We start from the raw sequence: 144,179 nt of genomic DNA, 5'->3' as shown, positions 1-144,179 counted from the left end.
ATTAGGTGGTCTATAGCACACCCCTATAAGTGTTAGTACACCTTTTCCATTCCTCATTTCCACCCAGTTAGCCTCCCTAGATGAGCTCTCTAATCTATCCTGCCAGAGCACCGCTGTAATATATTCTCTGACAAGCAATGCAACACCTCCCCTTCTTGCCCCTCTGATTCTATCACACCTGAAGCAACGAAATCCAGGAATATTTAGTTGCCAGTCACATCCCTCCTGCAACCATGTTTCACTAATAGCTACAGCGTCATATTTCCAGGTATCAATCCATGCTCTAAGCTCATCCACCTTTCTTACAATGCTCTTAGCATTAAAATAAATGCATTTAAAAAAATTCTCCACCTCTTACTCTCTGTTTATCCCTAATGGTGCAAACAACTTTACTATCTTCTTTTTCTTCCTTCTCCCCTACATCTTTGGTCTGAGTGCTCCCCATCTCTCTCACCTGCCTATCCTCCCTCACACACTGTCTACTTGCTTTCTCTATTTGTGAACTAACCTCCTCTCTTCTAGTCTCTTCAAGTTGATTCCCACCCCCAAACATTCTAGTTTAACTCTCCCCAGTAGCCAAATCTCCCTGCACAATATTGGTTCCCCTAGGATTCAAGTGCAACCCTTCCTTTTTGTACAGGTCACACCTGCCCCAAAAGAGGTCCCAGTAATCCAGAAACTTGAATCCCTGCCCCCTGCTCCAATCCCTCAGCCACGCATTTATCCTCCATCTCATTCCATTCCTACTCTCAATGTTGCATGGCATAGCTAGTAATCCCGAGATTACTACCTTTGTGGTCCTTCTTCTCAACTCCCTTCAAACTCCCCATATTCTCCTTTCAGGACCTTTTCCTTTTTCTTACCTATGTCACTGGTACCTATGTGTACCACGACCTCTGGCTCCTTACCCTCCCACTTCAGGATATCTTGGATGTGATCAGAAACATCCCGGACCCTAGCACCAGGGAGGCAAACTACTATCTGGGTCTCCTGACTGCGTCCACAGAATCGCCTATCTGACCCCCTAACCATCGAGTCCCCTATCACTACTGCCTTCCTCTTCCTTTCCCTACCCTTCTGAGCTACAGGGCCAAACTCTGTGCTGGAGGCATGACCACTGTTGCTTTCCCCAGGTAGGCTGTCCCCTGTAACAGCACTCAAACAGGAGTACTTATTGTCAAGGGATTCAGCCACTGGGGTACTCTCGAGTATCTGACTCTTCTCCTTCCCCCTCCTAACCGTGACCCACTTGTCTGCCTCTCGTGGCCCTGGTGTGACCACCTGCCTGTAACTCCTTTCTATCAACTCCTCACTCTCCCTGACCAGACGAAGGTCATCGAGCTGCAGCTTCACTTCCCTAACACGGTCCCTTAGGAGCTGCAGCTCGGCGCACCTGGTGCAGATACGGACGTTTGGGAGGCTAGGAGACTCCAGGACCTCCCACATCCGACACCGAGAACACCAAGCTGCCTTCACACTCATATTTCCCCCTTTCCTCAAATAACAGAAAAAATTTAAAACTAAACCTGCCTTGCCTCGCCCGTTTCCACCTAAGCCCATTGAGCCAAAGCCCTTGAGCCTTCACTCTGCTCCCAAGTGCAAGTCATGCACTTGGTGAAAGAAATAAACAGGCAGACTGTTATTTAGATGGGGAGAGAATTCAAAATGCAGAGATGCAAAGGGACTTGGGAGACCTTGTGCAGGATACCCTAAAGGTTAACCTCTAAGTTGAGCCGGTGGTAAAGAAGGTAAATGCAATGTTGGCATTCATTTCTAGAGGTATGGAATATAAGAGCAGGGATATGATTTTGAGGCTCTATAAGGCACTCATGAGACCACACTTGGAGTATTGTGTGCAGTTTTGGGCTCCTTATTTTAGAAAAGATGTACTGAAATTGGACAAGGTTCAGAGAAGATTCATGAGAATGATTCCAGGAATGAAAGGGTTACTGTATGAGGAACATCTGGCAGCTCTTGGGCTGTATTCCCTAGAGTTCAGGAGAATGAGGGGGGAATCTCACAGAAACATTTTAAATGTTAAAAGGCCTTAACAGTTTAGATATGGCAAAGTTATTTCCCATGGTAGGGGAGTCCAGGACAAGAGGGCGAGACTTCAGGATTAAAGGACATCCATTTAGAACAGAGATGTGGAGAAATTACTTTAGTCAGAGGGTGGTAAATCTGTGGAATTTGTTGCCATGAGCTGCTGTGGAGACCAAGTTATTGCAAGTATTTAAGGCAGAGATAGATAGCTTCTTGATTAGCCAGGGCATCAAAGGGTATGGAAAGAAGGCAGGGGAGTGGGGATGACTGGAAGAATTGAACTGAACGGCTGAGTAGACTTGATGGGTTGAATGGCCTACTTCTGATCTTATATCTTTTGGTCTTATGGGTTATATCTCAAGAAAATGGCTATTTGGGAACGTTGTGAATCTTTGACATTTTCATTCAAGGTCAGTGAATTCACAGTCATGCTATAAATCTCAGACTAAGATCAATTGATTTTTTTTGAATCCCAAAGGATCCAGGGATAGATCAGCCACGATACCGAAAACCAGTGAACCCTCCAGGTGCCAGATCGACTATTTCCGGTCAGATTTCTTTTCTCATTTTATCTGTATAAAGGCTTGGGTCCAGATATTTGTGGATCATAAAGCAGAAGAAACTTGGTCCTAGCACAGGGGTTATTTCAGAAGTTGATGTTTCAGTGGAGAAGCAAGATCTAGCTCAATGGTTGCTTGAGGCACGAGTTTGCATAAGATTTGCAAGATTGTAATCCAAGCTCTTGAAGCCTATCAAACAAATTCTTAAAAGGAGCAATTGATCCATCCTAAAATTTCTCATCTATATAGCACAAACTGTACATCCTATACTTGTATTGTGGTACTTTACTTTTGAAGTTACCTATAACTAGTTTAACTCAAGTATTTGTGACAGTGATTACTTTTTCAGAGAGAATTTTATAAATGTGTTATACGTAATAAGCAAATTACTGCAAGCAGGGTTATTGTTATTCTCTTTGGAATACTGTAACAATAATACTTAGAAAAAGTGCAATTATTGAATTGTGTTCCAACTATTATTAAAATGTTAAAACTGATACATTTTCTAAAATGCCAATGTTACAATATTATATTAGGCAGTTGAAAAACATAGATTATTTCTATCTGTTCTCTAAAAGTACATATAAAGACTATAAGATAAGTAATAATTACCATTTTTCATTATATCGCCATTGTTTTTGACTGCTTTCAGACTGAGAATGAGATTTGCACTGCTTTGTGCCAGTAGTGGACATAGAGCTAAGTGAAAAATACTACCACCTGACAACCTTTGATCTATTTAATGTTTGAGGTACTTGCAGTTCTGCAATGCTTTTTATGGCACTGTATCCTGCAGTTAGGAAGGACAGACATTTAATAATAATGATTTATTATGAAGTTTTCAACTACCAGACTGCTGGAACTACTGGCCTATGCTGAAGAGATAACCTTTAAAACTCCATCCTTTACCCTTTGGAGATAGAAGCTTGGTTCCATTTCAGTTACAACTGTAAAAAAGTCTTTCCTTACTAAAGCTGCATTTGAGTGAAACAAGTTTTATATTGAATTTAAAGCTAGCCTGGAATATTTTCTTTCAACTGTAGGGTTTCTCTGTAATGTTAACTGCTAAGGCTAATATAATGGCTTCTCTGTAATGTTAACTGATGAGGTAATGGTTTCTCTGTAGCAGCAATGCTTGGGTTAAAACTAGAGATAATGGGTGACTATCCAAAGGGGGAAATGCTATTCTTTCTTGTGTGTCCGAAAGATGTTGTTTTCGCGGGCTTTTGTGAGAAGGTGTGAGGGGAATGAAGAGAGGAGTCAGTGGGCCGCCCGACCGGTGTGGACTCCGAGCAAGGGTCCGAAGGAGGAGATCGATGGTGGAAGAAGAACTGCTGGACTGCGTGAGCTTCAACTTTGTGTGTACGTGACTGTTTAATAAGATTATTGGTGCCTTTTCTTTTGTATTTTGTTTCTCTACTAACTACATAGTCAAAGTAAACCTTAATCATTTAATCACATATTGTGTACTGTTTGTTATTTCAGGGTACCGATTTGTAACAGGGGACACATCGCGCAGCATCCACCCAAACGAGATTTCTTCAGTTTAGCCAGTCGGGGGGGTTATCACCCCCTAGATTAAGCTGCTAGAAGAAATGAGTGTTACACAACTTTCTATCACCAATTGGATTCATAAAGACAGATTCAACTAGTACAAATCAATCCATAGTTTCTTGACTTCTTTCTAATCAGACTGCTAGTTTTTGTTAATTAATAAAAACTAACAGTCTGATTAGAAAGAAGTCAAGAAGTGAAATTCCTGCTTTTGGCCGCATTAATAAAGGATTTCAAACGTGTTCATGAATTCTACCAAACATGAGAAAATCTACAGATGCTGAAAATCCAAAGCAATGCACACAAAATGCTGGAGGAGCTCAGCAGGCCAGGCAGAAACCATGAAAAATAGTAAACAGTCGACAGTTTGGGCCGAGATGGTCTCAGCCCGAAATGTCAACTGTTTACTCTTTTCCATAGATGCGGCCTGGCCTGCTGAGCTCCTCCAGCATTTTATTTGTGTGTAATGCCAAGAATTCTACCTCCTGGCCTGGTAGTTGGACATCTGCTATAGATGCATTGTTGCAAGTATCCTAAATGGCTGTATTATGGGCTAATATTGCAATTCCAAAGCACAGCAACTCAAAAAGGTATAGAGAAATGTGGACATAATCACAAAGAGGTCTATTGTGGGTGAAGCATTCCTTCCGTTGACGATATATACATATAAGAGGCAGCATTTGTCATCAAGTATTCTCACCATCCTGTTCGTGCCCTCTTCTTGTTGCCACTGTCAGACAGGAGGTATAACAGCCTGAAATCTCATGTCACTCACTGAGTTCAGGGACAGATACTTGCCTATTTCCATCTGGTCCTTCAACTGTCCTATAAGATAAAGTGGGGAATATATGCTTGATTGCAGTGAATGTTGGTGAGGTCCTTAATGAGTTCTTTGCGTCATATTTACCATGGAGAAGGATGAGGTGGATAGGGAGATGAATGCCAAGTGTATTAATATATAAGGCCATTTTGAGGTAAAGGATAAGGTAATGTTGGGTCTGTTAGAGAGCATTAAGGTTGATAAATCTGCAAGGCCTGATGATATATACCCTAGGTTACTGAGAGAGGAAAGAGATGAGATTGCTGGGGCCTCGACTATATATTCATGTTCTCTCTAGCCAAGGCAAGTTTTCGAAGGACTGGTGCATAGCTAATGTTGTTCCATTATTCAAGCAGGGAACAAGTGAAAATCCTGGAAACTAAAGACCAGCGGGTCTCATGTCAGTAGTAGAGAAGTTGCTAGAGAGAATTCTTAGGCATATATGAGCATTTGGAAAACTATAGCCTAATTAGGGAGAGCCAACATGGCTTTGTGGCTTTGTGTGGGGGAAGCTGTGTCTTACTAACTTAACTGAGATTTTTCATGAAGTGTTGAGGTGAAGAGGAAAGGTAGAGCAGTGTATGTTTTCTTCAGGGATTTTAGTCAGTGTTTCACCATGTTCCTCACAGGAGGCTCATCCAGAAGATTAAAATGCATGGGATCCATGGTGGTGGCGTTTTGGATTCAAAATTGGCTTGCCCACATAAGACAGAGCATAGTGATTTAACAGACGTGTTCCAGCTGGAGGTCTGTGATTAGTAGTGTTCCACAAGGATCTGTACTGGGACCTCTGCAGTTCGTGATGCATTTAAGTGACCTAGATGAAAATACAGGTGGGTGTGTTAGTAAGTTTTCTGATAATATGAAGATCGGTTGTGGTGTGGATAGTCTGGAAGACTGGCAAAGTACACAATGAGATATAGATCAGTTGCAAATATGGGCAGAGAAATGGCAGATAGAGTTTTATCAGGCCAAATGTGAAGTGTGGAACCTTGGTAGGTCAAGAAGAGACAGTATGCTGTTAAAGGAAAGATCCTTAAGAGTTGATGAGCAGAGGAATCTTGGAGTCTAAGTTGATAGTTCCCTGAAAGTGGCTATATAGGTTGATAGGATGGTTAAGAAGGCATACTGAATGGCATGCTTGCCTTCATTAGTTGAGGTATTGAATTGAAAAGTTAGGAAGTTATGTTACAGCTTTAGAAAACTCTAGTTGGGCTGCATCTGGAGTATTGCATACAGTTCTGGTTGCCCCATTATAGGAAGGATGTTGAGGTTTTATAGATGTTTAGATGGCATTTGCTACAACAAGAAGTTACATGACAATAAACCTGGCTTGACTTGACTTGATTTTGCCATAAACTATTCAATTACCATGTGTGGTGGTATTGGGGTATTGGATTAAAAGTGGGCTCATGGGAGTAAGACAGTAAGCATTTATTCAATCTCTGTCCTCTTGCTCTATGTTTAATCTTTAAAAACAGGTGTGGGAAATTCACTTAAAAATCTCAGTCCATTAAGTTAAAATGTTGATACAAGAAAGACTGCAGATGCTGAAATGGAGCAACACACTCAAAATGCTATAGGAACTTATCAGGTTAGGTAGCATTTAAGGAGGGAAATAAACGATTGTTGTTTTGAAGTGAGACTCTTTATCAGGATTGGAATGAAAGAGAGCAGAAGCCAGAATTAAAGGGTTGGGGAGGGGAAGAGCATGTTCTGGTGGGGACAGGGAAATCGAGCTGAGAGGGGGATGCTGGATAAGTGGGTGAGAAGGTTGGAATTGGGAAGGATGTGAGTAGTTGGGAGGTGATGATGAATAGGTAGAAGGATGAAAAAATGGAATATTGTAGGAGAGGCCAGTTGACCATGGAATATAGGTCAAGAGGGTGAGGTAAGGGAAAGAGAAAGGTGATGGAGCCAGAGGGAGAAGGGAAAACAAAAGGTGGGGGTGGGAAGATGGAAGGGAGTGTTTCCTAAAATTTAGAGAAATTGATGTTGATGCCTCCAGTTTGGAGTCTACCAAGGCAGAATGAGGCTAGACAGAATAATTTATACCTAGCCACAACATAGTAGCAGAGGAGGTTCTGGACAGACATACCAATGTCAGAATGGAATATGGAATTAAAATAGTTGGCCACTAACTGATATGACGGACAGAGCAAAGGTGCTCAACAATGTAGTATCCCAATCTGCTTCAGGTAAAGGATGTCACGCTGGGAGCATCAGATGCAATAAATACTAACAGGTTCTTGTACATTTCAATTATTGACTGCTCAGCCAACTGGGAACTCTGCATGTTCTCAGTTCTTGCAGATAATGAATTACAAATTTGTTGGGAACTGACAGTAAATCAACAACCATAGAGGGTCTATGTGTTCTTTTACTTTAACTTGGATCTTGTATGAATATAGAAATTGGTTTAGAAGTTTGGTAGGGCCAGTTTTCAAACCAAAGTAGTCATGTGAATAATCCCTGTAGCTGAAAATGGAGGGCTGAGATATGCCCTTGCATCGTATGTAAGTGTTTGTGACAAGCTTCAGGCATCTCATCTGGCTCAGATACTGAGCTGCTTATTTTGCTTGGAGCTGCCCTCAGGTAAGCTCTTGTTCCTCTTGGTTTCCACCTCAAATTTAGAAAAAAACTATACATCTAATCAGCAGCTATCACTAGCTGGGTAGCATCAAATCAATAAATCTTAGGAAAGGTTCTTTCAATGCTTGCTTTGCTTAGTGTTGTCCAATTTGCTGGAGGGCTTCTAGATGAGGCATTGTGGCCAGTTATTAACATAAACAAGCAGCATCAGGTACTTGCTATAAGTAGTTGAACTGGACATAGGTAAAATTGATGTATGCAGTAATGGGTTGAACATTGTCAAGGATTCTTGAGTTTTGTGACTTTGATCTCTCTAACTGGGTCATATCGTTGTTTCTTTACATTGGGAAATGTATGTAGGTTTGTAAAAGATATGCACTGCAATTTCTAGGAAGGTTTTTAAAAAAAAATCATCTAATCATCAAGGAGATTGACAGAAAAGCTTTTCTTAATGGCAGTTAAAATCTTGAAAATAGGTATTCAAATGTATTTTCTCTCTTTTAGATTTATTTGAAATGGGAATGAAATTGGAGAAGAGGTTGATTTACTAATACTCATGAAAGCCAACATGAAAAATTAGCAAGCACTGATGAAAAGCTTCAGCAGTTGCAGATAAAGACCTTAAAGAATCAGTCAGCATGTGATAGACCATTCTCTTTATTCTAGCCTGACAATTTCAAAGCGTGCCTGAAGATTGACAAAGTAAGAAATGAACAACGTAAAATCTGTTTTCATTACTTGCAATTAATTTTTTTTGGAAAATCACTTTCAGCAATTAACATTAAAAAGAATGAAATTAAGTGGCCATACCGCAGCATGTGAAGAAATACATTGCTGTAAGGTTAGAGTATTTGCAGAACAGAAATTCACTAAGCCATTATTTCTACACTCTTGGGTTATAGGATGTGAACTTGGCTGAACTGTGATGGATAAACCATCTTACTTCTGCACTTAATTCACAGTTGTCATACTGGGGATGAATTTATTCTTCCAATAGCTGCTGTCAATTTCCACAGCAGTAATAATACTTGTAATTATATGGCACTTCATCATATTAAACATTTCAAATTGCTTCATACAACTAATTGCATTTTGGAATGCAATGGCTGTTGTTATGTAGATGAAGTTACTGCTACACGGTGGAACGAGTTAAAGAGCAGGATTTTTAAAAAAGTTGTTGTCAATATCTTCTTTTTTAGATATCACAGGACCATGCAAATAATAAAACCCACAAACTCTTTCTGACATTCTTCACTGGATCTTATCAGATCAGTCTTCATATTTTTTGAGTCCAAAGCAATATCCCTTCAATCATTTCAAATAAAGCCATTCCCTTTCCCCTTTTCATATGAATGAGTTTTGACTGCACCAGTAACACTTTATTTCACAAGAGTAAAATGTGTGTCCCTTGAAATTAGTCCTTAAATTAAGTTCTGTATTTGGCTTCTTTGGCTTATCATCATGACTATTGGCTCACCTGTCCTGCTTTGGAAAACTCAAATTAACTTCTCTTTCTTTTTTTTTTAAACAAGGTGAGGGAATATTTGGTAGTGAATGGAGTAAAAAATGGAACAAGACAGTAGCAATGTATTTTTATGTCTTTCAAGGAGCAAGGAAGGCATGAGCTTGTACTCCCTTGTACATTCACAATTGTATCTGGTGATATTTTGCTGCAAATGTATTAAACATGTTCATTCGTTATGTGCCATCTCGTATGAAATGGGTAATCATTGCCTTTCTATGACCATGGTTGTTCTTGGCAAATTTTACTGCAGAAGTGGTTTACCATTGCCGCCCTCTGCTCAGTGTCTTTACAAGATGGCTGACCCCAGCCTTTACCAATACTCTTCAGAGATTGTCTGCCAGATGTCAGTGGTCGGATGCCCAGTTCTTGTGATATGCACCAATTGCTCATACAACCCTCTACCACCTGCTCCCATGATGTCATGTAATCTTATTTTGGAGGGGGGCTAAGCAGGTGCTGCAATTTGCCCAACGATGACTTGTTGCAGGCTAGTGGAGGGAAGGGGTTCTCCACCACCTAGTATTAAACGTGAGTAGATTTAATTTGTTGCACAAGCAATAATCATTTGTCTAAGACTTTAAACGGCACTGAAACAAAACAGAGGACATTCCACTATAGTATAGTAAACAAGTCTGTGTTTGCACTCATTTATAAATAAACGATTAATATTGAAAGCCCAAGCCACAGGGCATTCTTTTAAGCTTGCAAAGAACTAGGCGAGTGATCAAAGAAACTCAAACATAGAAATCCAATGAAGATGAAATTTTGATTCAAGTTGGCTGAGTCACAATGAGAGATGAAGTCAAGGGCTGTCACTTCCATCCTAATCTGCAACTTTACTACTGGCAATTATAACTTCAGTCTAGGGTAACCTGATGCCACTATGTAGGATTGTATCATTCTAATGCATTCATATATTACAAAATGATACTCAGAAATAATTCACAGATTTAAAATTTCTTACGTTTTTCATCACTAGGCTGGTGGAAGATTAAACATTTAGACTGAGTGAGAGAAACGTTGTACATCTTGGGTCTTAACTTTAATGTATTTGTCATTCAACTTTAATGTATTTGTTCATTGGCCCTGTCCACAGGGCCAACAAACTTAACCTGTTCTTCAACAGATTTGACACTGTGGCCCCTGCCCACCCCCCAGATGATTCATCTGTTGTCGGCCCCCAACCAACACATACTGCACTCTCCCCTCCTACCCCTCCTCACAGCCCCCTACCCTGCTCTCATGACTACACCCCTCCCCCACCTGAAACCACCACAGTGGGCTTCACAGCTGAACAGATGAGAAGACAGCTGAAACGTCTCCACCCAAGCAAGGCTGCAGGCCCGGATGGTGTCAGCCCCAGGGTGCTCAAAGCCTGTGCCCCCCAGCTATGTGGAGTACTTCACCATGTCTTCAACCTGACCCTGAGTCTCCAGAGGGTTCCTGTGCTATGGAAGACATCCTGCCTCGTCCCTGTACCGAAGGCACCGTGCACAAGTGGCTCCAATGACTACAGACCGGTGGCATTGACCTCCCACATCATGAAGACCCTGGAGAGACTTGTTCTAGAGCAGTTCCAGCCTATGGTTAGGCCACACTTAGACCCCCTCGTTCGCTTACCAGCCCCGACTAGGAGTTGAGGATGCTATCATCTACCTGCTGAACCATGTCTACACCCACCTGGGCAAGCCGGCGAGCACTGTGAGGGTCATGTTTTTTGACCTCTCCAGTGCGTTCAACACCATCCGTCCTGCTCTGCTGGGTGAGAAGCTGACAGTGATGCAGGTGAATGCGTCCCTGGTGTCATGGATTATTGATTACCTGACTGGCAGACCACAGTAGTTGCGATTGCAACACTGTGTGTCAGACAGAGTGGTCAGCAGCACTGGGGCTCCACAGGGGACTGTCATGTCTCCATTTCTCTTCACCATCGTCGGACTTCAACTACTGCACAGAGACTTGTCATCTTCAGAAGTTGTCTGAAGACTCTGCCACAGTTGAATGCATCAGCAAGGGAGATGAGGCTGAGTACAGGGCTACGGTGGGAAACTTTATCACATGGTGTGAGCAGAATCATTTGCAGCTTAATGTGGAAAAGACTAAGTTGCTGGTGGTGGACCTGAGGAGGGCTAAGGCACCGGAGACCCTGTTTCCATCCAAGGTGTCAGTGTGGACATGGTGGAGGATTACAAATACCTGGGGATACAAATTGACAATAAACTGGACTGGTCAAAGAACACTGAGGCTGTCTACAAGAAGGGTCAGAGCCGTCTCTACTTCCTGAGGAGACTGAGGTCCTTTAACATCTGCCGGACGATGCTGAGGATGTTCTACGAATCTGTGGTGGCCAGTGCTATCATGTTTGCTGTTGTGTGCTGGAGCAGCAGGCTGAGGGTAGCAGACACCAACAGAATCAACAAACTCATTCATAAGGCCAGTGATGTTGTGGGGTGGAACTGGACTCTCTGATGGTGGTGTCTGAAAAGAGGATGCTGTCCAAGTTGCATACCATCTTGGACAATGTCTCCCATCCACTCCATAATGTACTGGTTAGGCACAGGAGTACATTCAGCCAGAGACTCATTCCACCGAGATGCAGCACTGAGCGTCATAGGAAGTCATTCCTGCCTGTGGCCATCAAACTTCACAACTCCTCCCTCGGAGTGTCAGACACCCTGAGCCAATAGGCTGGTCCTGGACTAATTTCCACTTGGCATTATTTACTTATTGTTATTTAATTATTTATGGTTTTACATTGCTATATTTCTACACTATTCTTGGTTGGTGCAACTGTAACGAAACCCAATTTCCCTCGGGATCAATAAAGTATGTCTGTCTGTCTGTAATTATCTACTAAATTGACCATGAATGGCTATCAGCCTGTGCAAATCTGAATCATTGAATTGGGTCATTGAATCAAGGTCAAAGACTACCACTAAGTAATGTCGTGAAATTTGTGGCTTAGTGGCAGTAATATAGTGCAAAATGTAAGTTGCAATAAATAGTGCAAAAGAGGAATAACAAGGCACTGTTCATGAGTTCATGGACTATTCAGTAATCAAATAGAAGCGAGGAAGAAACTCTTCCTATAATGTTGATATGTGTCTTCAGACTCTTGCACTTCCTCACTGATGGTAGTAATGAGAAGTTAGCATGTACCAGATAATGCTGCTTTCTTAAATTCAGATTCAGTGAAATGCATTGTTTAAGCTAACAACCAACATAACCTAGGAATGTGCTGGGGGAGGCCTGTAAATATCATCACATTTTCGGCGCCATTGTATCATACTCAAAATGTTCGGCTGAACAACACACAACACAACAAACATGAAGACAACAACAGTATGGCAATCCCCTTCCCTCCCGCTCTCCTTCCCTCTCACACACCCACAGGCATGGGTAGTCCTCCATCCTCCAGATTCTGGAAGGCCTATAGTTTCCAGCTTTTAGCCTTCAGGTTTCGACGTTCAGTCTACCAACCGACCTACGTACTCTGATCTTCACTATTAACAGCTGGACTAGCCAATGACGGGACCCAAAATCCAGACACCAGCTCAGGGCACGCCAACTGACTGGCCCTCGTGCTTTCCCATGCCTCATGCTCACATGGTCATCTGATCCTGGGCGACAGCGACTGGGACAGCTGAACATCCATGGATGCCTTTGCGCACAAAGGCCAGCAACAAGGATGAGTGACAAAGTAAAGGTTTGGACTGAGGATGCCCTTTGTCATGTATAAATGTCTCTGGACTTCAAACATAGAGTGGAGGCCCGACCTCTAACTCTTTTATATCCCTGTCTCTAAATCATAATTTAACCTCTAACTTTCCCACATTACAGTCCCTAAATCCTACCCTACCCCCCCAATCCCCTCTCTGTCCCCAAAAATATCTCAATAAACCTAAAAAAAACTTAGTCAAAGGTAAAATCTTGATGGAGACTGCAGCTCAGTGCCATCTTGAAAAAAATTCAGATCTGGTCCTGAGTTCCTGCTACTTTCTATGAAATGTTTCTTCTTTCTGACAGCATATGAAATTTCCTTTTCTGTTTATTATACCATATTTTTTCACAGGCTATGGTGACAAAATATTGCATATTAATTCACAGAATTTTCAATATGGATTTAAAATTTGGAGTTGAAGTAGGAATTGGTTTATTATTGTCATAAGTACCAAGATACAGTGAATAGCCTGGTTGCATACTGTTCCTACAGATCAAATCATTACTCAGTTCATTGAGGTAGTAAAGGGCAAAACAACAACAGTGTAGAATAAGGTACAATGGCTACAGAGAAAAATTCCATGCTATTAAACAATAAGGTGCAAGATTCTCCTGTAACCCTCTGGTTCTATCAGCTGTGTAAGTCTAGGGAAGACAATCTCTGGCCCTACCAAACGTATGAGACTGAGGCGAAAACCTCCTGCTTGTGTGGCTGCTGCATGATGTGTCACCCTGTTACAAATCAGTACCACGAAATAACAGACAGTACTCCATATGCAATTAAACGATATAGCTTTATAAGTAATTTAACTAAAGGGTTAGTAAAGTAAAACAAAAGGGCCCATTTTAATGAAACAGCACAAGTTTCCCTCTGCTGGTCCTCCATTGATTTCCCCGGGCTTCACCGACTCCCACCCCACTCCAAGTCCACTCCTTTCTGGTGTCTACAACCTCTTCTTTCTGGCATCTTCTCTCTCCATCTTCTGCTGAATGAAAGACCCAGGTCACCTCTGTCTTTGGCACACAACTAGGAAAAACACACCCTACATTGGACGGTGCACATTCCAAAGCCCCTGTTATCTCTAGACATAACCCAAACACTGCTGCTACAGAGAAAACATTACATTAGCAGTGAAAACTTTCCCAGGGTGTAACAGTACCAAGTAAACTGAGGTCAAGATGTCACCTTCTCAAACTAGGGAACCATTTGGTAGTCTTATAACAGCATGGTAAAATCTGTCCGTAAGTGTAGTAGCATGTGCTTTCTTTCCACTGAGAGTTGGAGAAAATAGTATATCTGGAATGGGTGGGGCCTTTGATTATGTTATTTGTTTTAGAGGTTCATGGAGAGGAGTCGGGTTTCCATGATGTGCTGAGCCGTGTCCTCAACTCTCTACAGATTTTTTTGTCGTTAAGAGCAGAATGGTACCCAGCTATGATGCATCTAGATAGCATGCTTTATATGGTGCTCTGATTTAAAATTGTTGAGGGTCGATGGGGTAATGTCTAATTGCTTTAGCCTTCTGACAAAGCAGAGGCATTAGTGAGCTTTTGTGGCTGTCTTGTCTGTGGTTAGACCAGAACAGGCTATTAGTGATGTTCACTCCTTTTATCTATGGCTATAACTTTCTACATTGTGCAATGATGCAAAAATAAAAAGCATCACATCTTTTCTTCCATTTCATCACCTGGTGGCCCATTAAGTTCAATATTTTTATGTGAAGTACACAACCTTTTGACATTTAAATTCTTCAGCTATTTTATTCATGTACAGTTTTCTGCAAATAGTTTAAAATGCTGCAGTGAGAATGTTTTTGACAGGCTTCCACATTTAAACTTTGCGGCTGATTGCTATTTCTGTGATACAGCTATATGGTTCTTAGTTTAACTTCAAGATTATGACACAGCAGGGATCTGTAAAAGAGAAGAATGCAGTAATCTGATTCATGATCATTGTAAAACCTCATCTACGTATGTAGGTCACAAAAAGGATTGGATCTCTTTAACTAAGTTTAGCAAGGAAACTTTGGGGCTGCTCAATCTTAAAACACCAAGGGCTAAAAGAAGTTTCATTTTTCTACATTTGCAATACTTGTCTTAGTGAGCACAAAATTGAATAAGTAATCCTATCAAAAGGCAAAGGAAACCATTGTCACTGTGGTAAGTTCAACCATTGCTGGCAATAATGGTTATCATTTTAAGCACAGCTTTAAAAAAAAACTGTTCATGTGGGAAATTCATTAGATCACATCCATTCAATTTTAGTTTAATTCACGTGTGTTAGAAAATATGGCAAGATGCATTGACAATGATTTGGAAGCTTGCTGTGTTGCAAGAGCTTTTTCTGGTTTAACCAGCCTAATTGATGGGAGCTCTCAATTTTAGAAGCATTTGCTTATGGTTACAGGAATAAAGTTAATCAGTTAAAGGGAACCACTAGTTAAAACAAAATAACTCTGCTGACTGTCATAGGAAATGTTAAGGACAGGAAATTGCTGACCAAAGCTCTGTCATTGCCAGTTAAAATAAAGAACTATGAACTGGTTGGACAGTCAGAATCCTTAAAAGTCTAGATTTACTGACCACAGTGTCAATTGATCCTTTCATCCATTCTCAATTACTTTAATGATTTATTTATTCTTTTATTTAAATGTATTTAACATTAGATGGCTGGGATGTTATTCAGTATCTCAGAATTTCAGACAGATTACATTATGCTGAATTTGCAAATACCATTCCTAACATACTAAATTATCCACTTAATTACCTCAATCCGTGAAAATACTGATTTTCATTACTTGATTCTAAGTGCATTGGAAATTAATTCTGCACTTCAGGTTAGTTCAAGCTTCCACTGTATTTGATCTGATGCATATACTACTAAAGCAAAGATACTTGTACAAGCACATTTGAGATCTTTTTGAAAATTATGCTATAATAACCTGGAGTACAGTCTTTGTTAGATTTGTTCTGACCTGGAGGTGGTATCCTTCAGGTATTTAAAAAAATATTCCAGAGGACTGTGAAGGTGTTTGAGAATCTAAAATGAATACCATCAGATGCATAACAAAGTACTTTTTGTGATTCTAATAGAATGGATGATCTACTTCAGCTTCCTTTTGATATTGCAATCATCACGGATGCCAGACTTCAACTAATTCAGTTCACTCCCAGTGATGTCAAGAAATGGCTGACGGCATTGAATACAACAATAATTGTGGGAACAGACAATATTCTGTCTGCATCTTTGAATATCCTTATTGCAGAACTAGCTGCACCTCAGTTAAGTTATTCCTGTGAAAATTATTGGGCGTCACCTACATCCGGGACACCACACACGCTCTTGATCTTTTCAAGGATTTCAGGTTCCCTAGCTCCCATCGTATTTTTACTATGGATGCCCAGTCCCTATACACCGCCATCCCACACCAGGAAGGCCTCAAAGCTCCCCATTTCTTTCTGGTCACCAGACTCAACCAGTTCCCCTACAGCACCACCCTCTTCCGCCTTGTCCTCACTCTAAATAATTTCTCCTTTGTGTCCTCTCACTTCCTTCAAACAAAAGGGGTAGCCATGGGCATTCACACGGGTCCCAACTATGCCTGCTTGTTTGTCGGCTACGTGGAACAGTCTATGTTGCAAACCTACACTGGTGACCGTCCCGCACTTTTCCTACGCTACATCGAAACTGCACTGGTGCTGCTTCCTGCACCCATTCTAAACTCATTGATTTCATCCACTTTGCCTTCAACTTCCACTCAGCTCTCAAATTCACCTGGTCCATTTCCGACATTGCCTTTCCCTTTCTCCAGAGACAGCTTATCCACCAATGTTTATTATAAACCAATGGACTCTCACAGCTATCTGGACTATACCTCGTCCCACCCTGCTACTTGTAAAAACCCCTTCTCGTAATTCCTCTGCCTCTGCTGCCTCCGCTCTCAGGATGAGGCTTTTCATTCTGGAACGAAGGAGATGTCCTCCTTCTTCATAGAAAGGGACTTTCCTTCCTCCACCATCAATGCTCTCCTTACGATGCATCTCTTCCATTTCACGCACATTTGCCCTTACCCTATTCTCCCGTCATGCTACCAGGGATTGGGTTCCTCTTGTCCTCACCTACTGCCCCACCAGCCTACACATCCAGCATGTAACTCTTCTAAACTTCTGCCACCTCCATTGGATCCCACCACTAAACACATCATTCTCTCTCTCCACCCCCCACTTTCTGCTCTCTGCAAGGATTGCTCCCTACACGACTCCCTTGTCTATTCATCCCTCCCCACTGATCTCCCTCCTGGCTCCTACCCTTGCAAGCAGAACAAGTGCTACCTCCCTCACTACTTTTCAGGGCCCCAAACAGTCCTTCCAGGTGAGGCAACGCTTCACCTGAGTCTGTTGGGGTCATGCACTGTGTTCGGTGCTACTGGTGTGGCCTTTTTTATATTGATGAGACCCGACGTAGATTGGGAGGCCACTTCGCCGAACATCTACACTCCATCTGCCAGAACAAGCGGGATCTCCTAATGGCCACCCATTTTTAATTCCGCTTCCCATTCCCATTCCAATACGTTTATCCATGGCCTACTCCACTGTTGAGATGAGGCCACACTCAGGTTGGAGGAACAACACCTTGTATTCTATTTGGGTAGCTTCCAACCTGAAGGCATGAACATCAATTTCTCAAATTTCCAGTAATGCCTCCACCACCCCCTACCCCATTCACCATTTCCCATCCCCTTCTCCCTCTCTCATGTTATTTCCTTGCCTGCCCTTTGCCTCCCTCTTTCTTCCAGGGCCTACTGTCTCTTTCACCAATCAACTTCCTAACTCTTTGCTTCATCCCTCCCCCTCCAAGTTTCACCTATTGGCTGGCATTTCTCTCTCCCCTCCAGTCCTGCCGAAGGGTTTTGGGCCGAAACATCAACGGTACTTTTTTTCTATAGATGCTGCCTGGCCTGCTGAGTTCCTCCAGCATTTTGTGTGTGTTGTTTGGCATTGTCAAAAATTGCCCAGTTGTACGCAAGTCCAATCTGGCTAAATTCTGCACAATTAATTGACAGTTAATCTGAAACAAGGTGATAGAAGGTGTCAGGAATATTGCTATCAATTAAAATTTACTCACCATCAGTCTACTTATCGATGACCAGTTTGTTCTTTACTAGAATCATATGGCCCTAGACTTCATCCCAATCTTGTTTAAATAAGGACCGAAGTGCTCAAGAGGAGAGCTGAGAACAATTGCCCATCAACAAGATGGTGTTAGATTGTGAGAAAAAGAAGCCTTGATAAAATGCAAGTCAATTGTCCTTTGGAAGATATTATTCACATTTAAGAGGCATTTAGAAAGAAACATAAATAAACCAGTAATTGAGGGAAATAGCTTATGGACAGGCAGATAGATTTAATTTGTGCCATGTTGGCACAGACATTGTCCATAGGGCCTGTTTTTGTGTTACATTGTTTTGTCTTCTGCTGGATCCATTTCTCACATATGGCTTTAGCACATCAAGCAGCTCAACCCCAGGACTTTGCTGTAGGGTTTCCTCAGGTAGCCTCATACTATGACCAACTTCAGCTGCCTCATAAATTACCTTACTTTCTTCATCTGGTCAGAAGTGAGGACCTTTGCTTATGATTGCATTATGCTCAGTTCTATTTACAACTTCTCAGCAAAGAAGCAACTTAAATTTGTGGACGCAAAATCTAGATAATGTTCAGGCATTGATGAAAGTGACAAGTAATATTTTCTTGATAAATAATAAACAATAGCCAATTCCTATCCTTGATATCTTGGGGGAGATGAATCTTGGAGGAGATGAATCTTAGTGAACCAACCATGTAAAGACAGTGACAAAATGACTCGCCTCCTCCAAAGCCTTTCCATAATCTAGAAGATACGTATCAGTGGTGTGTTGGAAAACTCTCCTCTTGCCCAAATGAGTGCAGCTTCAATAGTATTCTAGAAGCTCAAAACTGTCATATTAAAAGAACCCACTAGACTGTTATCAGCATTCATTTGTACCACAAATGGACAGGGTCTGCATTATGAATCATCTACAAAATGCAGTGCAATTACTTGCAAGGCTATTTCAATAGTGCCTTGTAATCCCACAACCTCAGCCACCAAGGGGCAAGGCAGGAAGCCATGGGAAAACCATAACCCATGAAGCAATACAAAATCCAGACTTGGAAATATGTCATCAGATCTAAAATTTGCATTTACCTATGAAAGAATATTGTGGGATTATTTTCACTGGAAGGACTGCAGTGGTTTAAGAAGGTAGCCCTCCATCAGGTTGTTATGGGTTGGTAGGGATAGATGATGAATACGGGTCCTGCCACTAATGTCCAGATGCTGAAAGTAAAATTTAAGAAGGACATTTTCATTGATCCATCTGGTTCTGTCACATACTCTACCTGCCTCACTGCTACCTTCCCTCTTACTTCACTACACTCACTCACTTACCTCACTACAGCTCCTGTACTTAATGAAGTGGCCACTGAATGCAAGTACATAATCTTCTGCTGTTGTAGACCATCCACTTCAAGGTTTGATGCGTTATATGTTCAGAGATGCTCTTCTGCACCACTGTTGTAACGTGTGGTTATTTGAGTTACTGTTGCCTTCCTGTCAGCTTGAAGTACTCTGGCCATTCTCCTCTGACCTCTCTTATTAACAAGGCATTTTCATCTACAGAGCATTTTGCACTATTCTCTGTAAACTTTAGAGATGGTTGTGCATGAAAATCCCAGGAGATCAGCTGATTCTGAGCTATTCAGCCCACTCCATCTGGCATTTACAATCATTCTATTGTCAAAGTCACTTAGATCACATTTCTTCCCCATTCTGATGTTTGCTCCTAACAACAACTGAAGCTCTTGACTGTGTCTGCATGTTTTTTTTATATGCATTGAGTTTCTGCCACATTATTGGCTGATAAGATACTTGTATTAACGAGCAGGTATACAGGTATATCTGATAAAGCAGCCACTAAGTGTATATTGGCTTTCTTCCCTCTACACTCAGCCTTGTTGCAGGGCCTTTACCTGAAGTGTCACCCATCCCTTTGTCATATGCTGCTTAACCTGCTGAGTTCCTCATTGTTAGTTTTCACTCTTATTTCAATAGTGTGCATGAAAATATTCTTTCATCTGAGACTCATTTTGGATGATGACTTGAGCCAGTAAAGATACATTTTAATGCAGGATTGGGTCAATGGTGGATGTGATTAATATTATTAACTTTTTTTTTCAAAATTGGGGACAAGATCTTTTTTTTTAGATGGGGCATGGGTACTAATTGCCCAAAGGAAAATCTTTTAGGAGCTAAGATTAAAAATTGGCAAAATAGATGTCTACATCTCCTAAATCAGGCAAGTTGAAAATTTGTTTTTATTTCTTAGTGGTAATCAATTCACCATCATTATTAGACTCTAGTCACTCAGTGTCATGTTTCCTATCCTTAGTCATAAGTTCCCAGGGGTGAAGCTGACAAATGAAGTGCTCCATTTAAGGACATTTTAATGTATATTGATAATAATTGGAGACTGTCAATTTAACTTGATCTCAAAAATAATGGAGTAAGTCAAATCATGCAACTACTGAATCTAAAAACTGAGTCTTGAAGGGAAAGGGGAAGGGGGATAAAAAAAACTGGAAGCCTTTTATCTACTCGTATGCTATAACCCTCTGGTACCTTGACATTAAAACTTTAAAGTTTCATTAGATAACTTAAATGGGCCTTTAAGGGTGCTTCCCCATTATTAACTGGTTATGTATGGCTAAAGAGGATCAACAGATTTACCCAGTTCATTCATTGAAATTTTGTGTCTTTGTAACCGAAAGGCTCTTATCAGTAGAGCTCCACAGGGCTGAGTATTCAGTTCCTTGCTTGTTGCAAGCCTTTTTAATGACTTGGATGTAAATATAAGGATTATGATAACTAAGTCTGCAAATGATATTAAAAAAAGGCTGCATGTTTAATGGGAAGAAAAACTTCAGACTGCTGGAAGATAGCAATAATATTGTCAATTGGACAATAAACAATTAGGCAAGTGGGATATAATCCCAACTGGTATAAAATAATGTACTTGGGGAGGTATACCAAGAAGGGGAATACACAGGCAGAAGGATGTCGAGGTCTGTGGAGGAATATAAGCACCTTGGATTGTATGCCCATAGATACTTTTAAATTCTAGGATGCATCAATAACATGATCAGAAAGATATGCGTAAAAGATGCTTTCCTTAATGGCCGGAGTATAGACAATCAAATCAAATTAAGTTTAATTATCATTCAAGTCATACATAGATACAACTGAACGAGACAGCATTCCTCTAGGGCCAAGGTGCAAAGCATTCAAAAATAGCGAGTGACATAATCAAAATAGTGAGCAAAGAAGCATTTTTGCTTGAAAAGAAAAGCACGTATATAGTCTAAGACACTGAGCGACAATGACCAGGAGTCAATGGTACAGTCCCCTTGGCAGTGTGCAGGCGCATGCATTCTAGCCTGTCATTCTACTGCTCAAACATGGGAGGGCAGCACCAAAGGCAGAGGCCAGGTCACCGCTGAGCACAGTCACCACACTGTAAACGCTTGCGTGTCTCACCTGGTCTGTAGCAGTAGGCATGCCCAAGGCTTGAGGTCTAGTTCTCGCTATGCAGCGAGGCTACATAGCTCCCTCGTCATCTGTCTTTCCACCAGACAAGTGGTCCCTTAGATGCCTCAGCCAGCTCCACTGCCAACACCAGTCCAGCTACTTCGATCAACGAGCAGCTCACTGATGGAGTAGTCCTGCAGCACCTGATGTTCTTGGAGTACAATTGTCCTTGGATCATAAAAAAAAAATTACAAAGGGGGATAAAAAGCACCTTTGGTTGGTCCCCGAGTTGCTGCTGCATTCACATGCACCACCATCTTATCAGAAGACTATGGGAATAAGGACACTATTTGAATTTCAGTATTAGTATTGCACAGTTCCAGTTAACACCTCATGGGAAAGATGTGACTGCATTGAGGAAAGTGCAGAGATTTACAGGAATGTTGCAAGTACTGGAAAACTGTAGCTATGATGAAAGTTGGGAAAAACTGGGGTATTTTCTTTGGAGCAAAGGGGCTGAGGTGAGAATTGCCTGCATATAATTAAGATTGACCCAGTTCCAATAAATATTAGGAACCTAGTTCTATTTGCGAAGGGTGAAATTTTTAAAATCTATTCAATATATGTAATTGATTTACTTGTTTGTTTATTTATTTATTATTATTATTTTTATTTTTTTTTCTCTGCTAGGTTATGTATTGCATTGAACTGCTGCTGCTAAGTTAACAAATTTCACGTCACGTGCCGGTGATAATAAACCTGATTCTGATTCTGAAATCAATGTTTCAGAGAGAGGATCAGAAGCAAATCTGCTTCAATAGTTGGGCAATTGGATAATATGTTTCACCCTGGTTTTGTAACTGGAGGATGAATCAATCCTTCTGGTACCCCTGCCCTGGAGATACATGTGCCCATTGGAAGTATTTTTTGGTGCAGTTCTTGGATTGACAGCATAACAGTTTAAAATGCAACTAATTTTTTTTATCATTACCCAAGTTCCTGAATGATGAAAAATATAGTTTGTGTCTCATTTGCAGCTATATTTTTGAAAATATACTGAATTGTTTCTTCCTTAATATATTTTTCCTCCTTTGAAAATATTCATTCTTTAAGACTATCTTTTCACAATTTGTCTACGGTTGCCCAATGTGTCAATGTCCATGTAAATTTAGCATGCTATATGTAAGCTTCAATGTCTTTGATGTAACTATAATAACCTACTGTGTTCAGTCAATTTTTGTTATATAAGAAAGTAATGCCAGGCATATCTTTATACTGTGTACCTTTATACTAGTTTTGTGTGTGACAGTTACTGAATGAGTGGCTAATACTCACTCATTTCTAAAACCTTTGTTTCCTTGTTTTTCTGGTACCCTTTACTCATCCAAATAAAATTCTCATTTCTTCACTCTCTAGTTTAATTTGTGCCTCTGATTAGTCACCTGAGTAGGCAGTTATATTTAATCAGCAGATCTAACTTTGCAAGAAGCTCCACCTGCTAAAGTTACCTATTTATAATTCTTTGGACTGTGCTTGCCTTACCTCCTGGTTCTGTTTTCTATTAAGGAGAAATAAAAATCCTAAATTTTTTTGGAAAATGTTTAAAATTTCCTGTAATTGATATTTTTGTGGTAATGTTTTCCATCAAAGGCTTTATGCCAATGTGAGAAAACTATACCTTTCATTTGTGCAGGTTCCCAGGTGTTTGAAGAAAATCTACTTGGCAAGCTAAGGCTTTTAATTTGCATTGAGAAATCTTTATGATTTGTAGCAAGACTGACCGCTGATAAAGCACGTCAGGAATTCTGATCTGTGAGTCCTCTAATGGAAGATCACAGAGAACACAGAGCCCCAGGCAAATTCTTTTAAAGTATTTTTGAGATATAACTTGCTTACTATGCTGCTTCTATAAACGTTTCTCGGAAGTACATTTCTAATTCTTTACAAAAGCTATTTTATATTCAAAGTTGTATCCCACCCAGGACACTTTAAACACATTGTGAGCAATACCACAGGGAGCCTGCTATGGTATATGCATGCGCTTGCTGGCCTTCTATCCTTTTTTAAAATTGAGATTACACTATCTTGCAGTCTTCACATACAGCTTCTGTGCTGAGGGAATTTTTAAAAATATTGACCACTCTTGTCAGTTCCCTTTAATCATTTCCTGAAGGATTCCAGGGCATGTATCATCTTGCTTGGATATCTTGTAGATGTGTAGTGCTTTAAATTCTGTCATTATGCATGCTTTATTGACTTCAGCATATGTTACACATTCTTGAGCCAATTTGACTAGTACTGAAAAAATTTAATAGCTTTATCTGATATAAAAAGCAGTAAAACTGAGTTTCACAACAAAATGGAGTTAACCCCCATCATGTCTTAACAGTCTGATTTCTGAAATGGCTCCTGACGGTGTGCTGCCCTTTTGCAGTACTTCAATTGACATTATGGATTTTTAATATACTGACCTATTTGATCTACTCATTCAATCAACAGTAAGAATGACAATCAAATTATTTTGCAACCCATTCTGAATTCTTCCACCCACCCACATTTTATTCCCATTTTCTTTTAATTTAGATGCCTCATTGTAACTCAGCATGGAATTTTCATTATCTATTTCCTGTGAATGCTAATTGTTTTGTCAGTGCCATTACACCATTATGAAGTTAACTCATCATGCGATGACAGCTGTTAATTTCTTCCCTATATGTCAAAGGAATGACCTCGTGCTGTTAATGGTGCTTTGCATGCTTTCACTCAGGGAAGACACAAACACAAAGCTGGCATCCAAGTTTTCTCTGCAATGAAGCTTTGTCCTAATTTTTGTTGCACTAAAAAAAAGCTAATTACCTCTATCCAATATTGTTTCTCAGGCTTTCAAGCTCCCTGTGGTACTAATGATGTTTCATAAATAAAAAAGATAAACTGTTGCCTTGAAAATGAGCCGAAGATTTTCCTTCATAAACAATTCCGGTTGTAGTCTATTTTTTTAGATGATTCATTGTGAAAGGAAATCTCCAGACATTTACATTTTGGGATTCAATTTTTTATACATTTAAAAATCTTTTTCATGACAGTGAAATTAAAGAAGGAAGAAAAAGTCAATATTTAAAAATTTAAATGCAGTTGAAAAATATTTAGAATAGCCTTTAACTCTTTTCATTCTAAGGCAAGCATTAATAGACTCTTGAAATGCACATTTGTTGGTGTAAAGGAGGATTTCACCTTTGTGGTTAATAAAACCCTATTTCTTATATGACGCAAGTGATAATAGGCACTCAAATAGACACTCTGGCCTGCGCATTACTGGGTGTTATAAGTGAACAATTAATTCTTTCATCTGACATTAACAAATGTACACAACATTATTTCTTTACATAAAGTATCAATGGATTCAAAATAGTATTTAAATACAAGATTTTTTGAAATGTTTATTTATGGCACATGAATTTTGCTAGCCTTTCTTGCCAACTCCTAACTGTTCTCAAATGTTCTTGAACTGGAGGTGTGAATACATCTCATGGTCTGGATGCTTGTGGTGTAGCTTCGGTTCTTGAATGCACCTACAGAATATGTCCTGATTTGTGGCATGCATTAGGTTGCACACATGTTAGAACTATGCAAATCATGTTGATAACGTTGTATAACATTGAGTATCACAACAACACTGAATTTTTTTTTATGTTCTGTACTTTGGATATCATTCTTTCTAAAACATACTCTCTGTTCCTGAACATGTGTTCAGAATGAAGTGATATATAATAGTATCATCAGTTACTTTTAGGTTACAAGCCGATTGACTTTGTTGCTACTGCTGTGTATCTACTGAGAATATCTTGGACAAATAAATGGACATAATGACAAGATTAGTGGATGATCTATAAAACTGATGTGCACTATAATCTCTTGCCGAATCCCTTGAATTCACCTTGAAGTCTAGGTCATTAGAGGTTTTGAAAGAGGTACTAGGTAATTTTTTTTTCAAAGATCAGGAAATTAAATCCAATGCAGAACTGGCACAAAAGGGTAGATGAACCCTGGGGAAGATCAGTCATAATCATATCGAACGATTGAGCATTCTGTGTATCACTAGTGAATCCCTGCAACAACTGGCAACAGTTGGTGAGATTTGTGATCTCAAAAGTGTGATGCTCCACATCGTTTTTTTGAAGATACATTCCTTGCCGTGAACCATCTTTGAAACAAAAACAACAAAATGGAGGCAAGGGGAGAAAGAAAGAGTAAGAGGGGAATTGAAGAAGAGGAAAATAGGAGGACATCCACACAGTCCTCTTGCACAGGCTTTTAGTGGACAACTCATCTGACTCTGATTCCTATCACCAGAAACTTAATTCCCGATTCCTAAGAATCGCTCACTTTGCCTTCCCTCTACTATGGTCCATCACAAGTTCCAGTTGGCCAGAATATAAAAATAAATATCATGACAAAACAATTCTAAACTAAATACATAAATATCTATAGATTGGTGGAACCATTCACCATCTATATCCTGCGAAAGGATGGTTCTAAATTGGTAGTGGATTTCTTCCTGTTCCATGATATTGATGCTGGCTTCCCAATGCACTGTCCATCCTCTGTAGCTAGGCAATTGACGGGAATGGTATTTAAAGATGCATTCTTTGACCATAACCACTTACGTGAGGTTACTGTACCTCATGTGGTGTTGCCTCCAATTGCTCAGTTATTGATTTCCAAACATTCCTGCTCCTGCAGCTTTGAGTATGATTTGGGATTTGGGGATAAGAAGAGAAGAATTTAATGCCATCAGTAATAAGAACACAAATAAATAGGAACAGAAGGAGGCTTCTCAACCCCACCTTTCCATAGGAACAAGGCTGACCTTTGCCCCAGCCCTCATCTTCTCTTCTGTTCCAATTCCTGGTTACTCTCAACTCCTTGATTTTTTTCCAAAACTGTATCTCTTCCTCTTTCAATACTTCTAATAACCTGGCCTCTGCAACATTCTGGGTGAATTTCAGGGATTCACTGCTACTTGCCCATTAGATTAGATCCAGTCAGGAGGAAGCTTGTTGGAGATGAGATTCAACACTGACATAAAGGGGATTGAGAAAAGTGGAAACGAAATGACACACCCGTGCTTGAACCTGGTCTACACTGAGATTGTCTCTGTTGTGGAATTGCTGGTTATGATCATAACTAGAATCACAATTAGGATCACTTTTTAAAATGAAATATGGAGGTGAATTTCTATGAGCTGCCATATTTGAAGAGATTGGTCCACAATCTCTCCTTGTTTGCCATATGCATGTTTTGAAGTACTTATTGCTCTCTGATTAATTTTTCATTGTTTTCCAGAGGACACAGAATTTAAGGTAATCAACAAAAAGCCAAAAGTGAAATTAAACAGTACAGTACAGGCCCTTCAGTCTATAATGTTGTCTGATCTTTTAACCTACCTCAAGATGAATTGAACCCTTCCCTCCCACATAATAGGAATATAACTTGGTGATGGTCTTGGGATCTCAATCTGGGTTGCTGTTTCTTTCTTTGAAGAAGAGGCCCAGGGGCCCAGTGCTTACTGAGGATCTATTAGTAGGAGGGGTTATAGTCATGGTGTGGAGGATTTTGTTTTCCACATGTTTGCAAAACATTTGGTGCCACTGACTGACCTAAAAACCTGTAGAAATATTCCTTCTGTTCCTCACCATCATATCCCAGGACTTCAGCCCAGATACTGTTCTCATCCTTTTCCAATAAATACAGAGGAGTGGGTGGTCATTAGAACAAAACAGCTGGGGAGCAGCTTGTGCTGAATTAAACTGTACACAGTGTCAGATACTCACACTATCATTTGGGATCTGAGTACATAGGCTGAGGTTCTGTGTTTCTCCAATGTCAGAAATACTGATTCTGTCCTTGAATTCTTCAAAATCATCAAATATAAATAACAGTTTGTCTGGGTTCTTCCAAAATTCTCCCTGAATGTTGATAATGATCAAGAATCAGTTCCCTGAGGTTTATTCTATAGTTAATGGTGTTTGAATTCCAGGGTTTGAAACTAATGATAAACCAGATTTATTGGTATATTTTCTCTGTAGCCCAGTACCAAAAAAAACCCCACCATTGTTGTTTCCTTGTCCCTGACACTCTAGCTGTTACTGCCAAGCTCTCAGATTTGGATTTGCTGTGGGTAAAACTATTCTAGAACAATTGATCAGTATGTATTTTGTTTTATACAGCTCTCCCCAGAGTTTATCTTTCCATTCTTCATAGTCCCAGCCTCTTGCCAACAGTTGATGTTCCAGAAGTCTCTGATCTGGAACTGTAAAAAAGATTGAGGGCTCAGCATATCAATGAACCAACCAGAAAAACTTAACCTTCTGCTTATCAGGATTGTGATCACTCTCAGTGTTTCAGTCTGTGCCTGTAGAATATCCTGTTGTTTCTGTTGAACAGATTTCAGCTAACTGGAAATGACTGATTTAGCAAGTTATCAACTGGAATACAGTAGAATCACTGGGGCTAAATACTAGAACAACTATACAGTGGGGCTACCTTCATTACGGGGCTCCAAGTAGCAGCTCACTGCCACTAAGTCAGGACTAGTATAGGTTGAGAAAGGACAATGGTACCTCTTTGCAGACTGGACTTGTTGAATGAGTGTGGAGCAGGATGTAAGAGTCCCTGTCTCACTTCATTTCAAGAGAAGGCTTACTGATCTCTGGGTTGCTCCCAGGGTCATGCACTGAGAAAGGCATCAAGTTTCACTGGAAGATCATCAATTTATTGAAAGATGTCTTTTAGTCTGCCCAAATCTTGCTGTTCTTCTAGCACAGAGATATCCATAAGGCAATGCTGCCAACTATCACATTCTAGGCTGTAGGAGTAGCTGCTGAAGGATTCACTGGAGTTTGGTGCAACCAACGCTCTGTGGGGAAGGACCACAGTCTAGGCTCTTGTTTATTTCAAATAAGTTTTATTTGAAATTAACAAAACAACCAACCCAAGTTCTGTAAATGAATTATAAAAAGTGTGATAGCAAGGAGGATTTAATGATGCCTTTAAGAATTGTAAATCTGGTTTTAATTTGTCTTGAACCAGTATTAGCTATTCATGAGACTGAGCCCTGTAGTTTTATGTGAAAGGTAGAAACGTCTTAGTTTATACAGGCTAGCCATTGAATTCAAATTGATTGGGTCACAATGTAAAGTTTACACAATGGGCTACACTGGATCCTCACACCTTTGTAGACTTTGCTAGCTAAAGTTGAAAAGTGAACACTGACACAAACACAAAAAGCTTTTTGGTTGCGATTTCTACAGAGGATCTTCATTTCACATTGATTCAATAGGCAAAATGGCCACCTATTCTAAGGTATCTGGCACATCTGAATATAATGGTTATTAAATGAGATGCTGAGTGATAAGCACATCTCTTCAGGTGATTTGCTGCTTATTAACTGACACAATTAGGCTTCCTTCTGAATTCCATATAAACAAGTAATTTAGGTCTGAAAGAATAAATTAGCAACAAAGCTAATTATGCAAAAAGGACATCTTTATTACTCTTTTATAATTGCTAACATAATATGCATTAAGCAACCTTGTGTTTAACCAAGCATAATCCACTGTTAACATACAGTATAGATTTCCTACTTTTGACCTTTTTCAAAAGCTAAAAGCAATGATAGAATACATGGGCTAGAAATAAAGCATATTCAGTATGGAACTTTTGTTAACTAATTGACTGTGTTTTCAACCATAGGTTGGAAGATCTAAATCAATAGGTAGTAAATTCTAAACAAACCATATATATTGGCAAAGGTGTTGCCAATATAATGGCAAAATGAATGGATATTATTGGCATTAATATATAAATCATCTGCAGCTTTTGTGAGGAAAAGATGCCCAGTGATTACCACACTGGTTACTGGATGAAATTCTCTGTACTATTGTCTGCCTCATCTTTTGTGATAAATTTCTCAATGTCTCCCTGATTTTCATGAAACTACTGTATTTTTTACACTAATGCAAATTAATCTCACCACAGAAAGTTAGGGCCGCTACCAAAGTAAGCACCATTTCAATGAGGGGTTTATATCCTTGCATTGCAATTCAACATTCCTAGTCAGAAAAGGAACCAGTTATAGTTTGAAATCTTATTTCTGCTTGAATCTCATTGAAATCTTTAAAATCTAAACTCCAAAATGTGAAAACCACACAGAATAGCCACTTTATTCAGTACTTAATAAGGTGGTCACTGAGCGCATGCTCGTGGTCTTCAGCTGCTATAGCCCATCCATTTCAAGATTCAATGTGTTGTGTTCAGAGACGCTCTTCTGCACACCACTGTTGTAACATCTGGTTATTTGAGTTACTGTTGACTTCCTGTCAGCTTTGAACCACACTGGTCACTCTCCACTGATCTCTCTCATTAACAAGGCATTTTCACCATTAGAACCCCTACTCACTGGATGTGTTTTTTTTTCTACACTATTCTCTGTAAAGTCTAGAGACTTGAGTGTGAAAACCACAGGAGATCAGCATTTTCTGAGATACTCAAACGATCCCATCTGTTACTAACAATTATTCCATGGTCAACGTCACTTAGATCACATTTGCTCCCTATAGTTGGTTTGAATATCAACTGAACCTCTGGACCATATCTGCATGCTTTTATGCACTGAATTGCTGTCACATGATTGGCTGACTAGATATTCGCATTAATAAGCAGGTGCACCTAATAAATCGGTACATGGAGCTTAGAAAAATAGAGGCCTATGTGGTAGGAAAATTCTAGGCAGTTTCTGGAGTAGGTTACATGGGCATTGTGCACCAAAGGGCCTGTAATGTGCTGTAGATTTCTGTTTCTATGTTTCCTTCTTTCCTGTTTTTTTTTCCCCTTCTTTCAGTCCCGTCTGTCTTTGTTGCTTGTTATTTTTGGCTCTGTGCTTTCCTCCTATTTTTTCTCTGTTACTTATTCTGCTCATTCATTATTGATTGAAGGGGTTCACTGAGGTCCCAAATGTCCTGATGTGCTTCCAGCAACCTGCTGATTATAAAACAATACTTGTATTGAAAGGTAAGGAGAAAGGACTAGCTAATGCAATTAATGCTACAAAATAACACAGTCAAGCAAAATCTATCAGAAACAAAGTGAGTCCACTTGTACTTTGGATCATTTACATGCTGAAAACAAATTATTGCAATATAAAGTTAATGGGCCATCATTTTCTAAAGAGTGAATCTGATGCCATCTGTGGTTAGTTAGACTTGCCCTTGTCTGTTAACCTCATCATGAAAAGTTGCTAAAGTGTGAGCAAATAACATTGCTGAGAGGAAATCCAGATATCAGAACAGGAGGAGTGATATTTTGTGGTTATCAACACATCAGATCAAATTATGGTGAAATAAACAGCACAAGGACTGAGACTGGAATGCAGATAAAATTCAATTTTAAATCAAATATAGAAATAAATATTGGATTAGAAGTTTTTATTCTATTTCATGCTATTTTAAATTTTGAACAATTAAGACTTGAAGGAATGAAATATCTGAAATGCAGTAGTTAATTTTTGGTGTTGGAAGATTTATGGGAAGTAATTAAAAATAACATATTGCCAAGAGAATGACTGGCAAGTGGTACAAACTTAATTTGACATGTACAGCCTTAATTTTAGTCCCAAACCAATATCTTGGATTGTTTCAAAGCTGTTCTGACCTTTTTCATGGCAAACTTACTTCCTACCTTCTTTATGTGTACAGGAACACTTCTAGTTTATGTAATTAAATGGTTATGCAGACAGAAAAAGAAAGTTCAGCCTTACTTGAAAATATCTCTTGTTAGGTCTGTTGGCGTTTATTTGCTTAAACACCAACAAGTGAGGGCCTTCTGTACACTTATATTTACATAAATGTTGAAATCCCATGCCTACTGGATGCAAGCCACTGGAATTTCTATCCTGTGCTTCTTTTGTTGAGATTGCAGCATTTATATCAGGGAGGAAATAGCACTCAGAACCATTTAGATTTTAGGCCTGACATTGTTGATTTCAGAGTTGTGGGAAGAAGGTTGTAAGAAGTTATTTTTATTAACTATTGATAATTTTTAATCATATTACTTATTTCAAAATATTGAAAGCACCTTTATTTAATTTTTATTTAAATTTCCAGAAATATTTTAGGCACTTTAAATTCTTGATCTCGTTATTAGTAATTATATCATATAGAGTGAACTTGAAAGCTGAAAGGCATGGGGCTATGGTTTTGCGGGAAATTTTAGGTGTAACACACCAGGTACTGCCGTTGTTTAGGCCTTATTAAAGGGTTCTGGAATTTGTGGCTGGCTGGTAGATCCTCTGTCTCGAGATCAGATAGATTTAGTCGAGGTGGAAGCAGGCAATGCCTACTGGCAACAAGTCATTGCAGGATAAGTAGTGGGCTGGCCTTCACTAAATAACGACACCCCAATCTCTGTGTTTAATTGTATACTTGCCCTTGCTGATGGTGCTCATGCATTTCTTCTTCTAAACAGGATTATTATACTCGCCTCTGTTTTGATAGAAAGTTAGAGGTTATAAACTCTCTATTTGTAACTTGGCTAAACAATTGTGGAGACTGTGATGACCCTGACCTGCAGCATTCCCCAGAACAATTACTCAGAGATCCAAGATTTTTTATACACTGATGAAATCTTCTAGATATGATTCTAGTATTTTATAATCCACAAGACTAGAAAAATCCCCTTTACAGATGTATTGTCCCTGTAGTGGAAATAATATATCCCACAATCTCTCTGCAACACTTCATTTGCCAAGACTTGGGGCAATTTTTTGCAAAGTTTCTGATATTATCAGCCCTCCACTGGTAGTCAATTCTATATATTCGAGACATTTTGAATAAACTAACACTTAATTGTTATTTTTTTCTCCATCTTCTGAGTTTGAAACTCTGCTGACCTGGCAAATTACAGTATTTTACATTCCCACAGAATCATTATGCTGTCTGCAGTTTGGATTGGCAAAACATGCCAATTATAATAGTTGTGAAAGTTTAGCAGTTTGACAACCACAAATAAAAAAAATTTGGAGATGCCTTTTGAATGACAAATTCTGTCATTTTCATTGGTAGTTTGGATTTCACAACATTGTCCATTGGAATAACACACCCAGTTACAATACGATTAATAGCCATTAAGAACCACAAATAGAGGGCAAAATAAAGGACTAGGTGCTAATGGTCAGCTGGTGGTTCCATCGATAACTGCTGTGTAGCTACAGTATGCTCCCCAGCACATTCCAGACCTCAGCACTGACACTGCAACATGCTGGAGTTCAGATGAGTACACCTCAATTCTTGCCTCTAGACTCATCTATAAATAGGTCACATTCCTTCACTTAAAAGGTAAGTGTAGATCTGCAAGATTAGCTAAAGCAGAAGATCTCCTGGTCCAACATCTGGGAGGCAGAACCCCAGTGCATCAAGTTCATAATCCAGGCTGTGTATGACGTCCTGTCTAGTCTAATGAAGCTTTTTTGCTTGGAGAAAAAAGTGCGGCCTCATCATGTCCTCTCTGCCCAGGCAGAGGGACCCTGGAAACACAGCCTCACAGCTTCCCAAAAGCCCTGGGAGAAGGCCACTGCTGCTAGTGCTGTGATAATGTGATAAAGGCAGTGGCAAAAAATATCTCCTTGGCCATTAACAATAGTAAGTAATTTCCCCAGCCCAGAAACCCCATAGCCTTTGTCTAAGCTGGACACCAACCATAGCCACAGCCCAGATCACTGGCGGGCTTTTCACCACGGCATCTGACTAGCAACTGAAAATCGATCTTGGCAAGCAATTAAAGTACCCAGACTTCATTGCATCATCATCACTGGGGTCTGGCATAGTTATTCAGTCAGAAGCCTTGAACCAGGTGGGCATGGTAGAACTGACAGTGCCTTGACAAGATCAGAGTGAGGAGGCAATTAAGCACAAGAAAGCCAAATACCAGACGCTGGTAGGGCAGTGCCAGAGACTACGGTGGAAGGCACAATGAGAGCACATAAAGGTGGAACATAGAGGTTTTGCTGGCTGGTTCCTCTGCAGAACCTATTCTCTCCTTGGCATTATGGGGGCTGAAAAGAGAAGAGCCATCAGGACCGTTACAGAGGCTGTTGAGCAAATCTCCAGATGGCTATGGATCAAGAGGAGTAATGCTGCTGGACACAAGCCAGGGCCTGATCAACCCTGGCTGGGTCACCTGGGCAATGGAGTCTGATGTTGCAAGACCCCAAAACACCCGATGACCTCAGGTTTCATCACTGATGATGTGTCCCAGCGTGTCCCAGGATGTATTTCAACATCGCTTAACAGGTAAGTGTAGATCTGAAAAGTTATTTTTACTTAATTTGACTCAAATTAATATATACTACAGATAATTAATGTGTGATTTGAAGTAAATTACTGGTTCTTAGTTTTTCAGTTCTTTCTAATAACTTTCAATTTTTATAAACGACTTAAATATTTCAGTTGTTTCCTATCATCGATAGATACTTTGTAGATCCCAAAGGAAATTACAGTGTCACAGTAGCGTTACAAGTGCACAGATGTACAAATATTAGAAAACAAGTTACCTCAAACAGTTTAACAGGAGGGGGTCATCACTTCCCTGGCTATAGGTTGACTCATTATAGAGCCTAATGCTGATGGTGGGAATGACTTCATATAGTGCTGTTTGGAGCAGCGCAGTTCTCTTGATCATTGAAGTCTTTTAGAAATAGTGCAAAGGCTTTAAAAGCATGAGCATTTTGTTTTCTACCTCCTGTGACCTAGTCATCTTTCATATTTGCTCTTCATGGACGTGATAACAGTATCAAGTCTGGGAGGACATTTGCAGTTCTATGGCTGCAAAAGGAAGGTGCAGCTGGTTGGCTACCATAAGGCTAATAGGCTACATCCAGTGTGATCTGGCTCAATGCTTCCAGTGGTGAATCATGCTGCTGATAGAGCTGTTACCTCACAGCCCCAGCAAGGCAGGATCAATCCTGACCTGTGGTGCTCTCACTGTAGAGTTTGCATGCGATCCCTGTGATTGTAAACATTTTTATCAAAGTGCTCTGATTTCCTCCCATAATCCAAGGATGTGTTAGTAGATTAATTGCCTACTGTGAGTGTATAAGTGAGTAGTAGAATCCTAGGGAAATGTTGGGAATGTGAAGAGAATAACAATGGGATTAATGTAAGTGGATGTTGATTATCAATAAAGACATGAGAGAATGACCTGTTTCACTGGTGTATAATCTACTAATGACTCTTTCTGAGTATGATTCTATCAAACTCATTGTCTTTACAATCTAACAACTTGCAAAAAATGTTGAGTTAAAGTCAGACCTCTCAGCTACTTTTATTTATCTCCTCTTTATTCATCTATTTTATTCTGATTTTCACATTTGTGTTCATCACAAATGGAAAATATACCCATTGCATTCATTATAATATTGCGTACTGTATGTGGTGGAAATACTATAATTATATTTCAGTGACAGCTTTTGAATCTTTTTGTGGAAAGAACATTTTGACCTCTATTCCAGAAAGAGATTTAGAAGATTAGTTGATTACAAAGTAATTATTACTGAGTTTGAGATTCCTGTAAGATGAAACCCCACTCAACTGACTCCATTGCTGTTTGATGAGTTTCCAAAGTCCTCAAGCTGTTCTCTATCTGAAAGTCACAAGTAGAGAATTTGTTTATTTTAAATAGATTCCTAAGGGAAGAAATTAGGGAAGTGTTGGAAAATGTTCATTTTTTTTGCAAAGGATGAGTATTCAGTATCGGCACATGTGGCTTCCAGTCAGATTCAAGGAATAACAATCAATTTTATTCACCATATACTGTGCATTTACATGCCAGGAACAAGAGAAAATCTGCAGATGCTGGAAATCCGAGCAACACACACAAAATGCTGGAGGAACTCAGCGATCCAGGCAGCATCTATGGGGAAAAAAGTACAGTTGATGAAACCCTGCTGAAGGGTTTCAGCCTGAAATGTCAAAGGTACTTTTTTCCCCCTATAGATGTTGCCAGGCATGCTGAATTTCTCCAGTATTTTGTGTGTGTTCCATGCCAGGGTGGTGATATTGGGTGCCAGTTGAAGTCACACAAATTCTGTTTCACAAAGACTGAGATAAGAACTTCACTGGGGGTGTGGGTAATGGAAGATGGTTCATAATGTGCATGCACTGTAAAGGGTTTGTTCATTGTCAGGTTTGACAGAAAGCGTTTATGAATTGTTAAAGGAAATAGTGGGAAATCAGCTCACTCTTGCACAAGGTGCCCTGTTTATAGATGGCAATCATACTTTTGAACATCGATGGGTTAGCTGGCTAGATGATAAGCTTCACTTCATCCAGCACATCTCAGCAATCAGGCAAGGTCCAATGGTCCAGCTTTGAGCTGAGCACAAATAGAAATTATCCAATGTCAGAGCACTACTGTAGAAGGTGAGTTGTCTGTCCTGATATTGGTGTCATATCTTTATAGCACTGTGGACATGTGGAGCAGCAGAGTATTAGTGGTGTCCTGGAACATGGATCATCTATCCACTCTCAAGTTGCCAATATCGGTAATCGCCATTGTTACATTCCCATCACCCTTTCTTTTGCCCTTCAGCAGCCAGCTGAGGCTGTTGTATTTATCTGAAATTTTACAGTAAAAAGCTGAGATGATTAGGCCTGGCATTGCTCAGGATCACCTGCTTTCTCCTCCAGTCCAAGTAGGAAATCTAACCAATCATCATGAGAACAGTGTAAATATGCAGAAAGACAAGCAAAGACACATTTTGGGAAGGCACTAGGTGTATACATCGGGGTGGCCAGTTGAGCAAAGATTTTCCTCCTTGTGTTCCCCTTAAACATTTCACCTTTCACCCTTGACTCATGACATCATGTGATAATTTCACTCAGGTGATAATATCCCTCCTTGCTGACGATCAACACTGGTACACCTTAGGAGTGTGTGCTTAGCCCACTGCTCTACTCTCTCTATACCCATGACCATGTGGCTAGGCATGGCTCAAATACTGTCTATAAATTTCCTGATGATACAACCATTGTTGGTAGAATCTCAGGTAGTGACGAGAGGGCGTACAGGAGTGAGATATGCCAACTAGTGGAGTGATGTTGTAGCAACAACCTGGCAATTAATGTCAGTAAGACAAAAGACCTGATTGTGGACTTCAGTAAGGCGAAGACGAAGGAACACATGCCAATCCTCATAGAGGGATCAGAAGTGGAGAGAGTGAGCAGTTTCAAGTTCCTGGGTGTCAAGATCTCTAAGGACCTAACTTGGTCCCATCATATTGATGCAGCTATAAAGAAGGCAAGACAGTGACTATACCAGGCATGGGCAAACTACGGCCTGGGGGCCATATGCGGCCCGTTAAGCTTTTTAATCCAGCCCGCAGAACTTGATGAAATTATATTAATAAACCTTGTTAACGTTTTTTTCCCGCAATTCTGGCATTATTTTTTTCAATAAGCCTTACATGTTACATGTCATTTCTGTTAAGTGATGGACATGAGTAGTGCGCAGGTGCACGTACGTTCTCAAAATAAAAAATGCGCTCCAGATCAAATAATGCGCTCCGCATACTGGCGCGCTGTCACTGTTCTGTCCTTGTGCTGGTCGTTGTTGAGTTTTGGCACAGGGGACAATTGAATAAGAAGGAGCAGGACAAGTAGACCTGCATCTCCTACCGTTTTTGAAATAAAGACAGTCAGGAGGAGAGTGATGATGATAATATCTTGAAGGATAACAGAATTTTCAGTGCTTTAAAATAATAATTGTTACTATTAAAAAAATCTGTATTTTATTCATTTAATTTTCAGTGTTTTAAAAGTCATTTCAATAAATAGCTAAATACCATGGGACTTCAAAGACAGATATTTTGTTGTAATGCATTTGTTCATTTTCAATTGAAATTAAAGCACATGTTTTCTACATATCCCATGATATTTTATTTTCTCTTATGAGGTGTATTACCAAAACACTCCATCCATCTGCTCCTGGTCCGGCCCCCCTGTCAAATTTTAGAACCCTTTGAGGCCCACAAGTCAAAAAATTTGCCCACCCCTGGACTATACTATATTAGGAGTTGAAGCGATTTGGTATGTCAACAAAAACACTGAAAGACTTCTATAGATGTGCCATGGAGAGCATTCTGACAGGCTGCATCACTGTCTGGTATTGGGGGGTGGGGAGGCTGCTACTGCACAGGACAGAAAGAAGCTGTAGAGGGTGTAAATTTAGTCAGCTCCATCTAAGTACAAAGTACTCGGGACACCTTCAAGGAGCAGTGTCTCAGAAAGGCAGCGTCCCTTATTTAGGACCCTCAATACCCAAGGCATGCCCTTTTCTCATTGTTACAATCAGGTAGGAGGTACAGAAGCCTGAAGACACATTCAGCAATTCAGGAACAGCTTCTTCCCTTCTGCCATCCAATTCCTAAATGGACTTTGAACCCATGAACACTACCTCACTATTTAAATATATATTATTTGTTTTTCCACGATTTTTAATCTATTTAATATACATATACTGTAATTGACCTACTTATTTATTATTATTTTTTTCTATGTTATGTATTACATTGAACTGCTGCTGCTAAGTTAACAAATTTCATGACGCTCGTCAGTGATAATAAACCTGATTCTGATTCAAGTTCTAGTCTTGCCCAACTTCAGTGGAGAAAGCCTGCTTGCATTTACCCTATCTATACACCTCAAAATTTAGTATATTACTATCAAATCTCCATTCATTCTTCTATGCTCCAGGGAATAAAGTCCCAACCTATTCAACCTTTCCCTCTATCTCAGGGCCTCAAGTTGCTGCAACATCCTTGTAAATTTTCTCTCCATTCCTTCAAGCTTATTGATATCTTTTCTGTAGGTAGGTGTTCAGAGTGGAAAATAATTCACATTGGGCCTCACCAACATCTTAAACCTCAAAATAACATCCCAACTCCTATACTCATACTTTGATTTCGGAAAGTCACTGTGCCAAAAGCTCTCTTTATGATCCTATCTACATGTGATGCCATTTTCAAGGAATTATGAATCTGAATTCTTGGATCTATCACACTCTGTTTTCTCTGTTCTACCACACTCCTCAGTGCCCTACAGTTCACCATGTAAGTCCTACCCTGGCTTGTCCTCACAAAGTGCAACACTTCACACTTGTCTGCATTAAATTCCATCTGCCGTTTTCAGCCCATTTTTCCAGCCCTTCCAGATTATGTTGCAAGGCTTGATAGCCTTCCTTGCTGTCCACAATGCGTGAAATCTTGGTGTCATCCACAAATTTGTTGATTCACTTTACCACATTATTATTGAGATCATTGATATAGATAAAGAACAGCTTCAGACCCAGCACCGATCCCTGTGGTACACAACTAGTCACAGGCCTCCAGTCAGGGATGCAAAGAGGACAGTAGGCACCACCTTCTCTGAAATCCATATACGGTCCGTGATCTCATTGTTGTTTTTCATCAATCTGTAAGCTCTGTGTCCATCTTCCCAGAAAATATAGATGCAAAGATATTCATTGAATATCTTCCCCCATCTCTTTCATCTCCATCCTAGATGACCATGCTGATATTCAAAATATCCCTTGCTATAATTTTGTTCAGAATATATTTGTAGAACCCCTTGGCATTGTTGTTCCCCTTGCCTGCTAGAACAACTTCAAGACTTCTTTTACCCTTTCTCGTAACCCTCTTAAGTGTTCTTCATTTCTTACACTCCTTGAATACGTCATGTGTTTCTTGCTGCCTATACCTGTAATGCACCTCTTTCTTCTTAACCACGGCCTCAATATCCTTTGAAAACTAAGTTTCCCTAAAACCTGTTACCGTTGCCTTTTATTCTGACAGGAACATACAAACTCTGTACTCTGACTGCTGTGAAGTGTATGGTCATGCACTTTGGTAGTAGGAATAAAGGCATAGACTATTTTCTGAACTGTAGTGAAGGATTCCTTAAAGCTTAATTTGCAGATTGATTTGGTAATAAGGAAGACAAATGCAATGTTAGTATTGATTACCAGAGGACTAGAATATAAATGCAAAGATGTAATAGTGAGGTTTTATAAGGCATTACTCAGACTACACTTGTAATATTGTGAGCAATTTTGAACCCTATATAGAAAGGATGTGCTGGAATTGGTGAAGACCAGAGGTAGCTTGCAAAAATGATCCCAGGAATGAAAAGGTTAACATGTAAGGAATGATTGATGGATCTGGGCCTGTATTTGTTGGAGTTTAGAAGAGTGGGGGGATCTAATTAAAACCCACTAAATATTGAAAGAGTGGATGCGGAGAGAATGTTTCTAGTTGTGGAGAGTCTAGGAGCAGAGGACACAGCCTCCGAAAACAAGGGTGTCCCTTCCCTTTAGAACAGAGATAACAAATTTCTTTAGCCAGATTGTGGTGAATTTGTGAAATTCATTGTCACAGATATCCGTGGATGACAAGTTATTGTGTTTATTTAAAGCAGAAGGTGATAGTTTATTGATCAGTAAGGATGTCCAAGGAGAAGGCAGGTGAATGTGGTTGAGAGAGGAATTAAATAAGCCATGATAAAGGAGCAGACTCACTGGGCCAATTGACTTAATTTTGCTTTCATATCTTATAGCCTTATGATCTTGTGGTCTGAAGTAGATGCACTTATAAAATAATAATATGACACATTAAACTAATTAATTCAACTCAGAGCCTGAAACACCTGGTCTAGATGAATTACCAGCACAATCTAGTGAAGGTATAGCATAAAACTGATCACACATACTGTAGTACGGAGTCATTATGCACCACAATTGATGATAAAAATGTAATAATTACATTGAAGCTGATCTGTAGTATATATCCAGGATTAGAGAAACTTGTGGAGATGTGAATTATTATAATGAGTAATCAACATGGATTTCAAAAAGGCAGATCTTGTTTAACAAACTTCGTTGAGTTTTTTGGAGGAGATAACTAAAGAACATTGGCAAAAGTAATAGAGTAAATGCAAACTACCTATCTCGATCTTCAAAGAGCCTTCAGGAAGGTATTCTACAATAGACTGATCAACTCAGTGAATGCATTTCAAGATTATAATGCACTCGATGATAGTTTCAGAATTAAAGGGCAGATATTCACATTGGAAGAATGTAGGTTGAGTTTTTCACAAGGACCAGTGCTGAGATTGTTGCTGTTTATAATCCCCATTTCTGGAATCAGAAACACAATTTCTAAATCTGCAGCTGCACAAAATTGTCAGTTCTGGGGAGGACAGCAACAAATTACAGTATAGCAATACATTAACTTACAGAATGATTAAATAATTGGCAGAGAAATTCAGCAGAGATAAAGATGAAACAGAACCTTTCTGTAGAAGAATGAGGAGGTCATTTATTACTTGAAACTTGCAAGTCTGGGTAGAATAGAGGAACAAAAGGATCTCGGAGGACAAATAATTATAAGTTGTACTATGGTAAACAAGGTCTTTGGATGAAGTAAACAAAACACTAGGATTTATTTCAAGAAGTATTACCGGTAGTTATATTAAGTCAGTATTCAACTTTGATCAGATCAGAATACACTTTAAATGATGATTATCCTTCTGACCACACATTATAAGATGTATAGACAAACAGGAGAGAATTCAAAAAGAAGTAAAAAAAAATTAGAAGTATGAAGCTTCTTATTAGAAAAAGACAAACAAGTTGGATCTCTTTGTTTTCGAGGTTGAAGGGACATCTAATACAAAGTTCTAATAGAATGGGGAAGATTATGAGATTTGTAGCCAAGAGAACTAACAGGGAGCTAAAAAGAAACTTTAGTCAGAGTTGAGAGAATATAAAACTCATCATCACAGGGAATGGCTGAAGTGAGAAAGATGTATATACTTAAAGGGAAGTTGAAACAAACTGATTTGAAAGAGAGAGGGAAATAGAAGTTTATATTAATTAATCTTGATGAAGAAAAACAGGATGAAGCTCAAGTGGTGCATAAATGCTAACACAGTCTGATTGGACTGGATAGCCAATTCCCATGCTTGTATCTTATGTAATTTTATGAAATGCACTTTGCTAATGATTGGCATTTTATAGTTGGGTAAGTAATTAAACAGACTGAGATTGTCATTTTATTTTTGTAGACAGGATGTGTGTGGGGGGTGGTTTTGGGTAGATTTGAGTGCAACTACAGTTCTGAGGCAATTTAGACAGAAATGTAGCCAGTTCTGCTGCAGCAATCTTAAGCAGAGTAGCCAGGATATAGAATAGTCAGATGGCATTTGCAGTAACAGGTATTCCTATCCATTTCTTGCTATCAGATTGAATGACCAAGAAGGCACCAATCATCACTGCTGCCTTCATGTGGGCTGCAGACAATATATCTAAATATACTTTTAAATATACAGTACCTCTGCAGCATGTAATTTCACCTGAGCCAATGTAAATTTAAAGTAACTTAATGATCTACGGATCTCACGACTGACTGAAAGACTCAGTGGATCAGGCAGGTAGGGCACCTTTAAGTGGTTCATTGCCATGGCTGGAAGCGAGGCAGGATGGCGAAATCCAAGCCAGGCTGAAACACAGAGGAATGAGGTTTTCTCTACCTATCATCTTGTTGGGAAAGGTGGCGTCACTGGAGAACAAAATTGAGGACCTGAGGGCAAGATTGTTGCATTTGAGAGAAGAGGTGCTATTGTGTTTTTGTCTGACTGAGACTTGGCTTTCTCCAAGCATGCCAGATACAACAATCAGACCAGAAGTTTCTCGATTTACAGAATGGACCAAACTTCTGATTCAGGAAAGGCAAATGGAGAAAGCATGTGCTTCATGATAAACTCTTAGTGGCGCTCCGATGTGGCAGTTTTGTCAAACTCATATTCCCTCAACTTGGGATGCCTAATGGCAATGTTCCTCTAAGCTGTGCACAAAGGAATTTAAAATGCACACAAAAATTTGTCACCCTCTACCTCGTTGGCATGTCAAGTATATTTCATGATCATGCACAATCACATTTCATGTTCCGGTTTTTGATGCAAATGGTGTTTGACAATGTGGAGTTTGTGATGATCTGTCTGCAGATTTTAGAACTACTTATTCATACATTTCTATTGAAAAAAATATTTTGTATGTAAATGTTGTTGTCACTGGGCAAACAATTGCACAGTACAAGACTTTTGCAGATACTGGTTATTACAAATTAGAGGGAACATTGGCTAATGGCCAAATGCAGTTAATTCTATTTACTGAGGGAGTTCTCATCCATGATCCTGACGACAGCTTACATACCACCAGTTGCTGACTATAAACTAATGCTCAAGATACTTTATGATGCTATCTCCAAACAAGAAGCTGCCCATTTCAGTCATAGTTGGAGACTTCAACCAGGCTTATTGGAAGAAAATCCTGCCCAATTACTATCAGTAGCACCAGAGGTCCCAACAGACTGTTATACTACTGTTCTAAGCCCAGACTGCATTTTAGTAAACCAGATCACTTGACTATCTTTCTCCTACCTGCATACAGGTAGGGGCTAAAGGGCAAAGCTCCAGAGGTTAGGATGACAGAGCGGTGGGCAGGGAAGGCAGAGGAACGATAACGGGATTGCTTCAATCGGTGGACTGGGCTGTATTCAAGGACTCATCTGTGGATGTGAATGAATATACCATGGTGGTCATAGACTTTATTAAAACAGCTATAGATGAGTGCATCCCCACAAAATCAGTCAGAGTTTTCCTCAACCAGAAGCCTCGGATAAAACATGAGAACTGAAATCTGCTGAGAGCCAGATCAGAGGCATTCAAATCTGGTGACCAAGAACGTTATAAGAAGGATGCTCGACAGTTGATGAAAGGTTTGAATACATTCATCACTTTTAAAGTTAAATCAATTGACATGGGCAACAGCAGACGAACTCAATGCACTCTATGCTTGCCTCACTGTCACAACAATCTCCCACATTCACCAATGTTCCTATGGTTTCAATCTCTGAAGGTGACGTGCAAACAGCCATCAGGGGGGTGAACCCACTGGTTCAGGTGAAGAACCTGACCACGTACTAAAGACCTGTGCTGATCAACTGGCTGGGGCGTTCACTGAGATCTTTCACCTCTCGCTTTTGAAGTCTGAGGTACCCATCTGGTTCATGCAGACTTAAATTATGCCAGTACCCAAGAAAAATATGATGATCTGTCTCAATACAGTCACTCAGAAGCCATCTCATTGTCTCTTCATTCAAATCTGAAACATCTAGACAGCACCGATGCATACTGCAGTATGCTCTTTATCAATTACCAGCTCACCATTCAATATCATCATTCCCTCAAAACTAAGCAATAAGCTCCAAGACTTTGGCCTCAATATCTCCTTGTGCAATTGTATCCTCAATTTCCTCATTAGCAGACCCCAGTCAGTTCTGATTGGCAACACCTCTTCCACAAACTCCATCAGCACAGGTGCACCAGCAGGCTGTGTGCTTAGTCCTTGTGCCATGACTGTGTGGGTAAGCACAGCTCTAATGCCATATTCAAGTTTGCTGATGACACCACTGTTGCAGGCTGAATCAAAGGTGGTAATGGATCTGCATCTAAGAAGGAGATTGAAAATCTGGCTGAGTGGTGCCAGAACAACAACTTGTTAGTGTCAGCAAGACCAAGGAACTGATTATTCACTTCAAAGAAGAAAACCAGAGGACAATGAGCTCGTCCTCATCAGAGGATAAGAGGTGGACAGGATCAGCAACTTTAAATTCCTCAGTGTTACTATTTTGGAGGACTTTTGGGTGCAACACGTAAATGCAATTATGAAGAAAACACGGTAGCACTTCCACTTCCTTTTGGAGTTTGTGGAGATTCAGCATGACGTCTAGAACTTTGACAAATGTCTATAGACATATGGTGGAGTGTACATTGACTGGCTGCATCACAGCCTGGTATGGAAACACGAATGCCCTTAAACAGAGAATCCTACACAAAGCGGTGTTTACAGCTCAGTCCATCAAAGGTAAAACCCTGCCATCCATTGAGCACAGCTACATGAGCTACATGAAACACTGTTACAGGAAAGCAGCATCCATCGTCAGGAACCTCACCGCCCAGGTCATACTGTCTTCTTGCTGCTGCCGTCAGGAAGGAGGCACAGGGGCCTCAGAACTCTCACCACTAGGTTTAGGAATAGCTATTACTCCTCAACAATCAGGCCCTTGACCAAAGGGGATAACTTCACTTAACTTCACTTGGCCCATCATTGAAATGTTTCCCTCAACCAATGGATTCACTTTCAATGACTCTTCATCTCATGTTCTTGATATTTATTTGTTGCCACGAGGCCAAGTCATTCAGTGTATTTAAGGCAGAGATAGATAGGTTCTTGATTAGCCAGGGCATTAAAGGGTATGGGATGAAAGGAGGGGTGTGTGGGGCTGACTGGAAGAATTGGATCATCCCAGGATTGAATGGCGGAGTGGACTCGATGGGCCAGATGGCCTATTTTTCTCCTATACTTTATGGTCTTATTTATTTAGTATTATTATTTCTTCTATTTGTATTTGCCCCAGTTTGTTGTCTTCTGTTCTCTGTTTGAATGCCCCATTTAAGCAGCCTTTCATTAATTCTGTAATGGTTATTAATCTATAGATTTGTTAAATATGCCCACAGGAAAATGAATCACAGGGTTGTATATGGTGACATACTGCATGTACTTTGATAGTACAATTAACTTTGAACATTGAACTTTGAGTGAATGAAATTATATGAAAATTTGTTTTCATTAATAATAAGAATCTTAAGAGGAAGAGAAATTGAATAAGCAACTCGGCTTTTCTTGCTAAAAAGAATTTCAAATGCTTTAGCTGTGACTATGCCAACCACGTATTGGAGTTTGCTGTTCCTGCTGATATTTTGAAAAGCCTTCCCTTCCCATTAGTCTATCTCCACCACCATTCATAGCTGTGGTAGTTCTGTTTTTCTGTTCTTGTCTCATCCATTGGTGATGGTATTGTTAGCTCTGTTTCTTTTTCTGCTGTTTAGTACGTAGCCAGTACTGTATTCCACCTTTGTCAGTTTGATACCTCTTTTCCAATTGCCACTCCCAATATACTCTTCTATATTCCTCAATGAACTGCCTTTGGAACCTGGCTAGAAAATAATGCCGGTCTAAGAGATTTTTCAGGTCATGACATTACAGATTCTGTTGGAATAATTCTGTCCTTCTGATGGCTCACAGCATTGAGCTTTGTGATCAGTTAAGATTCTAATCCATTTAGCATGATTATAATGCTGCACAACAATGAGGATGTCCTTGGTGTGAAGACATGACTACTTGCACAAGTGCTCCATGCTTGTCACTTCTATCAGTGCTGGGACAGATTGATGAGTGTGACATCCTGAAGCTTTATTTCTTAATTACACTTTACAACTGAGATTTCTGGCTTGCATCATTTTTATTTTCTGACTGCAGGTCATGTGCTGACAAGAGATGCAAAGTCAGCCTTCTAAGCAGATTATGGTGTACTATTCAGTGGTGGAATGCTGTTCTGGCCTCCAGAGGTGCAGTTCGTTTTGTATGAACATCACTTTCTGTATGTCAGCTGCCTTTTATATCACTTCTTGTATGGGTTAATCTGGATTCAGCTTGAAGCACATGGTAGAAAGACATCCATCTCCGTTCTCTGCATATTGGCCCTTGAAACAGCAATATCTGAGAGTCTAAAGCTCTGTTAATATTAGTAAATATTTAGTAGATATGGTTTGAAGAAGATATTATGTTTATCACTCACTGTTATTAAGATATCTTTTTGCCATGAGTTCACTCTTGGTTACATGGCATAGTTATGGAATGTTGTGTGTGGTTGACTCCAATTCCGAAAACAATCAGTATATTTGGGTGCAAGATGATTTTGTGGAATATAATATATATTTATTTAATATATAATAACAAATATAATAATAAATCATATACTATTTATTTAATATATAAATATATAATACATGTTTTAGTTACCTTTCTGCTGCTTCACAAGTACGATCTCATTAAACACCCTGAAGGAAGCTTCTGTCTTAGGTGATTTTTGAGAAGGGGTTTTACTTGCTGCATAGCTTTGTATATAGGCACTGCAAGGTCAGTAGAAATGTAAATAGTTCAAATATTGTACTTGCATCTATAACATTATTGCTTAGATGGTCTCACGATGACATAGTTTAAAAGCATTATTCTTCTTAAAACTTTTTACTTTAACATGGGTGATCTATTTTTAATCTTAACCTGAACAATTATTACATGTTCTACTTCTTTTTTTTAAAAAACTTTTTTTATTGTGTTTTCAAATAGTTACAGAATAAAAGTGTATGAAAAAGAAAATGTGTTACCCATCCCCCTCCCCTTAACCCCTCCCCCCAACATCCCTATTGAAAAAAAGAAGAAAGAAAGAAAGAAAGAAAGAAAGAAAGAAAAAAAAAGGAATGCCTGGATATTGGAAGATCCCCACATGCTCCATGGAGTTCGTAATAACTTTAGTATATATATTTATTTCTTTCCCCAAGTAACCAATTATTTCATCTTCGGAGCACCTATATATTTAATCCTGTCTTTTGTAAATAAGGGTGCCAAATTTTCAAAAATGTTTCATATTTATCTCTTAAATTATAAGTAATTTTTTCAAGTGGAATACAGCCATAAATTTCTTTCTTCCAACAATCTATACTTAAATATGTATCCGATTTCCAAGTAACTGCAATAGCTTTTTTGGCTACTGCCAATGCAATTTTTATAAATTCTTTCTGATATTTATTCAATTTGGATATCGGTTTTATCCCTTCAATATCACCTAGTAAAAGTAATATTGGATTATGTGGAAGTTGTATTCCAATAATTTGTTCCAATAAAACTCTTAAATTTGTCCAAAAAGGTTGAATTTTAGAACAAGACCAAGTAGAATGTAAAAAAGTACCAATTTCTTGGTTACATCGGAAACACTGATCAGATAAATTTGGGTGTAATTTATTTATTTTTTGTGGTGTAATATATAGTTGATGTAAAAAATTGTATTGCATTAATCTTAATCGGACGTTTATTGTATTTGTCATACTCTCAAGACATAGTCTTGACCAATTTTTTTCTTCAATTTTAATATTCAAATCACTTTCCCATTTTTGTCTTGACTTATGGACTCCTTGTTTAATTGCCTGTTTTTGAATCAAATTATACATACAAGAGATAAATTTTTTAATCTTTCCTTTTTGAATTAAAGTTTCTATTTCATTGGGTGATGCACCTTTCAAAATATTGCACAGTTAGTAAGATGTCAGACTTAGATGCAGTCATCCTTTTCTGTAATGGGTTAATGTGTTGTGTTGGAGATATATTCCTTTTCATTCAAGGTATATATGAGTTTCATTTCATACAGTTGCTGCTGTTGAAGGCCCCTACTTGATCACTTCTTTTACAGGTTGGGGCGCAATGCTGTTTTCTCTCGTTTACTGGCCTTTCCTGGTCTCAATGTTGTGTTCAGGATTTCATACTTGTATCCTGTACCTGATCTACATTCCCTGACAACCAGTAATTTGTTATTGCTGTACTAGAGATGTCTCTTTATTAATATTCCATTCAATTGTTGACTTGTGAAAAAATATACTTAACCTGGCAAAGAGGTGTATGGGGTGGTTTGGTCCTGACTAAATGCCAATAGCGATTATATAGCTTCTCCCACCCGTCAACTCCGCCTTCACGTAGGACTTAGGTCCGGGTGCACCCTGTCTTGCTGAAGGAGCTTTGTCTATGGCGAGTGTTTGGTGCCAGGAAAATAACCAGACCAATGGTGGTGGTGTCACCTAAAATCACTGAAGTCTTTGGCAGCAGGGAGATGGATTCCAAGCTTTGGTGGAGGTTTGTCTTTGTACAACAACAGCAAAGGTTGGGCGACATCTAGTGTATGATTCCCAATTGGGAACACCAGTAGAGGTCAAATGCTCTAGTTAGATGAGCACTGTGGCAACAGAAGGCAACGGTAAACCAATGTTGAAATTTCCACCTAGTCAATCATGGAAAGAAACAAAAGAAGGAAACCAGACAGAATCAACAGTATAACACCTCACTCGGTAGGGGTAGTCACGTGCTGCAGGTGACACCAGACCATCATCCAGAGACTGTAAGCAATAAGGAAAGGCTAAGGGTAGCAACATGGAAATTGATATCTTAGGCCTCTCAGAATTTAGATGGGCCGACAGTGGCAAATTCACTCAGAATAGTTCTCTGATAATGTATTCTGGAGGTCAACAGCATATGTATGGAGTTGGAATTACTTTAAACAAACAAGTATCAAAATGTCTTATGGGATATTGGGCGCTATCCGACCAGCTGCTTTTAGTTTAATTAAGGGGTAACCCTTTTAGTATTAGCATAATCCAAGGCTATGCGCCAACAAATGATGCGGATGAAGAGGATACCAACAAGTTTTATGAAGATCTCGACAGTGCTTATGAACAATGTAAATCTCAGGATATAAAACTAGTCATGGGTGATTTTAACTCCAAAGTTGGACAGGAAATGGTTGATAACATCATAGGACCTTTTGGATTAGGGGAGGAAAATGAAAATGGAGAAAAGTTTACTGATTGGCCTGTCAGAAACTACCAAATGATCATCAATACTTGGTATAAAAACCATCCACATAGATTGTGTACTTGGATTAGCCCTGGAGATAGAACAAGGAATCAAATAGATTTCATTACTATCAATGAACGCTTCAGAAATAATATCACAAATTCTAAAGCCTACTCAGGAGCAGACTGTGGTTCGGATCACCATCCAGTAATAGCTACCATCAAAACAAAATTAAAGAAGCTGAAACGTGGAAAAAAGAGAAAGAAGTGTATGTTGGGAGAACTTAAAAATGATAGCATACTTAAGCAACAATTCAAAACAGCTGTAGAAGAACAGCTCAACAAAAACGAAACAACACCTATTTGGGACAGATTTAAATATACTATACAGCAATCAGCGGAGGAGCTAATCCCAGTACAAGAGATCCAACACACGAACAAGGGGTGTATAACCCAAGAAATTCTAGATCTGATGGAACAAAGAAAGTTAGTGAAGAATAATGAAGTGCAATACAGAGAGCTAGACAGATAGACCAGTCAATCGTGCAATATTGCAAAGGAAGATTGGCTGAATCAAAAATGCAATGAAGCAGAAGGCCATATTAACAACAGCAAAGAAATGCACAAGAAAATTAAGGAAATTACTGGAATTAAGAAAACCTCCTCTACAGGATGCATAACATCAGCAGATGGATCCATACTAACAGATCCTGATAAAGTATGTGAGAGGCGGATTCAGTATATAGAGCAGCTTTTTGAAGAATATAGAGGGGAACCCCCAGATATTAAACATCCTAATTCTGGCCCATCTATTACCAAAGAAGAAATAACTAAAGCAATGAAAAGCATGAAACATGGTAAAGCCACTGGACCTAATGAAATTTCAGTGGAAATGATACAAGCCCTAAAAGATCTGGGCATAGATATTCTTTTTGAACTGTTTAATGGCATATATGAGTCTGGTGTATTGCCTGACGATCTCTTGAAATCGGTATTTATAACTCTGCCAAAAATTCCTGGAACTATTGACTGCGAAAATTATAGAACAATCAGTCTTATGAGTCACATAATAAAGATTTTGTTAAGAATTGTTCTGAGTCGAATTAAAAACAGGTTAAGGCCAGAAACTTCTAAACTGCAATATGGGTTTACTGAGGATAGAGGAACTAGGAATGCAATTTTCATACTACAAATGCTTTCAGAAAGGGCAATTGAATATCAAAATGATGTCTTTTTATGTTTTATTGATTTCACTAAAGCATTCGACAAAGTGTAACATGAAAAATTATTTCAAATTCTTGCTAAACTAAACATTGACAGAAGGGACCAACAACTGCTTCAAAATTTATATTGGAATCAAACAGCGGCGGTAAAAATTGATGATAATATAAGCAGTTGGATTAAAATTCAAAGAGGAGTTAGACAGGGATGCGTTGCCTGTCCAGAATTATTTAATATCTATAGTGAAATGATTCTCAGAGAAATAGAAGACCTAGATGGGATAAAAATTAGAGGTGTTAACATCAACAATATAAGATATGCAGACGATACCACCCTAATAGCAAATACTGCAGAAGACCTACATATCCTCTTAGTCAAAGTAGTACAAACAAGTGCAGATTTTGGTCTAACCATCAACTGTAAAAAAAAAAACAAATGTATGATAATATCAAAACAGCAGGATACTCCCAACTGCCAGTTGTACATCGGTAACCAAGAGATTGAACAAAAGACCAGCTTTAATTACTTGGTAGCTTTATATCACAAGATGCTAGAAACAAAGTAGAAATAAAAAGAAGAATTGCCATTTCCAAAATCAACTTCCAAAAAATGAAACCCATTTTTATCAACAGACGCATTTCTATGACAACAAGGCTTAGGCTACTAAAATGTTACATCTAGTCAACCTTGCTGTATGCTTCTGAAATAAGGACTATAACACCAGAACTCTAAAGAAACTTAGAAGCAACAGAAATGTGGTTTCTTAGAAGAATGCTGAAAATATCATACAGAGATAGGGTAACTAATGAGACAGTACTCCAACGTGCCCATACAAAAATATCTTTAATGAGAGCATTAAATGAGAGGAAACTTTATTTCCTGGGCCATGTCATCAGAAAGGGAGAAATAGAAATAGAATAGAAAAACTGGATGCCATTTCCACTCATCATTACAAGGCCATATGCCTGGGGAATGCAGAAGAGGAAAGCAAAGAAGAAAATATATAGAAACTGTGAAAGAATTAACAAATCTAAATGTACGAGATATCATTGACGCTGCGAAGGATCCTTCGATGTGGAGAGCCATGATCACCCAAGCATGTAGTGCACAAAGCACATGAAGAAGAAGTACCTGGCAAAGTTACCTCATAATTCTGTAATTTAAAAATGTAACCAGCCATTTCACATCAGTCATAGTTGAGTATAACTGAGAGCTGAAGTTTTGCTCCTATGTTATCTCTGCGTTTGGCTAAAGTTCTCTGTTCAGATATTTCCCCATGGAATTATGTCCTGTGTCAAGGTCAAAGGGTGAAGTTCAAACTTTCTAAGTTCTCTAGAGAAGAACTGGATGCCATTTCCACTCATCAGTTTTTACAAGAACCCTTTGTTTGGTAAATGGAATTCATACTGCTTTCAGCCTGTCTGATGAATGGGTTGAAGAGAGGTCTGCAACTGTGAGATACCATCATGGTGTAAGTGCCTATTGCATCATTTTCTTTGTTTTGATATTTCTGCACTGACATACACAACATTTTGATATAGTTTTCTCTATATCTGTGTAAATCCCAATCTTGTATATGGATCTGGCTTGCACCTGGCATTACTTTGTACCCATGTAGCTGGACTGTGTCTTCTGAAGTAATTATCCTTATTTTCTTGATAAGTATGAATCCAATCAGTTGAATATCATCTTTTGGAGAAATGACATCACTGATTGTCAAATAATGTCTTACTGCTGACTGTCTGCTTCACTTACTTTTCATTCCACCCGCAAGTCACTTGATAAAATGCTTTTCATCTTTTAACCCCTTGTCTTGGCAGCATTTTCTCTGAGCTTAATTAGCTTTGTTGATGTTGCATTTTCTGGGTACTGCTCTTCATGCGTAGTTCCCTTATCTCATGCTTCTCTGTGCTAAAATAAGAGAGTGCTTTTGCTGGCATCAATTATTTTCCTGGTTTGTATTTTAGAGTGAAATCATAACTGTCACATCTCAAATTGACACTTTGCAGTCTGCTTTCATTCTACACTGGGATTCTTTGTGGATTTGTTTTAGGTTTCAGTGATCACTTTCTGTGATGAATTTCTTTCCATGGAGATAAATGTGGAACATTTCAAATCTGTGCACGTTCTCTTTGTTAGTGTATCTTATTTCTATGGAAGTCAAGGCTATTGGCCTTTAAGGACTATTCTCAGGGCTTTAGCAGAGGTATCCACTTTGACAGTGGATAGTTCATGTGAGTGCACATCAGCTCCTTGGATCTGTTAAATTTCATTTCCTGGAATTGTGACAATTGGTAATCAACATCATCTTTCGTTTGTTTTCTGAGAATTGCCATGTGTGCTGACTTGAGGAATGAAATAATTTGTGTGTTTGAATAACTCAGTGAAGCTCCTCAATCCTTTCTCCTCCTGTTGGTCTTTTCATCTGAGTGACAGAAATGACTCTTCCTGGGCCTAACTCGGTCTGATATATAATCATTTCAAAGAACTGGTTTTCTCTCTTTTAATGATGTATTTGTTTGTGTTTAGCTTTTGTCCACAATTTCTAATTCTCTCCATTATCTGATGGAAATTATGATATTGTACTTCATTGTCAATAGGCTGGACTGGTCAAAGAACACTGAGGCTATCTACAAGAAGGGTCAGAGCCGTCTCTATTTCCTGAGGAGACTGAGGTCCTGTAACATCTGCCAGACGATGCTGAGGGTGTTCTACGAGGCTGTGGTGGCCAGTGCTATCATGTTTGCTGTTGTGTGCTGGGGCAGCAGATTGAGGGTAGCAGACACCAACAGAATCAACAAGCTCATTCGTAAGGCTAGTGTTGTTGTGGGGGTGGAACTGGACTCTCTGATGGTGGTGTCTGAAAGGAGGATGCTGTCCAAGTTGCATGCCATCTTGGCCAATGACTCCCATCCACTCCATAATGTACTGGTTAGGCACAGGAGTACATTCAGCCAGAGACTCATTCCACCGAGATGTAACACTGTGCATATTAGGAAGTCATTCCTACCTGTGGCCATCAAACTTTATAACTCCTCCCTAGGAGTGTCAGACACCCTGAGTCAATAGGCTGGTACTGGACTTATTTCCACTTGGCATGATTAACTTATTATTATTTAATTATTTATGGTTTTATATTGCTATATTTCTTCACTATTCTTGGTTGGTGCAGCTGTACCGAAACCCAATTTCCTTCTGGATCAATAAAGTATGTCTGTCTGTCTGTTCCATATATCTGGATAGCATCTGCCGTGCAACTGTTCATTTGCATGGTCTGTAAACCTCATTTACATTCTGCTGAAACCTTTCCTAGCTTACTAAAAGACTAAAGTTAGGCTTCATAGCATACTGTCCACATACACTATACAGTCAAAAGTGAAGATTCCTTACCAAATATATGTTCCAGTATCATTTCTGTCATCAACATAGAAACATAGAAAATAGGTGCAGGAGTAGGCCATTCAGCCCTTTGAGCCTGCACCGCCATTCAGTATGATCATGGCTGATCATCCAACTCAGAACCCTGTACCTGCTTTCTCTCCATACCCCCTGATCCCTTTAGCCACAAGGGCCATATCTAATTTCCTCTTAAATATAGCCAATGAACCGACCTCAACTGTTTCCTGTGGCAGAGAATTCCACAGATTCACCACTCTCTGTGTGAAGAAGTTTTTCCTCATCTCGGTCCGAAAAGGCTTCCCCTTTATCCTTTGTTATGGATTCAGCAACAATAAATATATGAGTGAGGCAGGGGTTTTTATAACAAATATAACATTTATTAAACACTGAAAACAAACCCCCAAAAGTAAACAAATCACTAACGTAACCGGAAATCAGCTGCTGTGCGGCAGCTTAAACAGTTCTTAAAGCAATGAAGCTTAAACAGTTTTTAAAGCGATGTTGCAAAAACAGTTCTTCAAAGTAGTATCGCAAAAGTTCAGAATGCTTACAGTCCATTTAAGGGAGAGACTTTTTAAGACGATTTAAATTCTCTTTCACGTTGTGTTGTTGTGGTTTCCAGTTGAACTACTTTTCCCACGAAGAATTTATGAAGATGGAAAATGAAACGGCTTAAAGGCACTGACCTTTCCTTTACAACACTGTACTCAATCCTTTCTGCTATTTCACAGGGGTTAACACGAGCACAGTCAACGAATTCCTTCCGAATGAGGATCAAACAAGGTCGAACCTGTTTCACCATTGAAATCGACTTTCCTCGATCTTTTAACTCCTGAACTCCGAACTTCACTCTCCACTGATTTTTAACTAGCAGTGTTATAAAGAAACTGCTGGCAATGACCTTTTAAACTTTAGGCATTAAATAAAACTCCATCTTTCAACTAAACTGCGTCATAACATTAAATCATGCAGTGGCATGAAGTCAACATGGCAAATCCAGCCACGAACTGCCCCTCCTCACAGGGAGGGGTCCTCCTTTTATACCCTGTAAAAAAACCCTGTCACATGACCTCTACTGGCGGGAAAATGATGTCAGTCCACCATCACAAGACCATTACCTCAAGTCCAGTATAGCTGCAACATCTGTCACATGACAAGTACACCACTGTCACGTGTCAAGGGTACGTAACACCTTAAACTGTGACCCCTTGTTCTGGAATCTTTCTGGAATCTGCTATAATCTTTGGCCTTCATCAATACTGGTATAATCTTTCTTGAATGCCTGAACCCAAGCTTTCAGGTTAAATCATATCATAAGCTGTCAATTAGGCTTCCCTCTCCACAATGAAGTTCATGATGAGAAGGCTACAGGACGGGGTGTGAGCCGATGTTTGACTCCATTTTGTTAATTAAAGCTTCTATTGTTCACCAATTAAATCAATGAGGGAGAGTGAAACAGCAAGGCAAATGTGGAAGGTGAGTACCAGCTGCCTGCCTTTGATCGCTGATGGTATTGCTCTGCTAATGGAGAGGGGAGACCAGTACATTTTTTTGATTGATGGTGGGATAGCTCTGCTGTGGAACGGAGACTGCCTTTGGATGCTTACTGGTTTGATTGCTCTGCTGCTAAAGAAGGAGCTCTGCATTGCCTACTCTGCGCCAGAAGAATGTTACCCAGGTTGACTGCATTTTGGATATGAACTTAGACAATGGATATTTTTTCAGTTTTCTATGTAACGCCCAGGGCTGTCGGCTTGTGTTTGTCTAGGGGAAAGTCCGTCCACCTGCCAAACTGTGTCTCCTGTTTGCGCAGATGCTGTGTAATACACACTGGTACAAACTCGCACATACAATATCAGACAGCACACAATGTACATTTACAGAGTACACTTTATAAATCTTACTAGAACTAGGTAATTAATAGTGATACAATATAAAAAGAAAAGAAAAAGATGACAAAACTTATCAGAGTTCAATCAATTCGTGCACAACTTTTGGAGCTCAATTATCGAAGTCTTCGGTCACCATTCAATCTTCTCTGACCTCCTCGACCTGTTGCCTGGGACCAACCTCAGGAGAAGGTCCAGGGAAGGTGGGATCTGTTCCGACGGGACGGTTTACACCTGAACTGGAGCGGTACTAACATTCTTGCAGGAAAGTTTGCCAGTGCTGCTTGGGGGGGTTTAAACTAAATTTGCAGGGGCCAGGGATCCAGAATGTGAGAGAGGATAGCGAGATGAAGAATAAAGGACAGGTGGGGACTACACAGTTCCGGAATATTAAGTGTGCAGTAGAGAAAGGTGAGGCGGAACAAGTGACAAGGAGGACACATGTACAAAGGGATGGTCTGACGGAACATGGAGTTAAATGTGCAGAAAGAATAAGTAAATTTAGGAAGGACAACAAAATTCAAGGGGCGTATAGCCCGATGGGAGTTCGGGGAGCTGGGTTAAGCACAACAGGCAGCGATTTAAACAGAGAGAGGAGAAATGGGCTAAAAATTCTATTTCTGAATGCACGAAGTGTCAGAAATAAGGCGGATGAGCTTGAAGCTCAGGTGCGAATGGGTAACTATGATGTTGTTGGGATAACGGAGACATGGCTGCAGGGAGATCAGACCTGGGAAATGAATGTACAAGGGTATACGTGCTATCGTAGGGACAGAAATGTGGGCAGAGGGGGTGGGGTGGCCCTGTTGGTGAGGAATGAGATTCAGTCCTTTGCAAGGGGGGGCATAGGATCAGGAGAAGTAGAGTCTGTGTGGATAGAACTGAGGAACAGTAAGGGCAAAAAGACCCTAATGGGTGTTGTCTACAGGCCACCAAACAGTAGCATGGATATTGGGTGCAAGTTGAATAGGGATTTAACATTGGCATGTGGCAAAGGTAATGTCGCAGTAGTTATGGGGGATTTCAACATGCAAGTGAACTGGGAGAATCAGGTTGGTGCTGGACCCCAGGATAGGGAGTTTGTAGAGTGCCTATGGGATGCATTCTTGGAACAGCTTGTATGAGAGCCCACCAGGGACAAAGCTATTCTGGATTTAGTCTTGTGTAATGAACAGGATTTGATAAGCGATCTTGAAGTAATGGAGCCATTAGGAGGTAGTGACCATAATATGATAAGTTTTTACCTGCAATTTGAGAAGGATAAGGGCAGATCGGAGGTGTCAGTGTTGCAGTTGAACAGGGGAAGCTATGGAGCCATGAGGGAGGAGCTGGCCAAAGTTCACTGGACGGATATCCTAGCAGAAAAGACAGTGGAACAGCAATGGCAGGTATTCTTGGGAATAATGCACAAGGTGCAAAATCAGTTCATCCCTCGGAGAAGGAAGGATTCAAAGGGGAGAAAGGGGCCACAGTGGTTGACAAAGGAAGTCAGAGATTGCATAGCATTAAAAAAAAGGAAATATGTCAGAGCTAAGGTGAGTGAGAGGACAGATGATTGGGAAATTTTTAAGGAACAACAGAACTTAACTAAAAAGGCAATACGGGGAGAAGAAATGAGGTACGAACGCAAGCTAGCCAGGAATATAAAGGAGGATAGCAAAAGCTTTTTTAGGTATGTGAAGAGAAAGAAGATAGCTAAGAACAATGTTGGGCCCTTGAAGAATGAATTGGGTGAAATTGTTATGGGAAACAGAGAAATGGCAGAAGAATTTAATAAGTACTTTAGATCTGTCTTCACTAGGGAAGACACAAGCAAGCTCCCAGATGTATGGATGGGCCAAGGACATAGGGTAACAGAGGAAATGAAACAGATTGACATTAGAAAGGAAACGGTGATGAGTAGACTGATGGGACTGAAGGCTGACAAATCCCCAGGTCCAGATGGTCTGCATCCTAGGGTACTGAAGGAGGTGGCCCTGGAAATTGCAGATGCATTGGTAATCATTTTCCAATGTTCCTTAGATTCAGGATCAGTTCCTGAGGATTGGAGAATGGCTAATGTTATCCCACTTTTTAAGAAAGGAGGGAGGGAGAAAACAGAGAACTATCGTCCTGTCAGCCTAATATCAGTAGTGGGGAAGATGCTAGAGTCCATTATTAAAGATGAAATAGTGGCATATCTAGATAGCAGTGATAGGATTGGGCTGAGCCAGCATGGATTTACCAAGGGCAAATCATGCTTGACTAATCTATTGGAGTTTTTCGAGGATGTAACCAGGAAGTTAGACAAGGGAGATCCAGTGGATGTAGTGTACCTCGATTTTCAGAAGGCATTTGATAAGGTCCCACATAGGAGATTGGTGGGTAAAATCAGAGCTCATGGCATTGGGGGGAAGATGTTGACATGGATAGAAAACTGGTTGGCAGATAGAAAGTAAAGGGTAGCAGTGAATGGGTGTTTCTCGGAATGGCAGGTGGTGACTAGTGGGGTGCTACAGGGCTCGGTATTGGGACCACAGCTGTTTACGATTTACATCAACAATTTAGATAAAGGCATTGAGAATAACATCAGCAAGTTTGCTGATGATACTAAGCTGGGTGGCAATGTGCCATGTGATGAGGATGTTAGGAGAATTCAGGGTGACTTGAGAATAAGGGGTTGGTCATTTAGGACAGAGTTAAGGAAAAACTTCTTCTCCCAGAGAGTTGTGGGGGTGTGGAATGCACTGCCTCGGAAGGCAGTGGAGGCCAATTCTCTGGATGCTTTCAAGAAGGAGCTAGATATGAATCTTATGGATAGGGGAATCAAGGGATATGGGGACAAGGCAGGAACCGGGTATTGATAGTAGATGATCAGCCATGATCTCAGAATGGCGGTGCAGGCCTGACGGGCCGAATGGTCTACTTCTGCACCTATTATCTATTGTCTATAACCTCAGTGGTCAACTGGAGCGCATCCAGTACATCCTTCCTCTTCAGTTGTCCTCCTGAAAATCCCCGCACACTCACTCCAGGTTCCCACACATACAGATAGAACAACATTGCTTCCATTGGTTAGTTCCTCCATTATCAATAATTATAACCCAAACATTCCAACTTAACAGAGCACTACCTCATCAGTTACCCACAAAGAGGCTATTTTATATTTGCAGTTAACAGTTAACATTACGATTAATAATTTGAGAACCCTGCATCTAGTTTTTTATATTCTGTGTTTTTTGCCTGATCTTTTTTTAGTGTTTGGGGAAGCGAGATTTGGGGTCGATGTGCCTGTTCCATTTTTGATTTTTTATTTGTTGTGCGGACAGGGGTGACTTGGGGGTTGATGATCGTGCTGCTATTCTTTTCTGTCTTGATTTAGTGGCTATCTGGAGAAGAAGAATTTCAGAGTTGTATACTTGATAATAAATTAACCTTTTGAAATTCACAAAGTTGATATGTTTAGTGATTTTGCTGTTGCCCTCATCTAAACCACCTCCTGGAGCTCCTTTTGAAGCATTGCCTTCAAAATTATTGATTAATTTAGGATGTAATGGTGCACAAGTTTCACTTGGGAGTGAACGGTCATCTGTTATTCAAAATCTTCAAACCATATGTTTCATCAACATATTCTGGATATATGTGCATTAGGCTTGAATTGCTACTTGTTGATAAGGTTGCTTTTGACTGGCATTTTTCTCATAGCTTTCAGTGTTGCCATACCAATGCCCGAGAAAAGCAGAATAATCTACCTCAATGGCTGTGGCCCAATGATCATCTACTGTGATGAAGCGCTTTCAGGGTTTGGTCATTGGTAGAATTAACTTCTGTCTGCTGCAATTTGCCCACCATCACAACAGGTCAAAGGAGACACAATCACACTGGCTCAACACTCAGTTTCAAAGCACCTGAATATATCAGTCTGTCATTTATTGATTACAGCTTGGCATTCATAACCCCTCAATACTAACCAAAAATCTTCAAACCTGGACCCCTGTCCCTGAACCGCCTCTGTAAGTGGATCCTTGACTTCCTTGTTGGAGGACTACCATTGCAGCAGGTTAGTAATAGCACGTTTTCCTCACTGATGAACAATCTCAAGGATGCGCACTTGGCCTATTTCTCTGTATTTTCTACTCTCATGACTGTATGGCAAGGGAAAGCACAAATGCCATCTACACATTTGCCAATACAATCACAGTTGTTGGCAGATTCTCAGATGGTGATCAGGAGGTGTACAAGAGTGAGACAAATCAGCTGTGTTGCAATAACAGCCTTACTCTCAACAGCCATAAGACCAAGAGGTTAATTGTGAACTTCAGAAACAGGAAGTTAGGAGAACACACACCAGTCATCACTGAAAAGTCAGAAATGGAAAGGGTGAATAGCTTCAAGGTCCTGGACATTCAGAGAATCTATCCTGGGCCCAACACATTGAGGCAAAGTGCCATAAAGCACGGAAACAGAATTAGGTCATTTAGCCTATTAAGACTTCTCTATCATTTGATCACAGCTCATTTATTATCTCTCTCAATCCCATTCTCTTGCCTTTTCCCTGTAACCTTTGATGCTGTCAGGAAATGTAGAGGAGGTTTGGCCCAAACACAGAACAGTGGAGATAATTCAGCACAGAGTGAATATTTTAGTAATAACCTGAAAAATAACAAGGTCATGAGACCGTAATATATAGGAGCAGAAGTAAGCCATATGGCTCATTGAGTCTGCTCCACCATTTCATTGTGGCTAATCCAATTCTCCTCTCATCCCTAACCTCCTGCCCTCCCCCTTATCCCTTCATGCCCTGAACAATCAAGAATCTATCAACTTCTGCCTTAAATATACATTTAAGGCAGCAGGCACCTGGCCTCCACAGCTGCCTATGCAAAGAATTCCACAGAGTCACCACTCTCTCGCTAAAGAAATTCCACCTCATCTCCAATCTAAAAGGACACGCGGCTATTTTGAGGTTGTTTCCTCTGGTCTTAGGTTGTTCCACCATAGGAAACATACTTTCCACATCCACTCTATCAAGGCCTTTCACCATTTGATAGATTTCAATTAACTCACCCCTCATTCTTCTAAATTCCAGTGAGTACAGGCCCAGAACCAACAAAGCTCTTCAAATGACAAGCCATTTAATCCTGGATCATTTTTGTGAACCTCCTTTGAACCCTCACCAGGTTCAAGAAGTCATCAAGTGGCTTTTCATTTTGATTTTTATGGTTCAGATATTCAAAGATTTATTTGTCCAAGAACTGCCACTAGCATCGTTCTAATAATAATTTTATTTCATTAATCATTCTATCAGTCTCTGTGAAACAAATCATCTGATATTATTTCTTACCTAATGATCAGCTTATTCTTTCTATTTCTTCTACATTCCCTTACATTTTTTTGCTTTTCATTTGGAAATCTTTTTCCCAAATGTTGAACTGTGTGTAAGGGATATCTTGCTCTGTGAATTCACGTGATGATCTATGGTCCTTTGCATGGCTCCTGCCTGATTTCCGTTCTTTTTATTTCTGTTATCTATCTGCATCAATGTGTTATTTTTTTTACCAGAACTGATCTGGGGACTGATTGTTGGAGTACATAGGATCTTCCTCTGTCTACCAATGAACCTTCTGCACAGATGAACCCATGGCATATAAGTTATAAAAGTAGTTGCTACGTGAGTAACTTAGGGGTACATTAGATCAATGGATCAATGTGTAGGACAAGTGATGTGGTTGGTGAGAAGCATAATTTATTGAGGCATTTTCTGACCATGACTATGTGTATAAGATTATTCAACATTTTCAGGAGAAGTACTTCTCTTCCTCACCAATTCATGAATAGGGACCCAGAACAGAGTAACTACTTCAGGATTCATGAATTTTAATGGCTAGCTCTAATTTTGCCAAAAATTTAAATCTTTGTTCAGTGATTGAAGGCATTTTGTTCCCCTTTAAGAGGTGCAATTAATCTTCAGTCACTGACAACTAACTCACTGGTTTTGGCATTGCAGACATGCATACACATATGACTTGCTCTGGCTGAATGTCTGTGAGATAAAAACACATGCTTTAGCTGATATCTGTGCAGGTTTAAAATGCAGGGGTTACAAAGAGCTGAATGCATGAATTAAGAGGAGTAGATCATTCTTCCCCTTGAACCTCCTCCAGGGCATATCTGATTGCAAACTCAACTCCTGGCTTTAAACTTTCATCCCTTGCGTATCAGGAATTTCTTTAAGTCTGCATTAAAACAGTTCGTAAAATCTCTTTTTGTTATCCACTGAGAAAAAGAGTTTCATGGACTTGAGACCTTCTGAGAGAAAGAAGTTATTCTTCTCTCTATATTAAGTAGGTTACTCTTATTTTTAAACAATGGCTACAAGTTCTAGATTGTTCCACAAAAGAAATATCCTCTCCACACCCATTGTGTCAAGATTCTTCAGGATCATTTAAACTTCAATTACATTCCCTCTCAGCCTTGTAAAATACAGAATAAGCCAAGATTGTCCAATTTCCCCTTTTAAGGTAAATCAAAACCATTCCAGATATTAGTCTCAATTGTTTTTTGAACAGGTTCCATTCATATATTAACATTTTCCCTAAGCAGGGAAACTAACAATATATGTAGTACTCCAGATATAATCTCACTAATGAACCCTAAACTTCTATGACTAATTCACAATTCAAGTACATGTTCCAGTGAGATCCATGAATCTTGAATGTTCCAATAATTGACTTTTTTAATCTTATGCAACATATGCAGAATGCTGGGGCAACTCAGCAGGTCAGGCAGCATCGATAGAAATGAATAAAGAATCAAAGTTTTGGACAAGACACTTCTTCAGGACTAAGACGGAAGGGGGAAGACATCAGAACAAAAAGGTAAGGGGAGGGGAATGAAGATAGCTAGAAGATTATGTGAAGCTAGGTGGATTAGAAAATAAAGGTGTGGAGTAGGAGGAATCTGATAGGAAAAGAGAGTGGACTACAGGAGAAAGGGAAGGAGGTGGGACGGGGGAGTGATAGGCAGGTGAGAAGAAGTAAAAAGTCAAAGTGGGGAATGGAGGAAATGAGGTGGAAATTGGATGATACGGAAACATTTAAATCAAACAAAAGGCAAATAAAAAGCTTTAAGAAGGGGAAAGATGAAATCCGGGGGCAAAATTGCAGGATACTAATAGTTTTTTTTCAGTTATATAAAGTGTAAAAGTGAGGTGAGAGTTGATATTGGACAACTGGAAAATGATGCTGGTGAGGTAGTAATGAGGGAGCAAAGAAATGGCAGATGAACTTAATGGGTACTTTGCATCAGTCTTCACTGTGGAAGAAAGTAACAGTGTGCCAGAGGTCTGTGAGTGTCAGGGAGCAGGAGTGAGTGCTATTGCAATTACAAAGGTCTTAAAGTGAGTAAGTCATCTGGACAAGGTGGACTACAACCCTGAGTCCTGAGAGGTTGTTGAAGAGATAACAGACACATTGGTAATGCTCTTTCAAGAATCACTTGATTCTGGTATGATCCCAGAGGACAGGAAAGAGTTATCCACTCTTTAAGAAGGGGAAAGAAAGGAAATTATAGGCCAGTTAGCCTAACCTCAGAGGTTGGGAAAGTGTTGGAGTCTATTATTAAGGATGAGGTTTTGGGGTACTTGGAAACTAATGATTAAATAAGTCAAAGTCAGCATGGTTTCTATCAAGGAAATTTTGCCTGACAAATCTGTCACGGTTCTTTGAGGAAGTAACAAATAGGGTAGACAAAGGAGAGACAGTGGATGTCATTTACTTGGATTTTCAGAAGGCATTTGATAAGGTGCAGCACAAGGGACTGCTTAACAAGATGAATTCTGTGTGTGTTATAGGAAAGAGACCGGCGACCAGCGGGAGGCTGTGAGTGGAAGTAAAGGGGGCCTATTCTGGTTGGCTGCCAGTGACTAGTGGTGTTTCTCGGGGGTCAGTTTTGGGACCACTACTTTTCACATTGTCAGTGATTTAGATAATGGAATTGATGGCTTTGTGGCAAAGTTTGCGGATGATACGAAGATGGGTAGAGGGCTAGGTAGAGCTGAGAAAGCAGTGCAATTGCAGCAGGAATTAGACAAGTTGGAAGAATGGGCAAAAAAGTATGTGATGGAATATAACGTTGGGAAATGTATGATCACGGATTTTGGTAAAAGGAACAATAGTGCAGACTATTATTTAAATGGGGAGAAAATTCAAACATCAGAGGTGCAGTGGGACTTACGAGTCCTCGTGCAAGATTCCCAGAAGGTTAATTTACAGGCTGAGTCTGTGGAAAAGAAAGCAACAAGATAATGCTGAGGCTTTATAAGAGACTGGTAAGTCCTCAAATGGAGTATTGTCAACAGTTTGGGGCCCCATATCTCAGAAAGGATGTGTTTTTTTTGGAGAGAATCCAGAAGAGATTCATGAGAATGATTCTGAGAATGATGGGGTTAACATCTGAGAAGCGTTTGGCAACTTTGGGCCTGTACTCATTTGAATTTAGAAGAATGTGGGGGGATCTCATTGAAGCTGATCAAATGTTGAAAGGACTAGATCGGGTGGATGTGGAGAGGATGTTTCCTTTGGTGGGTGTATCCAGAACTAGAGGGCGCAGCCTCAAAATTGAGGGGTAACCTTCTAGAATAGAGGTAAGGAGGAATTTTTTTTTTAAGCCAGAGAGTAGCGAATCAGTGGAAGGCTCTGCCACAGACTGCATTGAAGGCCAAGTCTGTGGGTACACTTAATGAGGAAGTTGATAGTTTACTGATTGGTCAGGACCTCAAAGGATATGGCCAGAAGGCAGGTGTATAAGTTTGAATGGGATCTAGAAGCAGCCATGATGGAATGGTGGAGCAGACTCAATGGGCTGAATGGCCTAATTCTGCTCCTATGTCTTATGATCTTATGGTCTAAGAGGGAAATTGGGAATTATTCTTACCGGAAGGAGAAATCAATGTTCATGCCATCAGGTTAGAGGCTACCCAGATTGAATATAAGGAGTTGTTCTTCCACCCTGAGTGTGGCCTCATTTAGGCACAAGAGGAGGCCATGGACTGACATGTTGGAATGGAAATGGGAATCATAATTAAAATATTTGGCTACTGGCAAGTTCTATGTGTGGCAGATGGAGTAGAGGTGCTTTCATCTTGTGTTGTGAGGCATCACCAGTGCTGAATCAACAATAACAGTCAAAATACTTTGATCCATTTCAACTATTTTCTCCCTTAAACGAGGAAGTGAAAATGAACATGCCGCTTTCATGCATAATGAATTGTCTGAGCAATGCAGCAGTAACAGTGAGAATATTCTGATCCATTGTACCTGCTTTTCTGGAGGATGATTAATATAAAAATTCCATATGAAAACTCTGGTTTTGCCTCATTATGAACACTATCTCTTTTTTCCATGTTCAATACAAAATTGCTCTTTAGAAAGCCTTTTCAACCTATTCCTTTAAACTAGTCATAGTTCAAAAGGCATCGTCTGTTGCCACAGTTACATCTGTGAATGCTGTTTTTCTTTTACCTTGGTCAGTAATCAAGGGGACAACATGAATATGTTTACTATTTTTCAAAAATTTATGGTCTAGAAATTTCAATAACATAATTACAATATTTTAAATAGGATTTCAATTGCTATTGTGGTTTTGTAAAGAGGTGTAAATAAATGCAAGTATAGGGAATGGATTTCTGAATGTTCACAGTGAGTGGAAAGGTTCACCTTTTGGGAGCATGTATTGGAAAATTGCCAGCATGCTCCCTATAATTTTACAAGCAGAAAACCATGGCAACTACACCTGCGATTTCACGATATGTACTCCCAGTGGATGAAGTTCCCATTTGGCAGCACATATCCAGAAAAATGGTCTTCTTCAACACACAATATCTTGATAATATGGGCACTTAAAAACAAAACAAGCAAGGTATGTATAAATATGAATGGTTGGCTTGTTGTTCACTTGATAATGTCAGAATCTCGGTAGCAGAGTAAAGATAGTAAGAATTCAATTATACATTTGCTTCAGACAAATTGTGATTGAACTTTTATGAAGTAACAGACATATAAAAACTGTAGTGCATGCTCAATACTATATTTCCGGTATGCTATTTTGCTTTTCTAATTATGTTTGTAAAACAATTATTAATGCACTTGTTGGGTCATACCTGAGCTACAGTTTTAAAATATTCCCTTCTCTTCAATTATTCTAGCTAGTGAATTTTGAAATATCCTTTACTTTACATTAAGCAGTAAGGTTCATTAAGGTTCTTATAACCAGGTGTTGTAATGGGGACAAGCTCCCACTACCCATTAAATGCTCCCATTGGCGTGTACCTCATATAGCCTCTGACAACGAAGTCTAGCTCCTGGCCTTCACGTATGGCTTGGCTACTAAGCCCAACAGAACTATTTTTACAGACAGGAGAAAGGGCAAAGGTGGGTTACTGAAACCTTAAAACCAGTCACTTTGGGCAGACGGAGCTCGTCAGCTGTGGTTGACAGCTCATTTAGGAGGAAGAAAACTCTGATCTCAAACCCCTGCTGCCTTGCGGCTATACCCACTCATGGGGAAGTATTCGGGAGTGAACTCCGATGGAAGAATCTGGAGATGGAGTCCCTAAGGCAGCCCTACATTGAGCTCAATGCTGACTGACAACTCCTGCTACACTTCTGGTCCCTAACTGTATCAGTCTCTGCCATTCCTTTTTGGTCATTAGATGTGTGGAGAGGGGGAGCTTGCTGCATGGGCAAAGATTGCTTTCCATATCGTACTGCCCAGACTTATGTGTCTGGAGAGCTGGGATGCAATATCCATGGTCGCCTCTGACTGACGGAGGCCTCAAACTCAACATTAAGCAAATCTTCATCTCCCTTACCAGTATTGGCAAATCCACTGATTTTAATTTATCTGTGTAAGTAGAAGGAAATCAGAAATAAGAATACTGGAAATCTGTCACAAAGGAGAATGAGCATCAGATTAATTAGTATCCATGAGGGGATGTTTATCTGGCTCAGACTTTTCATCAAAAACATTGGTTTTATTTCACCATTCTACTTGTAGTCAAGCAAATAGATATAAACCTCGAAAAGATGAATCCTACAAACATTTTACTGGAATTGCATAATGCACACTTCTAATTGTTTGGTAGCTATGCTCAATTAAGGATATAGAGGATATAATGGGAGTGCAGCAAAGGTTCACCAGAATGATTGCAGGTGGCATGTTGTTCCGCTGCCTCACAACTCTGACCAAGTGCAATCCGCTTCCTGGGTGCTGTTGGTGAGCAGTTTTCATGTTTTCCTGGTGGCCGGATGGGATGGGTGCCACCCTTTGTTTGAATGGGTGCTTCAGTTTCCTCCCAAATCCCAAAGATGTGTGTGCTGGTAGGTTACTTAGAAACTGTGGCAAATTCTGTGCCAGAATAGTAGGGAAGCTGATGAAAATGTTTAGAAAATGTAGAGACAATAAAGCATGAAGTTAATACAAGATTAATGTCAGAATCAGGTTTAATATCACTGGCATACATTGTGAGATTTGTTGTTTTGCAACAACAGTATGTTACAATACATAATAAGGATATAAATTACAATTAAAAGTATATATAAAAAAGATAATTAATTTAAATAAGTAGTGCAAAAAGAGAAGATGAGAAATACTGAGGTGGTGTTCATGGGTTCATTGACAATTCAGAAATCTGTTGGAGGGGAAAAAGCTGTTTCCAAAACATTGGATGTGTGTCTTCAGGCTCCTGTACCTCCTCTCTGATGGGAGCAATGAGAAGAGGGATCCTTAATAAATGGATGCTGCCTTTTTGAGGCATTGCCTTTTGAAGGCGTCCTGAATGCTGGGGAGGCTAGTGACCATGATGAAGCTGGCTGAGCTTCCAAATTTCTGCACTGTCTTCTGATCCTGTGCAATGGCCCGTCCATACCAGACGATGATGCAACCAGTCGGAATGCTCTCCACCATGGTACATTGTAAAAATTTGTGAATGCCTTTGATGACATACTAAATCTCCTCATACATAATTGTATTTCATTAGGAGTAAGTGTGTGTTTGATAGTTGGAGTGAATTCAGTCAATGGAAGGACTTGTTTTAATGCTTTATCTCTCTTACTCTGTGACTATGTGTTGGCAACAGCAAATAAAGCAATTTTGTTAAACATATTGACTGGATCAAATTATATTATAATAACCACGCATTTTGCTATGTGTTTGAGGATTCAATCTATTTCTCAAAATTTTGATTGAATACTGGGAGAACTCCGTTCTCTCCTTCAAATATTGCAAAGGAATTTATGATATGCCCTTGAACAGAGAAGGAAGATCTAGGTTTAACGTTTCCTCTAGTTCTGAGGCAGCCTAGACTGCATGAACAGTTCTAGCCTCAAGCTCTGAACCCTGGGATGAGCAAGTGAAGCCTCTCACTTGTGGAAAACTTTGTAGTGTGGTGAAGAAGATAGCAAGAACTTTGAAATTGGTTTAGAATAGTGATATAGTAATTTGATTTAGTTTGTTAAAATTTTGTAATTTGTGCAGCTAATATTGTTTAGAAAAATATCTGTGGTAATAATTAATGTGTTGAGCATCTTAATTAAAGCTGCTTGCAATAGTGATCTGTAGTGTAATAAGTTCTTGTCATGTAACAGGAAATCGCTTGATCGTGTGTATAAAAGAAAGATATATTTTGCAGATGAAGAAGACTGTCAGTGGTGAAAAGATCCATTACCAGAGAAGATATGCTTTCATTCAATATCATCAGGATTCCATGACAGTTGAAGGAATATGAGAGCACAGCTTGGCTTGAGAACTGTTCCTTGAATTAATTTAGTGGACTTCTGAACTATGATCACAAAATGTCAGAGACTATTGAAGACCCTTACATTTGTTTATAGTAAGCTCTCCTCTAGCAGAATGGATGTAAAAGTGTGTTTAATAGGACAAACATTTTTCCCTGTTACTAATTTTTAAATAAAGCAATTTTGTCAAACATATTGACTGGATCACAATTATATTATAATAAACCCTCATGTTGCTACAGGCATCATAACTGAATCAAACAGTATTCTCAGCAAGAGTTGACATGTACTGGAGGAGAATGCATGCTGGTAGCTGGGAAGAGACATCCACAGCTCAACTGAAGCTAATTTTGGCTTCTAATAGTTGGTCCAGCTTAAATTTGATAATTCAGTTTAGACTAGAGTTTTCTACTTTGCTTCAGCTTACTTACTGGAGACAGTAAAATAATTTGACATTATAATATTTCTAAGAATTGTTTCTGTATATTGCTAGAGTCAGAAAGTTCAAATTGTTTGTGCTTACTTGTTTCATATTTCCAGAGTAAATTCAAAAGAGGAAAGGGTTAATTTAGAGTAACCTGAAGAAAATCTTCCCCTCTCTGCTGCACAATGTAAAAACAAATTATATTTTGCAACAAATGTGGAATGAATGTTTTCACTTCAATGCACAATCTAGTAAATGATGAATACTTGCTGAAAATAAATTTTGTGTAATGGAAGTTATAATACAGAAGATTACATCTGAAATATTACAGAAATATCATGCATTATGTACCTACAGAATATATGGAAAGGGGTCAGTGGTGATAACTGCAGCATGATTTAAGAGGTGTGAAGACCAGTGCTGGCAATTTTCAATAGATGTTATTTGTTGCTTACCAAGTAAGGATTTTATTAACTCCCCTAAATTAACTTTATGTACACTGAAAACAGTTAAATTTAGAGCAGTAAAGAAAGCATCCTGGCAGTTGGTGGTGAAAGGCCTTTGGCCCACATTTGTTGCACTGTAACAGAGCCTTCTGACAATGAATGAGATTCCATAGCCTACATTCTCCTGTAAAGCGCTTGAAGATCTATCACCTTGAACACCGTTCATGTGTACAATATCATAGAGCTCAGAATCATATTTGTACAGTGCAGTAAAAGGCCCATCAGCCCACCATGTCTATGCTGACCTTGCCTAACTACACTAATCCTGTTTGCCTGCATTAAGACTGTATCCTTATTTGCCTTGTGTATTTATAAGTGCATTTCTAAATGCTTCTTAATTCTTTCTAATTGCATTCGATTCTACCACTTCTTTGGACAACACCTACCAGATATCAATTACTCTCTTTGTAACTAAAAAAAAACTTGCCCTCAGCTCCCCTTTACAACTCCAACTATTAATTTTAAAATTACGTACAGGGACTTCCTTTCGATACTGCTACATAAGAAAATGTTTTTAACAATCTAAGCCTCTCACAATCATAGATACTTCTATCAGGTCAGCCCTCAACCTCCTTGCTCCAGGAAAAACAAGCCCACCCTGTTCTCTCTCTCCCATAAGTAAGGGTATGTAGAAGAAATTAATTGAGGAAACCCAGCCACAATGTAGAATCCGTATCTCAGAGTTCGGGACCCTTTGTGTGTATGATGTGCTAACGTACTGAGCTACTCAGGCGAGCTGGGTAGCATTCAGTGGCAGGGCATCACTTCTAGAAGGTACTTACGCATCCACATATATTCCCTTTGGAAGGTTTCACAACTCATGCAGAATTGGTGTACTCTATACCATTAACGTTACATATGACTAAACATAAAGAGGTACCAGCTACTATATTGAAAACATGCCCTACCAAATCCAGCATATTTAAAACATGACCCATCTGCACCCAATTACATTCATGACCATGTCGTCCCTCCCTCTCGTCCCCACTGCAGTGACTCCTCCGACTCTGCTTGAACTTAGTTTCCATAATTTTCTGAAGGAACCGTTAGTCTGAATTTTTCCCCTCCCAGACTGATGCTTAAATCCCACCCATACACATTGGCTCCTACCCCCCTGTTCACCCAGCTTTGCAATGCCGAGGCAGCCTACCTGCCTGCCTCAACTCACTTTGAAATTGTTGCATGATTAGGGGGAAGATGCAAGGCAATGGCTGTTTTAGGCCATCGGACTGATTATTTCATGCTGATACAATGGTATTTCTATGTTATATTGACTGTCTTGTTCTACATACTATTTATCATAAATTACTATAAATTGCAAATTGCACATTCAGTTGGAGATGTGATGTAAAAGATTTTTATTCCTCATGTATATGAAGGATGTAAGTAATAAAGTCAATTCAATTCAATACCTTGGGCCTTATTCTCAATATAACTACAGCAAAGACCTTGTATTAAGCAGTTAAGAGCACACCATGTATGGTATATTTAACAGGAGATTTACTCAGACACATGATTGCATGGAATATCACTATCTTCTTTCCTGCCAGTGCTTAATTGCTGAACGTCAATAGCCTTTCAATCTTCTACCTTGATGTAGACATGCAAACCTGATGTCGAGATCCGAAACTAATGTTTTGTCTTGTTTTCCCTATATTGCAGGGAGAGCATCTTGCATACTGTGTGTGGGAAAAAATGTACACGGTTTTCTCCACTGACTCTTTTGCAAAACACTTTGCAATCTAAATTAGGAATAAATATGGTTTAATTTTTTTAAGGAGATGAAAAATGGTGCTAGTGAATTGAAAAGCCCTCTTGCCATTGCACTGAATTTCAAATAATCTTCATTGTTTGTACATCATTTCTATGCACAAACAATAAGGAAAACAGACTACAGGGAGTTAGGAAGGAAGTTGAGAAGCAGGACCTCAAAGGTAATAATCTCAGGATTACTGCCTGGGTCGTGCAACAGTCAGTATAGGAATAGAGTGAGGTGGAGGATAAGTATGTGGCTGAGGGATTGGAGCAGGGGGGAAGAATTCAGATTTCTGGATCATTGGGACCTCTTTCAGGACATGTGTGACCTGTACAAAAAGGATATGTTGCACTTGAATCCGAGTCGGACCAATATCCTGGCAGGGAGGTTTGCTAAGGCTATTGGGGAGTGTTTAAACTAGGATTGCTGGGGGGTGGGAACTGAACTGAAGAGACAGAGGAAGGGGTGGTTGGCTCACAAATAAAGAAAGCTTGGAGACAGTGCGAGGGGGAGGATAGGCAGGTGATAGAGAAGGGACACACTCAGACCGAAGGTTTGAAATGTATCTATTTTAACGCAAGAAGCATCATGAAAAAAGAGGATGAGCTTAGAGCCTGGACCAGTACATGGAACTGTGATGTTGTGGCCATTACAGAGACTTGGATGACTCAGGCTTTAGATGTTTCAGAAAGGACAGCGAGGGAGGCAAAAGAGATAACGGCATGGTACTGCAGATCAGAGATATTGTCACGGCTGCAGAAACGGAGGAAGTCATGGAGAGATGGTCTACTGAGTCTCTGTGGGTGGAAGTTAGAAACAGAAAGGGGTCAATAACTCTACTGGGTGTTTTTTATAGACCTCCCAATAATAACAGAGACATCGAGGAGCAGATAGGGAGACAGATTCTGGAAAAGTGTAACACACGTTATGGTGTGAGATTTTAATTTCCCAAATATTGATTGGCATCTCCCTAGAGCAAGGGGTTTTAGATGGGGTGGGGTTTGTTAGGTGTGGAAAGTGACCAGTGAGTTGGTGAGCAAGTGAAGGAGTGGAGATTTGAGGCTTTGACTTGAGAGGCTTCGACGAGAAGAGGCTGAGGACGAGCTTCACTCCAATTGAGGTAAGGCCGGGTAAGTTCCTTTCAAAGGAGAAAGTTTCAAAAGTTGAGGCAAGTATTGGGTAGGTCATGGCAGCTGAGATCGGCCCTGTGGTTTGTTCATCCTGCAGCATGTGGGAAATTAGGGATACTTCCAGTGTCCCTGACGACTATGTGTGCAGGAATTGTGTCCAGCTGCAGCTTCTGGCAGACCGCATTGAGCGTCTGGAGCTGCGATTGGATTCATACTGGAGCATCTGCGATGCTGAGAAAGTCGTGAATAGCACGTTCAGTGAGTTGGCCACACCGCAGGTAAAGGCTACACAGGCAGAAAGGGAAGGGGTGGCCACTAGACAGTGTAGCAGTAGGCAGGTAGTGCAGGAGTCCCCTGAGGTCATCTCCCTCCTAAACAGATATACTGTTTTGGATACTGTTGGGGGAAGATGTCTCATCAGGGGAAGGCAGCAGCAGCCAAGTTCATTGCACCATGGGTGGCTCTGTGGCACAGGAGGGAAGGAAAAGGAGTGGGAGAGCTATAGTGATAGGGGATTCTACTGTAAGGGGAATAGATGGGCATTTCTGCGGCCGCAAACGAGACTCCAGGATGGTATGTTGCCTCCCTGGTGCAAGGGTCAAAGATGTCTCTGAGCAGCTGCAGGACATTCTGGAGTGGGAGGGTGAACAACCAGTGGTCGTGATGCACAGAGGTACCAACGATATAGGTAAAAAATGGGATGAGGTCCTGCAAGGTGAATTTAGGGAGTTAGGAGATAAACTAAAAAGTAGGACCACAAAGGTAATAATCTCTGGATTACTACCAGTGCCATGTGCTAGTCAGAGTAGAAATAGGAGGATATTTCAGATGAATACGTGGCTTGAAAAATGGTGCAAGAGGGAAGGATTCAAATTTCTGGGGCATGGAACCAGTTCTGGGGGAGGTGGGACCGGTATAAACAGGACAGTCTGCGCCTGGGCTGGACTGGAACCAATGTCCTAGGGGGAGCGTTTGCTACTGCTGTTCAGGAGGCTTTAAACTAATGTGGCAGGGGGATGGGAACAAGTGCAGAGAGACAGAGGGGTATAAAATGAGGGTAGAAGCAAAAAGTAGTAAGGTGAAAAGTAAAAGTGGCAGGCAGGCAAATCCAGGGCAAAAAGCAAAAAGAGCCACTTTTCAACATAACTGTATAAGGGCTAAGAGTGTTGTAAAAACAAGCCTGAAAGCTTTGTGTGTCAATGCGAGGAGCATTCATAACAAGGTGGATGAATTGAATGTGCAGATAGTTATTAATGAATATAATATAGTTGGGATCACAGAGACATGGCTCCAGGGTGACCAAGGATGGGAGCTCAGCATCCAGGGATATTCAATATTCAGGAGGGATAGACAGGAAAGAAAAGGAGGTGGGGTAGCATTGCTGGTTAGAGAGAAGATTAACGCAATAGACAGGAAGGACATTAGCCTGGAGGATGTGGAATCGATATGGGTAGAGCTGCATAACACTAAGGGGCAGAAAACGCTGGTGGGAGTTGTGTACAGGCCACCTAACAGTAGTAGTGAGGTTGGGGATGGCATTAAACAGGAAATTAGAAATGCATGCAATAAAGGAACAGTAGTTATAATGGGTGACTTCAATTTACATATAGATTGGGTGAACCAAATTGGTAAGGGTGTTGAGGAGGAGGATTTCTTGGAATGTATGCGGGATGGTTTTCTGAACCAACATGTCGAGGAACCAACTAGAGAGCAGGCCATTCTAGATTGGGTATTGAGCAATGAGGAAGGGTTAGTTAGCAATCTTGTCGTGCGAGGCCCCTTGGGTAAGAGCGACCATAATATGGTGGAATTCTTCATTAAGATGGAGACTGACATAGTTAATTCAGAAACAAAGGTTCTGAACTTAAAGAAGGGTAACTTTGAAGATATGAGACGTGAATTAGCTAAGATAAACTGGCAAATGATACTTAAAGGGTTGACGGTGGATATGCAATGGCAAACATTTAAAGATCGCATGAATGAACTACAACAATTGTTCATCCCAGTTTGGCAAAAGAATAAACCAGGGAAGGTAGTGCACCTGTGGCTGACAAGGGAAATTAGGGATAGTATCAAGTCCAAAGAAGAAACATATAAATTAACAAAAAAAAAAAGCGGCACACCTGAGGACTGGGAGAAATTCAGAGACCAGCAGAGGAGGACAAAGGGCTTAATTAGGAAAGAGAAAAAAGATGATGAGAGAAAGCTGGCAGGGAACATAAAAACTGACTGTAAAAGCTTTTATAGATACGTGAAAAGAAAAAGATTGGTCAAGACAAATGTAGGTCCTTTACAGTCAGAAACAGGTGAATTGATCATAGGGAACAAAGACATGGTAGACCAATTGAATAACTACTTTGGTTCTGTCTTGACTAAGGAGGACATAAATAATCTTCCAGAAATAGTAAGGGACCGAAGTTCTAGTGAGATGGAGGAACTGAGGGAAATACATGTTAGTAGGGAAGTAGTGTTAGATAAATTGAAGGGATTAAAGGCAGATAAATCCCCAGGGCCAGATGATCTGCATCCCAGAGTGCTTAAGGAAGTAGCCCAAGAAATAGTGGATACATTAGTGATAATTTTTAAAAACTCCTTAGATTCCGGATTAGTTCCTGAGGATTGGAGGGTGGCTAATGCAACCCCCTTTTTTAAAAAGGAGGGAGAGAGAAACTGGGGAATTATAGACCGGTTAGTCTGACATCGGTGGTGGGAAAAATGCTAGAGTTGGTTATCAAAGATGTGATAACAGCACATTTGGAAAGAGGTGAAATCATCGGACAAAGTCAGCATGGATTTGTGAAAGGAAAATCATGTCTGACGAATCTGATAGAATTTTTTGAAGATGTAACTAGTAGAGTGGATAGGGGAGAGCCAGTGGATGTGGTATATTTAGATTTTCAAAAGGCTTTTGACAAGGTCCCACACAGGAGGTTAGTGTGCAAACTTAAAGCACACGGTATTGGGGGTATGGTATTGATGTGGATAGAGGATTTGTTGGCAGACAGGAAGCAAAGAGTGGGAGTAAATGGGATCTTTTCAGAATGGCAGGCAGTGACTACTGGGGTACCACAAGGCTCAGTGCTGGGACCCCAGTTGTTTACAATGTATATTAATGATTTAGATGAAGGAATTAAATTCAGCATCTCCAAGTTTGCGGATGACATGAAGCTGGGTGGTGGTTTTAGCTGTGAGGAGGATGCTAAGAGGATGCAGGGTGACTTGGATAGGTTAGGTGAGTGGGCAAATTCATGGCAGATGCAATTTAATGTGGATAAATGTGAGGTTATCCACTTTGGTTGCAAGAACAGGGAAACAGATTATTATCTGAACGGTGGCCGATTAGGAAAAGGGGAGATGCAACGAGACCTGGGTGTCATTGTACACCAGTCATTGAAGGTGGGCATGCAGGTACAGCAGGCGGTGAAAAAGGCAAATGGTATGTTGGCATTCATAGCAAAAGGATTTGAGTACAGGAGCAGGGAGGTTCTACTGCAGTTGTACAAGGCCTTGGTGAGACTGCACCTAGAAAATTGTGTGCAGTTTTGGTCCCCTAATCTGAGGAAAGACATTTTTGCCATAGAGGGAGTACAGAGGAGGTTCACCAGATTGATTCCTGGGATGGCAGGACTTTCATGTGAAGAAAGACTGGATCGACTAGGCTTATACTGACTGGAATTTAGAAGATTGAGGGGGGATCTTATTGAAACGTATAAAATTCTGAAGGGATTGGACAGGCTAGATTGTTTCCGATGTTGGGGAAGTCCAGAACGAGGGGTCACAGTTTAAGGATAAAGGGGAAGCCTTTTAGGACCGAGATGAGGAATAACTTCTTCACACAGAGAGTGGTGAATCTGTGGAATTCTCTGCCACAGGAAACAGTTGAGGCCGGTTCATTGGCTATATTTAAGAGGAAGTTAGATATGGCCCTTGTGGCTAAAGGGATCGGGGGTATGGAGAGAAAGCAGGTACAGGGTTCTGAGTTGGATGATCAGCCATGATCATACTGAATGGCGGTGCTTGCTCGAAGGGCCGAATGGCCTACTCCTGCATCTATTTTCTATGTTTCTATGTGTTCAGGAAGGTTTCCTGACACAATATGCACATAAGCCTACTAGAGGCTGTACTTGATCTGATACTAGGAAATGAACCTGGTCAGGTGTCAGGTCTCTCCGTGGGAGAGCATTTTCACAATTTTATCTCCTTTACCATAGCATTGGAGAGGGATAACGACAGACAAGTTAGGAAAGTATTTATTTGGAGCAAGGAGAAATATGAAAATATCAGGCAGGAACTTGGAAGCATAAATTGGGAACAGATTGTCTCAGGGAAATGTATGGCAGAAATGTGGCAAATGTTCAGGGGATACTTGAGTGGCATTCTGTATAGGTATGTTCCAATGAGACAGGGAAAGGATGGTAGGGTACAGAAACCATGGTGTTGAAAATCTAGTTAAGACGAAGAGAAAACCTTATGAAAAGTTCAAAAAACTAGGTAATGATAGAGATCTAGAAGATTACAAGGCTAGGAGGAAGGAGCTTAAGAATGAAATTAGGAGAGCCAGAAGGGGTTACGAGAAGGCCTTGGTTAGCAGGATTAAAGTAAACCTCAAGGCATTCTACAAGTATGTGAAGAACAAAAGGATAAGACATGAGAGAATAGGACCAATCAAGTGTGATAGTGGAAAAGAACATATGGAACTGGAGGAGATAGCAGAGGTACTTAATGAATACTTTGCTTCAGTATTCACTACAGAAAAGGATCTTGGTGATTATAGGGATGACTTACAGTGGATTGAAAAGCTTGACCATATAGACATTAAGAAAGTGGATGTGCTGGATCTTTTAGAAAGCACCACGTTGGTTAAGTCACCAGGACCGGTTGAGATGCGCCCCAGGCTACTGTAGGAGGCAAGGGAGGAGATTCCTGAGCCTCTGGCAATGATTTTTGCATCATTAATGGGGACAGGAGAGGTTCCAGAGGATTGGAAGGTTGCAGATGTTGTTCCCTTATTCAAGAAAGGGAGTAGAGAGAGCCCAGGAAATTATAAACCAGTGAGTCTTAATTCAGTGGTTGGTAAGTTGATGGAAAAGATTGTGAGAGGCAGGATTTATGAACATTTGGAGAGGCATAATATGGTTAGGAATAGTCAGCATGGCTTTGTGAAGGGCAGGTTGTACCTTATGAGCAACACACACAAAATGCTGGTGGAACGCAACAGGCCAGACAGCATCTATGGGAAGAAGCACTGTTGACGTTTCAGGCCGAGACCCTTCGTCAGGACTAACTGGAAGGAAAGATAGTAAGAGATTTGAAAGTAGGAGGGGGAGGGGAAAATGCAAAATGATAGGAGAAGACCAGAGGGGGAGGGGTGAAGCTGAGAGCTGGAAAGGTGATAGGCAAAAGGGATACAGAGCTGGAGAAGGGAAAGGATCATGGGAGGGGAGGCCTAGGTAGAAAGAAAGAGGGAGGGGAGCACCAGAGGGAGATGGAGAACAGGCAGAGTGATGGGCAGAGAGAAAAAAAAGGAGGGGGGAAATAAACTAAATATATCAGGGATGGGGTAAGAAGAGGAGGAGGGGCATTAACGGGAGTTAGAGAAGTCAATGTTCATGCCATCAGGTTGGAGACTACCCAGCCAGTATATAAGGTGTTGTTCCTCCAACCTGAGTTTGGCTTCATCTTGACAGTAGAGGAGGCCATGGATAGACATATCAGAACGGGAATGGAATGTGGAATTAAAATGTGTGGCCACTGGGAGATCCTGCTTTCTTTGGTGGTCAGAGCGTAGGTGTTCAGTGAAACGGTCTCCCAGTCTGCGTCGGGTCTCATCAATATATAAAAGGCCACACCAGGAGCACTGGATGCATATTACCATATCAGCCGACTCACAGGTGAAGTGTCGCCTCACCTGAAAGGACTGTCTGGGGCCTTGAATGGTGGTGAGGGAGCAACTGTAAGGGCAGGTGTAGTACTTGTTCCGTTTACAAGGATAAGTGCCAGGAGCGAGATCAGTGGGAAGGGATGGGGGGGTCGAATGGACAAGGGAGTTGCGTAGGGAGCGATCCCTGCGGAAAGCAGAAAGGGCGGGGGAGGGAAAGATGTGCTTGGTAGTGGGATCCTGTTGGAGGTGGCGGAAGTTACAGAGAATTATACGTTGGACCCGGAGGCTGGTGGGGTGGTAGGTAAGGACAAGGGGAACCCTATCCCGAGTGGGGTGGTGGGCGGATGGGGTGAGGGCAGATGTGTGGGAAATGGGAGAGATGCATTTGAGAGCAGAGTAGATGGTGGAAGAAGGGAAGCCCCTTTGTTTAAAAAAGGAAGACATCACCTTCGTCCTGGAATGAAAAGCCTCATCCTGAGAGCAGATGCGGTGGAGACGGAGGAATTGCGAGAAGGGGATAGCATTTTTGCAAGAGACAGGGTGGGAAGAGGAATAGTCCAGGTAGTTGTGAAAGTCTGTAGGCTTATAGTAGACATCAGTAGATAAGCTGTCTCCAGAGATGGAAACAGAAAGATCTAGAAAGGGGAGGGAGGTGTCAGAAATGGACCAGGTAAATTTGAGGGCAGGGTGAAAGTTGGAGGCAAAGTTAATGAAGTCAATGAGCTCAGCATGCGTGCAGGAGGCAGCGCCAATGCAGTCGTCGATGTAGCGAAGGAAAAGAGGAGGACGGATACCCGTATAGGCTTGGAACATTGACTGTTCCACAAAGCCAACAAAAAGGCAGACATAACTGGGACCCATGTGGGTGCCCATGGCTACACCTTTAGTTTGGAGGAAGTGGGAGGAGCCAAAGGAGAAATTATTGAGAGTAAGAACTAATTCTGCTAGACGGAGGAGAGTGGTGGTACAGGGAAATTGGTGAAGTCTGGAATCCAAAAAGAAGTGAAGAGCCTTGAGACTGTCCTGGTGGGGGATGGAGGTTTATAGGGACTGGACATCCATGGTGAAAATCAGGCGGTGGGGGCCAGAGAACTTAAAATCATTGAAAAACTTCAAAGCGGTTTCCGGTGACCTCATTGTCGAGAATGGCAGCTTAAGTCACTAGCTCCTCCAGAAAAACGCGTATTAAGCCCCATTAACTTGTCAAATATAATATTTTTTGAAAAATATTTGAACTGAAAAGAGGGGCAAGAATGGGGAGAAGAAATGGAAATTAAAAAAACGACACTGCGGGGCCTGCGTCCGAGAGGAGTGCAGCGAGCGGCTTTCCGACCCAGCCATGTGCTTGCAAGGCAGCCGCTGGGCCTCGTTCAGTCGAAGCGGTGAATGTCTTCGAAATCCTGAAAGAAGTAATGGAGGTTCAGAAAGATATAATGCAGCAGCTCCGTGATATTAAGGCAGAGCTCACCAGCGCTAATCAAATGTAGCGGTGGCAGAGACTCGCATTGAGAAGGTGGAAGATCGCATTCAAAATGTGGAGCGGATACTGAACAAGATAATAAAAATAATACATCACCAAGAAGGGAAACTGCTTGACCTGGAGGGAAGATCATGGAGGAAAAATATCAGAATCTACAACGTTCCCGAAGGAGTGGAGGGCCTGTCTATGATGGAGTTTGTCGGAAAGTTACTGCGGAACGTGCTGGATCTTCCCCCGGCTATGAAGCTGGAAATCGAGAGAAAGCACTGCGTGCTAGTCCCAAAACCTACCCAGGATAGAAAGCCACGCTCAATTATAATTAAATTCCTTCGGTACAGCACCAAGGCGGAGATTCAACGAAGGGCCTGGGGTAAGAAGAGAGTGTTTTTAGAGGATAAATTGATATATTTCCACCAAGATTACGCCCCCTCCCCCGCGGTCCTCCAGAAATGCAAAGAATACTCTGAAGTAAAGCGAGTATTAAAGCAAAATAAGATTAGATTTCAAACTCCGTACCCTGCTAAACTTCGAGTGTTTTATGACAACGGGACGCAGTTGTACCAGACAGTGGAAGAGGTGACTACAGAGATGAAGGCCAGAGGGTTGTCCGTCAGCATGAGCAAAACGAAAGAAAGCCTGGCTGATGAATTGTCCCGCTCGGCTTGGGAAATAGTGCGAGAAACAAGAAGGCAGGAGACGGGAGGAGAGAAACATATCAGGAAGAGACCGGGAGTTTCCCAAAGACAGTCCTCACCCCCTTCAGAAGAGCCATAGGGTTTGGCTAACTTTAAAAATGTTGAGAAGCTAAACAGAAGCAAAAGTACACAATGATATACCTATCTCGAGAAATACTTATTATAATGTGGATTTTATATTTCTTAATTGTTATTGTTTATTCACTCACTTACTCCTTTTCCCCCACCAAAATGAGAATATATATATATATATATATGTGTGTGTGTGTGTGTGTGTGCATATATGTATGTATATATATATGTATATATAGGAGGAGTACACAGGGAAATCTTTTCTGTGCAATGGATTTGTTCACTGACCTTTATGAATACTGCAATGGGAGCCCTCAACTCACAAGTAGGAGGGATTATCCCCCACAGCTAGACATTTCCTCTAGCTCAAAGCAGGGTCATTTACTAGAGACCTCAGCCTTGGAATCACACGTTCGTTGCCCTTTTTGTTATTATTTGAGTTTCTTGGTTCTTATTTGTTCAGGGAGTAGATCGATTAAGTTTTATTCTAATTTCAATGATACATTGCCAGATAAATACAGATGGCTAAGGACAAGGTAAAATTCATTTCTTTGAATGTAAATGGGCTATTAAATCCAATCAAACGTAAGAAAATTTTATCCAAAATGCAAAAAGAACAAGCCCATGTAGTATATGTACAGGAAACTCATTTAAGTGATAACGAGCATAAAAAACTAAAGAGAATGGGCTTCACTAATCTGTTTTTCTCCTCATATAAATCAGGGCATAGGAGAGGAGTTGCTATTCTTATCTTAAGTAAGCTAAATTTTGAAAAAATATTCGAAATGGGAGATAAAGAAGGCAGATATATTCTGGTGAGGGGGAATATAGATGGCAATTCAGTTACTTTATTGAATATATATGCACCCCCCGGGAAGTGATATTGGTTTCTTTCAGAAAATTACTGATATTATGGTAACAGAAACAGAAGGTCTTCTGATATGTAGGAGAGACTTAAATTTACAATTACAACCAAGCTTAGACTCTTCCAATAGAAAAACCTATGAAACAAAATCTTTATATAAGAAAGTTAATACACTTTTTGAGGATGTTGGTTTAATTGATATATGGAGGGACCTTTTCCCTGACAGAAGGGATTACACTCATTATTTTGCTCCACATTCTGTATATACAAGAATAGACTATTTCATAACATTTGGAAAAGACAAAGACAAAATAAACACCTGTGGAATTGGGACAATAGATGTAAGTGACCACGCACCTATATATTTATCTGTTGATTTGACCTACAACCAAAGAATACTATTTGGAAACTAAATTCAAGTCTACTCAATGATCTGTACTTTAAAGAACAAATTAAAAAAGAAATTGGTCTCTGCTTAGAATTTAATGATAATGGAGAGGTTTTACCTCCCATTTTATGGGATACTCTGAAGGCGGTCTTAAGAGGGAAAATTATAGCGATATCTTCATATAAGAAAAAAAAGGAATAAAACATTAGAGGAATTACAAAATAGGCTGAAGGAACTAGAGAAAAACACAAATTGAATTTGGCACAGGATACATTAGGGGAAATTAAAAGAATTAGGAATGAGATAAATAATTTGGCTACGCAAGAAATCAGGAGGAACTTAATGTTTCTGAAACAGAGACATTATGAAAGTGGATTGAAATCTATGAAAATACTGGCATGGAAACTGAAAAAAAAGACAGCAGAAAATACAATTCATAGAATTAGGGACCTAAGACCCAAGAACGAAAATGATAAAAAATAAGCTAAGTGAAATTCAGGAAGCTTTTGAAGTGTTTTACAAAATGCTATATTCCAAAGTTCCAGGGGGAAGCATAACCCAAATTGACACCTTCTTGAATTCTCTAGAGTTACCCACTTTAAGCAAAGAACAAAATAGAAGGATGACTGCTGACATAACTGAAGTTGAATTAAAAGCTGCAATTAGTAGGCTTAAATTAGGCATGTCACCAGGATCAGATGGGTATATGGCAGAGTGGTACAAAGAATTTAAAAATGAGTTAATTCCTGTTTTACTCCCCATACTGAACTGGGCTCTAAAAAAGGCACAAATGCCACCCAGTTGGAAGGAAGCAATAATCTCAGCTATACCGAAAGAAGGCAAGGATAAAATGGAATGCGGGTCATTTAGACCAATATCCATTCTTAATGTAGATTATAGGTTATTTACCTCCATCATGGCCAAACGATTAGAGGAGTTTCTACCCACATTGATACGTAATGATCAGACAGGTGTTATACGACAATGCCAGACTCAAGACAATATACGAAGGACACTTCACATTATGGATCATATACAAAAAAATAAAATTGAAGCAATAGTGATAAGCGTGGACGCTGAAAAAGCATTTGATTCGGTTAATTGGAATTTTCTTTACAGAGTTTTACATAGATTTGGTTTCCAAGGCACAGTTATTAAAACTATACAGACATTATATGACAATCCTACTGCTAGGATTAAAATCAATGGATATTTATCAAATAGTCTTACCCTAGAAAGGGGCACGAGAAAGGGTTGTGCATGGTCACCACTACTCTTCGCGTTATATCTGGAACCATTAGCTCAATACATCAGACAAAATGAAGATATCAGGGGAATTACTATTAAAGGGACAGAGCATAAATTGGCTTGTTATGCGGATGACATTTTGATCTATCTAGGGCAACCAACATACTCTTTACCTAAATTGATGCAATCCTTTGAACAATATGGTCAATTATCAGGATACAAGATCAACATAGATAAAACCCAATTACTTTCATATTACTATAGCCCACCAAGGGAAGTTGAAAGTCGATACCCCTGGGCATGGCACACAGAGTCTTTCAAATATTTGGGCATCATTATGCCAAAAGATTTGGCAAAATTATCAGAATGTAATTATCAGCCTTTATATAAAAAAAATAAGGAAGATGTGGCAAGATGGAGCCTGATTCCTTTTTTCAGTCTCAGTTCAAGGATTGAGTCTACTAAAATGAATATACTGCCCAGACTGTTATATCTCTTTCAGACCCTACCAATAGAGAGTAATCAAAATCAATTCAATGAATGGAACAAAATGCTATCAGGGTATATTTGGCAGGGTAAAAGGCCTAGAGTTCATCTCAAAACTTTGCAATTAGCAAAGGAAAAGGGGGATGGGGCTTGCCTTCTCTTAGAGATTATTATTTTGCAGCACAGTTGAGAGCTGTGATATGTTGGTGCAACCCATCATATGACGCTCAATGGAAAAACATTGAGGAGTGGGTACTTCCCATCCCCATACAAGCAATTTTGGCTGATAACAACCTGCAAAAGTACATAAATACTATTGATAACCCATGGGTGAAACTGACTCTTAAAATATGGAAAACTACTATAAAAGAATATAATCTAGAGGGATATATTGCAATTCTTAAATGGTGTGCATATGACTCTGATTTTGCACCAAATAAATTGGATGCTAGATTTAAGGACTGGACAGCTAAAGGAATAACAGTTCTTTGCAACAGAATGAAAGAAGGAATACTGTTCAGTTTTGAAATGCTTAAAGAGAAACACATTAGAAAAACAAGATTTTTATTGGTATTTACAGATGCGACAATATGTTAATAAGACGCTTAAAAATGTAACCAAGGCAAATACATGCTTGATAGAGCTCTTTAGAAAAGCATATAATTCAGATAATGGTAGTGGGATCATTTCAAGCATGTATAAGGGGTTGTCAAATCTTAAAACACATTTGACTTCATACATTAAAACAAAATGGGAGAAGGAAGGAGGGATAATTATATCTGAGGAAGAATGGACAACAATATGGAGATATCAATGGAAGTGTACCAATTCACAGATATGGAGGGCGTTTGGATGGAAAAACTTGATAAGATATTTTATTACGCCCTCTCAGAAATCCCATTATGATGGTAGCCTCCCTGTTTGCTGGAGAAATTGTGGAAATCAAAATACAAATCATTATCATATTTTTTGGGACTGCCCTGTTATCAAAAACTATTGGAGGGGATACACAATGCCCTACAAGACATCTTTAAATGTGAAATATCCTTGGATATATACCTCAAGAATGGTTTAAAAGAGATAAATATTTAATGAATATACTGTTTGTGGCTGGTAAAAAGACTCTTACTAGGAAATGGTTATCACAGGAGAGCCCAACTTTAAATATATGGATGGAAATTACAATGGACATTTACAAAATGGAGAAGATAACAGCATCTGTTAATCATAAGCTGGAACAATTTGATTCATACTGGGAAAAATGGTTTAACTACATAATGCCTAACAGGCCTGATTTTATTCTCACAAATCAATGAATCTGTTGTAAAAAAAATCACTCCCTACTAGTACATAGTTCTTTCCTTTTGCTTGTATTTTCTTTCCACTCTTTTCTATAAGTGTATACCCCAGATAAATACTTTGTGGAGATTTTGTGATATATATGATTATATGATATGTATGTACAATGTCTGAAACATATCTTATGGAAATGTTTGTTTGATGAACTTCAATAAAAAAATAAATTACAAAAAAAAGAAAAAATTTCAAAATGTGAGAAGTGTCACAAACACTTCACCCCACCCCCTCCGGTCTTCTATCATTTTGCATTTTCCCCTCTCCCTCCTACTTTCAAATCTCTTACTATCTTTCCTTTCAGTTAGTCCTGATGAAGGGTCTCGGCCAGAAACGTTGACAGTGCTTCTCCCTATAGACACTGCCTGGTCTGCTGCATTCCACCAGTATTTTGTGTGTGTTGCTTGAATTTCCAGCATCTGCAGATTTCCTCGTGTAGTATCTTACGAGCCTGATTGAATTTTTTGAGGATGTGACTAAACATGTTGAAGGTAGAGCAGTATATGTAGTGTATATGGATTTCAGCAAAGCAGATAAAGTACCCCATACAAGGCTTATTGAGAAAGTGAGGAGGCTTGGGATCCAAGGGGACCTTGCATTGTGAATCCAGAATTGGCTTGCCCATGGAGTGGTTGTAAATGGGTCATATTCTGCATGGAGGTCAGTGACCAGTGGTGTGCCTCAGAGATCTGTTTTGAGACCCCTTCTCAGAGATTTATATAAATGATCTGGATGAGGAAGTGAAGGATGGGTTAGTAAATTTGCTGATGACACAAAGGTTGGAGGTGCTGTGGATAGTGTGGAAGGCTGTCAGAAGTTACAGTAGGACATTGATAGTGCAAAATTGGGATGAGAAGTGGTAGATGGAGTTCAACCCAGATAAGTGTGAGGTGGTCTATTTTGGTAGGTCAAATATGATGGCAGAAAATAGTATTAATGGAAGCCTCTTGACAGTGTGGAGGATCGGAGGGATCTTGGGGCCCGAGTCATAGGACTCCCAAAACTGCAGTGCAGGTTGACTTTGGTCAAGAAGGCATACAGTGCACTGGTCTTCATCAGCCATGGGATTGCGTTAAGAGCCAAGAGGTAATGTTGCAGCTATATAGGACCCTGGTCAGACCTCACTTAGAGTACTGTGCTCAGTTCTGGTTGCCTCACTACAGGAAGGGTGTGGGAACTATAGAAAGGGAGCAGAGGAAATTTACAAGGACGTTGCCTGGATTGGGGAGCATGCCTTCTGAGAACAGGATGAGTGAACTCGGCCTTTTCTCCTTGGAGTGGCAGAGGATGAGAGGTGACCTGATAGAGGTGTATTAGATGATGAGTGGCATTTATCGTGTGGATAGATAGATAGATAGAGAGATAGATACTTTATTCATCCCCATGGGGAAATTCAACTTTTTTTCCAATGTCCCATACACTTGTTGTAGCAGAACTAATTACATACAATACTTAAATCACCATCTCAAAAAGCATTAATAATAGCTTTTAAAAAGTTCTTAAGTCCTGGCGGTAGAATTGTAAAGCCTAATGGCATTGGGGAGTATTGACCTCTTCATCCTGTCTGAGGAGCATTGCATCGATAGTAACCTGTCGCTGAAACTGCTTCTCTGTCTCTGGATGGTGCTATGTAGAGGATGTTCAGAGTTATCCATAATTGACCGTAGCCTACTCAGCGCCCTTCGCTCAGCTACCGATGTTAAACTCTCCAGTACTTTGCCCACGACAGAGCCCGCCTTCCTTACCAGCTTATTAAGACGTGAGGCGTCCCTCTTCTTAATAGTCAGAGGCTTTTTCCCAGGGCTCAAATGGCTAATATTGGAGGGCACAATTTTAATGTGCTTGGAAGCAGGTACAGGGGAGACGTCAGGGGTAAGTTTTTTACGCAGAGAGTGGTCAATGCATGGAATGGGCTGCCGGCGACAGTGGTAGAGATGGATACGTTATGGTCTTTTAAGAGTATCCTGGATAGGTACATGGACCTTAGAAGAACAGAGGTCTATGGGTAACCCGAGATAATCTCTAAAGTAAGTACGTGGTTGGCACAGCATTGTGGGCTGAAGGGCCTGTATTGTGCTGTAGGTTTTCTATGTTTCTATCATTATTCTCTAGAAATAAATTGCAGGGGTAAGAGTACTGCTATTGCACTTTGTTCAAAAGCAGAAACAAGTACATCAAAATGTCTGACAGCATCTTATGCCTATTCTTCTCTGATTTTGCCTTGTGCCCCTTTCATCTCTGTATGGATGCACTTTCCTGTTGACTCCATTGGACAATCATGATTTTCTTATAAAGGCCCTCTCCCTTCTTTACAATGCTGAGCAGCAGCCGCTATATCAATTTTCAAATTATAAAGAAATACAATTTCCTTTGTTGTGAGATGTACAAATTATATATTTTATAGTACATTGGCACTATTGTAGTTAACAACTTGTGCTTTGATTGGGGGGGGGAACTGGCAGATCAATGGGACTCACATGTTGTGTATTTAATACTTCAATAATATTTGAGTAATCTTAAATATTGTTTGATTAAGCTTTCTTGTTTGTTTAAATATTAATTATGGGCTATATGTAACAATACCTTAATTGCAAACGTCTCAACTTTACCACATGATACGTGTGCACCTTGCTAAAAGTAAAGATGAAGTTAGACCTGCATTTTCAGACTCCTGTCTTCATTTGAATTAATTTCATGTTTTGAAGTTACATCATAGGCTTTTTCTTTCGATGGTAATGCATTGTTCTATCATTCATGTGCAAAACAAAATGATGTGGCCTGGTTTGCTGGTCTATACCTTATGAGAATCAGCATACGAAAAGTAACAAAACATAATAGTAAAAAAATTAGATGTTTTTGACTTACAGGTTATCAATGCTTGTAAAAGTATTTGATAGGTTCAAACTTCAGATGTAGCCCCTTTAATAGAAATGACCTCTAATTAGATGGGTTGTTGGATGTCTGAACTGCCACCTCGAATTTTTCAATATCTGGCCTTCTGGCCTACATTGCCAAAACAAAGTTGTGGCTAAATTTGTGGACTTAACTGTGCCTCATTTGAAATAATATCTCAGATAACTGGGTCTATTCCTGATATTTGGTTGACTAGCTGATTGGTGGCAGACCAAAGACAAATTCTGGACTGAGAATACTTGATTATGGATTGGCAAATGATTTTGAAAGATTCATCACCACTAAAATTTCTTGAGTGATGAACTGGGGGCAAGACTGGTAAGACAACAGGTTAAAGCTAAATTTATCTTGGCAATTGTTAAAATGTCCTGTACATACAATCAGGACATTTGGAAGAAACATTCAATGATGTCCAGAGTGAACAGTATTTTAAATACTACTTTGGATACACCAGGACTATGTTACCATGTTGGTTAGTTCATTATAACTTACTGACATAATGATAATTATGCTATTGATAAGGGGTTATTTCACATTTTACTACAGATAATTCAGTTGTTAAAATTCCTCCAAATGCATCTGCTGTTAGTAATTGCTCAGATTATCGCAGGGCCCTCTGCAGCTACCAGTTTAATTGACGCTGATACTGCTTTTGCTATATTAACATAGTCTCTAACAAAGGCACATTTTGCTTCATAAAATATTGGCTTACTTTATTGAATAAACAAAACTTTGAAAGCAGAAATGACAAATATTTGATATCATTACACTGACCTAGTTTTAGGGCAGATGTCAAAGCAAAGTGAATAGTAGGATTTATAGTTCATATTGTGAATTGTATTTTAATTATAATGCTTATACAATCTTTTGCCTCTAGTATGTCTCAATATGCATGCCTTATTGTTATTGACAATAAATAGGGTTTATTCTGATATCTGTAGGTTATTTTGGTAAGATATAGGAAATCATCTTTAATTCTGTTAAAATAGAGTCAATTAATATGTACATGAGTTCAATCTTCAATCAAAGGAGACAATAAATATCAATCAAAAATACAAGCAGAGGTGAAAGGTGCTACTGTAATGCAATTTCAATCTTTTGTTTAATGTCAGACCAAACCTTTTTGGATTAATTACAGCTACAGTTTATTCTGAGGGTTAGCTCACTCCTTTGAAAGCATATTTTAGCAGTTATGATAAATGGAACATACTGAGATCTTCCAAAGAACATCCAATGTACCTGCAAGGTCAGCATGAACAGGTCAAAAATCGAAGTCCAGCGTGGGACTTCGCTTCTATACACAACTGCACCTGAGATATAACAGGCAAGAACAAGTTTAAAAGCTGCTGTGGTGCTTTTAATGGTCTACTTTAATTTCACGGTATTCCAGTCATGAACTTACTTGATCTACTTATATCTAAATCATCAGGTTGTATTAATACAGAAGAGAGCTTGGATTCTGTAGAACACCATGGCTTGCACCTATATAGAAATTTATGTTCAGTGGGTAAGAAATTTGACAATGCAACATCTAAAAAAAATCCATAAGTTTCTGAATGAGTTAATGCCAGTTGTTAATAAGCTCTAAGGTGCAAGAACCTTGTGTAACTGGGAGCTACTTTCATGATAACAAGTTCACCGAAATGACATCAACAAAAATGCAGCGCCCAGAATTTGCTACTGGTAAGATTTTACACCACATTGCATTAATAGTGACTAGACTTGTTCACTTCCTGAAGAATCAACTTTTAATAATGCTGAAGGCAGCATCAGACATTTCTCCTGAAGTCACAGGTGGACTGTGGCATAAGGAAGCTTCAAGCAGGCTGACCCAGTGGCTGCATTATCTAGTGTTTTCAGAATCAGAATTAGGTTTAATATCATTGACATATGTCATGATATTTGTTGTTTTGTGGCAGCAGTACTTAGCATACATAATAATAATAAAAATCTATAAATTACAATAAATATACATAAAAAATAAATAGTGCAAAAAGAGAAGAAAAGAAGTGAGATAGTTCTCATGGGTTTTATTGTCCATCAGAAATCTGATAATGGAGGGAAAGATGGAGGGATGTTTCTGTACATCCAACTTGACGGTAGCAATGAGGAGGGGGCATGTCCTAGGTGAAGGGTGTTCTTCTGCTAAGATGGCTGTGCATTCAATTGCACCAGCTTCTATGGGGTCAACCGAAGGCCTTATCACCCATTTTAATTGTACTTTTTATGATCACAAGACCCTGCTGGACATTAAGAACTTAAAGTACTGCAGGTCTACCCCGTCAGCAAGTTGCTCGTTGTGGAAAAACTGGAGAAGCTGGACTTGGTGGGATTGTGCTGCATCGTGCTCAGAGAGGCATCAGAGAATTTGGTGCGTGAAGGTGGTGTGCAGTCTAATGATTGTCTCAGTTGCTTTTCTTGTGATCACAAAACTCCTTTGGACATTATTAACGTGGAATACTGCAAGTCCGATTCACTGATTTATTGGTGGATGGCAGGGGTAGACACCAGGCCAGCTGCATAGCCTGTCATAGCAAGGACAAGCCCTCAAGCCATGGTGTCACGTATTTTCAGCCACACAGAAGAGAGGTGTTGGAGTCTTTGCACTCTATAGGAGGTTGTGCGGTACGGTATCCGAGCTGGAGTTGGTGTTTCCGCCCACCCCCCCAAGTGTTTGCTTGCTTTGTGGAATTCAAGCTGCATTGTGTTCTACTGCAGACTGCTTCAACATTCATGCACTCGGGGTCTTGGACTATATTTGTTTTTCTGTGTGACTGTACTTTTCTAATATCTTATAAGAGATAGCAAGTACTTGTAAGTATTAGCTATTTCTGGAGGCGGAGTGGAGTGATGATGGCGCTAAACGGCGACTCCTTTGCTTGCATCTTCGGAAACAGATCTATTTCCATCTTTAATATCTTTTTTTTCCCCTTTCAGGGTTCTTTTGAAGAGCCTGACCTGAAGTTCCATGCAGACTTTGGTTCTTTGCGGGAAAGGGACCCACCCTCTGGGGTTTCATGACTGGCCATTGTTCGGCCCACCAAGGGCTTGCCCTAAGAGTCCGGTGTGGCTTTGGAATCCTGGGATCTCGGGGTTTTGGAAATGGGTGGATTGAGGGTCAGTGTCACGGCAGGAGTTCTGTGTGTCGTCAGGGGAGTCAGAATATCTGCGGCTGTGTGCCCAGAGACTCGTGATCTTTGGGCACAGAGCTCGAAAGAGCGCCGTGGTGGACTGGTAACATCGTAAGTCAGCGAGTTGTTTGCTGTTTCTCCCTGCTCGCTGTGAAAAATGGAGACACCTCTTTTTCCTTTATTAGGGAGAGAGAAAGAGCCTGTGGTATGTCGAATTCTGAGTGAAACGTGAAGTCTTTAGGGTAACTGTAAGTCTGTTCCTTTGCTGTTGCGTTGCTCATGCTTGAGTGCTCGGTGGTGGGTGTCAATGCTTTTTTTTTGCCGGTGGGGGAGGGGTGACTGTTGCTTGCTGCTGCTTACGCACAGGAGGGAGGGGAGCTGGGGGGGACTTTGGGGTGCTAACATTTATCTATCGTTCATTCTTTGGGGCAGTCCTCTGTTTTCATGGATGGTTGTGAAGAAAAAGCATTTCAGGATGTATATTGTATACATTTCTCTGACATTAAATGTAACTTTGAAACCAAGCTTATATGTGCTATATTTCCTTTGAGCTGTGTACACAGCGTTTTGCACCTTGGCCGGGGAATAACACTGCTTCATTTGAATGTATTCATGGGTATTCATGTATGGTTGAATGACAATTAAATTTGAAATGGACTTAATAATCGATGCTGCCTTTTAAAGGTGTGATTGATGCTGGGGAAGCTAGTGCCCATGATGGATCTGGTTGAGTTCACCCCTTTCTGCACCTTAAACCACTCCTGTGCAGTGACTCCTCCACACCAGACAGTATTGCAACTAGTTAGAATATTCTCCACCATACATCTGTGGAAATTCACAAGAATCTTTAGTGACATACCAACTCTCCTCAAACTCCAAATTAAACATAGCCCGTCTTTGCAATCATGCAAATATATGATCAATATCACGAGGCTCAACTTCAAAAACAGAGAAGTGCAAGAAGAACTCCTGCAGAAACTGAAGAGGCTATGTATCTTTGTGCTTGAAAATGAGTAAGAAATGAAAAAGAAGAGATGGCACTGGAATTCTTCTCCACACAGACTTCACAGGTAGGTATCCTCTAATTGTACTTCTTGGAGAATTACGATCTGTACTGGAAACCTTTCCAAAAGATTATGCTTTCTCATGTTTGAGGCCACAATATATCTCAGATACCTGCTCACAATAATGCCTGTACTGATCTCAGAGGTTTCCTTATTCTAAGTCAGCTTGTATCAGCCATTCTTGCAATTGTCACTGATGATATATGCCATGTATGACATTTTGACACTCACTGCGGCACTACAGAACTCAAGAATAGCTCCATCAAAATGAAGGACATGAAAATTGAGTTTTGCAAGTATTCCTGGAAGGGAAATTGGACTGCACCACTGGTTCGCAAAAATGCATACATTCATAAAAGCAAATTATGCTCTTTCCTCTCCTTGCCAGCAACGTCTTACATGACTGCCCTTTGCATAAGGAGGCTTCCTTCGATAGATATGTTCTTCAAAAGCTATGTAAATTCCTCAGATTGAGAGGATGGTTTCTGTCACCAACCCCTTTCCCAACTCCTGATCTGGGCACTTTAGCGCTCCCCATCGCTCCCCAGCCCCTCCCCTTTCACAGATGTATGTAATCATCCCTTGTAATTAGTACTCAGTGCATCACAATGTCACTCTTCAAGCAATACTTCCTGAAATCAGAGCTGTGAGGGTAAATGCTTTATATCTGGAACTTCATTTCCCTGCTCTGCCATTCTTGAAGTGGAGTACTAATACTGAAAAGGGTCTGACTTGTCATTTTCCTCGTTTCTGGAGGTGATTAAAATAGTGGATTTCCAGTAATATCAGAAATTGGAGCAAATGAATTTCTAGGGCAATGTGGGTTGAGCTAACATTGAGAAACATTTTATTTAGATATATTTCAAAGAGAAGAACATGAGAACCGAATAATACAACAATTGAGAGCAGCAGCAAGCCATCTGGCCCATTGAATCTTCTCTGTCATTCAATATGATCATAGCTGATTTGGCTGTGGATGTAGTTCCTGCCTTTTACCCATAAATGTGGGCGGAGCTAAGATGTCCGTGAGCTGCAGCTACATTCAAACTGCATTTTTTTTACAGCAGTGGTTCCTGCTCCCGGAGCTTACCATTCAGCTGTTTCTCAATATCCTAAGGACGTGGCCTGAAAGATGTACGTCTTCAGAGTAAGGCCCTGCGGTACTGTGGGCGATCTGGTTCCATGCTGGTGTCGCTGACTGAGGTGCTGCAGGAGAAACGGAACACTGCGAAAGGTGGATTGGCTGTCGGAGGCCTCTGTACCTTGGAGATTGCTCCTTCTCTCTATGGTGGTGGAGAGATTGCAGCTGATTCATAAGTTGAAGAACTCAGAATAAAAGCGGCACACAGGCTGTAACATCGTAATCAGTATACCGTCTTGTTTTATTGGTCTCTCTTCTCACTGTGGAGAAACCTCTTTGTCACTTGTTAGGGAGGGAGAGTTAGAGCCTGTGGCACGTCAAATTGTCGGGTGACTGCAGAATAAGGTCTCCCTTTGGGGGCTTTGCTGTTGCTTGCCTGGTGGGTGGTGGGTGCTGGTGCTTCCTGCTGAAGTAAGTGGGGGAGGGTTGATGCTTTGCTGTTGCTTGTCTGTGGGAGGAGGGAGAAGGGGCTGTGGGGTTCTAACATTTTACTGTTACCCATTCTTTGCAGTTCTCTTCGTGTATGCCTCGAAGAGCAAGAATTTCATGTTGTATACTGCATACATTCTCTGACATTAAATGGAACTGTTAAATAAACCTTAATCCCCCTACTATGCAAGAATCTATCTTAATTATATTTAATGAGGTAGTCCCTACTACTTCCCTGTGCAGAAAATTTGGCAGATTTAGTACTCCCTGGGAAAAGCAGTTCCTTCTCATCTATGACACTTCATTCACCACTGATTGCCAACCAGAGAAACCCCTATTTATCCAAACACTCTGCCCTTTAATTAATCTATCTATTCTAATATATTACCCACACTTTCCTGCACCCTTTTCTTATGGATAAGTCGTTTATGAGGTCTTCCATTGTTCCTCAATTGTCCTGCTATATAGCCTATATTCCCAGTTTACCCTGGCCAGCTTCTCCCTCATCCCATTGTAGTCTCCCTTCTTTAGGGCTTGCATACTGTTTTTAGATCATCATCTATCTGAATGAATAAATGAGTAAATTTGTATAGAAAAAAAAGAATAAATTAGTGCAACTACATGCTTTGCCACAATATTTTATAAGATGCTTTACTCATTAAGTATAAAATTGGCTTTGCAGATTTAGGAATTGCTAGAAAAAAAAAACAGGGGAAAATAGGCCATTTAACTATCTAGTAGTCACATTATGCAATGACTAATGTTAGCAGTTGAAGTGTCAATTTGCATGCAGACACCCAGGGAAGCTTTAGTTATGGAAAATCATTGGAAGTGAAGATCTAACATCATGGACTCTACAATTGCCCTTCACAATTTCTTTGTTCTCTCAGACCTACACATACAGGCTCCTTCCAGTCTCCACCCAGCTAATAGGAGTCAACTGCCACCTGTTTCCAAATCATCACCTGCAGCCTATTTAAACCCAGCTCATATGCAGAATCCCTGTCCACTCATATGAACCAGCAGGCCTCAGCCAGATGCTCCTAGCCTTAAGTTACTTTGGTGCCAGTGAGTTTAACATCTGTTCTCTTTTGTTTTGTGGCCCTTGGTGGCTTATTATTTTGCAGTTGACTATTAACATTATCACTCACTGCTGAAGTGTCTCTGCTGCTCTGCTTCTGGGTCAGGTCTCCTCTACATCTCCTCACAGGATGAGCGAACCATTGATTGACCCAGCAGAGTACATTTACCTAAAGGAAGCCATCTGTTGACATGAGCCCATGATTCAGAAGCAGCAGGGAAACAGTGACCATCTGCATACCACTTTCTTCCAACTCTCCATCTCGATACAGCAGCTCTACGATTGGCAACGTCCCCTTTCAGAGCCAGGGATTCTGGTGCCTGAATGTTTCGATGGATCCCCAGCCAAATGCCACAACTTCTTGTCGCAGTGCTCCTTACACTTGTACTCTAGCCATATCTATATTCTACAGACCGAGCCAAGATGGCCTTCATCATCTCTTTCTCTTGACTGGGCGAGCTCTAACATGGGCCAGTGCTAACTGGAACAATAAAACCACCATTTGGAATAATATAAGGAACCTTCCGCTGAGATGCGTTGGGATTTCAACCATCCAGGAAGTGGAAGGGGGCAGTGGATAAGATATATCGCCTGCACCAAAGTTAATGCTTGGTGCTGGATTATAGAGTGAACTTCAGGAACCTCGAGGCGAGGGCAGCTGGAATGCCAAACTGTTGCTGCCCTATCATGGCACTTAAAAGACAAGCTCTCCACCCAGGAGATGCCCACCGAACTCAAAAACCTCATCACTCTGGCCCTCCGAATTGACAAACCTCTTATGGAATAACCAGATCCCCATTTCTGTTCACTGAACTATTTCAGGCTGCAAGACCCGCATCATCAATTCCTCCAGAATCGATGCAGTTAGGGAGAAACAATTTGAGTACTTTCTGTGGAGCCGTCAATCATCCACACATCAAGTGTTGTCTGCATCTGTGAACCAACATAACCAGGTAGAGATGAAAGGACTTCTATATGGTAAGCCCCCCCCCACCCCCACTGCAGCTCCTCATTCCAGCACCATAGCCCAACTCTCTTTCTCTGTCCTTCTCCACACCCCAATGGCTCTACGCACATGGGAGGCTTTGGTAGAATCTAGAACAACAGTCAACTTTCTGCACTGGACTCTGTGTGTGTGTGAATCCTGGACTCCCTACTAAGCCCCTCTCTCACCCCATCTGCATCATGGCTATTGGCGGACGTCCCTTGGGGTCTGAGATAGTCAGAGGGTGCACGCGGCCTGTAGGACCCACCCATCTAGCCATTTGGCTTCACCTATCACCTTCTAGATATCCTCATTCTCCTCCCCTTCCTTTTTATTCTGGTCTCTTCCCCCTTCTTTTCCAATCCTGAAGAAGGGTCTCGGTCCAAAAGGTTGACTGTTTATTCTATTTAATAGATGCTCCCCGAGCTGCTGAGTTCCTCCAGCATTTTATGCGTGTTTCTCCAACATGCGGTTCACCTCCACTTCTCAGGACATTGTGTTGGACCGGACTCGTAATTCATCTACCTTCTCTGCACCTCAGTGACTTTGTCCTCTGGTTATCATCCACAGACCAATGGACAATCAGAAAGAGCAAATCAGCAAGTGAAGAAGTTTCTGCGCTGTTTCTTCATCTCTAATCCTTCCACATGGACGAAGCATCTGCTCTGGACCGAACTGTCCCACACTCTACACACCTTCTCTGCCGCGGGAATGTCACCCTTTGAAGAGCTTCATGGCTATCAACTCCCATTGTTTTGCACGGAATGGTGGAGGTCCTGCTGGCCCTTGTCGGAAGGCCATTCGAGCTGCCAGCTGCTCCGACTGCTACCAGTATAACTGGTGTTGGTGCCCAGCCAGAGTACTCTGACATGTGGACTATGTCTGGCTGTTCACCTGAGTTTGGCCTCTGCACAGCAACTCCTGCAAGCTCTCGCCCTGGTTCACTGATACCTTCAAGGTTAGCCATTGAATCAATACAGTAGCTTATCATCTCCAGCTGCCACTCCCCCACAGGATCACACCTACCTTTCGTGTGCCCTGCCTCAAATCCATTGTCCACTCAACACCTGAGCCTGCACCTGTGGAGCCTAGAATAGTTGAATGTGGTCCACTGTACACAGTTGCTGTTTGATGGATTCATGTTGTCATGGATAGGGTGTGCAGAACCTAGTTGTCTGGGAAGGGTACAGCCTGGATGAGAGGACTGGGTGCCATTCAGTTACATCAGTGCTCCATTGCTCATTGAGGGGTTCCACCGGATCCATCCGGATTGTCCTAGACTGTTGAGGGCCGGTTTTAGGGGTCGGGTGGGGCTTTCAGGCCTGCACATGCAAGCTCCTCCCAGTATCCACCCAGCTAATAGGTCACCTGGCACTTGTTTCCAGCTCATCACGTGCAGCCTATTTAAACCCAGCTGCCATCCACAATCCATGTTCGCTCATACAAACCAGCCAGCCTCAACCAGTTGCTCTTGAACTTATTGCCTGTGCCTAGTATCTGTTTTCTTGTGTTTTGAGGCCCCTTGTGGCTTGTTATTTTGCAGCAGATTATTACAGTTAATCATTCACAGCTAAATTGTCCCAGCTGCTCTGCTTCTGGGTCAAGCCTCCTCTACATTTTGTGACGTGGAACATCTTCAAATTTCTTCATAGAATTTCATCTGTCACCTGACTGCCTAGTTCCTAAACATAATAAAAACCTCACCACACCTCATCTTGATTACCTTTAGAATTGTTCATTTTCTTTACAATGCATCATTAGAAAACATTCCCAGCTCATTTCTAAAGATATTAAACAAAAGAGGTCACAAATCATTGAAACCATAGAAAATATAACTGGGTGGATCCTATGAAGATTAGCCAGGCAGTGGTGTTACAGAGACAATCAGGAAACCATGGCAACAGTTGAGACCCCTACCTTTATCTGCTCTTAAAGCAATACTTAAGATTGTCAGTTCAGCTGAATTCAGTCCCATCACACTAAAGTAACGTCGAAATTATAGCACAAAACAGATCATTTGTCTGTGATAGTATTTATGCTCCACAGGAACCTACTCTCATCCTGTACCATTTAAGTTTTTTATTCCTTTCTTTCGTGCAGTTACCTTGCTTCCCTTTAGATACGTCAAATGTGGTGAATCACACCTCTTTATGGTGAGGGACAAACCAAGCCATAAAGTTGGCAAACACTTCTGTAACAAATAGTACTGCTAGATCCTCAAAAGGATTATAGTCTGGAACTTAATCATGTATTTATCAAAAAGATTTCATTATTACCCGAAAACATCAGAATTCAGAACAAAAATCAATAACCCTTCTACAGGCTATAAATATTGGGGTTGAAAAGAATATTGGCAGGCACAATGTCTAAACTGCAAATTGAAATGTAAATTTAATTTTAAATGAAGTTACTTTCTTTCTTAAAGTACCCGTCATGAAGCAAAAATTTAAGATTAACTTCACAGCAAGCCAACAGAATTATTGAACAATTGCAGACACATAGTACAAATTATTTAACCTAAATCTTGGTGCAGATTCTAAGCAAAGCAGCCAAGTATTTGTTAACAGGGTTAAAAGGATGTTTAAAGAATATTTTTGAAGAGAATATTTAATTGTCTCTCTTGACAGCATTAAGAGCCTATTTTTAGTTGTTTCAAAGCAAAGCTAAACAGTTAATGTATTGCTACAGAATTTATTGTATAACTGAGTAAAAATTTTGGAATCAAATCTCAATGATGGATTAAATTTTCTATTCTACAGGCAATGAATTTCCTTTGAGTCATTTGTGTTCCTATGAAATGCAGCAGCCCATGGTTCAGCTTCAGACTGCTTAGGAAGTTAGTTTTCTATGCGACCATTCAAAAAAGATATTGTATTCTTAAGATAAATTGTACATTCGCAATAGGAAAGAAGTTATGCCGTAACAATGCAGTGTCTAAGGCAGTTCAAAAATTTTCTGTATTTATGTTTCACTTTAAATAACTTTTAATATTATGAAATGTCTCAGAAAACAAAAATGTTTTTGGAGTACCAACCAAAATCCTCAAGTAGTCAAAGAACAAGAAATTAGGGAAGTGATCAAATGCATGGTTAAAGTAGTGGGTTTTAAACCAGGTTTTACATGGCAAATGTGATATTTGATGAAGTCTGATGACAAAGAAGTACTTTCTTGTGAACGTGGTACAAAAGTATCAAGGGCAACAAATAATCTGGAAAACAACAGTCCCCTTTGGTTAGAGATTATTGTAGTGACAGCCAATAGAAAATATTCTTTTTTAATCGTATGTCACCTTTGTTTTGAACTCTTGATCTCATAATCTACCTCGATATGACCTTGCGCTTTATCATTTACCCGCACTGCACTTTTTTTTGTAGCTCTTACAATTTATTCTGCATTGTAATCATTTTACATTCTAGATCATTGCACTACATAATGGTTTGGTCTGTATAAAGATTATGTAAGGCAAGCTTTGTACATCTGACAATCATGAACCAATATCAATACTACATATTGAAATTGTACTATTTTAAAATTCATGTCTTTCTGTAATGAAACATGGTTTAACCAGTTGCTTCAAAATCTTATATCACTTTGAAAGGACCAAAATCAATTTTCCACACCTTTTAAAATAAATTGTGACTTTTAAAAAATATAATTGTCTGCCTCTTACTGAATCTACCAATTTACTTTTCTATTGATTCAGCAGAGATAACAAACAGTGGAGTTTTCTAAAAGGCAAATAGAAACATGGAAATTTATGACTCTACTACGTCTATGGAGTGTCGATGTTGGTAAGTAAGAGCTAGGGGCTGGTGAGGGTTTTTATTTTATATGCCTACTTTGTAAACACTGGAGATTTTGCAGTTGCTGGAAATCCTGGGCAACACACACAAGGTGCTGGAGGAACCTGTCAGAATAGGAATGGGAAGTTGAACTGAGATGGGTGGTCACCAGTAAATTCAGTCTTTTGTGGTAGATAGAGAGAAGGTGCTCGACGAATTGGTCACCCAATCTACATCTGGGTCTCATCAATTATAGAGGAGCCCACACTGGAAACAAATAATACAACAGATGTGCTTCTTTTTCAGTCCTGCTGAAGGGATGCAGCCTTGCTCTCATTGTTACCATCAAGAAGGAGGTACAGAAGCCTGAAGGCACACATAATGATTCAGGAAGAACTTCTTCCCCTCTGCCATCCGATTTCTGAATAGACATTGAGACATGAACATCATCTCACTACTTTTTTTATTTCTATTTTGCACTTGATGTAACATGTGTGTATATGTATATGTGTGTGTGTATTTACTGTAATTCATGTTTTTTCTATTACTATGTATTGCATTGCACTACTGCCACAAAAACAACAAATTTCCTGACATATGCTGGTATTATTAAACCTGATTATGATTCTGAAACGCCGTCTGCTTATTTTCCTCCATAGACGCTGCCTCACTTTCTGAGTTCCTCCAGTATTTTGTGTGTGAGCTTCTTTTGTTACTGTTATATGTTCTTGTAAATTTCATTTGCAGTGGTAGATAATTGGTATAAGATGATAAACATTAGCAAGCTTGAGGGGTAGAATGGTATACTCCCTATATTTCTTATATAAAAGGAAACATGTTAACCCATTTTGTCTCTTCTGACAGGCTAAACCACCGAGGTCAGAGGTCAGATTCAAGCTAGTCATCCTAACTACGCTGCCCCGAACACCTTCTACACAGGTCTTTAACCTCCATTCCTCATTTAATTCCTTCAGGGAGGCCTGTTATGCTGGTTCATTTCCCAGCAGTGAAGTTAAAGATTACACTTATTGTATCCCTTCAACAGCAAGTAAAATAAAAGATAACTTAATCATATTTTTATTTTGGTCTAAAATATTATCAGCATTAATTCAAACTCATAATAAAATCAGAACGTTCAGTAAATCTGTTAATATTTTAATATTTAAAATATTGCTGCTTTCATATATTGTCTCATCTATGCTCTGGCTGATTTTCCCTAATATGATTCTTCCATCTATACTTCTAACTAGTGAAAGTGTGAAATTCAAATTACAAGAGGGGAGTTAATTACCAGCCCCTCGCCACTCATGTTTCTTTGAGATGTCTACATGATCTCTGAATCCGCCTGTTTCCAATTAATCTTGTTTTTCGGCAAATTGTTCAGTTGGGACACCACAGCTGTTCCAATAAGATTCACACACTGGTAATCAAGGACAACAAGTAAAAGAAAATACAGACCTGTTAGAAGCAGTGTTCTAAAATCACATCTATCAGTTCAAGCATTTTTGATTATTGAATTGGAAATAATTAAGAACATAGAGCAATCCTGCTCAGAAACAGGAACGACCCTCGTGATGTCCATGGTGTCTGTGAAACCAAATTAAACTAAACCCATCTTCCTGCATATGATTCATCTCTCTCCAAACCCTACATATTCATGTACCTGTCTAAATATTTCTTAACTGCACTATCATGTCTTCTTCCACTCATCACCTCTGGCAGCATGTTCCAGACACATACAACTCCATCTGTTAAAAAAAAATAATAATAAAATTAAAAAAAATTAAAAAACTTAAACAATATTAACCATATAACCATATAACAATTACAGCACGGAAACAGGCCATTTCAGCCCTTCTAGTCTGTGCCGAACGCTTACTCTCACCTAGTTCTGCACTCAGCCCATAACCCTCCATTCCTTTCCTGTCCATATACCTATCCAATTTTTTTTTAAATGACAAAATTGAACCTGCCTCTACCACTTCTACTGGAAGCTCGTTCCACACAGCTACCACTCTCTGAGTAAAGAAGTTCCCCCTCGTGTTACCCCTAAACTTTTGCTCCTTAACTCTCAACTCATGTCCTCTTGTTAAGTATTGCCCCACATGTCTCTTTTAAACTTCTCCCTACCTACTTTAAGGCCATGCCCTATAGTGTTTAACATTTTTACCCCCTGGAAAAAGACTACTATCTATGCATCTGGTAACTTTAGAAACTTCTATTCATTTACCCAAAATGCAATCTCCAATTTGAACTCTCAGCTGGAAAATCTGTTTATTAATATAGACATTTAAAGGGCTTTACATTCTTCTGCTTGTAAAATGAAAATAGGAGAGAGGTGTAATATTCACTTTGGTCCTGCTGATAAAATTGTAGAGATAAATTGGGTTGAAGTGTGGGCTTGCTGAGTGTTGTTTGTGAAAATAAAGAAAACCCACAATCACAATCCAATAATGATGTTTTACTGCTTCTTGAGCAGCTAACGAGCCACTTCACTGGTGCAAATGTTGGTAAGTTCTTAATTCCGCTGTGGTGTGAGTATCATTCATAATATTACCAGTGAAAATGGGATAAACATCCAATAAAAACTGAAAATGCTGAAACACCCAAGTAGATTAGACAGAATCCGAGGAGAGAGAAACAAACTTAATGTTTCAGGTCAACGATCTTTCACCAGAACTGGAAGAGATTAAACACATAAAAGATTTAAAGCAGGGACAAACAGTGGGTGAGGCAATATTAAATTCTGTGACTGGATAAAGCGTTTGAGACAGAAAGGATAATAGCACGAGACAAAAGGAGATAGTAGGACATATAAAGATGAATAGTAACAGCAGAATCATTACCACCATCTGCTGTCCGAGAGAATACGAGCAGTGGCTATCATCTAAAGTATTGAGCAGGTTACTGAGTCTGGCAGATTGTGAAGTACAGGGTAAAAAATGAGGCACAGTTCCCCTAGTTTATGCTGGGCTTGACTGAAACAGTACAAGAAGCTGATAATAGGAGAGCTTGAATCAGAGTTTGATAGTGAATGAAAGAAGCACGTGACCATAAACTCTGGCTCATATCTTTGGACCTAAATAGAGGTATAAGACCATAAGACATAGGAGCAGAGTTAGGCCATTTGGCCCGTCAAGTCTGCTCTGCCATTTCAACATATCTGATCCATTTCCTTCTCAGCCCTATCCTTCTGCTTTCCTGCCGTAACCTTTCATGCTCTGACTAATCAAGAACCTATCAACCTCCACCTTAAATATACCTAGTGACCTGACCTCCACTGCCACCTCTGAAATGAATTCCACAGATTCACCACCCTTTGGCTACAGAAATTCCTCCTCATCTCTGTTCTGAATAGATGTTGTTCTATTCTGATATTACAAGGCACATTTTAGTAGTCCTGTGCAAGAGACAGATACAGGTGTGCAGATTCTTGGAACTCTCTCACTGCAGTGATCATATTATGACAGAAACCACCCTGCAATCTGAGAAAGAGAAGCTAAAATCAGATGTATTGATATTACTGTTGAGTAAAGGTTACTACAAAGGTATGAAGGACAAGCTGACCAAAGTTGATTAGAAGGGGGCTCTAGTAGGGGTGACCGTAGAGCACTAATAGCTGGAAATCTGAGAGTAATTCAAAAGATATGAGATTATTTCAACCCAAAGAGGAATAAGCATTCTAAATGGAGGATGGGTTAACCATAGCTGACAAGGGAAGCCAAAGATAGCGCAAAAGCAAAAGAATGGGATTATAGAGCTAGAGTATTGGGAAGCCTTAAAAACCAACAGAAGGTAACTGAAAAGTAAAACAATGATGGGAGCAAAGATGAGATATGAAGATAGGCTAGCCAATAATATAAAAGATGCCAAAAGTTGTTTCTCAGATATAAAAAGAGTAAAAGGGTAGACATCATTCTGCTGGAAAATAATGCTGAAGAAGTAATTAATGGGGAACAAAGAAATAGCAGACAAGCTGAATAAATATTTTGTGTCAGTCTTTACTCTGGAAGTCACCAGTGAGATATCAGAAGTGTGAGAGTGTCAGGGGTCAGAAGTGAGCATATTGCTATTAGTGAGGAGAAGGTGCTGGGGAAGCTCAAAGGTCTGTATACATCACCCGAACCTGCTAGACTACACCCCAGGGTGCTGAAAGAGGTAGCTGAAGAGATTGTGCAGGCATCAGTTATGACCTTTCATGAATGGTTCCAGAGGACCAAAAAAATCACAAATGCCACTTCTCTCTTTAAAATATGAGGGGGAGGGGCGGGAATTCAAGAAATTATATACTGGTTAGCTTGACTTCAGTAGTTAGTAAGAATTTAGAATCCATTATTCAGGATACAGTTTTTGAAGCACTTGATAAAATTAGCTGAGGATGGCAAATTTTCCTTAAGGAGATCTTGCTTGACAGATATGTTGACATTCTTTGAAGAAATAACAAGCAGTATAGATGAAGGAGAGTCAGTGAATGTTGCTTACTTGGGTTTTCAGAAGGCCTTTGATTAGGTCCTGCACACAAGGCTGCTAAGCAAAATAGCATGGTATTACAGGAAAGGTACTAGCACAGAAGAGGATTGGTTGACTGACCAAGTTATAGAGTATATTAAAAGTTGATAGGTTCTTGATTAGTAAGTATATCAATGTTATGGAGAAAAAGTGGGAGAATGAGGCTGAGAGGGAAAAGTAAATCAGCCATAATCGAATGGTGCTGCAGTCTCGATGGGCGAAAGACTGAATTTTGCTCCTCTGTATGATGGTCTTCTGTTGTTATTTGACAGAATTATTTACTTTCCAGTTTTAGTTGTTTAATGAACACATTTGTCACCCAGACATTTTCTGGGAGGAGAAAAGTACTTGTTACATTTATTCTCAGTATTTTTAAGGCAGGTGGATGATGACAAAATCAATGCTGTAAATTTCAACATCAGGAGAGCACAGACACAGATAGTAAGGGGTTTCAAATGAAGGTTATTTGATTGACTAGGTTGGAAAACATGCTGGGGAAAATATTTAAAGTTCAACCCTCTCTCCACAAATCAACATTATAAATAATGTCAGGTCATACAAGTTGTGATCAGCCACTCATGAAATTATGATGGTGTCATAGAGACATAGAGCAATACAATGTGGCCCAACAAGACAATGATGACGACTCTGTCTATCTAGCTAGTCCAAACTTCCTGCACTGTCCATTTAGCTAACCCAAATTTCCTGCACTTGATCTATATTCCTATAGACTCCTCCCCTCCTTTCAAGTGCTTCTTAAATGATACCACAGAACCTGCCTTAATCACTTACTTTGGCAGCTTGTTCCATACACTTACCAACCTCTGTGTGAAAAAGTTGCCCCTCAGGTTCGTTTTACAATTTTCCCCTCTCAGCCTAATTCCATACAGCCTAGTTTTGAACTCCTCTTCCCTGGAGAAAAATCCATTTCCATTCATCTCTCATAATCTTAAAACATTTTGATAAGGTTGCCTTTCATTCTCTTAACTTACAGCAAATAAAAATCTGTAAACGTCCTGCAAGAGTTTTTCACCATTCCGTATGCATTAAGGATTATTTTTGTCTTCCTTGCTTGTTCAGGAGAAGAGGATGGGAGACTCTCTGTCATTAAAATACTGAAGGGAGTCTTGGTCAGGATGAAATGAAGGTCCAGCTTAACACCTGTCCTTACAAACATCTAACCCTTGGAATATAATAGGATTGCAGTCCAGATGAAGACTCTTGACCTGAATTGTCAACTGTCCATGTTTCTGACTGACCCATTGTGTTCCTCCACCATTTTGTGTGTTGGTCTAAGTTCCCACATTCACTGTGTCTTCTGTCTCCAGGATTGTGATCCAAACGGTTCTGAGAATAACTAACTTGCTGTTTGGTAGATAGAAATGTTGTTTCTAACAGGATTATTAATAGTTCCCAAGGAAAGCAGCTAAGCAAGAGCTTACCACAACATAAAAGAAATATAAATTCATCTCATAACATTCAGTTATTAAATTGAACAGCAACTCAGGTATGTTCTTACCAACTTATCCTTGTATCATTGATGTATTTCTAGACAAGCACAAGGTATGAAGCATTATTTTATTCAAGTCAAGAACTGTCTACTTTGCAACTAAGATTAGAATCAACAATTCAAAAAGGCAATCCACATCTGAAATCTGAAAAAAATGCTTCAAACATTTCAACAAATTTGCAGCCTATTTCATGCAAATTAAATTTTTGGTATTAGAAATTCTGAACCAACTTTGTGTATGATATGACAATTGTATTAAACATTAGCACCACCACAACAGAAAGACAATCAAAACAAATACTGCTGAATATTTTACACAGTGTCCAATTTTTTTTATCCTGGAATTGTGTTTACAATCATAGTTCTTTTTTGCATTATTTATGATTATTTAATTTAAATTTGCTTTCCCTCTTGATATATCTTTTCTTAGAGGAATTAATAAGTAGAACAAGCAAGTGTTAGGTAAATTCAATGGTTCTTTATGTAGAAACATTCCAGAAATAGGTGTATATCAAAAGTTGGAAAGGAGAGGAATTCAAGAAAATTACATTTACTAGGTCAGTACAACTGTCAAAAGTAGTAAAGTTGTGCCTGACAAATCATCATATCCTGATAGACTTGGTTTTCATATTTTCTTATGATGTAGATGGAGGTGTTTGTCATTGCTGACTTTCAGAATATTCCCATCTGATTCTCCACTTTCAGTACTTTCCCATCTTCTATACACTCTCACTGACTCATCAACTTCTCCCTCATTCTGTTGCTATCCATCTACACTAGAAACAAGTTAGAATAACCAATTAACCAACCAACTAACATATTTCTAACACATTTTTTGTGTATGTGGAAGAAAATTGAAGGATCCAGGAAAAGTCACAGGGAAATTGTGCTAACTCTACAGAGTCAGGATTGAGCCCAGGCGGCTGGAACAGCATGGCGAAAGTTCTACCTGCTACACCTCTGCACTGCTCACCCTTGGGTCCCAAAAGGAAATGGTAATTCAGAAAGTACATGAATTGGTTTTATTTTTCCAAGAGTACCTGGATTCAGTTGAGTTTAATTAGATTGTAAAATAGGACATGTAACTTCTTTATTTAAAGAGGAAGAGAGACAGAAAGTAGGGAACTACAGGCTATTTAGCTTTGCATCTGCAATTAGAAAAATGTTAGAAGCTATAGTTAAAGTTGACGTAGCAGGACACTAATGAAAATTGAAGATAATCAGGTAAATGGCTCTTTTTAAGGGAAATCCTATCATGTAGGAGATAATCCATTGGTGTGGAGAGTAGATTAGCTGGTTAACAGTAAATAGAGATGGCATTGAAAGATCACTTTCAGGTTGGCATGGTGTAATGAATGGTGTGCCACGGGGATTAATGCTCAGACCTCAATTGTTTTACATTATTTTACAATACAATGACAGGATTAAGGCACTAAAAGATGTGGTTACTCAATTTACCATTAAAAAAAAAGCATAAGACAGTAACATTTAGAAATTACATAAAGAGATCATTAAAGAGAATTGGTCAGTTAGGTGAGTAGTCAATGCAGTAAGTATATTATGAGAAAATGAAACATTGTCCATTTTGGAAGGAAACCAAAAAGAAACATATCACTTAAATAATGAGATTGCTGAGCTCTGAGATGAAGAGCAATTGGCTGTCGCAATACTAATGAACCTGCATTATGGCCATTTGGGTTCACCAATCTCTAGCCAAGAAAGACAGATACAGAATGAAATTCATGTGAAAATCTGTCAATAAATCAACACAAACTTTATTCACTTTAAATTTCATTACAGATGATATGGCTTCACATTACCCAAAGTCTCAATATAGCCTAATCTCTCCCATGTTCAAGTTTCATGAAGGACCAATATGGAGATATTGAGAGTGGATGGAAGGGCTAACAATATGGTATCCTTTGGTGTAAGCGGAACTGATTATGTATATAAGTAGGGAGGTCATGAGGAGTATTGTCGGGACAACATCTTGAGCATTGTGCTGAGTAATATCTCATTATTTAAAGAAAGATGTAAATCACTAGAAATAAGTCAGGACAGCTTTACATCTGGAATGACATTTTGTTTTATGAAGCAAGGTTGGTCAAATTAGGCACAGACCTACTGCAGTTAGAAGTGAAGGATGGGACCTGATTGGAAAGTATATGATTCTGAGCTAGAAAAATCTAGAACCAGCGGTTCACTGTCTAAAAAGTTTTGCCCATTTAAGACAGTGAATAAGAACTTATTTTCTCTCTGAAATGGCAAAGTAGCAAACCAGTTAGCTCTGCTGCCTCGTTGCTCCGACAACCTGGATTTAATCTGACCTTGAGCACTGTCTGTGCATAGTTAGCATGATCTCTCTGTGATCAAGAAGATTTGCTTCTCCGTTGTAAACATGTGCTGCTGGGTAAGTTCTGCAAATTATTCCTTCACATCAATGTGCATAGTGCTGGTCTGAGGAAACAAATCAGATTCTACATGTCTGCCTTGAGTTGGTAGACTGGTCCATGTTCAAAGACACTGCTGCCTGAGTATGTCACCTCCATCACCGACTTTATCAGCAAGTGTGCTGAGGACTGTGCACCAAAGAGGGCAATATGGGTGTTTTGAATCCGGAAACCATGTTTGATCTGGGAGATCCACTTTCTTCTGAAATCTAGATCTGCAGAATTCAAATCAGGTGACCCTGACCTTTATAAAACGTCAATATATGACCTCCTTAAAGCTATCAGAAATGCTAAGAGACAGTACCAGTCCAAAATCGAGTCTCAATCCAGCTGTCAGCTATGCCAAGGTTACATACAATAATGGGTTACTAAACAAAGTTCATCACTGACAACAGCACATCCCATCCCAATGAGTTTAGCACATTTTGAACTGAAGAGGACAGTATGCTACCTTGTACCTGACAGTGTCCAGTACACCTGAATCTACAAGCACCATTGCAGACGTAAAATCAGTCTTCCAAAGGGCAAATCCACAGAAAGCATTGTGCCGGGGTGGTGTCCTGATTATGCCCTTAGGTCATGTGCAGATCATCTGGTAGGAGTATTTGCAGACATATTTAACCATTCCTTGCTTCAGGCTATGGTTCTTTCCTGATTCAAGAAGTCCACAATCATCCCGAGACCCAAGAAAAACAAGAAAACATACCTTAATGACGACCACCTAAGTGACACTGAAATCTACTATCATGAAGTGCTTCAAGAGGCTGGTCATGGCATGCATCAACTTCAATTCTCCAGCCAACGTCAACCCACTGAAAATTGCTGACCATCAAAGCAAGTCTGTGGCTGAGGCCAACTCCTCGGCCCTACACTCATCTGTGGAGCCTCTGGACAGTGAAGGCGCCTATGTCAGCCTTATTGTTTATTGTATGCAGTTCTGAGTTCAATATTATTATTTGACGAATACACATCACCAAAATCTGAACCCTGGAAGTTAATGCTTCCCTCTGCAACTAGATCTCTGACTTTCTAACCAATGAACTACAATCTATAAGGACAGGCAGCAACACCACTGCTTCAATTATTGTAAACACTGGTGTTCCACCAGGTTGCATCCTCAGCACCTGATCCTACTCTCTGTACAACGGTGACTGCATGACCAAATTCTTCTCTAACTCCATCTATAAGTTGCGGATCATACCATCTTAAATAATGATGTGTTAAAGTACAGGAAGGAGACAGAGACATGGTGTCATGACAACAACATTTCTCTCAATGTCAGCAATACAAAAGATCTGGTCATTGATTTCAAAAAGGGGAATAGTGCATATACTCCTGCCTACATCAATGGTGTTTAGGTTGAGAGGATTGAGAAATTCCAAGTTCCTAAGTGAGAAGCTCACCAATAGCCTTTCCTGGTCCAACCACATTGATGACATGGCCAAGAAAGCTCATCAAATGCCTTTACTTCCTCAGGAAGCTGAATAAATTTACCATGTCCCTGTTTTGAACTCTTGCAAATTTTTATTGATGCACCATAGAAAGCTTTCTGTCTGATGCATAATGGTTTGGTATGGCAACAGCTGGGTTCATGACATCAAGAAACTGCAGAGAATTGTAGGCTCAGCTCAGCACATTCCCTCTGAAGACTCTCTCTATAGTTTACGCAGCCGTTAATCAGCATAATGAATAACCCTATCAAACCCGTGCATTCTCTCTTCTCCCCTCTCCCATCAACCAGAAGATACAAAAGCCTGAAAATATGTACAAGCAGGCTCAAGGATAGCTTCTATTATGCTTTTATCAGATTCTTGAACAGATGTCTTGTATGATAAGGTGGACTCTTGGCCTTACAGTCTACCTCATTTTATCATTTACCTGCACTGCCCTTTTCTGTCGCTTTTGCATTTTATTCTGCATTGTTATTGTTCTGCGTAATGATTTGACCTGTATAGATAGTATGGAAGTCAAGCTTTTCATTATAGCTTGGTATCTGTGATAATGCACCAATTCCAATACCAAAAGCATCAAAATAAGTATTGATAACTGCATGATAACTGATAACTGCAGGGAACTTAAAGAAAGGGAACTGGAACTGATAGATTACTCTGTAGGGAGCTGGCATGATGCCAATGGGCTAAATGCCTGTTCTATGTCCTATTAAGTGAATAAGTGGGTTATGAATCTTTGGAATTTACTTCCTTAATGTTTGACGGAAGCAGAATTTTGAATATTTTAATGCATAAGTAGATGTTAAGCAAGGGGCAAAAGGTTGCCACGGGTAAATTGAATGCCGAGTTGAGTCTAGAATCTTAATCTTCTGAAATGATGAACAGTTTCGAGGTCAAGCAGACTACTGCTTAGATGTTCTTATTCATAGACTCAGCTAAAACAATTTGTAAATGTTGTAAAACAATAGTGTAGGTTCACTTCAGCCGATATTTTGTTTCTTGTAAGCACAATGTGAATTAGGATCCATCACTATGCTAAAGCCTGATCATACATGGTATGCAATCAGGAGAGCTACAATGATTGATTTCATGGATACAAGTTTAATGTCGCTTAAGTACAATTTCTTATTGAATGCACAAAGGTATAGTATTTAACTATTTTATCATTTAAGGGGTGATTGGACAGGTGTGTAACAATGCACAGCAATCATGATGGGTACATCCTTCCCAAGTGTCAGGGTAAAAAGGGCACTGAAGTGAACAACTTCAGGAAAGGTGGGAGATCAATCTTTCAGACATGAAACCAATTGTTTAACACCCTCAGTCACACACAGGCTGGCATGAGGAGAGAGCATTCAGTACCTCTAGTTAGTTATCAATGCCTCTGCCCACCAAATGACTTGCAATTATTCCATATAATCTTGTGCTCCTTTATCAGCTGAAGGGTCTGTTTGAGACAATTTTACCAGGAGAAAATCGGTAATCCAGTTGTGGCAGCAAGAAGCAGTGGTGATACTTGAATGCAGACCTTGATTTTGTACAAAGTAAAACTGATTAAAGTGCATGGATACGAACTACAGCTATGGGCCTTGTTACGTACCCCGTAACTGGGTGTCTGACCAGCAAAGACAGAAGTATCCATTGGAGTCTGGTACTATTTTCAAACAGTGTTTATTAGTAAAATATACAAATCAATATCAACAATGCAAATATATAGATAATACACATTAACAATACTAAACCTAAAAGTGTGGGTATAATAATAATCAATAATAAACAAGCTCTATCGATGTCTAGGGGATAATGAATTGTCATATGTGAATATAAAGTTCAGTTCAGTTCATACGTGCTGAGGTAGTTGTTGGTGCTTGTGTTTTAATCATTGGAGAGAGAGAGAGAGAGAGAACAGTGACAGCTACAGTCAGGCAAACCTTCCTTTACATTCTTGATCCGTCAATGTGTTGTGGCCATTCAGGTATGACCCCTCTGTCCTTCAGCTAGACCGTTCTTCTGTAGTGGACTCGTCACCCAGGCAAGGGTGGACACACACACAAGCCCCCACCGGCCTTGCTATATCACTGTGAGTTAAACTGACCGATCCTTTTTTCGGTCTCCGATGCCCCACACCTTCACATGGGTTCCAACACTCAAGCAGTGCGCACTAGTGTGTCTCCTGGTGTGTCTGAGGGGTGTCTCCCCAGACCTCACTTTTAACCACACTCACGGGGTCTCAGGTGTCAATCAGTTTTGAATGGCTTAGTCCATCAAACCAGCCCACTCCAGCTGTCCACTGAGGAATTTTAATGAACAGAATGGTACCAAGTAAACAGCCCTCTCCGGAGCTATAAGTCTTTCAGGAGTCATAATATGGTGGGTCAACAAGTCTCTCTCTCCCGGTGTTATCTCTCCCTTATCTGAAGCAGATGTTCCAGTCCCAGTATATTTTCCCTTTGTCTCTCTTTCTCTCTCATTAGCAGCGTGGTAACAGTAACAGTTTGTGATTCTCCCAAGGGGGGGGGGGGGGAACATGGGCAACTCTGTACCCTTCTGCCCATCAGAGCTGTTCATCCTTCGTAACAGCCTAAATTGGTCTTCATGAACACACCATTCCATCAGAGTAAGGTTGTGGGATTATCTCTGACTCCAAGCAAGTACCAGAGTTAGTTCAGTTGTAATAAGGATTATCTAAAGCATTAAACATTTCTATTGTGTTCAAATTATATAATATAATCAGTTAGAACACTGTAAAACTCAATTGCAGATAGAATATACTACATAATAAGTAGTATGCTGCATGTGACATTGGATACAATAGGTTAAATGCATGTGTCAATTCTACTGTCAAATAGCCCTTAGTACTTCAAAGGTATTAGTTAATGATTCACTGATAATGCTTCTACAAAATAATTTTTAAAGATTTGCTGTTTTTGACAAAGCAACACATTTACCGCTAAAAAGAATAACAAAAACATGGTTAACAAAACACTTTAGGATTAACCTTTATAGAGTTTATCGGTTGTACAAAGATTCAAAGTACATAGCTATCAGGTAGCTATTGATCTTTTTTTTTGCCTGACTTCCCATAGTGCCTGCAAAAATTTGGAATATTTCAAGGAAGATCTACAACTGGAATTGCATGGGTGCTTTCTTGAGCTTTTGGGCTGGGAATAGAACAAAGCAGCCTGAGAGCAACAAATATTTCTATAAAAATTTAAAATAGGAGCCGAGAACCATGTAGAATACTTTGCATTGATTAATGAGACTTTTATAAATCCATTTCCATCACCTTTAGAAATGTTCAGCAAGAGACTTGTCAGTTGTAAGTGCAGACTGTGATCTCCAGACCTGAAAAATCAATCACAGCAATTATTTTACTAAATTATTTTAAATTACTAGGAGAGGTTCCAGTCCTGGCAGCAAATTTTTGCTGTCATTTAAACAAGAGATGTCTCTCTCCTTGTTTCACCTCTATTCTTGTTTTTAAATGGAAATTAGAGTTGTAGAAATGAAGTAAATTCATTGAAGAAAATTAACATAAAGCTAATAAAAATATCTTCTGCTAAACCATTCAACACTCCCCTCAAATCTAAAGTATCTTTTCTCAGATGCTTCTCAACATACCCATCATTTTCTGTTTTTATGTCCGATGTCCTGGATCTGCGGGTTTTGCTAAACTAGATCAAACTTATTTCCCTATTTTTATCATTATATTCAACATCAGTATTCCTGTAGCAGAACATCATATGCCAGAGGAACTCCATCACAGATAGTGCAATTGTTTGAAACTTTATCCTTTAGAAGCTCAAGTTAATCACCTTCTGAATTAGAGCTGTTGGAGCATGAATTAGAATATTGGAAATGTGTCATTTGCCTGCTGGTATCAGAATACAATCTCTCCTAGACCTGGTGCCCTTCCAGCCTATAGCAGGGTCAAATTTCTGATACATCACAGCCAGATATAATTGGGCAACTTACCCCTGATTCTCATGGAAGAGAGGGCAAAATTTCATTGATTAATATTGATTATTTATGCAGTATGTAGTTTTCTGTCTTCTTTGGATTTTTATTAGATTATCAATATTCAATTTTAAATGATCAATCACAGTGATGAATACAATCCCTTTAACTGCTTTCTTGCTGAAAATGTATCTTCCTGTTTATTTTTATTATGTCTTTTCCTAAATTTGTGATTTGGTTTATTTATATCTTTTGTTGATGAGGAAATTTGAAGTGTCAGGTTTTGTGAAGTTCTGGTAACAAGACTGAAAGTATATCTGGATTTGTTAGACAGTTGTGAAGATTTAAAAACTTGTCTGTGGTTGGCCTCTGAAAGTGAAAGCAAAAAGAGAGTGGAATTTTGATACAGGAAGCAATCTGTCCTGCATTTAACTTGATAATTTTTAACTCTATATTGCAAAATACATGAATCTCATAGAAAACTTGCTTTCTGATTTACAGGTAAATTTAAGGACCTTGTTCATAGAGTTGATTAAACTATTGTAATCTAACCAGATCCATGTTGAATGATCTAATTAAACTGTTGGGAATATTTTCAACATGCAAGTCTATTTTTACTGTGCTTCCCTATACATTGACCAATCAGTACTTAAAGGATTTAATTCATGTGACTTGGATGTCACTGGCTAAACTGGCATTTATTGTAAATTCTGAATTGTCTAGGAATTCAATGTTGGGCTATGAACTCACACAAAAGTCTCTGGATCAATTGTGCAGAATTTTGGATGCTATGCTGGTAGTAATGCTCTATATTGACCTCTTTATTAATTTAATTGACATTGGTGGGATGTCACCATAACTGATTTTCAATGACAGTTTATCTTCCAGGGCTGTCAATACTGCCTGTCCCTGTTGCTACATAAAGGAAATCTATGCCTCTTAATGTAGAGGTGCACTTTGATGGAGGGCATCTGTAACTGAAATTTAGAGATAACTGCAGGTACAGAACAAGTTCCAAGACATCTCTCTGAACCTAAACCAACAAACCTAATTTTCCCTCCACCTACCATCATTCTAACAGTGCATGGAAGATATTAGCAGATAAATCAGCAGAAGAGGAAAATTTTGCATTTTTCCGGAGACAGGGAAGATATCGAGGCAAACTGATCAGAATACTGTATATAGTCAAAGAGGTTTCCTTAGAAGTGTGTAAAGATTTGACATGATATCTAAAACTTTGACAAACTGCCAATGTGTATTGACTGATTAGATTGACTGAGAGTGTATTGACTGTTTAGATCATGGCCTGGAAACACCAGTGTTCTTGAATAGAAATTGAGTGGAATAAAAACTAGTGGATATGGTCCAGTGCATCATGGGTAAAGTCCTCCCCACCATTGAGCACACCTACAAGGAGCATTGTTACAGGAAAGCAGCATCCATCATCAAGGACCCCACTACCTAGGGCATGATCTCTTCTCACTGCTGCCTTCAGGATGAAGGTACAGGAGCCTCAGGACTCACACCAGCAGGTTCAGGAGTAGTTATTACCCCTCAATCATCAGTCCCTTGAACCAGAGAGAAAAACATTACTCAATTTCATTTACCTCATCACTGAACTATTCCCACAACTTGGATGACATCCGTTAGTCTCGCGAGACCGTGGATCTGTGCCTGGAAAATCTTGCTTCAGTCTCTCCAGGGCGCAGGCCTGGGCAGGGTTGTATGGAAGACTGGTAGTTGTTCAAGCAGCAAGTCTCCCCTCTCCACGACACCGATGTTGTCCAAGTGAAGGGCAAAGGCCGATACAGCTTGGCACCAATGTCGTCGCAGGAGTTGCCAGAGTGAGTTGAAGGCAACGTTGGGCTGCCTTAGGGACTACAGCTCCAGATTTGTTCTCAGGGTTTACTCCCGAAGCCTTTCCCATGAGTGGGTATGGTTGCAAGGCAGCGGAGGTTTGAAATCAGAGTTTTCCCTCTCTTAGATAGACTGCTTTCCCAGGCTGACGAGCTCCATCTCCCACAACCTATAGACTCGCTTTCAAGGACCTGTCACCTCATGTTCTTGATATTTGATGCTTCCTTGCTTGTCTGTCTATCTATCTATCTATCTATCTATCTATCTATCTATCTATCTATCTATCTATCTATCTATCTATCTATCTATCTATCTATTTATAATACTTTTCCTTTCTTTTTGTATTTGCACAGTTTGTATCTTTGGCACACTGGTTGTCTGCCCCTTTGGTGCATTCTTTTATGGATTCTATTATTGTTATTTGCTTTATTGAGTATGCCTGCAAATACGTGCATCTCAGGGTGATGTACAGTATATGATAATACATTTACTTTGAACTTTGAACAAAGGAAACCACGGATTATAGCTAAATGTGAAGCCTATTGACTTTACAAGGTGTGCTACAGTAAATATGCAAATTCAAATCTTTCACAATTCACCTTGTGTTACTCTGTCATTTCCCTGATCCCCACTGATGGATTTCTGATCTTTCTAGAACTAGAGGCATAGTATCATAGTGTTATGCAACATGAAAACAGGCCCTCTGCCCCAATTTGCCCATGCCATGCAAGATGTCTACCAGCCTAATCTCATTTGTCTATATTTGACCAATGGCCCTCTCAATCTTTCTTATCCATGCACCTATTAATAAGTGTTTTATACGTTGTGTAGTATCCACCTCTATAGCTTCTTCTGGTAGCTTATCAACATACTCATCATACTCTGTGCAAAAATGTTGCCTCCTCAGATCACTTTAGAGTCTTCTCTAGCGGAGCAGATTCAGCAGCCCATTTTCGATCCTGTTGATCACTCAGATACTAATGCCGTGGAGCATGCACATTTTTCTCTGTGACTAATGGGCACACTGGTTTCCTCACACACCCTGAAGTATATAGGTGTGTAAGTTAATTCCCCATTGTAAATTGCCTCTAGTATGTAGGTGGGTGGTAGAATCTGGAGGAGTTGACGAGAACGTGGGGAGGATGAAAAGGCTTTGAATTAAATGGATGTATGTTGGTTGCACAGGCTCAGAGGATCAAAGGGCCTGTGTTCATGTTGGACTCTCTATGATTCTGACTCTACCTAGTTCATTAGCATAAGATTGTAAAGCCATACAGTACTGACGCATTATCAGTGTACCACATCTATCAGAGCACAAATACCTATCCATACTTTTACTTAAAAACACCTTTTACTCACCCTTACCAACTCTTTCGTGAGCCTACCAATTTGTTTTATTCTTTATATACTTACCAGATGATTGTTAATTAAAGAAGGCCAAGCATTTGGAGGACTCATGACTAATGAACAGCGCACTGATGATGTCTCCTCATATGGTGATGAAACGTTTGCAAATGAATTGCCAAGATTGGAGAACAACTCAACCCAACCATCAACCACCTGAGCTACACATTTTCCAAGTTATTTCCAACAATTATATGGCCTAATCAAAAACTTCTTAAATATGGAAGAGCCTGTCATGCATTTATAATCGAACTTTTACATGATATAATTTAAAGAACAGATTTAAGAGGTCTGCATGTATCCTGCACTGAATGAATGGAAGCAACTAGATAGAAAGCTCACTACATGGAAGGCATTCAGTAGAGAGTAACTGGTTGAGTGGCAGGTGGTACTATTATCTCATAGCCCCATTGAACTGGGCTCATTCCTGACCTCCGGTGCAGTCTTTGTGAATTTTGTACATTTTTCCTGTGAATGCTCTGGTTTTGTCCCACATCCTGAAGTCATATTGTTTGGAGGGTTAATTGGCTGTACTCCAGGGATAATCAGGAGATGTTGATAAGGCATGTAAGAAAGAATAGGTTATAAGAGGTAAGTGTGCAAGTGAAGTTGATGAGATAGTACTGAGGTGCACATGTGGAACATTGTTTAGCTGTGAAGCTTAAGACATTGATTAAAATTGGCATTTCAGAATAGTAGAATAAAACTTTACATGCATTATTAGCAATCTGCATTTATTTTAAGTAATGGTTCTATTAGTTGCATGTTTGTAATTGCTATCACTTTTAAATTAAATGAAACCTAATCTGGTAGGTGTGGTTGTATGGGATTCAGGGGGTGGTAGCAAGATGAATTCAGAATTGGCTTAATGATAAGAAGCAGAGAGTGATCGTTGGCGGTTGTTTCACTCAATATCTCTCATTTTTCCTTTTCAGGGTGGATGGGGTTCTGTTGAAGATCCTGACCTCGAGTTACACTCAGACTTTGGTTCTTTGTGGTGGTGGAACCCACTCCCGAAGGCTTATGACCAGCCGCTTTTTGAAATCCCAAGGACACAGCCTAGAAGACAAACACAAATTTGGGGATCTGAGATTTCGTGAGACCTGTGGACAGGCTGATTCTCTGCTGGTGCTGTTGACTGAAACACTGTGAGTGAAAACCGAAGATTGGAAACAGCAGATCAGCTGTTGGAGACTCTGTATTCAATGAATTGTGCTGTCTCTCTTGTTGGTGGAGGAGAGTATATTGCTGATTCTCCAGTCAAAGAACTTGGAAAAAAAAAGTGACACAACAGACTACAGACAGACAGACAGACAGACATACTTTATTGATCCTGAGGGAAATTGGGTTTTGTTACAGTGGCACCAACCAAGAATAGTGTAGAAATATAGCAATATAAAACCATAAATAATTAAATAATAACAAGTAAGTTATTCCAAGTAGAAATAAGTCCAGGACCAGCCTATTGGCTCAGGGTTTCTGACACTTTGAGGGAGGAATTGTAAAGTTTGATGGCCACAAGCAGGAATGACTTCCTATGACACTCAGTGTTGCATCTCGGTGGAATGAGTCTCTGGCTGAATGTACTCCTGTGCCTAACCAGTACATTATGGAGTGGATGGGAGTCATTGTCCAAGATGGCATGCAACTTGGACAGCATCCTCTTTTCAGACACCACCATCAGAGAGTCCATTTCCACCCCCACAACATCACTGGCCTTACGAATGAGTTTGTTGATTCTGTTGGTGTCTGCTACCCTCAGCCTGCTGCCCCAGCACACAACAGCAAACATGATAGCACTGGCCACCACAGATTCGTAGAACATCTTCAGCAACGTCCGGCAGATGTTAAAGGACCTCAGTCTCCTCAGGAAATAGAGACAGCTCTGACCCTTCTTGTAGACAGCCTCAGTGTTCTTTGACCAGTCCAGTTTATTGTCAATTCGTATCCCCAGGTATTTGTAATCCTCCACCATGTCCACACTGACCCCTATGTCATCACAAATCAGCAAGTTATTTTGTTATATCTCTTCTCTCATTGGGACACCTGTTTTTCTCTTTGTGGTGGGGGGGGAGGGAGAGAGAGAGAGAGAGAGAGAGAGAGAGAGAGAGAGAGAGAGAGAGAGAGAGAGAGAGAGAGAGAGAGAGAGAGAGAGAGAGAGAGAGAGAGAGTGAGAGAGAGAGCCTGTGGTATGTCAGATTGTCAGGTGAACGATTTATTTGTTCTGCAGATCATAGTTTTTATTGGGGGCTTTGCTATTGTATGCTTGGAGGGTGGAGGGTGCTGATGCTTTTTTGCAGAAGTGAATGAGGGTGGGGGTAGTCCTTGCTTTCTTGCTGCTTGTGAGTGGAAGGGAGAAGTGGGTGCGGCTTTGGGGTTCTAATGTTTTCACTCATTCTTTGGGGCACTCTTCTGTTTTCATGGATGTCTGTGAAGAACAAAAATTTTAGGATGTATACTACTTACATTTCTCTGAGTTTGAATGGAACTATTGAACTACTGCACTACTAGCAACCAGTGACTAGTGGGGTACCCCAGGGGTCATTGGAGGGATCTCTATTATTCGTTATTTACGTAAATATCTTGGATGTGAACATACATGGCATGATTAGAAAGTGTGCTGATAAAATTATGGGGTCTTGTTTATAGTGAAGCAGGTTATAATTAATTACGATGAAATCTTCATCAGTTTGGGAGGTGTGCTGATGTGCAAATGGTTTTCAGCTTAGATTTGTGTGAGCAGATGCATTTTAAACATTCAAACCAGGGTGGGACTTATCCATTGAATGGCAGGACACTGACGAATGTTATGGAACAGAGAGTCCTAGGAGTAGAAGAGCACAGTTTGCTGAAACTGTCCACTCAAATAGTCAGAGTGCTGAAGGAGGCAGTTAGCATGTTGGCCTTTATCGGTGAGAGCATCCAGCTTAGGAATAGGACATTATGTTGCTGTTGTATAAGTTGTTATATAAGTCCATACTTGGGGTATTGTGCACAGTTTTGGTAGTCCTGTTGCAGGAAAGTTATTGTCAAGCTGAAGATATTACAGAAGAGTTTTATGAGGATGCTGCTGGGACTAGAAGGTCTTAGTTATAGAGAGAGGGTGGCCATGTTGGATCTTCATTCCTTGAAGCGTAGCAGAATGAGGGTTGATTTCTCGAAGTTCATAAAATCATGAATGGTATGGATAAGGTGGATAGTCGTAGTCTTTTTCCCACAGCTAAAGTAGAAAGCACAGATAAAAGTTAAGAGGGAAGAATGTTAAAGAGATCTGAAAATGATTTGTTTACACAGGGATTGGTGAGTACCTGGAATGAGCTGCCAGAAGAAGTGAGTTAAGGCAGGCAAAATTGCAACAGTTAACGGCATTTGAATAGTTACAGGGAAGGGATTGACTTGGAAGGTTATGGGTGGAACAAGGGCAAATGGGACTAGCAGGGTGAATGCTGTACTTGGCATGTACCAGTCAGGTTGAAGGACCTGTTTCCATGCTGTGTTACTCCCTGACTCAATGATAAGATCTTTGCCTTGAGTTGTAAATTCCACATGTTTGAATGCTGGAGTCTGTTAGACTAATGATGCTTAATCTTCCACATCTTGAAGCTATCTGTGCTGAATGATAAGGAGAGACCTTGAAGTTCTTCAGTGCCGTAAGTGCTTACCACGGACATGGAGAAGCTGGTGCAAACTTCCAGAAGTGCTTTATATCTGCCTGATCACTTTTGGCTGAAATAGAGTCATAGAACACTACAGCACAGAAACAGGCCCTATGGCCCATCTGGTCTGTGCTGAACTATTAATCTGCCTAGTCCTATCACCCTACACCTGGGCTATATCTTTCTTAAATGTTGAAATTGAACCCTCATCCACCACTTGCTCTGGCAGCTCATTCCACATTCTCATTGCCCTCAGATTGAAGTTTCCCCTCATAAATGTTCCACCTTTCACCCTCATCCCTTTACCTCCAGTCGTAGACTCACTATTTAACTCTCTCTCCGACTATGCAATCCAATGTCCCCTCAGTAACTGTGGTATTTTAGATCAGATTTTCACTTCCTGCTGAGTTGAAATTTGAAGATCTCATGATGCTTCAATGGGATGTGCTAGGGCTTCAGAAAATCAGAAAAGGTCAAGTCTGATTCCCATTCTTAATTTTGGCTGCCTTTAAATAATTCCTTATGCAAAGTGTGCATGGTAGAGACCAGCCTGCATGAAAAAAAAATGCAAGGAATCCTCTTCCAGTTCTTGTGAAAGATACTTCTTTTGCTGAAACACTGCAAAGGTATTGCTCGCTGGAATCCAGGACCCTAGGCAAAATTTAGTTGAGAAAGCATTGGATTCTTGTTCGGTCCAATGAATTGAATAAGGAAGAATGAGGTAGCTGCAAGGACACATTTAATATCAAAATGTCCTTTTGTCTTCTCTTTAAATTACCAATCCAGTCTGGCTCAAGCAAATGGAGGAATATCATGAAGAATATTTTCAGATTAGTAATAAAGAGAAGGGTTGTGGGGGTCGATGTTGAACAGAAATGACAGAAAGCAAGGAGTACTGATGAAAGCTTAACAAAAGGTTAAAGGAAGCATTCCTGTCTGGGAAGATGTGATACCTTAATAGTAGCACCAGGTGAAGACTCATTTTCAATTAGAGAGCCAATGTTTGGATGATCAGGGTACATACTTTTTTCTGTTTGACGATGACTGGAGCTTTTGGAAATAGAGCTTGTAAAAGTAACATTCAGAACAGTAGCATGCATCAAAGGCATTTTGGAATGACTAATCTTTCCTTTCTGCTTTGTTACTTTAGATGCAGTGAAGTTTGTAGATTTATGACTGCTGTTGCTTGGCATAATCCCTGATCAATTGCTCATTCCTGAGGCATCAGTTGATTTGGAGAGTTCTATTTAATAAATGAAATTTTATTTGAGATTGAGATGCAAATTATAAGAAAACATTGCCAATGGTATAAACAAGCATTGATAGATGGCTATTGGATGTAGCATACCTAATGGCAAGTTTTGCAATGTTTCAATTCCATGATATATCAATTTTGTTGCATTTCTTAATCTGTGTTCTATTAGCTAAAAAAAGCTACACAGTTAGGCCAAATGCCATATTTCACTGCTGTAATGCCTTACACTGCATCCAAGTATGGTCCATCTACCACGGCAAACATAGTTATCCTAATCCCATGTCATGGAATTCTGTGGTGACAGCTGCAGATTATGCATAGATTTTTTTTCTCAAAAATGTTAAGTGTTTAAGCTCACTTTCAGACTCGAGCAATTACTGTATTTGTTTCATATGTAGAAATTCTGTACTGTTTGAAGAGTTGCATCATGTGGCCAACCGTTCTTTGTTATCAGAATGTGGTGGACAAAATTGACTTGCTTCTTTCTGTATATAGACAACTGAAAATCCTACAATGATGTTTTAATCAAATGGTCAAAATTATAAAAAAAAATAAGGTATGAAGAAATAATAACATCCATTGGGAGATTCCAAAACTGGGAATCATAAGATCACAGATAAGCCATGTAGAATTGAAGTGAAGAAACATACTTTGTGGAAATCTGTAGCAAAACATCCACTGAATTGTACAAACTCCCTTACAGTAAAATTCCCAGTTGTACCTGCATTTTAAGTTTCACTGTCTTATTTACATAAATTTCCAGCTCCCTCTGAACTTTGATATCTTCTAAAGACAACAAAGTTCCTCTGAGTATTATTACATTTCAATCTCTCACTGTTAAGCAATCTCCACTTTCTTTCACACAACCAAAATACAAATTCTTCAATATTGTATTCTATCTGTATTTCTTTTGCAAATTTCTTTGGCCAATCTCTCTGTTCCTGAGGCCTTTCTGCATTCACTCACTGCCCATTTTGACATCCAGTTTTATCATTAGCAAACTAGAATTCTCTCTTACAAATCATTGATATAGATTGTGAATAGCTTGAATCCCGAGAACAATTACTTCACTCCACAAATCAAATCATCCCGGGCATTGAGTGCACTTTGTTTTGTTCAAACTTCAAAGTAAATTTATTTTCAAAGTATGTTACCATATATTACCTAGAGTTTCATTTTCTTGCATTTACAGGAGAAGAAAAAACAAAATAGAATAGAATTTCATTTTAAAAACTATATATTAGCAGACAAGCAGTGACAAGCAATGTCCAGAAGAAGTTTGTAAAGAAGACAACCTGTGCAAATAAAAATAAAACTGAGAACAAGATTTGTAAATTGTCCTTGAAGGTCGTAGAATCAGTTCAGAGTAGTGGTGATTAAGGTTAACCATTCTGATTCAGGAGCCTCATGGTTATAGGGTTATAACTGTTCCTGAACCTGGTGGTGTGGGACGTAGGGTTCTATACCTTCTGCCTAAAGGTAGTAGCGATAAGATGACAAGATCTGAATGGTGTGCATCTTTGGTGATGAATGCTGTTGTTTTGTACCAGCGCTCCATGTAAACATGGAGAGGGCATTGTCTGTGATGGACTGGGTTGTATCCCAATTTCCTGTAGCATTTTCCATTGCTGGGCATTGGTGTTTCCATGGAAGGCTGTAATGCAACCAGTTAGGATATTCCACTGAAATTTGACAAAGATTTTAGTGACATTTTTAATCTATACAAACTTCTAAGAAAGTAGAGGCACTGCTGTGCCTTTTTTATGATTACGCTTGTGTGCTGGTTCCACAATAGATCTTCTAATATGTTAACACTAAGGAATTTAAGACTACTGAGTCTCTCACCTCTGTTCCACTAATGAGGATGGCCTCATGGACCTCCAGCTCTTTCCCCTGTAATCTTCCTCTTCCTTCTATAATCAGTTCTTTGGTTTTGCTGACATTGAGTGACAAGTTGTTGTTGTGGCAGTAGTCAACCATATTTTCAATCTCCCTCCTATATGCTGATTCTTCACCAGCTTTGATTTGGCCAACAACAGTGAAATCATCAGCAAACTTAAATATGCCATTGAAGCTGTATTTAGCCACACAATCATAATGACAGAATTAGTAGAATAGAGGGCTAAGTGCACAGCCCTGTGGTGTATCAATGCTGATGGTGAGTGCTGAGGAGATGTTGTTTCTAATTTGTACTAACTCCAGTCTGCCAATGAGGAAATCGAGGATCCAGTTGCACAGGGAAGTACGGAGGCCCAGCTCTTGGAGCTTAGCCATGAGTTTCAAGGAAATGATAGTTGTGACTGTTGAGTCGTAGTAAATGAAGAGCATTCTGGCCTATGCATGTTAATTGTCCATTTGTCAATCATCAATCCATACCAAAATATTCCTCCAATACTTGGTAGTCTAATTTTGAATAACAATTGTTTGTGTGTCACTTTTCAAGGGCCTTCTAACAGTCCAAGTATTGCATCCACTGGTTCATCTTTATCTATTCTGCCAGTTTCTAATATATAACATAATGTTTGCCAAATCTATTGAGTTGCTTTCATTAGTAGATTTTTACTCTGTTTTGGCCTATTATGTATCAAAATCTCTGATACACTTACTTCCTAATACATTCCAGATTTTGGCCTAATAATGATGTGAGGCTTATTGTTTTTGCTCTTCAACCTCTCTTAAACAGATTACATTTGCAACCTTTTGATTGTGGTAACTGTTCTAGAATCAATTGTATTTTAGATGAAGACAACAATGTTTCAATTACTGTAACACACATTTTCTTCAGAATTGGATGCCATTTGTTCTCAGGGATTTATTCATGCTCAATATCATTAATTTCTCCATGATAAGTTCTTGACAAATGCTAATTTCTAGGAGCACAATTACTCTTGACCTATCCTCCTCCATTATTTCCAGGAAGTTTTCTGTGCCCTCCTTCATCAAGATGGACACCGAGTATTTGTTTAATTTCTCAACCATTTCCTTATTTCTCTACATATCTCCAGCCTCAATTTAGAAAGAACCCACATTAACTTTCACAAACCTTTTCCATTTACATATCACAGTATATCACACTAGCCTCCTCCTATATCCTGTTTTCCTTTTCCTTAAAATGTCACAGTTCTCCTCTGCAACATTCTGAAATGTACCCAATCCTAACCTTAGTGCTTATTTTCGGCAACAAAAAAAATGCATGACTTCATTTTTCCAGAGGTCATCCTTTTACAAAGTAAGGTTTTCTATGGTTCTCCACAAGCACACTAGTCATTGTGATTTCTGTCCCATGTGCCTGTTTTCGATAGTACGATCATCCACTGGCCATTGGAGAGAAGATGCGGTCCCTAAAAATTACCCAACATATCAGGCAAGTCTGCTGCAGAAACAAACCCACTTTTGAAATATTGGTTGCCAACTTACAAGCTCCTGTCTTAATGGGAGGTCATGAAGAAAGTAAGTTTTAGGGCTAATATGCATTTTATATGTGTCACTCAGAGAGAAGGCTAAGTATTCACAATTCTAATAAACATTGTATTGATGAGAATACACCCACCTAGCATCTTGCAGCAAAGCATTCAGGATCTCTGTACAACACTTTTGTAAACATTGAAGAATTCCTAGCTGATAATTTCCCACTTTGAAGAATATTTTTAAATCTTTCACTACAAAGTAAACTTCCGAAATTTGAGTTTTGGGTACATTATAAAATATTTAAGTATACCTTGCACTTTAAAATTGATCTTTTCAAAACACACTACACCATTCAGAATGAATGGAAATCTGAAGTTTGTGTTCACAGAAGTCATTTTTGGCAGTGGCTTTCTCCACAGATTGAACAGAGAGCAAACAGAGACAGAATGTCATTGAGCTGATTTTATCTCACCAATTTCCCATTTTCTTTTCCAAAATAATGAGATAGTTGCAAGACTGAAATGCCAAAAATAAATCTGTTGTTGCTTTTGCATCTGCTGACTTGAATGAGTGGCTATGGGACCTATTAATATACGTAGATTATGAATGTATGACGTTATTCAATTTTAGTGCTCATATTAATGGCATCCACACTGCTGTTAAATCTGTGCGCATATTGTAGACGTAATCTTATAGTGAAGCTACTAGAAACACATAAACCATAAACACCAACCATGAATCCTCTGATCACTATAGCTTGTTCTTAACAATGAAATGTAAGAATTCCAGTCTAACTTCCATAATTCCAGAGTGATCTGCTGACTCAGTGATGAGTTACAAGATGTCTGAATCCAAAATTGATGTGTAACCATCAGTACGTTTTGATTTATGGCAGGGTGCTACCCAGGTAACAGAGCCATGTAAAAATTGCCATCCTGCAAAAGCAATAACAGGTATCAAATGTTGAAATACAGAATTGTAATTAAACCTATTATACTTAAGTCAAAACCTAGTCATTTGTACACTTTGAATATAGTCTGATCACAACAATCTCTCTAAAAGTTAATTAGCAGTGAAATAAATTGAATTAGTGATTCATATATGTGCACATTTTACTAATTCCATTTGGCAATGGAAGAATTTCATGAAAATTTGATATTTAAGCTTTGAAAAACTTGGGGTGGTGGGATGGAGATATGTCTCCACCAAAGGAGGTGTAAGGCACTCCTTCCTTCTGCTAACCTGCTGCTTGCCCTTGGACAAAGTGTAGCACCTGATTAGCTCCTTTGCCCCCCCCCCCCACCCATCAGGGAATCAGGGACACGTGAACCCATGGGCACAAGTGATGGATGGCCATATGAGCAGCTGCTGCATATCACGAGTCCTGGTTATGTGACCACTGACACCAGGTAGACAATCTCTGAAGAGTACTGATATTGGCTGGCAGTCACCTGTCTTGTAAAGACACTGTCCAGAAGAAGGCAATGACAAACTACTTGTGTAAAAAATTTGCCAAGAGCAATCATAGTCATGGAAAGACCATGATTGCCTATGGCATATGATAGGGCACTTAATGAATGAATGAAAACTTTGCACGTTATGACAACTTTACTAAATTATGTTTTACTACACTAGAAGTGTTATGCAAATATGAATTATTGTCTTTGTATATTCTTACCCAATTCAGTATAACTAACAATCTACAATACAATCTGAACAAAATATTGCATCATTATAATGAATGAATTTGAGTAAGTGGCAGATTTGAAATTCAAGAAGAGCTTATTTATTTTACTCCTTTCTTTATTTAAAACAAACTAGCATTTTTGTGATGTCTCTCTTTGTAACTCTGCTCTGAGGTTAACAAAAACAATCCTATCTTTCCATGGTATGTTATAATATCTTTGCTGAATGACCTTTATTAAGCTTGAAATCCATTCAATTTTTTTTCAATAACTATCAATTATTTGATTACCATACTTGGCACAGGGTGAACAGGCAGACATTTTTCTCCGCAAGGTCAAAAGTCTCATTGACTGTTTCAGATGAGCACCGATGCAACATTGCAACTGCTGTATAGGCTTCCTATGAAGTGCTAATTTGCTCAGATTGGTTACACAACAAGGGTGAGTGTGCTTGTCCCAGCAAGTGAAATTGAGTTATTTGCAGTATGAGTTCAGTAGCATGATTGATTTAAATATGTGAACTGTCTCCAGATAAATCAGGAGACCTCACAATGCGCAAGTTAAATGCAACCCTGAAGATGCCCTTCACTGGATACCAAAACAGTTAAGTGTACTGCATACATCAAAATCTTTGGACCCAGCAACATTGATCATGCAGTGATGAAGATACCTGCTAAAGGGCAAATTGTTCTGATAGAGTAACAATTGTAAGATCCACTGTACAAAATGCAAAATTATTGTGGTAACACTTGTTCCCAAATGCATTCCAATCCCACCAGGCCTGTTATCATTCCATTTCCCTGTTGCTTAATCATCAGCAGACCGATGGAGGGTATTGGCAACACTTATTCACATAGGAACTCACTCACTAATGCTTAGTTTGAAGTTCAAAGTTCAGATTAAATCTATTATCGAAGTATGTATACGTTACCATGTCCGACCTTGAGATTCATTTGCTGCAGCTATTTACAGGAAAAAGAAAAAAATACAACAGAGTTTTACCAAAATCTATACATAAGCACACAGAGTCTGACAAAGAATAAATCTGCAAAAAGAAGATAAGGTCTAAAACTAAAAATAATACTGAGAGCATGAGTTGTAAATAGTCCTTGAAAGTGAAACAGTAGTTGTAAAATCTGTCTAGAGTAGTGGTGATTGAAGTTATCCATGTCGGTTCGGGAGACTGATAGTGGTGGGGTAATAACCATTCCGAAAATTGGTGGTGTGGTACCTATGGCTTCCGTTTCTACAGCCTGATGGTAGTAGCAAGAAGAGGGCATAGCCTGAGTGGTGGGTGTCATTGATGATGTATGCGCTTTCTTGTGGCAAGATGCCAATGTACTCGGTGGTGGGAGGGCTTTGCTGTGATGGACTGGGCTGTTTCCACCACTCTCTGCAGACTTTTCCATTCCTGGTTGTGTACAGCCAGTGAGGATACTCTCCACTGTATCTCTGTAGCAGTTTATCAAAGTTTTATGTGACATGCTGAATTTATGTAAGCATCTAAGAAATCAGAGGTACTGTCATGTTTTCTTCATGCTGGTCCCAAGACAAATCTTTTCATATGTTAATGCCAAAGACTTTAATGCTATTGACACTCTTCACCTCCGTTCCTCTAATGAGGACTAGGGCCTCTAGCTTCTTCTTTATGTAATCAACAATCAACTCTTTGGTTTTATGAATGTTGAGTGAAAGGTTATTGTTGTGGAACTACTCAACCAACTTTTCAGCCACCCTTTGTAATATGCCAATTTTTTTTCCACCTTTGATACGGCCAACAACAGTGGTATTACCAGCAAACTTAAATACGGCATTAAGTACAGTCTTAGCCACACTATCATAGGTATAAAGTGAGCATTGCAGGAACTAAGTACACAATCATGTGTGCACCTGTGCTAATTGTGACTGTGGAGCAGTTATTGCCAATCCATACTGACAGGAGTCTGCAAGTGAAGAAATAAAGTTTCACAAGCAGGTATTGAGGCCAATGTCTTGAAGTTTAGTAATGAGTTTCATTATGATAGTGTTAAATGCTGAGCTGTAGTTAATGAAGAGCATACTGACAAATGCATCTTCTTTGTCCACATATTCCAGAGCTTAGGAAAGAAGCAATGAAATAGCATCTGCTATTGAGCTATTATGACCATGGGCAAATTGGAGTGGATCCAGATCACTTTTTAGGCAGGAGCTGATCTTCTTCATGACCATCCTCTCAAAGCGTTTCATCCCAGTGGGTGTAAGTACTACAGGACTATAATCTGCACCTGTCCTGGACTCTGGATTGGAGAGCATGCCTTATGAGAACAGGTTGAGTAAATTTGGCCTTTTCTCCTTGGAGTGATGGAGGATGAGAGGTGACCTGATAGAGGTGTACAAGATGATGCAAGGCATTAATCATGTGGATAGCCAGAGGCTGTTTCCCATAGCTGCTATGGCTAACCCAAGGGGTCATAGTTTTTAAAGAAGGTAGGTACAAATGGGATGTCAGAGGTAAGTTTTTCACACAAAGAGTGGCGGGTACATGGAATGCACTACCAGCGATGGTGGTATAGGTGGATACAATAGGGTCTTTTAAGAGACTCTTAGAAAAATAGAGGACTATGTGGCAGGGAAATTCTAGGCAGTTTCTAGAATAGGGTACATGGTCGTCATAACATTGTGGGCCAAAGGGCCTGTAATATGCTGTAGATTTTTATGTCTGTGTTCTATGTTCAGCAGTTCAGAGATGCAACAAAAGTGCTGCATTCCAGCACTGAGGTAAAAGCAGCTACCTCTGATGTCAGAACAGCACTTGGCTCTGTATGGTCTCAAGGACGCTTCGTAAAACTGAGGTCAATGGAATTGAAGATGATGATTTCCATTATCTCCTGCAAGGAAGACGCCAAGCATAGGTAGTTGTGCTTGTCAGAGGACAATTATTTCAAAACATGGATATGACCGTAATAATTTCTCAAGGTTGTAAGTCATATTAAATTAGTTCAATCAATGTCACCTAATGTCAGAAATGGAAATGTTCACTGATGTTTGCCCTGTTCTTTCCCTTCCTTTTTTAGATAATAAAGCACCCTAAGTATGGATGGCACACTTAAACAACGTTCAGATTAGATTGACAAAAACATATAAACATAGTCATATACAAATCAGAAACAGGAACTGCTTACTTGGCCTCTCAGTGCTGCTCCCCTATTTAATAAGACTGTGTTTGATATGGTTATTATCTCACTTTGCATTGAAAATTCTCATCTCTTTGCTTATTGAGTATCTATCTACTTATGCCTTAAGAATATTCAAGACCTCTGCTTTCATTAGCCTCTTATAAAGCCAGTCCAAAGGTTAATGAACCTCTATGAGAAATAAATCATTTCATCACTGTATGAACTAGATAACCTCTTATTTTCATATAGTAGTCTCTATTCTAGATTATCCCACAAGAGGGAAAATCATCTCCACTATCACCCTGGCAAGACCTCTTAATATCTGATTTGTTTCCATCATGTCCCCTCTTTAAAAAGTCAAGTATATGGTCCTCAAATGTTCAATCTGCTTCCTATCAATTACTGTTTTCACCCCTCGTGTACATTTCACAGGACCTTAATCTGTTCCATTATCCTTATTATTTCAGTGCTTCTTGGCTCCGAATTTCAATATCTTTCTCAAGGTGTTGATGTAGATTCCTGTTAACTCAGCTCTTTATCTCATGTATCCCAATAAACCCCACTGTGCTGTCAGTATACTTGGCCAAGAACGCAGGAATGCCTCACAGTTTTGTCACCTTTGCTGTCTGTCACAATACAGATCAAATATACTGTATATCTACATACAAATGTTACGAATTTGAAATCTGAGATTTCTTCCATTGCGCCTGCTGTCATGATGGTGATGGTGGTGATGCAAGGGGGCAGGGGAGGAGAAATGCACTTGGTCTTTATTAATACCATGGTTACCTTTCAGAACCTATAATGTCAAATGGCTCTTAAGGACTCCTTGTTCCAAAAAACCAGAAACTGAGAAATATACTTGTTTTCCCTAGACACTGACATAGCTAGCAATAGTCTCTGAAGTTATAAAGAGCTGGAAAAATTGAGGGCTCACTCTCTGTATAAGGTCAAAAGGGTAGAAATCTTTCTGGTCTTCTTCCAAAATTGGATGTTTCATTATGAAATCTGGGAGTTGGATTACTTGGATCAAAGTCTATATAGGCCCGAGGGAAAATTTCTGTTTAACTAAACACTTTTTTATTTTATTCTCCTATTTTAAAAGTAAACAATGTGAATGTAACAAATTTCTATTGTGTTCTAGTTATACCTGGGTCAACACTGTTGAAATAAGCAGCATTGGTAAAATGTACAACATGTGTTCAGTTAGCAAGCTACTGAAGGGCAGTGGGGGTGAATATTGAAAAGAACATTTATGCAGCTGTTATTTGGCTTAATTCAACTTGTGGCCAGATGTTACAGAGTTTTCAAAAAATAAAATGATACTCAAAAGCACAACTGTTCAATGTTATTTTTCTGGAAATGTTTAATATTTAGAGTGGTCATCAACGGAAAATCCTGAAGGCAATGGGGTTTGTGGGAAACTCCCAAAGTAGAGGGTCTATTTAAAAATGTAATGTCTGGAGTGGAATGACAATTCATTATCAGATCAAACAGCTGCATGGACTTTAGTTGGAAGTGGTTAGACCGATTATGGTTGTTCTTGTGGGATCCTGTGGCAAGAAGGGTAAGACAAATAAGCAGGTACAAAGACATACAAGCAGGAGTAGGTAATCTGGCACCATTCAATAATGTTTTGGCTAATATGATCATGACATCTGCTCTATTCTAACTGATCCCCATAACATCTGTCTCTCTTTTAGTCCCTAAAAATATCTATTTTAACTTTGGAAATACTTAAGGATTTTGATCCACAGTTCTCTGGGGTATGTATGTCCAAAAATTCAAAGGTTCAAAATTGAAAGAATAAGTTCCTATTTAGTTATGCTTATATAAATGAATAGTGTCTTTATTATGACACTATGCACCTTGTTCTGGACTTTCTCAGTAAAGGAAACATCTTCACAGAATGTTCATTGTTAATCTCAGACCTAGACAATGTCAGTTACTTGATACTGTTAGTACATTTGTCACACTTCTGAAGCTCATCCTATTGAAACTGATGGAATAAATTTTACAGACATGAAGCACCATTTTATCTTACCATGTAGTATATTTAATGCTTCTTGCCATTGACGAACTTTCAAAAATCTAACCAATTGGGCCTAACCTTTGGTTATTAAGGAAAGGATGGACTTTTAATATAAGGGTTTGTTAATGTCCTTGAAGAAGAGAATAAATAATCTGTTAGAAGCCCGAAAGGCTAAAACTTGGAGTATTAGTAACAATATAATTTGGATTTTAGTCACCTTGTGACTTGATGTTTCTCTTTGCCTTTAATCTTCAATAATGCCTTAAGTTTGTAAGATATCCTTGCTTCTGCAGTTCTGGAATCTTCTGTATCAGATGCCAAACTGTTAGTAATACAGTCACAGAGCCTTACATCATCTTCAGCCCTCCTGGTCCATGTTGATCAAGATTTCCATTAAGCTACTCCCATTTGTCTGTACTTATCCAATATCCCTCTAAAAATGTTCTATCCATATACTTGTCTAAGTACTTTTTAAATGTTGTTAATGTACCTGCCCCAATATTGTCCTCTGGAAGCTCATTCCATATATTCACCACATTCTCAGTGAAAAAGTTTTCCCTCAGTTTTCCCTCAGCTCTCTGCTATCTCGTCTTAAACTGATGCCCCCTAGTTCTTGATTCCTCAATCCTAGATAAAAGACTATCTATGCCCCTCATGATTTTGAGCAGTTTCTAAGGCCCACAACTGTGGATATTCTTTCCCAAGCTTCTCTGCCATTTCTTCCTTCATTCCTAATTTATTAAATTTCTTCAAAGCAGAATACTTGGCCAAGATTTTGCCATCTACGCAATTGAGTCATATCACATTGGATCCCGATGCTTGCCTCTCACTGGATGCCTGAGGACGCACTTATATTTTTAATGTATCTGATGATCAGAGGTTGCAACTCGTTTGAATAATTTAAAAATATCAATAAATAATGAATAATTAAAAAGGATTGAATGTATTTAAACTATAATTATTAAGTGTTTAAATGTAATAAAATGAAATGTAAAAATAAAATTAACAAGATTTTTAATTAAGGCCAATGATGCTTTAACATGAAGGAGCCAAGCTACACCTGGCAGTCAAGGCTGGCATAAAGACATAAAGTTTATCAGCTCCTTCATTCAGAGCAGTGAAGAAATGCAGCATCTGCCTTGCAGCTATCCAACAGTAATCTCCAGAGACAGCTTCTTAGGATCTGCATAGTTCAGTCCAATATCATCCATTGTAGCTCAGTGCCAAACTCATTTGGCGATACTTATGTGAAATGTTTTGAAATAACTTTCTTTCTTAAAGAGGCTATGCCTATTCTGTAATACTCCTGATTCCTTTTGCTAATAAGTGAAAGCAACGGTAAGATAGAAATACAGGCAATCACAGGGTTACAACAAGAGTTCCTCTATCCCTGATAACTGGTCATTGTAAGTCAGAAATGAACAAACCAGTGTGTGGGAGAGAACACAGAAACAGTAGTGATGAGAGTCTGATAGGAGAGTGAGCAGGAGCACAATGATTGGCCATCAGCCAGCCTCACTGACTACTGGCCCTGCCCGGTGAGGCTCAGCCTCCAATTGTTGTGGTCCAGGAGAGGGAGTGGAAAGAGAAGACACAAGCAGGTGATCCATTCCCACCAGACAGAAAATGCCTGCAGCCCCATGGGAGTAGGCCAATCCACTTCAACTATCTTACAGTTGTCCCAAATGTACAGAATGCTCATAAGTTAAGTGTTTGTAAACTGGGAAGAACTTCTAAACAAGAAGGCAAAAGTAATATCTCTGGATATTCATACTTCCACCCAATACAATTTTATGTGAATTTTGAAGAGTTACACAACATCCGAGTCATTTATTGTCAAGCAGGCCAGTTCTATGTCTAACTGGTAATCCTTCATTAGGTACCCAATTTACCTTGGCGCAGGATCTGAACTATATGCAAAACATAATACAGTCCTGTGAATAATATTTGTCTTTCAGTTTTCCTAATAGTCTACCAGCCATTTCTGCAATCGGTAATATTAATTACTGAGGAAAAGGATGTGAAAAATTTTTCATGAGATGCAGTTTGAGAGGAAAATAACAAGAGTTCAAGCATGTTAGTGAGCATCAGGATGAAAAAGAATGAAGCTGATCAAAGGTGTTTTATTTTAAAGTAATGGATGGAGTCAAGGTTTCTAAATTATTTCCATTGGTCACTGAAGTTTCATTAAGGCCATCCATTTTAGGCACTTTTAATATAATTGATGAATATATAAAGAATAATGGACCTTGAAAGTGATTACAAGGATGTAATCTAATCAAGTTGCTCAGATGATGTCATATGCCACAAGAGTGAAGCTTTAAATGTTTGTAACCGTCACTTGAACCCTATGATTATATTATAGCTTTGAACTTGTTCACAAAAGGATATTAATGTTTTTTAATCTCATTTTGATTACCAGATTTACCAGAATAAATAAATATTTACAAAATCTTTTAATAAAATCCTAATTAGATAAGTTACATTGTGTAATAGGAATTACCTTTACTAAATGCAAATAGATATTATCCTTTGTTTAATTTAATTCAATTTAAAGTTGATAAATATTTCTGCGAAATAAATATAATGAACAATTCTTAAAAAGTAGAAAAAGTTGAAAAATTGAATTGAAATTGTGAAAGATAGGTACTTAATTAAATCTTATACCATTACATTACTTTAATTTGGCACTGCATTTAAGTGATTATATAACAAATACATTTCAGATGTGTCCGAAGGGAATATTTGAGATTAGTTTAAGTACATTCAGTTATTTTGGTAGGCCATATTTATATAGAGAGATCAGTCATGTTGAATGACATTCGGCACAAGAAGCAGAGTCCATAATATTGTTAGTGTTGAGATAAATATATCCACATGCAGGACAATAAATGATTTTTAAATCCTCTGAATTCCAATTTGAACTAAACAGATGTAAGTTAGCTTCTTTATGTACCATTTTGGTCAGGACATGAAGTCCCCAGTAAGATATCACCAAATTTCATTCACACCATTTACACTACAATTAACTAAGCACAAGATTTTAGTGGAAACTGGTGTCAGACCAGACTAGCTTACTTGTGCTTAAATACCCCGAGAGTGCACTTCTTTTCAGGACGTCTGTCGGGTTTGAGAATAACTTGCTTCAAGTCAATTGATAACCAGATTTATTATTATTACACGTGCTGGAAAACAGTGAAAATCACTGTTTTGCATCACCATCATGCAGATCACTTCATTACAATAGTGCACTGAGATTGTAAAACGATAAGAAAATTCAGAATAAAGTGTTACAGTCCAGAGAAAGTGCAGAGCAACAGACAATATAGAGCAAAACCATAGTGAGGTAGGCGGTGAGGTCAATAGTCCATCTTATTATACTAACGAACTGTTCACTGGTCTTACGGCAGCTGGATAGAAGCTGTCTTTGAGACTGGTGGTAAATTCTTTCAGGCTTTTGTATCTACTGCCCAATGGGAGGGAGGAGAAGAGATAAGGGCCAGGGAGGGTTGTTTGTTTATGAGGCTGCCTTACCAAGGCAGCGAGAAGTGCAAGGCAAATCCATGAAGAGAATGCTAGTTTCTGTGATTTGCTGAACAGTGTCCACAGCTCTCTGTCGTCTCTTGCAGTTTTGGAAAGAGCAGCTGCCGCACCAATGCATCCAGATAGGATGCTTTCTACAGACCATTGCTAAAAACTGGTGAGAGTCAACGTTGACAGGTCAAATTCCTTCAGCCTTCAGAGGAAGTAGAGGTGTTGGTGCAACCTCTTGGTCATGGTGTCTATGTGCTTGGATCAGGAAAGGATAGTGATGATGTTCACTCAACCTCAGCACCATTGATGTAAACAGGAACAGGTATACCACTATGTTCCTAAAGTTAATGACACAGCCTTTCACTTTGCTGACATTGAGGCAAAGTTTGTTATCAGTGGCATCATGTCACCAGGCCCTCTATCTCATTCCTATACTCGAGCATTGTTATTTAAGATCATAAGACCATAGGTATAGTAGAATTAAGCTATTTTGCCAATCAGTTCTGTACCGCTATTTCATCATGCTGATCCATTTCAATCTCATCCCCATTCTCCTGCCTTCTCCCCATAAACTTTCATGCCCTTACTAATCTGGAATCTGTCATTCTCTGCTTTAAATATACCTAGTGACTTAGCCTCCATGGCTGCCTCTGGCAATAAATTCCACAGATTCACCTCACTGGTTAAGAAATGTCTCCTCATCTCCATTCTAAATGGACTTCTCTCTATTCTGAGGCTGTATCTCCTGGTCCTAGACTCCCCCAACATAGGAAACATCCTCTCCTCATCCACTCTGTTGAAGCCTTTCAACATTTGATAGGTTTCAATGAGATTCCCCCCCCCCCACCAATTCTCTAGAATTCCAGTGAGTACAGAACCATCATTCCCAGAATAATTTTCATGAACCTCCTCAGAATCTTCCCAAGGTCAGCTCATCCTTTCTTAGATAAAATAGATAGGTAGGTACTTTATTGATCCCAAAGGAAATTACAGAGTCACGGTACACAGATATACAAAATATACAAACGTTTGTAAGATGAGAAGTTAGAAAGAATAACAATAAGTTACCTCAAACAGTCTGCATTTGTGTGCTGCAGCTCCTTAAAGACCATGCTAGGGATCAGCTGGCTGACTTTTAGTTTGTACAGGAGAGTGAGGAGATAATCAATCAGAATTACAGGGAAGTAGTCGTCCCGAAGTTGTCAGAGACAAGCAGCTGGGTGACTGTCTGCAGAAATGGTGATGTGAACAGACAGTTAGCGCAGAACCCCTACGTGGCCATTCTCTCAAAAATGAGTATACTGTTTTGGATACTGTTGTGGGGGATGACCTCCCAGGGGAATGCCATGGAGAATGTATTACTGGCACTGAGTATAGGTTGGTGTGCAGAGGGGAAAGAGGGAGAATAGAGGAGTGGTAGTGATAGAGGGCTCAATAGCCTGAGGAACAGACAGGAGATTCTGTGGACATGAACGGGACACCCAATTAGTATGTTGTCTTCCAGGTACCAGGGTCAGGGATACCTTGGATTGTGTCCACAGCATTTTGGAGGGGGAGGGAGAGCAACCAGTTGGCTTGGTACATGTTGGTACCAATGACATAGTGTCATGACCCCAGCCCCCTCCTTTGTGAGAATCGCAAGAGAGAGAGAGCCTTACGGTTTGGAATGCAGGCTGGCCGCTCAGTCAGACAAAAGCCTTGGACATAGCCATTGTCCTGGGAGACACCTTTGTGGAATAAGGAACGGGACTACGTGCAAAACCTCAGGGCAATGTGAGATGGGTGATGGGGGAAAGATCGCCTCACCCCCACCCTGATTGACATCTACAACCCTGCCAGTCCAGATAAAAGGTGGGCTGCCGAGGCGGGGCCTCAGACGCACCAAGGAGACACACGAAGAAGACACGATAGTGCTTCCCGTCGGAGCGGGAAGCCATTTTGAAGGAAGCCACGTGCGTCAGATTCCGGATCGGGAGTCTGTGGCTGGAACCAAAGGACAAACCATTTTAACTAACAACAGGGATTTACTTCGCAAAGACGACGGGCAAGTGTTCCTTCTCTCTCTATCCAACACGTGAAATGTCAGCAGTTCCCGAAATGGGGAAGCCTGCAGACTTGGAGTGACTCTTATATTCCAGTGGACTCAGTATCCCCTAGACAACGATAAAGCTCATTTTTGATTGATTATTACTACACCTGTGCTTTAGATTGAGTTTTGACGATGTATATGATCTGAATGTTTTGTAGTAACCATACGTTTGTGCCCCTTTATAAATAAAAATGTTTGAAAATAGTAGTACCAGGCTTCAGCGGACCTATCTATCTTTGCTGGTAAGTCACCCGGTTACTAGGGAACGTAACAATAGGAAGGAAGAGCAAAGAGGTCATGAAGAGGGAATTTAGAGAGCTAGGCAGAAAGCTGAGAAGCAGAACATTTAGGGTAGTACTTTATCAATTATGACCTGTGTCACATGCCGGTGAGGATAGAAACAGGACTATCTGGAAGATAACTGTGTGACTGGGAAGCTGCTGCAGGGGGCAGGGCTTCTGGTTCTTGGATCATTGGGATCTCTTCTGAGGGAGGTATGACCCATACAAAAGTGGTGGGTTGCACCTGAACCCAAGGGGGACCAATATTCTCACAGGCAGGTTTGTCAGAGCTTTTGGGTTTTAAGCTAATTTGGCAGGAGGGTGGGAACCAGAGTGAAGAGACGTTTTTACAGCATGGATGGAAAAAAAGGCAAAGAGAGCATGCAGTTAGACTGTTAGGAAGGGCAGGCAAACAATAGGACAAAATTGCAGCCAGCAAGGTGAGTATCAGTGCATGAGGGTAGCAAATGCAGCTCTCAAAGTGTTATATCTTAAATTACGGAGTATAAGAAATGAAGTGGATGATCTTGTTGCACTTTTACAAACTGTCAGGTTTGATGTTGTGGCCATCACTGAATCGTGGCTGAAGTTTGGTTGTAGTTGGGAACTGAATGTCCAAGGTTACACATTATATTGGAGGGACAGGAAGGTAGGCAGAATGAGTGGTGTGGCTCTTCTGGTAATGAATGACATCAAATCAGTAGAAAGGTGTGACATTGGATTGGAAGATGTTGAATCCTTGTGAGTTGAATTAAGAAATCGCAAGGGCAAAAGGACCCTGATGGCAGTTATATACAGGGCTCCCAACAGTAGCTGGGATATGGACCACAGATTATAATGGGACATAGAAAAGGTATGTCAAAAGGACAATGTTATGATAGTTATGGGAGATTTTAATATGTAGGTCAATCGGTAATGGATCTCAAGAGAGTGAGTTTGTTGAATGCCCACAAGATGGCTTTCTAGAACAGTTTGTTGTTGAGCTGACTAGGGGATCAGCTATACTGGATTGGGTATTGTTACGAATGTGCCGCAACTCTGAGGGGCCGAAGGGTACAAAGTCGCCCCCTCCTTCTTGAGAATCGCAAGATCGCTATTAATTTGGGTCTGGGACCCAGGAAATGAGAGAGAATCCACAAGGTTTGGAATGTGTCCCGGCCTCAGCGAAACAAAACCACTGATAACGGCTATTGTCTCTTGGGGACGGAATTGTGTATTGAGTACTGTACTATTCATTGAAGCCCCTCAGGAGACGACCAGAGTGGGCTGGTTGAGGGATTGCATCATCCCAACCTGATTGACATCTGAGACCCCGTGAGTAAGGATAAAAGAGGGTCTGGGGAACAACCCCTTTAGACGCACCAGGAGAAACGCTAGAAATCCCGTGACAGCGTTTAATAGCGACAGCCAGTGCGGGGCTCGTGTGCGTCCTTCCCTTGCCTGGGATTGGCGGGCTCACCACAGAAGAACGACTTTAGCTAAAGGAGAGGCCACAAGTGAACGGCCACCCCAACGAGACTCCGATGGATCAAAATCATAAAAGGAAAGCCGGCAAGTTTTTCTCCCAAAACTCTCTCTCTCTCCAACCATTGCAAACCCAGCGGTCCCCAAAGGCTGCAGCCTGCAGGAACTGAGTGACTTTTATATTTCCATCAGACAATACATTTATCCCCTAGACAACGATATAGCTTATTTCTTATTGATTATTATTATACCCGCACTTTTAGGTTTAGTATTGATGACGTATATTATCTGTATATTTGCATTGATATTATTTTTGTGTATTTTTACTAATAAATACTGTTAAAAATAGTATCATCAGACTTCAACGGACCTCTCTATCTTTGCTGGTAAGTGACCCAGTTACGGGGTTCATAACAGTATTATGTAATGAACCATGGGTGATTAGGGAGCTTAAGGTAAAGGAACCCTTAGGAAGCAGTGATATGATTGTGTTCAACTTAAAGTTTGATATGGAGAAAGTAAAGTCTGATATAGCAGTATTTCAGTGGAGTAAAGGAAATTACAATGGTATGAGAGAAGAGTTAGCCAAAGTAAATTGGCAGGGATGATAGAACAGCAATGGCATGAGTTTCTGGGGAAAATGAGGATGGTGCAGGATAGATGTATTCCAAAAACAAAAAAAAAAACACTCAAATGGCAAAATAGTACAACTGTGACTAACAAGGGAATTCAAAGCCAATGTAAAAGCAAAAGAGAGGTACAACAAAACAACAATTAGAACAAAGTTAGAGGATTGGGAAGCTTTTAAAAACATATGGAGATCAACTAAAAGGATCATTAGGAGGGAAAAGATGAAACATGAAAACAAGATGGCAAACAATATCAAAGTGGATGGTAAAAGAGTTTTCCAAGTATGTGAAAAGTAAAAGAGAGATAAGAGTGGATGTAAGTCCACTAGAAGATGAGGCTAGAGAAATAATAACAGGGACAAGGAGCTGGCAGATGATCTAAATGAATATTTTGCATAGTTTTCACGGTGAAAGATACTAGCTGTGTGCCAGATGCTGAAGCGTGTGAGGGAAGGGAAGTGAATGCAGTTACTATTACAAGGGAGAAGGTGCTCAAAAAGCTGAAAGACTTAAGGGTACATAAGTCACTAGGACATGATAAACTACACCCTAGGGTTCTGAAAGAGGTAGAGTTAGCCTGATCTCAGAGGTTGGGAAAGTGTTGGAGGCAAATGTTAAGGATGAGGTTATGGAGTGCTTGTTGATGTAGGACAAGATAAGACAAAGGCAGCATCGTTTCCTTAAGTGAAAATCTAGCCTGATGAACCTGCTGGAATCCTTTAAGGAAATTACAAGTAGGATAGAGAAAGGGGATGTAGTGGATGTTGTATATTTGGACTTTCAGAAGGCCTTTGACAAGTTGCCACACATGAGAATTCTTACCAAGTTAAGAGCCTGTAGTATTACAGGAAAGTTACTGGCATGGTTAGAACATTGTAGGAGGCATTGACTGGGAATAAAAGGAACATTTTCTGGTTGGCTTCCAGTGACTAATGGTGTTCTGCAGGGGTTAGTGTTAAGAACACTTCTTTTTATGCTGTATATCAATGATTTAGATGATGGAATAAATGGCTTTGTAGCCAAGTTTGCAGAGGATACAAAGATTGGTGGAGGGGCAGGTAGTGTTGTGAAAACAGATAGGCTGCAGACAGACTTAGATTAGGAGAATGGGCAAAAAAGTGGCAAGTGAAATATAATGTTGGAAAATGCATGATCATACCCCTTGGTAGTAGAAATAAATGTGCAGACTGTTCTAAGAGTGGAGAAAATCCAAAAATCTGAGATACAAAGGGACTTAGGAATCGTTTTGCGGAACACTCTAAAAATTAACTTTCAGGTCGAGTTGGAAGTGAGGAAGGCAAATGCAATGTTAGCATTGATTTCAAGAGGTCTAAAATACAAGACAGGGATGTGATGCTGAGGCTTTATAAGGCACAGGTAAGGCCTCACTTTTAGTATTGTGGGCAGTTATATGCTCCCAGTCTAATATAAATACTGACATTGGAGAGGCTTCAGAAGAAGCTCACAAAGATAATTACAGGAATGAAAGGGTTACCATACAAGGAAAGTTTGATGGGCCTTGTTCTGTACTCACTAGAATTTAAAAGGATAAGTGGGGATCTCTTTGAAGCCTTTTGAATGTTGAAAGGCCTGGACAGAGTAGGTTTGGAAAGGATGTTTCCGATGGGGGGGAGTCTAGGACAAGACGGCACAGCCTCAGGATAGAGGGGAGTCCATTTAAAACAGAGATGCAGAGAAATTTCTTTAGCCATAGTGTGGTGAATTTCTGAAATTTGTTACTATGGGCAGTTGTGGAAGCCAGGTTGTTGGGTGTATTTAAGGCAGGGAGTGATGTGCTCTTGATTGGACAAAGCATCAAAAGTTATGTGGAGAAGGACAGAAAGTGGGGCTGATGAAGAGAGAAAAGGATGAGCCATGATTAAATGGCAGACCAGACGATGGGCCAAATGGCCTAATTCTGCTCCTATATTTTATGGCCTAATGGACTAACAGGAGGAGTCCATCACTTCACTTGGCTATAGAGTGACTCATTATAGAGCCTAATGGCTGAAGGTAAGAATGACCTCATATAGTGCTCTTTGGAGCAGCACAGTTTTCTTAGTCTATTCTTAAAAGTGCTCCTCTGTGCAGCCAAGTAGGCAAGCAGAGGGTGAGAAACATTGTCCATAATTGCCAGGATTTTCTGTAGGGTCCTATGGTCCTGTGTGTTCTACCACAGCCTCAATTGTGTCCGGTGTGACTCCTGTAACAGAGCCAGCCTTTCTGATCAGTTAATTGAGCCAGTTAGTATCAGCCTTGTTGATACCATTGCCCCAGCACACCACTGCATAGAAGATCGTACTTGCAACAACAGACTGGCAGACCATGTGAAGGAGAGGCCTGCATACTCCAAAGGACCTCAGGAGGTAGAAGCAACTCTGCCCCTTTGACACAACCTCTGTGTTGGTGCTCCACTCAAGTCTGTCATCCAGGTGCCCCCCAGGTACTTGTAGGTCCTCACCACATCCACATCCTCACCTTCAATCGTAACAGGGAGCAGTGCAGCTTATTCTTTCAAAAGTCCATCACAATCTCATTTGTCTTGCTGATGTTAAGCTGCAGATGATTCAGCTTGCACCAATAGACAAAATCCTCCATCCGGGCCCTATATTTATCCTCCATTTATAAACCCAACTGTTGCTGAGGGGCCCAAAACTGTTCACAAAACTCCAAGTGAGGCCTCAGCAATCCCTTATAAAGCCTCAACATTGCATCCTTGCTTTTATAGAAACATAGAAACATAGAAAGTAGGTGCAGGAGTAGGCCATTCGGCCCTTTGAGCCTGCACCGCCATTCAGTATGATCATGGCTGATCATCCAACTCAGAACCCTGTACCTGCTTTCTCTCCATACCCCCCGATCCCTTTAGCCACAAGGGCCATATCTAACTTCCTCTTAAATATAGCCAATAAACCGGCTTCAACTGTTTCCTGTGGCAGAGAATTCCACAGATTCACCACTCTCTGTGTGAAGAAGTTTTTCCTCATCTCGGTCCTAAAAGGCTTCCCCTTTATCCTTAAACCGTGACTCCTCATTCTGGACTTCCCCAACATCGGAAACAATCTAGCCTGTCCAATCCCTTCAGAATTTTATACGTTTCAATAAGATCCCCCTTCAATCTTCTAAATTCCAGTGAGTATAAGCCTAGTCGATCCAATCTTTCTTCATATGAAAGTCCTGCCATCCCAGGAATCAATCTGGTGATTATATTTATATTTATATTCTAGACCTCTCAAAATTAATATTAACACTGCATTTGCCTTCCTCACCACCAATTCAACTGGCAAGCTAATCTTTAGTGAACCATGCATGAGGACTCACAAGTCTGCTTACACCTCAGATTTTTGAATTTTCTCTCCATTTAGAAATGAATCTACACTTCTAGTTCTTCTACCAAAATACATTATCATACACACCCCATACTGTATTCCATCTGCCACTTCTTTGCCCATTCTGTCTAAGTCCATCTGAAGCCTCCCAGCTTCCTCAACATGACTTCCCCCCCCCCCCCACCTATCTTCATATCATCTGCAAACTTGGTCACAAAACCATCAATTACATCATCCAAGTCATTGGCATATAATGTAAAAGAAGCAGTCCCAATAGACCCCTATGGAATACTACTATCACCAGCAGCCAACCAGAAAAAGCTCCCTTTATTTCAAATCTTTGCCCCCTGCCAATCAGCCAATATCTCTCAAATATCAGCAGTCTGTGCTAATATATTTCTTCTAATACCATGGGCACTTAACAAGTTAAGTAGACTCAGGTGTGGCACCTTATCAAATCCAAGTACACACTATCCACAAATTCTCCTTTGTCTATCTGCAAGTTATTTCTTCAAAGAATTCCAACAGATTTGTCAGGTAAGATCTTCCCTTAGGAATTGATGCTGGCTTTGGCCTATTTTATCTTGTCCCTCAAAATATCCTGAAACCACATCCTTAACAATCAACTCCAATGCCTTCCCAACCACCAAGGTCAGACTAACTGGCCTATAATTTCCTTTTTTCTGCTTGTTTCCCTTCTTGAAGAGTGGAGTGTCATTGGAAATTTTCTAGTCCTCTGGAACCATGCCAGAATTTATTCACCCTTCAAAGGTCATTATTAATGCCTTCAGTGTCTCTTCAGCCACGTCTTTTAGAACCCTAGATGCAGACCATCTGGTCCAGGTGATTTGTCTACCGTCAGACCTTTCAGTTTTCCAAGAACCTTCTCCCTACTGGCAACTTCACCTCTGACACACTCGAACATCCAGCATATTGCTAGTATCTTCCACAATGAAGAATGATTCAAAATACTTATTCAGTCCATCTACTATTTCCTTGCCCCCATTACTACCTCTCCCGCAACATTTTCCAGTGCCCAATATCTATTCTTCCCTCTCCTTTACACTTTATATATTTGAAGAAGCTTTCGGTATCCTGTTTAATATTACTGGCTAGTTTACCTTTGTATTCCACCTTTTTCCTCTTTATGACTTCTTTATTTGTGTTCTGTTAATTTTAAAGCTTCCCAATCCTCATATTTTCTACTATTCCTTGATCTATTACATGCCCTCTCTTTAGCTTTTATGTTGGCTTTGACATTTCATGCACCATGCAGCCTTTAGAATACTTCTTTGAGATTTATCTATCCTGCACCATCCTAATTGCTTCCAGGAATTCCAGCCATTGCTGCTCTACTGTCATCCATGCTAGTGTCTCTTTCTGACCAACT

Source organism: Hemitrygon akajei, chromosome 11, assembly GCF_048418815.1.
Source record: "Hemitrygon akajei chromosome 11, sHemAka1.3, whole genome shotgun sequence".
Taxonomy (NCBI): domain Eukaryota; kingdom Metazoa; phylum Chordata; class Chondrichthyes; order Myliobatiformes; family Dasyatidae; genus Hemitrygon; species Hemitrygon akajei.
The sequence above is the reverse complement of the archived record's forward strand: the minus strand, read 5'-3'. Positions refer to the sequence as shown.